At 33.4% G+C, this 144,179-nt stretch overlaps 1 protein-coding gene and 1 long non-coding RNA gene across 2 annotated transcripts; one reads left to right on the forward strand and one right to left on the reverse strand.

Annotated features, from left to right (window-relative positions):
- Window positions 1–63,328: 63,328 nt before the first annotated feature.
- Window positions 63,329–79,664, forward strand: LOC120196831. The gene is made up of 3 exons (XR_005523221.1): window positions 63,329–63,340; window positions 70,153–70,158; window positions 79,579–79,664. It is a non-coding gene; the product is annotated as an uncharacterized LOC120196831 (long non-coding RNA).
- Window positions 79,665–114,708: 35,044 nt separating this feature from the next.
- Window positions 114,709–121,350, reverse strand: LOC120196934 (probable Ufm1-specific protease). Its single transcript, XM_039198606.1, has 13 exons — window positions 121,176–121,350; window positions 120,726–121,082; window positions 119,694–119,953; window positions 119,454–119,541; window positions 119,156–119,331; window positions 117,128–117,218; window positions 116,525–116,647; window positions 116,361–116,408; window positions 116,166–116,242; window positions 115,664–115,752; window positions 115,322–115,433; window positions 115,131–115,233; window positions 114,709–115,047 (listed from the first exon to the last, which is right to left on the reverse strand). Exons 1-13 carry the CDS (start codon window positions 121,348–121,350, stop codon window positions 114,818–114,820), a joined length of 1,929 nt encoding a protein of 642 aa, XP_039054537.1. The 3' UTR covers window positions 114,709–114,817.
- Window positions 121,351–144,179: the final 22,829 nt, after the last annotated feature.

Genomic DNA, 144,179 nt, shown 5'->3' on the forward strand with positions numbered 1-144,179 from the left:
TTCTTTTATCGGAATTAGGGAGAGTTCTGACGAAAATGTATACTCATCTGGTTAAGGATTAGTAGATGACTTATGTAAAAGCTACTTGAAGATATGGAAGAACTAATGAAAGCTTCATTTATGCATTTCTGTGACTTGAATGAATTTCGAGGACGAAATTCTTTGAAGGAAGGAAGAATTGTCACACCTTAATTTAGGGGCTAGGTTTAAGAAATTATAATGTAGTGAATTAAAGTTTTATTTTGGAAGAAAATGATGATTAAAGTGTAAAATCACAAAGTTGGCAGACCATTTTTGGAACTTACAGGAAATTTAGGGACCTAGTCATGAATTTGTCCATTTTTATGGGATGTTGAAAAATTAAATCCCCCTCCCCTGTGTAATTTGGTTTTCAGCAAAAGGTTTTTTCCCAAATTATTTTCCCCTCTGCCCAACTTTATAGCCTCGATTCTCCACCATCTGACCACCGTTCGTCGATCTGAAACCACCAATAGACTCACCATCGAACGGTGAACAAAACCAGTCCTTTATTCTGTCGTGAATAGGTGTCGTTCGTTGTAAAACGCAACTGGAAGATTCATCGGTTTTAACTTAATTGCAGTTGGTTTTCTGTCAATTGCGATCGATCCGAACACCCGTTCATCACACCTCCTACACCATTAGACTCACCATCACCATGCGCTCAAAACCCGACCAAAATAGTCTTATCGTTGTTGCTCCGTCGTGCTCACTCACCGATCACCGTCGGACAAGTTGGTACATTTTAAAATTCAGCAATCCGTTATGTTTAATTAAAAATAACACTTTTACAAGAATTCCAAAGTCCCAATATACAAATCTATAAATTTTCGTCAGTGTACGATGACTGGAAGCGCCGCACGCGCCACCCTCTGCCAGTGGGCTTCGTCTGACAAATTCCGGTTGATCGACTGGACCGGTCTAAACTGGCTGGACCGGTCTGGACCGAGCCACCTGAGCTGAATCGAGCTGTTGAGCCAATGACCGCGTTGACTGTTGATTGCCGTTGACCACCATTGACCGTTGATCATTGACTTTGACAAAAAAGTTAAAATTTTCAAAAACTCATATTCTATGTTTTTTGACGTCATTCCGAAGTCAGTTTCGCCAAATTCGAACATAATAAGTTGTTTTGCACTGATTAATCACCCAATTTGAACCGTTTTTCACAATTAAGCTCCATTTTTTATGAAATTTATGTTGTTATGTATCTGAGGAATTATTGGAAGTTGATTTCAAGATCGAGGGAATTCAAATGATGCTTAAATTGTCGATCAATATGGCATGGAAATTGAGGTAATACATTATTACCTTTTCATACTTTATGGAATATGTTGGTATTGCTAAATGCATGAATAAGAAAGTGTTTGATCTCATGTGTATAGTTAGGTAATTCCTACACTCGATACGAATAGGGTAAAAAATCAGTAACTGAATAAAATTCTGATGGCTTGTACAAGAAATTAGAAGTTTGATAAGAAATAATTTCAAGTTCAGAGATTATTTGGAAAAACATTTAACTCTAGGATCTCTAAATTCTATTTATCCTTGTTAAGAGTTTTAGTATCGAAGTTATCTGTTAAGAAATTATGAAAATGCCTTTGAGAGGTAAAAATAGTCCGATTTGACACTAACTGAGAAAGTACCCTAAGAATTCGTACCTAACCAGATAAATTACATATTTAATTGTTAAGATCTTGTCTTTATACAAAAAATTCCTGATAACCTATTTGTAACATCTAAGAAGGCACTTGACTAGAAAATCTCTGAGTTATGAGTAAATACCTGAAGAATAATTTATTGAGGGCGCTCTTTTGTCAAAATTGTTCGAAAAGAAACATTAAGAACCAAAATGATAGAAATACCCCTATGGCCTAGAATAAGTAAATATCTTGGATTAATTAATAAATCCAAATAAGCATGAATGTTGAACTGCTCTTAAAAGTTATGGAACACAGCTTAAGCCGGTAAACCAATGCTAGTGATATATTAGTACCGAAATGGCGTAAGTACCAATTGAATGCTTGTTTGTCTCTTCAAGTTTGGAATCAATGATATTTATGGAAATACTCAGCTCAGCTCAACTCTAGAGAGCATCCGATACTAAGAAGTGGATATTCGTTAGACAAATCAACCATGAATACTAAATTAAACTAAGTAAGCTCAATGAATGAAGATTAAATAAGTGATTTGGATGAGTCTGGGAATGCTAATGAACATACATGATGTAATGTTCTGATGGGTCGTGAACTACAAATCAAGCACGTCAGCATTTCATGATATCGTGGAAGCGTGGAAATTAAATAAAGACTATTGGAAGATCTATTCAGCGATGATACTGAAGATGATCTATGGACAATAATTTTTGGTACTAAAGAGTATATACCCTGTAAGGACAAAGAATTAACCACTCTACAAACATTAGTTATGAGAACTATTTATATCAAGTTGTTCGTTAATCCGATCATTCGATATAGATTGTAAAATTTTTGAATCGTTGTTCTTCCTTATCAGCTCAAATCACTCTGGTCATATCTTAAAACACAAGTAATTCAGATGTAAAGGATTATGAATAAACTTTTGATTATGTAGAGCTTCCAAAAAATGTCCGAATAAGATATGATACTGATAAATCACATTCAGAATAACTGATGATTCCGTCAGCTAATAAACTCTTCAAATAGTGATTATAACTTTTGACATTCAATCGATAAACTAAATATCCGAGTTTCTCTATCGATATGATTATCCAATATCTCTGAATAATATCTAGAAACTCTAGCGTGTTCCCTAATCAAATGAATGTTTTATTTGATTTTTTATTTGAATTCTGTTTTGATACCTAACCTGGGTTCTGTAATGATTTTTGATCTGGATTCTGTTCTGATATCTGATCTGAATTATGTTTTGATTTTTGATATATTCGTTTATAGACGGAAATTTTTATTTGGGGGGTATTGTTGGAGGAAGTATACTTGCAGGCTCCTCGGCTTTGTGCTCAGGGCCTTACCTGATGTGACGGCGGGTGTATGGTTCTTGGGAACCTACACATTATGATGTGTTGGGCTGGAGGGATTACTATGGTTTTTGATAAAATGTTTTATTTTGGGGTATTATTGGAGGAAGTGTTTTTACAGGCTCCTCGGCTTTGTGCTCAGGGCCTTACTTGATGTGCAGGTGGGTGTATAGTTCTGGGGAACCTACACATTCTGATGTGTTCGGTTGGAGGGATTACTATGGTTTTTTGAAAAAAGAATATGTTTTAAAAAGATCTGTATCTTTTCACTGGTTTTGTGGGAACACACTAGATAACCTATTCTAATCTGCTAAACTCAGTCATCTAAAATATTTCCCTAAACTAAATGTTCATTATCTGATACTACCTGAAATATCAGTAGAATCTCTGCTCAACATAAAAAGTCGTATATGTCTGAATTAATATGGAAATATGTGTTTATATGTATTTGCACGTTCTTCAGCATCATATGGTAGTTCTGTATTACTGAGATTTCCAAAGCTCACTCAGGGTCTAAGTAGATTGTTTTTTTTTATTTACGAGTACTAATAAATCATTTTATGAGTTTACATGTTTTAATAAAAGTTTTAATTTTCTGAGATTTTTACAGTGGGTCGCTCCGGTGACCCTAATGTGACACCCCAGATCAGATAAATCCATTCTGATTCTTTTATTGGAACTAGGGAGAGTTTTGACGAAAATGTATACTCACTGGTTAAGGATTAGTAGATGACTTATGAAAAAGCTACTTAAAGATATGGAAGAACTGATGAAAGCTTCATTTGTGCATTTCTTTGACTTGAATGAATTTAGAGGACGAAATTCTTTTAAGGAGTTGACAATTGTCACACCTCAATTTGGGGGCTAAGTTTTAGAAATTATAATGTAGTAATTAGAGTTGTATTTTGGAAGAATTAGATGATTAAATGGTAAAATCACAAAGTTGACATACCATTTTTGGAACTTACAAGAAATTTAGGGACCTATTCCTGAATTTGTCCATTTTTGTGGGATGTTGAAAAATTAAATCCCCCTCCCCGTGTAATCTGGTTTTCTGCAGAAGGTTTTTTCCCAAATTATTTTCCCCTCGGCCCAAGTTTGTAGCCTCGATTCTCTACCATCCGGCCACCGTTCGTCGATCTCAAACCACCAATAGACTCACCATCGAATGGTGAACAAAACCCAACCTTTATTCTATCGTGAATAGGTGTCATTCGTCGTAAAACTCAAACGGAAGCTTCATCGATTTTAACTCAATCACCGTTGGTTTTTCGTCGATTTCGAAAGATCCGAACACCCGTTCATCACACCTCCTACACCATCAGACTCACCGTCACCGTACGCTCAAAACCCGACCAAAATCGTCTTGTCGTTGTTTCTCTGTCGTGCTAACTCACTGATCACCATCGTATAAGTTGGTACATTTTAAAATTCTGTAATCCGTTATGTTTCATTGAAAAATAACACTTTCACGAGAATCCCGAGGTCCCGATCTAAAAATATGGAAATTTTCGTCGCCAAACGATGACTGGAGCCGCCGCACATGCCACCCCTTACGAGTGGGCTTCATTTTTGATTAAATTTATGTTGTTATGTATCTGAGGAATTATTGGAAGTTGATTTCAATATCAAGGGCATTCGAATGGAGTTTAAATTGTCGATCGATATAGCACGGAAACTGAGGTAATACATTACTACCTTTTCATGCTTTATGGAACATGTTGGTATTGGTAAATGCATGAATAAGAAAATGTTTGATCTCATCTGTATAGTTAGGTAATTCCTACACTCGATACGAATAGGGTAAAAAATCAGTAACTGAATAAAATTCTGATGGCTTGTATAAGAAATTAGAAGTTTGATAAGAAATAATTTAAAGTTCAGAGATTATTTGGAAAAACATTAAACTCTAGGATCTCTAAATTCTATTTATCCTTGTTTAGAGTTTTAATATCGAAGTTACCTGTTAAGAAATTATGAAAATGCCCTTGAGAGGTAAAAATAGTCTGATTTGACTCTGAATGAGAAAGAACACTAAGAATTCGTACCTAACCAGATAAATTACATATTTAATTGTTAAGATCGTGTCTTTATACAAAAAATTACTGATAACCTATTTGTAACATCTAAGAATGCACTTGACCCGAAAATCTCTGAGTTATTAGTAAATACCTGAAGAATAATTTATTGAGGGTGCTCTTTTGTCAGAATTGTTCTAAAGGACTGAATTAACATTGAGCACCAAAATGATTAAAATACCCCTATGGCCTAGAATAAGTAAATATCTTGGATTAATTAAGAAATCCAAATACACATTAATGTTGTAATACTCTTAAAAGTTATGGAGCACAGCTTAAGCCGGTAAACCAATGCTAGTGCTATATAGTACCTGAATGGCGTAAGTACCACTTGAATGCTTGTTCGTCTCTTCAAGTTTGGAATCAATGATAATTATGGAAATACTCATCTCAGCTCAACTCTAGAGAGCATCCGATACTAAGAAGTGGATATTCGTTAGACAAATCAACCATGAATACTAAATTAAACTAAGTAAGCTCAATGAATGAAGATTAAATAAGTGATTTGGATGAGTCTGGGAATGCTAATGAACATACATGATGTAATGTTCTGATGGGTCGTGAACTACAAATCAAGCACGTCAGCATTTCATGATATCGTGGAAGCGTGGAAATTAAATAAAGACCATTGGAAGATCTATTAAGCGATGATTCCTACGATGATCTATGAACAAGAATTTTTTGTATTAAAGAGTAGATACCCTAGAAGGACAAAGAATTGACAAGTCGACAAGCATTAGTTATGGGAACTATTCATATCAAGTTGTTCGTTAATCCAAACATTCGATATAGATTGTAAAAGTCTTGAATCGTTGTTCTCCCTTATTAGTTCAAATCATTCTGGTCATATCTGAAAACCCAAGTAACTCAGATGTAAAGGATTATGAATACTCTTCTGATTAGGTAGAGCTTCCGAAAAATGTCCGAATAAGATATGATCCTAATAAATCATATTCAGAATAATTGATGATTCTGTAAGCTAATAAACTCTTCAAATAGTGATTCAAACTTCTGACATTCTATCAATAAACTAAAGATCTGACTTTCTCTACCGATACGATTATCCAGTATATATGAATAATATCTAGAAACTCTAGTGTGTTCCCTAATCACATGAATGCTTTATCTGATTTTCGATTTGAATTCTGTTTTGATACCTGATATGGATTCTTTTATGATTTCTGATATGGATTTTGTTATGATATCTGATTTGAATTAATTTTTGATTTTTGATATATCCGTTTATGGACCAAAAATGTTTTATTTGAGTGTATTGTTGGTGGAAGTATACTTGCAGGCTCATCGACTTTGTGCTCAGGGCCTTACCTGATATGACGGTGGGTGTATGGTTCTGGGGAACCTACACATTATGATGCGTTGGGATGGAGGGATTACTATGGTTTTTTATAAAATGTTTTAATTCGGGGTATTATGGGAGGAAGTATTTTCACAGGCTCCTCGGCTTTGTGCTTAGGGTGTTACTTGATGTGTAGGTTGGTGTATAGTTCTAGGGAACCTACACATTCTGATGTGTTTGGTTGGAGCGATTACTATGGTTTTTTGAAAAAAAATATGTTTTAAAAAGATCTGTATCTTTTCACTGGTTTTGTGGGAACACACTAGATAACCTATTCTGATCTCCTAAACTCAGTCATCTGAAATATTTCCCTAAACTAAACACTCATTGTCTGTTACTACCTGAAATATCAGTAGAATCTTCGCTCAACATAAAAAGTATTATATGTCTGAATCAATATGGAAATATATGTTTATCTGTATCTACACGTTCTTCAGCATCATATGGTAGTTCTGTATTTCTGAGCTTTCCAAAGCTCACTCTATTACTCACTTTTTCAGGTTAAAAGAATTGTACTAGTTCATCTATCGACATCAGTAAAGGCGTTCTTTCGGGATTTGCTTGCAGAGTATGGTACTGTGATCAGGGGGCAAGTAGATTGTATTTTATTTTATATATGAGTACTGATAAATCATTTTATGAGTTTACATGTTTTAATAAAAGTTTTAATTTTTTGAGATTTTTATAGTGGGTTGCTCCGGTGGCCATAATGTGACACCCCAGATCGGATAAACCCATTATGATTCTTTTATTGGAATTAGGGACAGTTTCTGACAAAAATATATACTCAACTGGTTAAGAATTATTAGATGACTTCTGAAAAAGCTACTTGAAGATATTGAAGAACTGATGAAAGCTTCATTTATGCATTTCTGTGACTTGAATGAATTTTGAGGACAAAATTCTTTTAAGGAGGGGAGAATTGTCACACTTCGATTTAGGGGATAAGTTTTAGAAATTATAAAGTAGTGAATTAAAGTTTTATTTTGGAAGAAATTGAGAATTAAAGTGTAAAATCACAAAGTTGGCATACCATTTTTGGAACTTATAGGAAATTCAGGGACCTATTCCTGAATTTATCCATTTTGTGGGATATTGAAAAATTAAATCCCCCTCCCCCGTGTAATCTAGTTTTCTACAAAAGGTTGACCTTTATTCCGTCGTGAATCGACGCCGTTCGTCGTAAAACTCAACCAGAAGATTCATCGGTTTTAACTCGATCGATGTTGGTTTTTCGTCGATTCCGGTCGATCCAAACACCTGTTCATCACGCCTCCTACACCATCACGGTGCGCTCAAAACCCGATCAAAATCGTCTTTTCGTTGTTGTTCTGTCGTCCTCACCCACCGATCACCGTCGGATAAGTTGGTACGTTTTAAAATTCTACAATCCATCTTGTTTCATTGAAAAATAACACTTGCACAAGATTCCTGAGGTCCCGATCTACAAATCTGGAAATTTTCATTGTTGTACGATGATCAGAGCCGCCGCATGCGCCACCCCCTACGAGTGGGCTTCATCTGAAAGATTGGAGGGTTGACAAGTCTGAACTGGATGGATCAAGCCGCCCGAGCCGAACTGAGCCATTGAGCCATTGACCGCGTTGACCACCGTTGATCGTTGATCGTTAACTTTGGCCAAAAAAGTCAAAATTTTCAAAAAGTCATATTTAATGTTTTTTTTACATCCTCAATCCAATTCAGAAGTTCGTTTCGCCAAATTCGAACCCATTAAGCTAATTTTCACTGATTAATCACCCGATTCGAACATTGTTTCGTAATTAAGCTCTGTTTTTTATGAAATTTATGTTGTTATGTATTTGAGGAATTATTGAAAGTTGAATTCAAGATCGAAGGCGTTCGAATGTAGTTTAAATATTCAATCGATATGGCACAAAAATCGAGGTGATATATTATTACCTTTTCGTGCTTTATGGAACATGTTGGTATTGCTAAATGCATGAATAAGAAAATGTTTGATCTCGTTTGAATGTTAGTTAATTCATACACTCGATATAAATAGGGTAAAAAGTTAGTAACTGAATAAAATTCTGATGGCTTGTACAAGAAATTAGAAGTTTGATAAGAAATAATTTCAGGTTCAGAGATTATTTGGAAAAACATTTAACTCTAGGATCTCTAAATTCTATTTATCCTTGTTAAGAGTTTTAATACCGAAGTTACATGTTAAAAATTATGAAAAATGCCCTTGAAAGGTAAAATTAGTCTTATTTGACTCTGAATGAGAAAGTACCCCAAGAATTCGTACCTTACCAAATAAATTACAAATTTAATTGTTACGATCTTATCTTTATACACAAAATTCCTGATAACATGTTTGTAACATCTAAGAAGGCACTTGACCCGAAAATCTCTGAGTTATGAGTAAATACCTGAACAATAATTTATTGAGGGTGCTCTTTTGTCAGAATTATTCAAAAGGACTGAATTAACATTGAGCACCAAAATGACCAAAATACCCCTATGGCCTAGATTAAGTAAATAACTTGGATTAATTAAGAAATCCAAATAAACATGAATGTTATACTGCTCTTAAAAGTAATGGAACACAACGTAAGCCGGTAAACCAATGCTAGTGCTATATCAGTACCTGAATGGCGTAGGTACCACTTGAATGCTTGTTCATCTCTTCAAGTTTGGAATCAATGATAATTATGGAAATATTCAGCTCAGCTCAACTATAGAGAGCATTTGGTACTAAGATGTGGATATTCGTTAGACAAATCAACCACGAATACTAAATTAAACTAAGTAAGCTCGATGATTGAAGATTAAATAAGTGATTTGGATGAGTCTGGGAATGCTAATGAACATACATGATGTAATGTCCTTATGGGTCGTGAACTACAAATCAAGCACGAAAGCATTTCATGATATTGTGGAAGCGTGGAAATTAAATAAAAACCATTGGTAGATCTATTCAGCGATGATTCCAAAGATGCTCTATCGACAAGAAGTTTTGGTATTAAAGAGTAGATACCCTGGATGGGCAAAGAATTTACCAGTCGACAATCATTAGTTTTGTGAACTATTCATATCAAGAAGTTCGTTAATACGATCAATCGATATAGATTGTAAAAGTCTTGAATCATTGTTCTCCCTTATCAGCTGAAATCACTTTGGTCATATTTGAAAACACAAGTAACTCAGATGTAAAGGATTATAAATACCCCTCTGATTACGTAGAGCTTCCGAGAAATGTCCGAATAAGATATATGATCCTGATAAATCAAATTCAAAATAACTGATGATTCCATCAACTAATAAACTCTTCCAATAGTGATTCTAACTTTCGACATTCTATCGGTAAACTGAAGATCCGAGTTTCTCTACCGATATAATTATCCAGTATCTCTGAATAATATCTAGAAACTTTAGTGTGTTCCCTAATCACATGAATGTTTTATCTGATTTTCGATTTGAATTATGTTTTGATACCTGACCTTGATTCTGTTATGATTTTTGATATGGATTCTGTTATGATATCTTATCTGAATTATGTTTTGATTTTTGATATATCCGTTTACGGACGAAAAATATTTTATTTGGGGGGTATTGTTGGAGGAAGTATACTTGTAGGCTCCTCGGCTTTGTGCTCAGGACTTAACTTGATGTGATGGTGGGTGTTTGGTTCTGGGGAACCTACACATTATGATGTGTTGGGTTGGAGGGATTATTATGGTTTTTGATAAAATATTTTACTTGGGGTATTATTGGAGGAAATATTTTTGCAGGCTCCTCGGCTTTGTGCTCAGGGACTTACTTGATTTGCAAGTGGGTGTATGGTTCTAGGGAACCTACACATTTTGATGTGTTCGGTTAGAGGGTTTACTACGATTTTTCAAAAAAATGTTTTTAAAAAGATCTATATCTTTTCACTGGTTTTGCGGGAACACACTAGATAATCTATTCTGATCTCCTAAACTCAGTCATCCGAAATATTTCCCTGAACTAAACGCTCATTATCTATTACTACATAAAATATCAGTAGAATCTCTGCTCAACATAAAAAGTCTTAGATTTCTGAATCAATAAGGAAATATATTTTTATATATATATGCACGTTTTTCAGCATCATCTGGTAGTTCTGTATTACTGAGCATTCCCAAAGGTCACTTTGTTACTCACTTTTTCAGGTTAAAAGAATCGTACTAGTACATCTATCGGCATCAGTAAGGGAGTTCTTCTGGCGTTGCTTGCAGAGCATGGTACATGTGATCAGGGAGCACGTAGTTTGTATTTTGTTTTATATACAAATACTGATAAATCATTTTATGAGTTTACATGTTTTAATAAAAGTTTTAAATTTTTCTGAAATTTTTACAGTGGGTCACTCAGGTGGCCCTAATGTGACACCCCATATCGATTCAGTTTACTCGCATCAGTTTGAGGGGGTTACAGGTGATGTAGTTGTCGTGGGATAATGATGGTGATGATGAAGATATATTGATAGTTGTCCTATGAACCCTCCTATAAGTAATTGACTAGGCAAATTGGATAATTGGCTCTAACCAGCCCTCCTAATCTAATGAGAAGGCAAATCGAAGTGTGAAGATCACCCTCACGAAGAAATTGAAAGAACTTAAAAATGAATAATGCTTCGAAGGTGCAAGGCAATAAACACATGTAAAAATGAACTCTCGTTGTATTATTAATCAAAGAAATATTATTTACAAAGTTTAACGAAGCCTCCTTTATATAGGGTGAGGAGTCCTTATTGTAACATGATTAATGAATAAAGATAATGTTTCGATTATATCCTAATTCCTAATAAAATAATAATAAACTAAGAATATGTTTTAACTCGATCTTAATTCCTAATAAAATAATAATTCTAATCCTAGAAGATAAATCATCATTCTATTTTAAATTATATTACAAATAATCAATAAAAATATTAAAAATTCGTAATATTTATAATCTCATATTAATCTCGTATATGAATTTCTGCATGCACTATCTTTAGTAAAATTGAATGTATCTTGAATTCCTGATATCAGATTGATAAGAATCAAGTACCGTTGGAAAGAAAATAGACACCCGGTCATATCGCCATAAGATATGTTAACCAAATAACACTTGGGTCCCATTCAAAAATTCATCTCAAGTCTGCTGCTGGTTTGGTCATCTTTTCCAAGGCTTGGACGTGCAGATCAATTGGAAGATTTAGTTCGTCTTCCTTTGATGTGATCCTTCTGCTTCATGTATCTTTCTACATCTCTTAAAAAATATTCAACCTCAAATCTGAAACATTAAAAGGAGAAAAGTTAGAACCTTTTACGAATTTAGTCACATTATACTTACTAATATATATGCTTTAAATCGTCGAGACTTTATTCTTCTAATAGGTTTGAGTGAAAACATTAGTTGAAAGAAGCATACACTCATTCCATCATAGATTCTGGTGCATGTATCATTCCCCCTCTCATCAAAAGGATTCTTCCATGAATCTGAAAATCCAAAAGAAGGTGAATCAGAAGTGTTAAAAGGAAGGCTTGTGAAATACTTACATGTATCAATTGATGTGTCTTTATGCACTTCAGTAGAGGTTTCTTCTTGATTGGAACTGAGTTTTTCTCTCTTGAATTCCTCCTTTGCGCACATGTATAGTAATACGTTCTCTAGTTTCAAATTCAACATGGTGTCGACCACTGTTAACTTTATATGTTCTCTCAATGGTTTTATTATTATTGACATCGAATCTTAATCACGCAAATTCATTGATGAAATATTTGCATCATTCCCAATTATAAAGAAATCATGCTATAACTATATTGTTTCAATAAAAAATTTATATTTTTATATTTTATACTTTTCTATATATTTTAAATTTTATTAATAATTCTTCATTATTGTAGAGTAAATCTTTAATATTTTTATCATTTTTAAAATAATTATGTTATATTTTAGAAATTTTAAAAAAGTAATCATCTTTTACAATTTTAATAATAATTAATATTTTAAATACATTTAAATGATTTCCAAATTGATTAAAATATTAAAATTCCTAAAAATATTAAAATTTAATGATTAAAATTGATTAAAGGGGGTAAATGATATAATTTTTATAGGTTGAAGAATTAATTACTTTGATTTTTTCATATACTAATTTAATTGGGTGCCAAATAAATCCATGGACTGAATTAAATGCAGGTAAATAGTTGTGACTACGTATTTTGTCACTATAATTAAAATATATGAGTACAAATATAATTTATCGCAAAAAACTTTAATCTCATTATTTTTTGTGATAATTTTTTCTATCATAATTATTAAAATTTATAGTTACAAAACTTGTCACTGCATGACTTTTTTAGCGCCAAAAAATGGTGAGAAACTTTTGTGACAAAAAATGCTAACAAAATATTTTGTGTCACCATATATTACATAAGTTTGCTAATTGTGACAAAATATTGTGAAGGTTTTAATTTCTGTCACGATTGTATGTATTTGTCTAATTTAATGCGATGCTTATTTATTTTGTCACAAAATAGCTGTTAGTAGTGACAAAAATAATTTTGACAAACTTAAGTTTGTCACAATAATAAAAATTTCTTGTAGCGAACATAAACCTTTTGTTTGATATTTTTTTAGTAGTGCATTTGACCATATACATTTGACTATCATGTTTTGATCAATTTATACTGTTAGGATTTTTGTTGATAGTTGAAAAGAACTTATATATGCTTAAAGAATTGGTTTGGAAATGTCCTTTTTGTTTATGTATATTGGTCAAACATGTGATGTATATCATATATTGGTCTAGAAATGAATGCAATGATATTTTTTGTATATTTTCTTTCGTAAGAAAAATTTAAACCTAACCCCCTTTCCATAATTTCCACAGCCCCAAAACTTCCTAATAGGATTTTCCTCGATCCATCTTGTTGTTAGCGTCGAATAAACTCCACTCCACAGAAGCACAACAATTCACGTTTTCTGCATCCATATTTCGAGTTCAGTCTTTGCTTCTTCTTCCTTAATTTTACTATTTATTTTTTCTATTTCAACAGCCACTTTAAGGATTTTAGAATGGGGAAATTTTGAAATAAAGGGGTTTAGGGTTACTTTTAATAACAACAAAGAAATACCACTTTTTTCTTATGTGGCATGTGACGTGGTCTTATGCACATCGAACATGGAAATAAAAAGGACATGGAAAAGCCATGTCAAACGCGTCGTTAGTTTTTTTTAAAGGAGAGTGGCTTGATTGGATCATTTAAAACTTGGTGGTCAAAATGATTTTTTACCATAGTTATGTGGTCACCCATGTAGCTTACCCTATTATTTTCCATAATATTTTTTTGGGTAAACTATAGCATTGACTACCTAACTATTATCCATTTTCATTCTGACCACACTTTTTGAAATTTTGTCAATCAGGTCACCACTATTGAAATGCATCTGATCAAGCCATTTGTTGTTAACATTTAACGGAAGAGTTGACGTGGTAGTTAATAAAATTGATATAATTATACATTTAGTCCTTATTCCTTACACAATCTATCAAATTGGTTAAAATTAAATTTTATTAAATTTTATTTAATCCTCCAATCATATGACAATACGTGTCGTGACATCATTGGAGGGCTTTTTTTATTTAATTTTAATCAATAAGCTGTTGAGGAGAGATGAACTTGGGTCTCCAAAGTGGATTAAGCAGCCTCTACCACTGCTTCAGCACTGATTGGAGGAAAAATTATTAAAATTAAACATAAATCAAATTAAAAAAAGCCCTCCATGGTGTCATGACACATGTCGTCATATGATTGTATAATTAAATAAGGAATAAATACGTAATTATACCAATTTTACTAACCGCCACATCAGATCTTCCATTAAATGTTAACGACAAGTGGCTTAATTGAATGTATTTTAATAGTTGGGTGACCTAATTGAAAATATTTCAAAAATGGTTGTCAGAATGAAAATAGGCAACAGTTAGGTGGTCAATGATATAGATTACCCAAAATATTATGGAAATAATGTAATAAATATTTTATTTTAAATAATTTACCTTTATATTTTTAACTAAATTATAATTATACATTGAGTCGTTTATAATTTTAAATTTTTATAAATTAAATTAATGATGCTCAACAGTACTTATCGACTGTGGCATACTCATCCTATCATTTACCTTATTTTCTATGTGATGTCTTATTTTGCGGACTTTCACAGTCCTTCAACTTAATTATAATTTGTATGTTTATTATTTTGTGTATGTGTTTTGTCTTATTCATAACATGCTATTGTAAATAGGGTACCCTACATATTTAGTGCTTAAATTATTATTTTAGTTTCATTTTAGTACCTAAATTTTCATTTATTTTGAAATCATACATAATGTTTAGTTTATATTTTATTTTGTACCAACCGTTAAAAAGTTTACAAAATTGTTACATGGCATTTTTATGGGTAAATTACATCATTCATCACTCAACTATCCTCTCACTCCTATTTTGGACACTAAAGTTTAAAGATTTTCAATTTAACTACTCAACTTTCAAAGTACTCATGTTTTAATCACTCTAATTTATTTTATTAATAATTTTTGTGAATGACATTTTTTATTACTTTATTAAAATATAATTAAAATAAAAAATTAAATTAGAAAGTTACAGTTATTAAATTAAGAGTAATTTGAAAGTTAAGTAATCGAAATAAAAAAAATTAAAACTTCAGTGACAAAATATGAGTGGAAAGATAGTTGAGTGATTAATGATGTAATTAACCCATAAAAAGTGTCATGTTGTAAAAGTTTCGCTAAGTTTTTAATGGCGATGTATCAAAACGAAACAAAAAGTAAACTTTAAGTATGATTTTGAAACAAATGAAAGTTTACGTACCAAAATGAGATAAAAGTAAACTTTAATGGCACTAAACATGTAGTATACCCTTGTAAATATTTGTCAAGGTAATGTAGTTTAGACAAAATAATGTACGTATAAATGTTGTGTTCTCATTCTTTTATTTATAAATGATCTACTGATATTTTGGTCTTCAAAGAATAATTTTAATCTTTAATTTTTTTTATTTATTTCAGTTTTTTGAATTTTTAATTGTTTTTCAAATTAAATTAAGTAACTAAAAAATAGATTTATTAACCTGATATCCGTGATTTTATCTTTTTATTAATTCTTTATATTTTTAAATATTTATAAATTTATTTTTATATCTGACTGCCGGAGGTCTTCCACGGAAGCTACTCTCAACCTGGCGTTGGGGACATCCTACTACCCTACCTCCCCCTGACCCCATTGCATATGGGAATTGGGTTTTGTTGTTGTTGTTGTTGTTATAAATTTATTTTTATAAATAAATATATTATTTTTATTTCTTTATTTTTTAACTTTTATGTAAAGAATAAAATAGTTTACGTCAATATTGACAAAAAAATAAAATAATAGATATTTTTTAATATATTTGTTACTTGTTTCTCAATCAGTTTAATTTAATAAAAATAAAATTTTTCAAAAAAAAAAAGAATTAAAGTCTAAAATTACTATCTTACAGGTTTAAGAGACAAAAATGTCATTAAGCCTTTTTAATTAGTTTAAGTCTGTTTCCAATGTTAATAGTTTGTTTTAGATGAAATTTAATACATTCAAATGTTTATATTAAGATATATATCAAAATTATAAAAGAATTTTTTAAATGTCTATTATAATATATTAATTTCAATTTTATATAATAAAAATATAAAAAAATTTAATGACTTATTTATGAAAATTATTATTACAATTATCAACCTATCAACATCTTACTATTACATATGTCAATACAAATAATTATAGGAATTTATTACAATATTAAGTAAATTGATGTTTTTTTTAAATATATTGTTATAAACTCAAATACTCAGAGTTATATTTTATTTGAATAACAAGAAATTACATCAATAGAGAAGATAAGAGTAGAATAGAAAAGAAGATAGAAGAGAATTAGAGCGGGAGAGAGGATATCAGATTATCACAATTTTTCATACCTTTCCTTTTATTCTCTACTGCTTCAATAACTAGCTATCGTAACTAACCCACAAGAGCTTAGGATGCCTTTTCTCACGTGTAATTTTTCTTATCACCTATTGTTGACTGGGTAATGGTTGATGTATGTGTTGAGTTGGCATGAGTTGCATCTTCGTTCATAACAATACCCCTCTCTTAAAGAGGAACCCTGTCCTCAATATTCGTTGAAGATGTTAAACCTGAGTTTTCGAACAGTGGCAGTGGAATGACCTGCTGTTGATAAGTATATTATCACAACTTAAACAAGAAGACAAAAAAATGGATGTAACTGAGAGGGAACAGAGAGCTTCAATATATATGCCACAACACACACCGTTGGGAGAATCTTCTATGGCCCAAAATACCAACGTTCGATCTTTTACTGCTTGTGAAACTGGAGTAAACACCTGACGACACGGTTGCAAGTTTACGAACACCCAATTTTCCACTTCAGGCGTGACATCTCGATGCATATGGTCAACTTGCATTTTCATTCTTGTTGTTCTCGAGTCAATTAGACTTCAATTCTCGCCACAATGCATCTCGTTGTATCAACAATTTATCCACTTCCAAACTTAGACACATATTCTCATGGTTCCTCATCACCTTGTCTTCAAAGTTCCAAGAAAAAATTGCTCTTCGAAACTCCTCCATATGCATCCAAATAACTATCTAGATGCTTAACATTCCCATTGAACTAACAGTTGAGGCTCCAATACTTCATTCATCAGTAATTCTCGCGTACTAAAATATGAAAAGGATTGTGTCGATCAACCGTTCTATCAAGGGTAGAGGTATGTTCTGCATCTTAGGAGATCCCGCACATTTCTTAAAAACAGTCATACAAACAACATGGTAAAGTCTTGAAGTTCTAGGCAATTTTAGTTTGTACGCTATACTTTCCATTCTCTTAGGAGCACAAAATGATCCAAAATACATTTGACTTAAATTTTGATTGCGACGAAGGCCAAGCCATAGCTGTCCATATGGTTGTAATTTGTCAAGCACCAAATCCATGTTACATTTGGGTAATGCTTGACATCATTGGCTTCAAAACTTATAATGAATTGATTCATACACTTCCCTATCAGCAAAAGCCTAAACTTATAAGGATCATCAAACTTAGCACCTTCACATTTGTAAACTCCAATAAATGAATCACTCAAGTTTTTTTTTTCTTTTTCCAAACATGGACAATTAAAAACATAAAATACCTAACAGATAATCCCTTTTTTGCAACCCCCAAAGGCTATATAATTTATATTCACTGTCAGCAACATATGACGCATACAACATCAAAGAGTTTAATCCTAGATATTAGACAATATGAAAATTGAATTCAAAGTGATGGTTTATGCACTTATTTTCATTGAATGACCATGAATGCTCATTAGAAGCAGAAAGATAAGCATTATATAACTAATCTTTTAGCTCTTTTATTTCCTCAATTAATTGTGTTTTCTCCCGATTCCTCAACATTGCTATGCGATTTTTTGTTCAAATTTGATAGAGGATGGCAGTGGAGTGATGAATTTTGCTCGAAGTCAAAGAATCAAGCCGAGAGATCTAGCCTCAATCAAAGAACGAGATTGGATTTGATCAGGGTTTTTGTAGCAAGCTAGGGTTTCTTGAATGGGGAGGTTGCTGGAAATCGAACAAGGTGACGATTAGGAAAATAATATAATAAGGATGATAAATATGTAAAATATTACAAAAGGAAATAAAGATATGAAAGAACTCGAATTGAAAGTTCCTTCTGGTATGTGAAGATGGCTATGGTAATGTAGTTGTCATGGAATAATGATGGTGATGATGAAGATAGATTGATAGTTGTCCTACGAACCCTACTAGCCGCAATTGACTAGAAAATTGGATAATTGGCTCTAACCAGCCCTCCTAATCGCAATGAGAAGGCAAATCGAAGTCTGAAGATCTCCCTCACGAAGAACTTGAAAGAACTTAATGGTGAATAATTCTTCGAAGGTACAAGCAATCAACAGATGCAAAAATGAACTCTCGTTGTATTATTAATCAAATAAATATTATTTACAAAGTTTAATGAAACCTCCTTTATATAGGGTGAGGAGTCCTTGTTGTAACATGACTAATGAAAAAAGATAATGTTTCGATTATATCCTAATTCCTAATAAAATAATAATAAACTAAGAATAATGTTTTAACTCGATTATAATTCCTAATAAAATAATAATTCTAATCCTAGAAGATAATGCATCATTATATTTTAAATTATATTAAAAATAATCAATAAAAATATTGAAAATTCGCAATATTTATAATCTCGTATATGAATTTCTGCATGCACTATCTTTAGTAAATTGAATGTATCTTGAATTTCTGATATCAGATTGATACGAATCAAGTACTGTTGGAAAGATAAGAGACAACCGGTCATATCGTCAGAAGACATGTTAACCAAATAACACATGGGTCCCATTCAAAAATTCATATCAAGTCTGCTGTTGTTTTGGTCTTCTTTTCCAAGGCTTGGACGTGCAGATCAATTGGAAGATTTAGTCCATCTTCCTTTGATGTGAGCCTTTTACTGCATGTATCATCCTCCATCTCTTCAAAAATATTCAACCTCAAATCTGAACATTAAAAGGAGAAAAGTTAGAACCTTTTACGAATTCAGTCACATTATACTTACTAATATATATGCTTTAAATCATCGAGACTTTGTTCTTCTAATAGGTTCGAGTGAAAACATTAGTTGAAAGAAGCATACACTCATTTCGTCATAGATTCTGGTGCAATTATCATTCCCCCTCTCATCAAAAGGATTCGTCCATGAATCTGAAAATCAAAAAGAAGGTGAATCATACGTGTTAAAAGGAAGGCGTGTGAAATACTTACATGAATCAATTTATGTTTCTTTATGCGCTTCAGTAGAGGTTTCTTCTTGGCTAGAATTGAGTTTTTTTCTTTCTTGAATATTTCCTTTGTGCACATGTATAGTAATACGTTCTCTAGATTCAAATTCAACATGGTGTCGGCCACTGTTAACTTTATATGTTCTCTCAATGGTTTTATTATTATTGAGATCAAATCTTAATCACACAAATTCATTGATGAATATTGCATCATTCCCAATTATAAAGAATTCATGCTATAACTATTGTCTCATTAGAAATTTTATATTTTTATATTTTATACTTTTCTATATATTTTAAATTTTATTAATAATTCTTCATTATTGTAGAATAAGCCTTTAATATTTTTATCATTTTTAAAATAATTATGTTATATTTTAGAAATTAAAAAAAATAATCATCTTTTACAATTTTAGTAATAATTAATATTTTTATTACATTTAAATGATTTCCAAATGTTCAAAAAATATTTTTTTAATATTCTTTAATTTTATTATTATTTTTTATAGTTTTCAACTTTTTAATCTTTTTATAATTTTATTAATATATAATATTTTTATTTAAAATTTAAAATTTTCATAAAAATATAATATTTTTATAATTTTATAATTTAATTTTTTAAATAATAAAATTTAAAAAATCTAGAAATGTCAGGTGTTATTAGTAGAGTTTTTCATGTGACGTACTGTACTGTGTTGTCACATGCCAGATAACCTAAGAATATTAAAAATTTAATGATTAAAATTGATTAAAGTGGGAAATGATATAATTTTATAGGTAGAAGACTTAATTACTTTTATTTTTTTCGTATACTAACTTAATTGGGTGCAAAATAAAATACATGGACTGAATTAAATGGAGGTATATAGTTGTGACTATGTATTTTGTCACTATAATTAAAATATATGACTACAAATATAATTTGTCGTAAAAAAACTTGAATCTCATTATTTTTGGTCATAATTGTTTCTATCATAATTATTAAAACTTATAATTACAAAACTTGTCACTGCATGACTTTTTTTAGCGCCAAAAAATGGTGAGAAACATTTGTGACAAAAAATGCTAACAAAAAATTTTGTGTTACCATATATTACACAAGTTTGCTAATTGTGAAGGTTTTAATTTCTGTCACGATTGTATGTATTTTTCTAATTTAATGGTATGCTTATTTATTTTGCCACAAAATAGTTGTTAGTGGTGAGAAAAATAAATTTGACAAAGTTAAATTTGTCACAATAATAAAAATTTCTTGTAGCGAACATAGACCTTTTGTTTGATATTTTTTTAGTAGTGCATTTGACCATATACATTTGACCATCATGTTTTGATCAATTTATATTGTTAGGTTTTTGTTGATAGCTGAAAAGAACTTATATATGCTTAAAGAATTGGTTTGGAAATGTCCTTTTTGTTTATGTATATTGGTCAAACATGTGATGTATATCATATATTGGTTTAGAAATGAATGCAATGATATTTTTTGTATGTTTTCTTTCGTAAGAAAAATTTAAACCTAACCCCCTTTCCATAATTTCCACATCCCCAAAACTTCCTAATAAAATTTTCCTCGGTCCAACTTATTGTTAGCGTCGAACAAACTCCACAGAAGCACAACAATTCGCGTTTTCTTTATCCATATTTTGATTTCAGTCTTTGCTTCTTCTTCTTTAACTTTACTCTTTATTTCTTCTATTTCAGCAGCCAATTTAGGGATTTTAGAATGGGGAAATTTTGAAATAAGGGGGTTTAGGGTTACTTTTAATAACAACAAAAAAATACCACTGTTTTCCTTATGTGGCATTATGACGTGGTCTTATGCACATCGAACATGGAAATAAAATGGTCATGGAAAAGCCACGTCAAACGCGTCGTTAGTTTTTCAAATGAGAGTGGCTTGATTGAATCATTTAAAAACTTGGGTGGTCTAATTGATTAAATTGGAACGTTGGTGGTCAAAATGATTTTTTACCATAGTTAGGTGGTCACCGTGTAGTTTCCCTATTATTTTCCATAATCTTTTTTGGGAAAACTATAGCATTGACTACCTAACAATTATCCATTTTCATTCTGACCACCATTTTTGAAATTTTGTCAATCAAGTCACCAATATTTAAATGCATTTGATCAAGCCATTTATTGTGAACATTTAACGGAAGAGTTGACGTGGCAGTTAATAAAATTGATATAATTACACATTTAGTCCTTATTCCTTACACAATCTATCAAATTGGTCATAATTTTATTTTATTTTATTTTATTTAATCCTCCAATCATATGACAATACGTGTCGTGACATTAATTTTATTTAATTTATATTTAATTTTAATCAATAAGCTATTGAGGAGAGATGAATTTAGGAATCATCGTCGTTCGTCGTAAAAATCAACCGGAAGCTTGGTCGATTTTAACTCGATCGCCGTTGGCTTTCCGTCGATTCTGGTCGATCCAAACACATGTTCATCATATCTCCTAGACCATCAGCCTCACAGTCACTGTGCGCTCAAAACGCGACCAAAATCGTCTTGCCGTTATTGCTCCATCGTCCTCACTCACCGATCACCGTCGGATAAGTTGGTTCATTTTAAAATTCTGTAATCCGTTATATTTCACCGAAAAATAACACTTACACGAGAATCCCGAGGTCCCGATCTACAAATCTGGAAATTTTCATTGACAGATTGGAGAATCGGTTGACCGGCTGGACCTGTCTGAACTGGGTGGACCGGTCTGTCCCGAGCCACCCGAGCCGAACCGAGCCGTTGAGCTGTAGACCGTGTTGACTGCCATTGACCACCGTTCACCGTTGATCGTTGACTTTGACAAAAAAGTCAAAATTTTCAGAAAGTCATATTTTATGCTTTTCGACGTCATGAGTCCGATTACGAAGTCCGTTTCGCCAAATTCAAACCCGATAAGCTATTTTTCACTGATTAATCAGCCGATTCGAACCGTTTTTCACAATTAAGCTATGTTTTTTATGAAATTTATGTTGTTATGTATCTGAAAAATTAATGGAAGTTGATTTCAAGATCAAGGGCGTTCAAATGGAGTTTAAATTGTCGATCGATATGGAACGAAAACTGAGGTAATACATTACTAAATTTTCATGCTTTATGAAACATGTTGGTATTGGTAAATGCATGAATAAGAAAATATTTGATCTCGTCTATATAGTTAGGTAATCCCTACACTCGATACGAATATGGTAAAAAGTCAGTAACTGAATAAAATTATAATGGCTTGTACAAGAAATTAGAAGTTTGATAAGAAATAATTTCAAGTTCAGAGATTATTTGGAAAAACATTTAATTCTAGTATCTCTAAATTCTATTTATCGTTGTTAAGAGTTTTAATACCGAAGTTACCTGTTAAGAAATTACGAAAATGCCCTTGAGAGGTAAAAATAGTCCAATTTGACTCTAAATAAGAAAGTACCCTAAGAATTTGTACCTAACTAGATAAATTACAAATTTAATGGTTAAGATCCTATCTTTATACAGAAAATTCCTAATAACATATTTGTAACATCAAAGAAGGCTCTTGACCCAAAAATCTTTGAGTTATAAGTAAGTACTTGAAGAATAATTTATTAATTTGTCAGAATAATTTATTAATTTGTCAGAATTATTCGAAAGGACTGAATTAACATTGACCACCAAAATGACCAAAATACCCCTATGGCCTAGAATAAGTAAATATCTTGGATTAATTAAGAAATCCATATAAACATTAATGTTGTACTGCTCTTAAAAGTTATAGAACACAATTTAAGCCGGTAAACTAATGCTAGTGCTATATCAGTACCTGAATGGCGTAGGTACCACTTGATTGTTCGTCTCTTCAAGTTTGGAATCAATGATAATTATGGAAATACTCAGCTCAACTCCAGAGAGCATTCGGTACTAAGAAGTGGATATTCGTTAGACAAATCAACCACGAATACTAAATTAAACTAAGTAAGCTCAATGACTGAAGATTAAATAAGTGATTTGGATGAGTCTAGGAATGCTAATGAACATACATGATGTAATGTTCTGATGGGTCATGAACTACAAATCAAGCACGTCAATATTTCATGATATCATGGAAGCGTGGAAATTAAATAAAAACCAGTAGTAGATCTATTCAGCGATGATTCCGAAGATGCTCTATCGACAAGAATTTTTGGTATTAAACAGTAGATACCCTGGAAGGGCAAAGAATTTACCAGTCGACAATCATTAGTTTTGTGAACTATTCATATCAAGAAGTTCGTTAATACGATCAATCGATATAGATTGTAAAAGTCTTGAATCGTTGTTCTCCCTTATTAGCTGAAATCACTTTGGTCATATTTGAAAACACAAGTAACTCAGATGTAAAGGATTATAAATACCCTTCTGATTACATAGAGCTTCCGAAAAATGTCCGAATAAGATATGATCCTGATAAATCACATTCAAAATAACTAATGATTCCATCATCTAATAAACTCTTCCAATAGTGATTCTAACTTCCGACATTCTATCGGTAAACTGACGATCCGAGTTTCTCTTCTGATACAATTATCCAGTATCTCTGAATAATATCTAGAAACTTTAGTGTGTTCCCTAATCACATGAATGTTTTATCTGATTTCCGATTTGAATTATGTTTTGATACCTGACCTTGATTCTGTTATGATTTTTGATATGGATTATGTTCTGATATCTTATCTGAATTATGTTTTTATTTTTGATATATCTGTTTACGGACGAAAAATATTTTATTTGGGGGGTATTGTTGGAGGAAGTATACTTGTAGGCTCCTCGGCTTTGTGCTCAGGACTTAACTTGATGTGATGGTGGGTGTATGGTTCTGGGGAACCTACACATTATGATGTGTTGGGCTAGAGGGATTACTATGGTTTTTGATAAAATGTTTTATTTTGGGGTATTAATGAGGAAGTATTTTCACAGGCTCCTCGGCTTTGTGCCCAGGGCCTTACTTGATATGCAGGTGGGTGTATAGTTCTGGGGAACCTACACATTCTGATATGTTCGGTTGGAGGGATTACCATGGTTTTTCGAAAAATAATATGTTTTAAAATGATCTGTATCTTTTCATTGATTTTGTTGGAACACACTAGATAACCTATTATGATCTCCTAAACTCAGTCATATGAAATATTTCCCTGAACTAAACGCTCATTGTTTGTTACTACCTGAAATATCAGTAGAATCTCCGCTCAACATAAAAAGTCTTATATGTCTGAATTAATATGGAAATATATGTTTATCTGTATCAACACGTTCTTTAGAATCATATGGTAGTTCTGTATTTCTGAGCTTTCCAAAGCTCACTATGTTACTCACTTTTTTAGGTTAAAAGAATCGTACTAGTGCATCTATTGACATCAGTAAGGGAGTTCTTCCGGCGTTGCATGCAGAGTATTGTACATGTGATCAGGGGCAAGTAGATTGTATTTTGTTTTATATACGCGTACTGATAAATCATTTTATGAGTTTACATGTTTTAACAAAAGTTTTAATTTTCTGAGATTTTTACTGTGGGTCGCTCCGGTGGCCCTAATGTGACACCCCAGATCGGATAAACCCGTTCTGATTCTCTTTTATTGGAATTAGGGAGAGTTATGACGAAATTGTATACTCAGCTGGTTAAGGATTAGTAGATGACTTCTATAAAACCTACTTAAAGATATTGAAGAACTGATGAAAGCTTTATTTATGCATTTCTGTGACTTGAATGAATTTTGAGGACGAAATTCTTTTAAGGATGGGAGATTTGTCACACCTCAATTTAGGGGCTACGTTTTAGAAATTATGATGTAGTGAATTAAAGTAGTATTTTGGAAGAAATTAATGATTAAAGTATAAAATCACAAAGTTGACAGACCATTTTTGGAATTTACAGGAAATTCAGGGACCTAGTCTTGAATTTATCTATTTTTGTGGGATGTTGAAAAATTAAATCCCCCTCCCCGTGTAATCTGGTTTTCTGCAGAAGGTTTTTTCCCAAATTATTTTCCCGTCGGCCCAACTTTGTAGCCTCGATTCCCCCCACAATCCGGCCACCGTTCGTCGATCTGAAATCTCTAATAGACACACCATCGAACGGTGAATAAAATATGACCTTTATTCCATCGTGAATCGGTGTCGTTCTTCGTAAGTTATCGTGGGATAATGATGGTGATTGGAAGATTTAGTCCATCTTCCTTTGATGCGAGTCTTCTAGCGCATGTATCATCCTCCCTCTCATAAAAAATATTCAACCTCAAATCTGAAACATTAAAAGGAGAAAAGTTAGAACCTTTTACGAATTCAGTCACATTATACTTACTAATATATATGCTTTAAATCGTCGAGACTTTGTTCTTCTAAGAGGTTTAAGTGAAAACATTAGTTGAAAGAAGCATACACTGATTTCATCATAGATTCTGGTGCATGTATCATTCCCCTATCACCAAAAGGATTCGTCCATGAATCTGAAATCCAAAAGAAGGTGAATCAGACGTGTTAAAAGGAAGGCTTGTGAAATACTTACATGTATCAATTGATGTGTCTTTATGCGCTTCAGTAGAGGTTTCTTCTTTGTTGGAACTGAGTTTTTTTTCTTGAATTCATCATTTGTGCACATATATAGTAATACGTTCTCTAGATTCAAATTCAACATGGTGTCGGCCACTGTTAACTTTATATGTTCTCTCAATGGTTTTACTCATGTGTGGGTAAAATAAGTGTGTAAAAACCATGTTGATTGGTTAACTAAAGTAATCCATTAAGTCTCTAGACTGATATATTCATGAATTAAGAATTCTCATGAGGAGCTTTGTGGAATGCATAATTTGTTCAGTTGTAAAGGAAACTCATCTACAAAATAAAATTCATTAAAAGCACCTTTAAAAGAATGGGTATACATAATAGAAAGATTTGAGTCATTAGGACATAATTCTTTAATGTTTCCGAATCCCATAACATTAGTATGCTTTTGAGAGCTAAGGGTGTACATTCGGGGTAGTACATTAATTATGTTGTTCTTGCCACGATGTTTTAACCACTTAAAGAATTTGTGGTTACTAATGATGACAACTTTAAGAACCTTATCCTGTAAAAATGAAAAAAAGTAGGTTAGAATATCATTAAAATGAGGAATAACATACTTACCTTTGGACTCTTGTAAATCGTGATTCATCAATGATATGGGACAATGATTAAGGCTTTCTGGTGGTAACCATCAGGTGGTTCACCTAACACCATTCAATAATTATGTAAAAGGGGAACAAACATACTAGGCAAGCAAGTGTTATTGTTAGAAATTAAAACCAGTGGTTGTCTAAAGAGGAAAAGAATGCAAAGCTCTTTGTGATTGAGGTTCTCTTTCAGTTGTTTTGTGCTCACATATGTATTTTGAATCACTATTTTCTTTTCACAATTAGGTCACTCACTTCCCGTGGGTTATTATTCTTTTGGCTTTTGTAACTAGTGACCTCTTTATTTTTGCCTCTTTTTCTTTTTCTTTTTCTTTGTGTTTCCCCACCCTCCTCACAAAATTTAATCATATGACTTTAAAGTGCATCTTTTGATTTTGATGGTGTATGACTAATTGACTGGAGATCAATATATTCTATTAAAATGTTGCTAGCATTGTATTCTGATGTGCTCCTGTCTAGCACCAACTTTTTTAATGATACACTCACATCATTGAATATCCATCAAGCTGAATCTAAGGGAGTTTTACCTTACTTTATCTTATATTTACTCATTTATGCACTATATATTATTATGAGCATACATTTGCATATTAGAGTCTACTTGAATTATCATAACATGTGCATTTATTCATTATGTCCTATGGTTTGCATCATTGATTGATATTCATGCATATAATATATAATTATAATAATAATATTCATTCATTATCATATGATACATGAGTTATTATTATATACTATAGTACACATCTTTATCAAATACACATTAATATAGTTCATGTACTTAACTTATTCTTTATGTTTTGAGTGTAGGTACATTCAGCCACAACTTGGGAGCTATTGTGGAGCTAAATGGTGAAAGCAACAACAAGGAAACTTACATGGGGACGTTTAGAAAAGCATGAGGAACATTTGGTGAAAATTTGTCCAGAGACCATTGAGCTCATAGCTGGATTGAGCTGAAGATTTGAGCTACAAGATGACTTCAATTCAGCTGGGGAGCTACACCATTATCATCACCACTCAGGACACTTCAAATATGTCCTAAGTCAATTTTTGTGAAATCGTACCTTTTCGCGAATAGTTGCCATTCCAAAAGGTACCTTTCCACAAGGAGCTACCATAACGTTCATGATGTTGCAACTCACCTATGGCCAGCTCAACTCCAGCTCATTCACCCTAGAACTAGCTCAACATGAAAGGTTATCTTCTAACAATTGTGACCTTTCATGAATGTTGCTACCCATGAAGATGCCCTTTCATCAAGGTGCACGTTGATGAAGAGATTACATCCATTGGAGGCCTAAATCATGAAGAGATATGAGACAAGAACCATGCCTATTCGGCCACTACCCACATGCCTTACACATGATGACTTTGGCGCCAAGATGAACAAGCATATCACCATTCGGCCAAGGGAGATGTATTTTCATCCTAGCCAAACAAAGATGACTCCTTTGAAGAGATAGCCGAACCATCACCATGCCAAGGGACTCCTTTCAATTAAATCATTATGTATTTCAATTAAGGATTATGTACTTGTCGAATCAGTAGGTGTATATTCGGCCAAGCCCTTTCATTTCCTATAAATTGAGAGGCTTTCTTTCAATTGCACTGATCTCATTTCATAATATAAATAACTTCTTGTGAGTTAAATATCTCTTCATAGTTCTTTAAGATCTTTATCGATCAAGCAAGTATATTTCTTATACTTGTGGTGTCATTCCTTCACCTTTATTCTTATAATTCCTAGATTTTATATCTAGTGGATTGAAGACACCAATACCATCCCTCGAGCAAGTTTGTGAAGACCGGGGTTGTGCTCTCTTGCATAGCTTCTTCTTCTTTGGCGTGTTTAAGATACACTAACACCTTCATCAAACATTCAACATCAACACCATCAACCATCCTCCATTGAAGAACGTCAACATTATCATCTATTATTCTATATCCATCTCTTTTCTTATTTTATTTCCATTACTTATTTTACTTATCCATTTCTTATACCATTACTAATACTATCTATTTATCATCTTTGTTGCAGCCATACTTATAATTCAAGGACATTACTACTTGTCATTCCTAGATCGAGACAACAATATGGCTATCTATTCACTTCCCTTGAAGAGTGTAGATTAGCCTATATCAAGCGGTATTCAGAGCATAGTTGGATTAACAAAAAAAGTGTCATTGGCGTGCAAAGAACAAAAACAAAAGAAAAAAAGAAGTCAAAAGGAAATCAAAACTCCTACAACAAACAAAGGAGTGCAAAAACAAAAAGAAAGATCAGAAAAAGGAAGAAAAAGAATTTCCAACAAAAAGAAAGGCAAAGCCAAGGAAAAGTGCTATACCATTACAATTCAATCAAGGAGGCATATCTACACTAAAGAAGATAACCTTATTGTGTCTTGTGAAAGGGTACATTAAGTATTGTTCTTGAGTTGTAAGTCACCTATTCCTTTCTTTACTTTCATTTTCCTTGTCTTAAACCTTTTTCATCTTTTTATTTCCTTCAATCCTTTCTTCTACCTTTCCATTTCTTCTTTTCCTTTCTATCCTAACCTATATTGCAGCCGACGCAAACAAGAAGAGAAGTAACTTGTTCTAATCTTGAGTTAGTTTGTTAAAGTACCTAATAAGAGAGATAGAGTGAAAAAGGCTTACTGAGTGAGTGAGATCAGAAGGGGAATCGTTAAAAGCCAAATTATATTCCCGAGCGTAAATACGAGCGTGAGTAGAATGACATCAATTTTTTTTATTAACTATGAGGTTTTATTATTGTGTGAAATTTGTTAAAGTCCTATTTTCACATTTCAATTTCTTTAATTGCTAACAATGATGTTTGATGTTTTATATTCTCAATCAATGGAGTATGAAAACAAAGGGAAAATACATTTCACACTACATGCCATGTCGATGGTAAAGTTTGCCATGTGATCATTGACGGTGGAAGTTGTACCAACCTTGCAAGTACATTCATAGTGCACAAATTAGGCTTAAAGACAATGCAACATCTGAATCCATATAAAGCACAATGGCTTAATGACGATGAAATTACCATTACTCAATAATTGTTACTCCCATTTTCCATTGGCAAGTATGAGGACGAGGTTCTTTGTTATGTAATCCCAATGAGAACAACTCATTTATTGCTTGGAAGAACGTGGCAAATCGACAAAAAGGCCACTTATGATGGATTCTTAAATCATTACCCATTCAACCATGAGAGAAGGTGAATCACGTTGACTCCTTTATCATCACAACAAGTGCTACAAGGTCAATACCATCTAAAGAAAAGCTTTGATGTTATGCAAGAAGAACGTTTGGACGAAAATTCAAATTAAGAATTTTTTTTTGAAGTTGAACAAAAGAGAGTGGATACAAAAAAACATTTGAGTTGAAAATGAGAGGAATGAAATTGGAGCAGAAGAGGAGAGTAAAGAACAAATTTTATCTAACCTTACTCCTCATATACTTCCTTCTATTTTGCAGGACAATTTAAGAGACATATCTTTTCAAGGAGATGATTCAAGAAACATGGTTTTTGGAGAACTAAAAGATGTGACTTTTGGTCATCCACAAAACATGTCTCTTGACATTTCAAAGGAAGTGTCACTTGAAGTGCCAATAGTTGTAGATGTTCACATTTCAAATACATTATACATATTGAAGATAATTCAACAACCAATGGAGTTCTCCATCATTAAGAAACCAACTCCCATTAAACATCCACCTTGGTTTGATGTTTCCATTCATCTTGTTAATAATTTCTCATATTCTAACTTTGATTTTTTTTGCAGGAAGTTGATTTATGTACATGGTATTATCCTACCAAATGTTGATGGAAAGATCCTTTTTCGTTATGAACTTCATTAGTGCATTGAAATCAAGCATTTCAAGAACATTCAAAGGTTAAGACTCTCCACAAACCATCATAATGATTCAAAGAGTGGAGATGAAGAGTTACATATTCTTTTTAAAGAACATGATGTGTAAGATCAAAGAGTGATACAAGAAACAAGATCCATCACCAAAGGACACATTGCAAATTCCTATTCAAATAAAGAAATTTTCTTTGAATTGCAAGATATTCCAAATGAAACAATTTGTCAAGTGGAGGAACTAAGAGGCGAGATCCATGGAAGCTTAAGAGAATTATCTTTTCAAGTGCCAAAAGCTATAACTTTTCATAATTCAATGGACATGAATTTTGAAGAACCAAACAACAAGTATTTTGTGGTACCAAGAGATATGATTATTCAAGATAATATGTCTTCAAAAGATATGACTCTTAACCATCCAACAAACATAGACAAGGAGTATTTCTTTCACTTATTTATCATAAATCATTCTCTTACTTATGAGAATCTCTTTTCTTTTCAAGTCATGGACATTCAATGAACTTATTCAAAGGATAATACTTTTGATAAAAATCCTTTCATGAAGATGACATGTGGAGGTAAACCGGCAACGATTGAATGGGCGTAAAATTTGGAGAAGTCACCTTTCGATTTGAGGACAAATCACCCAAAACAAGGGGGATGATGTGATCCTGTCTAGCACCAACTTTCTTAATGACATACTCACATCATTGAAGATCCATCAAGCTCAATCAAAGGGAGTTTTACCTTAATTTATCTTATATTTACTAATTTATGCACTATATATTATTATGAGCATGCATTTGCATATTAGACTCTACTTGAATTATCATAACATGTGCATTCAGCCATTATATCCTATGGTTTACATCATTGATTGATATTCATGCATATAATATATAGTTATAATAATAATATTCATTCATTATCATATGATGCATGATTTTTTATTACATAATATAGTACATCTTTATCATATAGTTCATGTACTTAACTTATTCTTTATGTTTTAAGTGTAGGCACATTCGACCACAACTTGGGAGCTATTGTGGAGCTAAATGGTGAAAGAAACATCAATGAAACTAACATCGGGAGGTTTAGGAAAGTATGAGGAACATTTGGTGAAAAGTTTTCTGAAGACCACTGAGCTCATAGCTGGATTGAGTTGAAGATTTGAGCTACAAGATGACTTCAATCGTACCTTTTCGCGAATAGTTACCATTACAAAAGGTACCTTTCCACAAAGAACTACCATAACGTTCATCATGTTGTAACTCACTTATGGCCAGCTCACCTCTAGCTCATTCACCCTAGAACTAGCTCAACATTAAAGGTCACCTTCCAACAATTATGAACTTTCATGAATCTTGTTGCCCATTAAGATTGCCTTTCATCAAGGTGCACGTTGGTGAAGAGATTACATCCATTGGAAGCCTAAATCATGAAGAGACATGAGACAAGCACCATGCCTATTCGACCACCACCCACATGCCTTGCACATGATGAATTTTATGCCAAGATGAACAAGCATATCACCATTTGGCCAAGGGAGATGTATTTTCATCCTAGCCGAACTAACATGACTCCTTTGAAGAGATAGTCGAACCATCACCATGCCAAGGGGCATATTCTTTCAATTAAATCATTATGTTTTTTCATTAAGGATTATGTACTTACCGAATCACTAGGTGTATATTCGGCCAAGCCCTCTCATTTTCTATAAATTGAGAGGCTTGCTTTCAATTGTACTGATCTCCTTTCATAATATAAACAACTTCTTGTGAGTTAAATCTCTCTTTAAAGTTATTTTTGAACTTTATCGATTAAGAAAGTATATTTCTTATACTTGTGACATCATTCATTCACCTTGATTCTTATAATTCATAGATTTATATCTAGTGGGTTGAAGAGAACATTGCCATCCCTCAAGCAAGTTTGTAAAGACTGGGGTTGTGCTCTCTAGCATAGCTTTTTCTTTGGCATGTTTGAGATACACTAACACCTTCATCAATCATTCAACATCAACACCATCAACCATCCTCCATTGAAGAACGTCAACATCATCATCTATAATTTTGCAGCTATCTCTTTTCTTATTCTTATTTTCATTACTTATTTTACTTATCCATTTCATATACCATTACTAATACTATCTATTTATCATATTTGTTGCAATTATACCTATAATTTAAGGACATTACTACTTGTCATTCCTAGATCGGGACAACAATAAGGTTATCTATTCACTTCCCTTGAAGAGTGTAGATTAACCTATGTCATATTCATTATTGTCAGTATCTCAATCATTATCTATGGCAACATACACTTTTTGGTTAGGACATTCATTTTTCGGTTTCGATAAAGAAATATCATCGTAATATGAATTGGGACATTCACGGTTAGTATGGTTGTATCCTTCACATATTAGACAAGAAATATCTCTTGTTCGAGGCTTTCTAGGGTTTTTGGCCATATAATCTTTTATCATTTTAGGATTTTCTCTCTCGATATCCCTCGGTTCCATTATCACGACAGAAGAAGTAAAAGAAGTGTAAGGGGATGATGTACATTGATATTGTTCTCTGAAATAAAACTTCCTTTGAAATTGTGTTTCGATTGTTATTACATTCTTCAGTGTATCTTCAAGCCATTCATAACAATGAAATTCAAGATGATCAATGATGTTCAGCTGTAAACCATTTATAAATCTGTTAACTGTATATTTTTCTACTTTGTGCATGTCTGCACTATTTATTAAGGATGTCATCTCATTGTGGTAGTATTCTACTAAGGTTTGACCTTTTCGTAGTCTTTGAAGTCTTTGTTTCCCTTCACGGATGTAGTGTGCCGAAAGAAAACATTTTTGCATGACTAGTTTCAATGCTTTTTATGAACTGATTGCTTGTATCATTCTCTCTTTAATAGTTTTTGCATTTGTATCCACCATATGTCTGCATAATCTAAAAATTTCATAACTATTTAAGGTATTTGTTCCCCTAGAGGAGAATCATGTTGTAAAAACATAAGGTCGAATTTTCTTTCCTAATCAATGTAACCGTATGAATCATAGTCTCCTTTGATTTGTGGGATTGTGAACTTCAGTTTAGAAAAGAGCTCTGGCATTAGAAATCTCGATTTTCCATGTCTTGGTTGCAATAGGTTTTGTAGAGATTTTGTTGGTTGAACGTCGGAATTATTGTTTTCTTCTTGTCATCTTTTGATGTTCAGATCATCAATTTGAGTTGTTTGTGTAGCCATTTGTTGTTGTTGAATTGAATTAAACACATTCATTTGTCAATTAATAGCATCCATGAGGCCTTGAAGTTCCTCGGTAACTTCTTCGTATTTTACCATCTTGAAAAGTCACAACACTCAAAGAACAAAGTAAAGTGAAAAAGAAATCAAAGAAACAAGAAACCTCATAGTTCACTACAAGGAAGTAATACACCGAGAGGCAAGTTAGACGATCTTGTACTCTTTAAAACTTTCTTAACAAAAAGTCTTACAATGTTCGTGTCGAAGTTCAATCTCTAACAAAGATGAAAGTAACTTAGTAGCTATAAGAAATAAAGGAAAGCTAAGATTCCAATTAAACGAGAATACAAGGAAGAAGAAGTATGAAAACTCTTTTAATCCTACTAACACAAGAACATAATGTGTTATATAATGCAAAGGAACAACCAAGGGTAAAACAAAAGAACCTAAAGCGATAAGAATAAAAAGGTTGGAAAAAAGAAACTTGAAAAACCTAGAAAAACAAGATCAACTTGAGCAACATATTTTAGGGTGACACGCATCGTTTTACTGTAAAATAATAATCCTTAATATCAAATAAAAGAAATAAAATTATAGCATAGAGAATAAGGGTCGATCCATAGGGACTTTGGAGTTGCTGATATAGAAGGCTTTTGATTCTGGTCGCGATATTAATAGTAAAAAATGGGCCATTTGTTTAAAGGATTTTAAAGTAAATAAAAAATTTAATCTAAAGAAAATAAATTAAGATGAAAATTCAACTATGATAAAATCAGCCTCAGGCTTCTCTTTGCCTTAATTCCAATTGATCATTAAATAAGATTTTTACTTCGAACTAATAACAGTTATAGTCCACAGGGCCCAAACCCCGTAACTTTTTTTTTCTCTCTAGAAAACCGACAATCCAAAATCGATCTTTGAATTTTAATCCTTATTTGGACTAACTATGACTATCATTGTTAGTGTCAACTCAGTTTTAAGATCTAGAAAAACCTAACTCGAACTATTTTGTCTCAATGAGAATCGAATCTGGTCTCAATTTCCCTAAGTATATTGCCGCTAAGTGTGTTCTCAGGAAGTCAAACTTGATACCAACCAATTATTCCTCGCAAATTTAAATCATAACAACAACCAAACCAACGTCCACTTTTTGAAATGAAAGCGTTTTGATTTTTAAAGAAAAGGTCGATTGCCAATCGTAGTTTGCAGAAAATTGAGAATATAACCTTAAGGTATTTGGTTCTTTTCAATTCTCACAATCAGAATTGAGTCATCATTTCATGCTTTTGCTTATTGGAAAATTAGCAAAGTATTATAGAGATCATACTTAGAATTTTAAAAATAATAAAATAAATGAAAACTTGAAAAGTAAAATAAGAAAGAAAAGAAAATTTTATAAAATCCCAAAGCAAAAAAGAAAGGTAATTCTGAATGTGTTTTCAAGATTACACTAAGAGGGTATTTATAGCTTTCTAAAACCCTAAAAATGATAAAAGATAATTCTTGGAAAATATTCAAAATAAATCCTAAAGACAACAAATAATTCTTAATTCAAATTTTAAAATGCAATTGACTCGTTCGTTCTTCTAGAAATGCTGACTGGACCTTCTAGAAGTTGTTGATTGGATGCTACGTCAGACGCATCGTGCCCAAGTCATGCCCACTAATCTAGCCTTGACTCCAAAAATAAAAAAAATTGTAGAACTTTGTCATTTTAATACAATTTTTGGAATCCGACGTCCTACACAGAAAAAGAATTAAAACGCCCAAATTATCAACATAAATTAATAATCAATGAGTAATTAAAGATAAAATAGTATCTAAATAGACCACATATCAAATTTCCCCTCACTTATTCAATGCTTGTCCTCAAGCATTCCTCAATCAATATATCAAAACTGCATGTTGTTATCTTCAATCTTACTTTATTCCTCAAACTTCCAAATGAATTAAGACCATAACAGTTCCCAAAATTAAGATACAATCAAGTAGAGACACAACTAGGAACAATTTTAAGCAAAGCAAGATATCCTATTATTTGCTAACATTAATGAAACAAGACTCAATAATGAAATAGGACTCAGTACCTTATAAAGATTCACTCATTTTCGCTCAAAGTGTTTAAGGTAAAAAAATCACTCAAACTGGAACTAATCAAGATATTACCATAAGCTTGGAATTAAATCAAGTCTCCACCACTAAAATTGAATATGAATAATCAATGGGTCTTTAAAACAAGATGTAATGGGGCTTAGGTTAAGGTAGGGAAGAGGCTATAATCATGGGTTTAAGTACCAAGACAAGAGAGTTACCAACAATTCCTAACTTCATAAATAAAAGCAACATATAAACAAAAAACATCAATCACATTTTTTCAAATCATTTTCTTCTTTTTTCTGTGTTTTTTTCATTTTTTGGGGTTTTTCTTCTATTTTGTGCACTATATTATTCTAATTTTTACACTGTTCGAACCATTTGTTATGTTTTTTAATAAAGAAAGGATAATTGAAAATTAAAGAACATACATCCAATCAAATAACTAATCTTTTTGTCTTGATAAGGGTAGAAAAGAGAGATAAACATAAAATGCTGGGGGTTTTAATTTTGTGGTAAAAACAAAGAAAAGGGTAAAGCTCAAAACTGGTTCACTAATGGATATATATAAATGGGTAGGAAAGCTGTTTGGGTATAAAACATTGGGTTTAATCCTAAGTGCCCCTATTACATTAAAATATTAAGTCCAACATGTAGTCTCGATATGCAATTAGACTACGAGTTATAGAATATCAAAATTAGTCCGGAAAACTTAATTAAACAATGAGAAAGAATGAAAATATATGATCGTTAAGCTCAAATCTCACATAAATGGGTAACATGTACTGAGTTAGAAACATATTAATTAACAAATGAATGAGATATCAAAACTTTACAGAAACTACCATCTATACCAATAACTATCATGCAACCTAAGTTCATCAGAAACAAGGTCACTGTTTGTAAGGAAATTAAAGTATAAAGAAAACTTCAAGATAGGAAACAATAAACTCCAACATATCAACTTCAGAAAACTCAATTTCAACCAATCAAATAAGCAAGGTAAAAATTTTATAGGAAAATTTTATCCCCTCACTTAGACCATATCGTCCCAATATGTAAATAAAAGCACAATAATGGGAACAAAAATACTCCTCGATTTAATGACGGCTACAGCCGCGACCACGCCATGATGTACATGGGCGAAGGTAGGACAAGATCTCAACAAGATTAATCTTGATGGAATCCAGGTGTTTGTACACTTCGTGGTTCTCGTTGTGTGGGTTCTCTTCTAGTGCAGATTTTGGCGAGGACCTCCGAAGGTAAACTCGCTAATTGCTAGGTGTAATGGTTCTGGGAGGAATAGTATAAGGTGCATCGGGAGTGCTAGCGAGAAGTCCCATTGTGTACTAAAGAGAACTTTCTAAATTATAGTATTTATACATAACTGCGAGAATTTTAAACCCTAAACCCAACTACTCTACTAAAATTATGCAATAGAGATCTCAGGATTTCCCATAAAATGCTTGTAGTTGTGTATAAATCCTATCATTCAGCAGGTTCTTTTCAGCAGTATAGGTATAATTGCAAAGTTGATTCTAGGTTCGGTCGTCATGCAGACCAGAAGCTACTGCTCTTCGTAAATCTTTAAGTGCCAGGTTTCTTGTGCTATACCTCAAGGATATATGGTACTACATGCATCTAACTAATTGGTCTCAAAATGTGAATGGATATCATTACAACTATCCATATATACAATGAAATCAATTCTTCAATAACTGAATACAACTATTATATGTAATGTTCAATCATGCACTCCTTATGTTGGAGGGATTTAGTACCTAAACCCTCAAAGGACGGTTGTCTTACCAATTCCTAGCCATTTGGACCTTGCAAGGGGTTTTATTGGCTATGCAGTCAACATGATTATGAGCTTCCTTTATCCTTTGGCATTCAGTCAGACTGTAGAGATTTGAAATTTGTAATCAATTAAAAGTTCTTAAATACTTTAATCCAATTACCATTTCAAGAACAATTATGTGAATACATTGATACTTACTGGTTGCTTTCAATTTTCTTTAATGTTGATATGCTGGGGCTCCATTTGAAGGTCATCATCTTCACGAACAAATATTGAACTTTCAACCTATGATAGGTTCATTCGAAAATAGAAAACTTTTAAACCTAACCCCTATTTCTGAAGACTAAAATTCTAAAAAATTAGGGTTTTGATAACATACCTTTTGATTCGATTACATCGACAAACAAACAAGTATCCTTCATAAAATGCGCTACCACTTTTTACAACAACTAACTTCCCTCTAGAGAAAACTACGGTCGTCTTCTATATATTTCTCTGGATTAGGTTTTCCTTTGTAACCCCGATATGCTATTTATATTGAATACTCTTACAAAAGTATCGATATTGTTGTGTAAGGTATCAATACTTTGTTGACGTTTCTTTTTTTCAAAATCGGTATCTATTAACCAGTTACATTGTATATTGAAGTCAGTTTTATCAAATTTTAACCTTTTATATCATTATATATCGATACAATTTTTTAGGTATCGATACTTCTTACGTGCATGTAGTTTTAAGAAGCATACTGAATGAAAAAGTATCGATACTTTATATAAACTTATGTTACCATTAAATCGGTATCTATTGACCGGTTACATTGTATATTGAAACTGATTTTATCAATTTTTAACCTTTTATAACATTATATATCGATACATTTTTATAGGTATCGATACTTCTTATGTGTATGTAGTTTTAAGAAGCATACTGGACAAAAAGTATCGATAAATATTAAAAAAAAGTATCGATACTTTATATTAACTTATGTTACCATTAAACTGGTATATTTTTACAGCTTATATTGTTTATTTACCTATTACTTTAAAGTAATCGGTTTCAAAATTTTAAGAATTGATAATTTTCATACGTTTATCGATACTTTATAGGCACAATTATGGAAACCGATTTTGTCAAAAAGATGATAAACCTGTTATATTATTTTAAAACCGATACCATTACTCTTACAGAAGTATCGACACTTTTATGTATAGTATCGATACTTTCAAGACATTTCATTTTTTTAAAACCGGTAGCAATTTACTGTTTTTGTTATATTGAAACTGGTTTTATCAATTTTTAAAATGTTATATTGTCATGTATCGATACATGCGTCATTGGTATCGATACTTCCTATGTTCATCTTGTTTGGGAAACATACTAAAAAAAAGTTATCGATACATATACAAAATGTATTGATACTTTATGTAAACATATTTTACCATTAAACCGGTATATTTTTATAGCCTACATGATTTATTTAGCTATTACCTTAAAGTAATCAATTTCGAAGTTATAGGACTCGATACTTTTCATACGTGTATCGGTACTTTATAAACTTAGTTATGGAAACAGGTTTTGTCAATTTTTTACTTGTTAAGTTATATATATTGAAACCGGTTTTGTTAATTTTTAACCTGTTATATTGTCATGTATTGATACATGTTTGTAAGGTACCAATACTTTATAGGCGAAATTATAGAAATCGGTTGTATCCATTTTTAATCTATTATATTTAATCGATTGTTTAAAGTTTTTACCATTTTCTCAAATTTTAACCGATTTAGAAATTCTAAGTATGGAAACTTTGTTGTGGAGATTATAGAAAACGATACTTTAATAATGTGTATCGATACTTTTGCATGCAGATTTAAAATACATTAAGAACTAGTATTGATATTTCAACAAACCTCAAATCTATCGGTATACAAAGAAGAAAATATGGATATAAAAGCCTGACCAATCAACCAACAACGATTTGGAGATCAAATGTCGTTATATATTCGGAGAAATCAACCTAAATGAAATGCGAGGGAAATCCCGACCATCATAATTTTGAGTAAGAATCAGGAAGATTGGATATGTGAAGAATGCCTTATGGATATTATCTATTTCATCCAGCTCATGAAGATAGGAGAACCGCAAAACCGAAACCGTCTGAGAGAAACATAGCTGATGTAGAAGCAGCTGCATATTTAAGTTCTCTGGTATAATAAAAATAGTCGTAAATAACAAGTTGAGATGCTTGTCATGTATGTCTATTATCATTGTACCTATAGAATTTATCATTTACATTGCTAATTTAGCTATGTATCGATACTTTATACACATGTAACCTTCAATTATTTTTATTATTATTACAAGTTATAGCCCTCAATTATCAAGATTTTTAGTTGGCCTTTGTTGAATTTACCGTATACCACCCAGATCATACGTCCGAACCGTTTCTGACGCTTTAACTGTTTGAGAACCAAATGCATCATCGTTGAGATTTTAAATCTGTAGCTACTTCTACATCAAGTATGTTTAGATCTGACAGTTTTAGTTTAGGGTTAACCTATCTCAATGAGCTGGCTGAAATTGATAATATCCGAAAGGCATTCTTCGGATATCCAATCTTTCTGCTTGTTACTCAAAGTTATGATGATCGGGATTTTCGTCGCGTTTCAAGTTGGGGAAAAGACAATAGAAATTAGGAATAATCAATGATAACATGCAAATTGTCTAAGTTAATAAGTATTGAAAAAGGTTGTTGTTACCATAGAAATGGAATTTGATGTTACCTCCTGATGCATCCATTGAGTAAGTTGCTGTTTGGATGGAATAAAGGCTCGGGCTGATATTTATAGTGGAGTCGAAATTTATATTGAAATTTAAATTCAAACTCCAATTAAATATGAAATGAACATGAAATGCAGTGTTAAATTGAACATGGAAAAATGAATAATTGATTCATATTGTTCAAGTAACATGCATTATGAACCATTAAGCCAATAAAAGACAATATTGATTTCGTTCAAAGCTGAGTTGTGAGTTGATGGGGTTGTCACACTTGTCACATGGGAATAAAGTACTCACATGGAAGAGAAGAGGAGATAGATAGATTGTTATACACAACCCATCCGAATGAAATATTTACTGTGTAAGTCAAATGTTATACTGTGGAATATTAAAATACATAGTTATTGTGTTATATGTTTTAGCATTTTTAAATTGAAAATAGTGCATTATGTGTATTATGTGAATCGAATGAAAATATACAAACAATATAATCAAACCAAACATACGTACACAACAAATTTATACATAACAATGTTCAAATAATGTACACACAATGAAATTAATTTGATGAAAAAGGGTTATTTCTAACGAAGTCTGGAACATTAGGCGTCTTCCACAAAATTTTCAAATACTCTCGTTTGTTACCGCCTTTTTCTGAGGACATATATAAGTAATTTCAATTATCAAACTAATCAGGTGTAATTTTACTAACAAGAAATTAAATTCGTATAAGCAGGAATAAATTTGTGTCATGCCTAAAGCATTGTCCTCCGAATAGGAAGCGTCAAAGGAATGTGGACATATGTAATTGTATTGCTATATAAAAACATAAATTGTTAATTAACCAATGTGTTCAACGTGTTTAACTAGAAAAACATATGGCATAAATGTAACTTACCGGATTATAAATCATTTTTCGCGCTGAATCATTGACCAACAGTGTATTTAGGGCATTAAAATGAGGATACGCGTTCCAAACATCATGGAGATCTTTACAGTAGGTAACACTATATTCTTTTTTAAACTTTCCTTGATCTTGTTTACAAACAATCGAACATAAATATGTAGGAATCATAAACAAATAAAAGTTAGTAAAGTGTAATGACTTTCATCTTACCCAAATGAATAGAAACTGGTCAGACAATAAAGGTAGTTTCTGAAGTACACAGTTGATGTTATGCCTGAGATTGTAATCAAGTTTGAATGTTAAAATTTAATTGTATATTAATGATTTTTTCTATAGTAATTCAATTTCTTAACAGTTCTAACCTCATGTTGGAAGACCAAGTGGCAACAACAAAATTTTCTAAACAAAAATGCATAAATTCATATACTCCTGTTTTCAGGATAACATCTACAACATGAAGAAAATGAGATTAAATTTGTACGCTTATATGTTAAAATAATGGATACAAATGAACATAATTAAAAGCTTTTGGATTTCTTGAGAAGTAGGTAAGGACACCATTGATATAAAAAATTACAAGTTTTCTTGTCGGCGGTGTTGCAGACACGATATACTTGTTTGGATCATCATCTTCATCTTCATTGAGCACTTGGTTGTCAACATCTGTTAAAAGAAAATCAAATACATTTTACAATATGTAAATGTTCGTGCAATTGAAGAAAGAATTATTAGAATACGTATGAACAATTTGAAAGCGGATTGCTTAAGTTCCCAGACGAAGCCCTTCCAGATCACAAAACTGATTGACCTTGAAAGCCATGCTACTGATATTTATACGCGTGAATCTTTTCGTTTGTTCCAAGAAGAACTTCAACAGGAGACATTGTATCGACTTCAAGAAGAGATTCAGTCCTTATCAGATGAACGTAACAATTATATTTTGACAAAGTACAAAGAAACAAATAAGACATTTGAAATCAGTTTTGATTTTGGTATGGAAACCTTAAATTGCTCGTGTAGAAAATTCAAGACCGTCGGAATTCCATGTCACCATCAACTTCACATTTTAAAGCATTTGGATTACACATATTTGCCCGAGTCTTTGAATCAAAGTAGGTGGACTAAGGATGCGAAGGCTTGTGCACCAAATTTTGTTGACTTGAATGTGCCTCAAGAAGTAATGCAAATGGTAAGGTTTGCTTCTCTACGTGCAATGTCAAGTCGGTTATGCTACATGCATCAAAGAATGATGCATCTTTCAAAACCACAAGAGATGAGATGAAAAGACTAACAACAGAATTTGAAAACTCATTTGGTTTGAATGATTCTGTCAACCGAAGCAGTGTAGTAAACAATGTTTGCGACCCTCAACGAAAATAATGCAAGCCAAAAGAAGTACCAAAGCACAAGGTTGAGAAGAAAATTAGGCGATGTGGGTTCTACAATGGTAAGGGACATAATAAACTAACATATCCTTAAGTCAAGATCAGTTTGAAAACAAGTACACAACCTACATCAACTAAATTTTTTGAAGACAGAATAGAATGGCCCATCAGTCTCGCATATGATGACAATTATGTTAGTGACATTTGGAATAATGCAGACAACGATCTCCATATATCATAAGTAACATAACTCCTACTATGTATAAGAAACATGTACAAAAACCTATTGTTAACTTTTCTCATCTCATACATAATTAATTCTGATACAAAATTATAAATCGTATACAAAATTTCCCTTACATTTACATCATCGCTCCCTTTTGTTATTCTTGTAACTGATGGAAGCTTTTGTCATCTCCTCTCTTCGTTTATTTTGATCGTGGCTTACGAGATCATTTAATATTCACATACGATCCCATTCTCCAATAACCTATATTCAAATTATCAAAACGTTAAGTATTGTAAACCACAACATTCAATCTACGACTTTTAACAATTTAACCGCAAACTAATTTTTCATTCCACTTATAAAATCACCTATTGACCCTATAGAACCGATTGGTTCCATCCACATAATCACATAAATGCTGCAATCATATCTGTTATAAAATTTGAATACCACTCATGTCATTATGAAACCTATATAAATTGCGCTTTCTATTTATGATAACATCTCATACCCATTCAATTGCTCAAAAATCTTATGCTACACAAATTTGAATTGTTTCAATGGGACCTTTAGATGTCCACATGCTTCTACAAAAATGCGTTCCTGATTATATCTATCTAATATATTCATATACATTAAAAAAATATCAAGTTATGATCCAAACAAATTATGCATTATAATTTACATAATTTCCTTTCATACATACCAATCTCTTAGCATCATTCACTCTGTTTGGCAGCTGGAGATGAAAATAGACTATCATATAACATTTCAACACAAGAAACCATATCCAACACCAACACATACCAATGGGTACCACTGTAGTTTATTGTGATCAGGATCTGCGATTAATTTCACACCCAATTTGACAAAATTCAACATTATATATTCAAAAAGATCATTTGTAATTCCTATATTGTCTTACCTTGTCACACTCGGTGAATTTCACATAGTCATTGATCCCTTGTAAATGTATATATTAAGGCAAGCAAATCTATACAAGTATACACAATCGATTTAAGTAATATAGGGTAAGTGAGTATCGTCTCCACAAGGATTAGATTGGAATTATATTTTCACCACAACTAGAACTAGTGTCACAAACTAATTCCTACTAAGTGTCAGCTTAAGAACTAGTATTAATAAAATGAAGAAGTGATTTAATGATTGTAAAAAAGTTTGGTCGAGGTAAAATAAGTATGCAGAATGCTGGAATAAAATAAGACAAGTGTTGGTTTAAATATAATGAAAGCAACCTCACATATTCAGACGTATCACAGAGCACTTATGCTAAACTTTTGTCTTAAAAACAATTATTCTAAGTCTAGAATGAATTACTATGACTTGCTAAAGCTACCATACATGATTACTAGGTATTCTTAGACGGTTGCTATGCCAATACTTCTCAGCGTTAACTACAACCCTTGGTTTGTCAAACTATTGTTGTAGCAATAGCTCTCAGTGTAAACTATAGGCGTTGTCTATCCTACTCTAGCGTCTGCCCCTTTTAGTCATTTGAAACTCACTCCTTATCTCTAAGGAAAACAAGTTAGAACTTCACCATCCCAGATTCATTCCATTGCTCACGTGGATCTATCTTAATTATCTCAAATCTAAGAATCACTATCTAGACAAAAGATTATCTCTCGATGCTCTTACATTGCCAAGACAAGTTTTACCAAAACCCCAGGTGATCTCTCGATGCTCTTACAGTGTAAGGTAAAATATTTAAACGATGAGAAAAACAGTCATAAGCAAAACATAATTCATCATTCATAAAACATAAACATATTGTTTAGGCAAAACAAAGTTTAACACCAAGTAAGACAGTCATGGTGCTATCAAAGATCATCCAAGATTCAATGTTTAATACAACCCCAAATAGATAAAGAGTTAAGAACAAAGGAAGAATGACTCCTAAAACGCGCATGCCTTGGTGATCAGCCTCTCTTGAGACCTGATCACCGCTCTGCTAAAGTCTGGTTATAAAGGACACCAAGGAAGATTGGTTGGTTGACAGTGGGAAAGCACTGTAGTTGCTCGCTCACACCTTGGATAAAGCTCTTCTCTCTTCTTCCTTGCCTTCTCTCTTTGGCGCTAACAGCTGGTTATTTATAAGGAAATATCTCCTAGGGCTTTGCATTCTTTTGGAGTTTCCTTAAATAACCGTTATTAAAAGACCAGAATTAAAAAGAAAAGGCGACTGGCGGCTGTCATAATAATTAAGGCTTGCTTGTGCGTGAAGTAGGTCATCCAGCTGGCGTGTGACATAGGCTGTTTCGTCACACCTGCTTCAGACTTCTTCAGATAAACCTTGCCTCGACAAGATAAATCTGCTCCTCACATTCTCATATGTTCCGTTGGCCTTTTCAAACTTACGTTTTCACAACTGAAATGCTCTTTCTGTATACGTTTCCTGCACAAACACAATCCAAACAACCCATTTCTCATCAGCAGCATCAGTCAGACCAAATAAATCTTGCCTAAGCAAAACTTATCCACCACAAGCTAATATAACCTATATGCAACTAAATACAACTAAAATGTTGTGCATACTTTGTTTAGACGAGCAATAACTTAGTGAAAAGACTGAAAATTGAGTCTTTTTTACAGATTTATATTACCCCCAAACTTAAGCTATTGCTTGTCATAAAGCAATGTATAATAGCTAGAAAAAAATCAAAATTGTCATGGCAAAGCAGTGCTAAAAAAATCATATGGTTTTAGTATTCATCCCTCTGCAAAAATGTTTGGCCTCAACATGTTCGACAGTCATATCACTCAAATCACTTCCCCAGTCAGGATTCTTTGCTATTGTGTGTGCGTGATTGTAACCAGTCTATGCATAAAGGTAATTAGAAAACTTAAAGTAATCACTTCTGGTTTGTCAGTGTATCAAATTATTTGTTAGGCTTAGTTTATACTTCTAGTTATTTATCAACTTTTATTTTTTTTTAAGTAGGAGAGTCAGCTCATCACACCTACCGTTCCACACTCTAGGTGAAAGGGAACATACCTTCCACCCCAAGCTAGTCGGGCAGAGTCATCCTATGACTACTTTCATTCACTCATATGCCTTGGCTACTCTTAATTTCTTATGGAGTTTTTCTGTTTATTCCTTTGCACAGAGGAGTGTCCCTTTTTATTTTTATTTTTATTTTTATTTTTTTTTCAAGTTTTTAAACACTAGAGAGTTTTCACTTTACCCTTAAAATATTTTTGAAGTCTCGGTAAACAAAAAGTTATTTTCCAAAAATTTTACAGATAACCTGAAGCAATGACAACCTACAATCGTGTTTGTAAATTTTAAAGAATCAGGCCTAAGGTTGGTTTTCTTCTTTAGATAGTCTTAACAACCATTCTAGCCTAGGCAATCAAATTATGCATTCATCATTGGGCATCCCTAATTCATTCCTAACTATAATCTTAACCTGCTTATGTCATGACAACAAAGAGTTTCAACCAATTATCACCAACTGCTTTTTAACAAAGTAAGGCAGAATATGGTACAATACATCCCCCAAACTTGAGGATGCATTATGCTCAATGCATGAAAACTAAGACTACATGATGATATATGCAGATGCGAAAATATAAAAAGTAAAACTAAAATCGAAACTCACTGTGGTGGGGTGGCTTGACTGGACCCCCTCGTTCGGTGTCGTTTGGGATGAGAGGGACTCTCAAATCTCGAGTCTACTACTGGTATCAACAAGGGAGACAACTAAATTATATGGCCTGCCATTCTCTTGTAGCGCTTATTACTGGTCGAGGCTCGTGCTTGAGTTGACTGCTCGGTAGTAGGAGTCGATTGTGCTGGAACTAGTGTTGGGCTAGGAGCTTGACGGACCGGGGATAGAATGGGATCTTGCTCAGCTTGCTTCAGTGCTAGAGTGAAATCTTCATCGGAGAAGAAGTTGGATGGGGTATCTTCACTACTATCAGAGGTGGAAAAGGATGAAGGGCTGAGGAACTCTTTTTGTGTCACCTTGGCCTTCTTCTGGTACGGGTGGGACATGGGTTGTTTGGTGTTAGTGTTCGGGAGTAACTCCTTGAAGAAAGCGTTGAGTTATACGTCCCTAGCATTGACATACTCGAAGTAGATCTCCATGTGATCCTCTAGGCACCTGATCTTTTCACGCGTTTCTCGAATGTGCATGACCACAGTGGCCATTCTACCTGCGGCAACCAATTTTGCTCCCCGCTCTAACCCTTCATGCGGGGGCGTTATCATCAAAGTTCATCAACTCGGGTACCTTTCTCTTGGTGATACCCTCCTTTGATCTAATGAAGTCCTCAAAAGGCTAATTGGGGACTTTCTTTTACCTGAACAGTGCGGTTATCAGGTTGGGAAATAGTAGATTGCCCCGGTTCCTCATGTCACACTCATGGATTTGTTCAAAGATGAGTTCTTTAACGTTAATCGTCTTCCCGTATATAATTGAGTGCAAGAGCATCAATCTTTTCATGAGGACAGTGGTGTTGTGAGCTGATGACATAAGTTTTCCTTTGAGAAAATGGTTCCACAACTTCACGGTTGGTTTTAGGGCTCGGTGATCTACTGTTTTCCTCGTTGGGGCATTCTATTCGAACTTGGCCCACCCAAAGCATAAATCTTCCAGCACTCCGGTGTACGTTTTTTGATCCACCTCAGCCACGAATCGCTTATGCTGCTCCTCCACTTTCCCCAACTTAAAGTATTTGTTGAGTGATGAAGGGGAAAATCGAATTAGCTTCTCTCGGACGTAACTGTGTGGTTGGACCGGTCTTCAAGATGGGCGTAGAACTCCCTTACCATCGCCGGTGCTACGGTTTTGGGATGACAGGCAAACTTCTCCCAGTTGTGTTTTTTTATCACATCCACTACTTCTGGTCCAAACGGTTCTTCATATTTGGCTAGGAAAACAAACCCATCCTTTAAATACACTTGACGTTTTTGGAGGATTTTGAAGCTTCCACTTCGATCGTTTGGAAACATTCAAAACTCTATGTTGAGGCTGGGGTTTTCCTTGATCTTACCATTATACTTGGTTGGTTTGGTGAAATCAGTGGTGGCGATGGGGAGGAATTCATTGAGATAAAAAAAGTTTTTCTTATTTAGTTGAGAGAGAATAAGGCACGATGAAGAAGAAGAAGAAGTTGGGCAGTTTTTTTATTGGAAAATAATAGGTGGTTTCCGGGTAGTTTTGTCCTTACACGAAGGGAAAATATTTTTGCATTTAATGAGAAATATATGATTGGACATAAAGTGGGAAAAAATATCTCTTTCCCTATTTATTCTGCTGCCAAAACCATGCACCCTAGGGTTTCTTTTTCTTTTCATGCATACTGTAACTCCCCATGCTGCCACGTGAGATTTGTATGCCTATAAAAAAATAAATAAAATTAAACGAATAATGAAAATAGAAAATTACTTAATTTATTTATGTAAAGAATTCAAATTTTTGTTGCCTAGGCAACGAATTTTGTTCAAGTAAATAAAGCAAACTCTTGGGTATCATGTACCAACGATGCCAGTTTGTCGTGCATGACTGGGGCTCCTTTGTATCCATGAGTCTCTGGCAATTCACCTTGAAAATGGAACCATCGTTTTGGTTCTGGATTTTAATTGCTCCATTGTCATGTACTTGGTGTACGATGAATGGTCCTGACCATCGTGATTTTAACTTGCTTGGGAATAAAATTGACGTGAATTATAGGCTTTATGTTCAAGTTCAACAGGTAGATGACATTCTTTTCCATAGATTAGTTTGAATGGTGACATTCCCAACAGTGTATTGAATGTTGTGCGATAAGCCCATAGCGCTTCATCTAGCTTCGACGACCAGTACTTTCGACTTGGGTTGACCACTTTTTTAAGGATCTGTTTAATTTCCCCGTTAGACACTTCATCTTGTCCATTCGTATGAGGGTGATACGCCATAGCAATCTTATGTCATACTTCATATTGCTTCAGTTCCTTAGCAATCAATTTATTGTCAAAATGTGTGCCTTTATCGCTAATGATAGCTCGTGGTGTTCCAAATCGGGTGAACATATTTTTGTGCAAAAATTTTAACACCGTCATGGAATCATTTTTAGGTGTTGCAATGGCTTTTGCCCATTTTGATACATAATCCACTGCTAAGAGAATGTACAAATCTCCAAATGATGTGGGAAAGGATCCCATAAAGTCTATTCCCCATACGTTGAAGAGTTCAATTTCCAGAATATTTTGCCATGGCATCTCATGCCGTTTCGATATGTTTCCTGATCGTTGGCATCTATTACATGACTAATAGAATTCATACACATCTTTGAACAAGGTTGGCCAATAAAATCCAAAGTAAAACACTTTCGTTGCTATTCTCATTCCATCGAAATGCCCTCCATATGGTGATGAGTGGCATTGGTGTAGAATATATTTCTTTTCTTCTTCTGGAATGCATCTTCGGATTATTTGGTCTCTGCATTCCTTGAATAGGAATGGTTCATCCGAGTAGTAGTGTCGTACATCATGTCGAAACTTCTTTCGTCCCTGTCTAGATAAATTAGGAGGAATAATACCACTAACAAGAAAATTAACTATGTCAGTTTACCACGGCACAGCCGTGACAAATAATATTTTCACATTAGGGAAATCCTCTTTAATTTTTGTGATGTCAGAACAATCAGGTTTGTTGTCTACCCTAGACAAATGGTCTGCCACTTGATTTTCTATACATTTTCTATCCTTGATCTCTAAATCAAACTCTTATAGTAATAGTATCCACCAAATTATTCTAGGCTTTGCATCTTTTTATTAATTAGATATTTAATGGCAGAGTGATTTGTATGCATAATTACCTTAGTGCCTATTAGATATGGCCTAAACTTATCAAATGCAAATACTATTGCTAAGTGTTCTTTTTCAGTGGTGGTATAATTTACTTGTGCATCATTAAGAGTATGGCTCGCATAGTATATAACATAAAAGATTTTACTTTTTTATTACCTTAGCACTGCTCTGACTGCATAGTCACTAGCGCTGCACATGAGCTCGAAAGGTTCATTCCAGTCTGGTGGGATAACGATTGATGCTGCCAAAAGCATTTTCTTCAAATCTGTGAAGGCATTCAAACAATCATTACTAAATTTAAATGGATGATTTTTTTGAAGCAAAAGACATAAGGGTTTAGAGATTTGAGAAAATCTTTTATGAACAACCTGTAGAAGCCTGCATGTCAAAGGAAACTGCATACACCTCGTACATTAGTGGGTGGGGGAAGGTTTGCAATCACGTCCATCTTGGCTTTATCGACTTCGATGCCTCGGCATGAAATTTTATGTCCCAACACTATTCCCTCAGTTACCATAAAATGGTATTTTTCCCAATTCAGCACTAGGTTGGCTTCTTCACATCGTTTCAGTACTTTGGATATATTGTTGAGACATCGGTCAAAATCATCGCCCGAGACAGATAAGTCATCCATAAATATTTGGAATGTAGATGGAGCGTTACACAGTTCAAACGGCATTCGTCTAAATGCATAGGTACCATACGGGCATGTGAAAGTGGTTTTTTCTTGATCATCCGGTGCTATGGCTATTTGGTTATACCTTGAGTATCCATCGAGGAAGCAGTAAAATGCTTTTCCCGCTAACCTATCAAGTATTTGGTCGATGAAAGGGATGGAAAATGATCTTTCTTTGTAGCTTTCTTGAGCTTCATATAGTCCATGCATATGCGCCAGCCCGTGACTGTTCTTATGACGAGGAGTTCATCATGTTCTCTTTTAATCACGGTCACACCACCCTTCTTTGGTACACACTACACCGGTCTGACCCATGAACTATCGGATATAGAATAAATTACTCTCGTGTCCAACCATTTTATAATTTCTTTCATGACTACCTTCTTCATGATTGGATTGAGCCTTCTTTGGGGTTCTATCGAAGTGATATGGCTATCTTCTAGATTGATTTTATGTATGCAAATGGTCGGACTGATTCCCTTCAAGTATGCCATTGTCCATCCAAGAGCTCTTCTATGCTGTGACAAAACATTCAATAAACTATTATTCTGTTCGGAGGTTAGGTTGGCAGAAATTACCACTGGTAGAGTTTCATCAATTCCTAGATAAGCATACTTCAAGTTTGATGGAAAAAGTTTTAAGTTCCAATTTCGATGCATGTTAAAAGGATGACTCTTGAGACTTAACTTCATCATAATCTAAGGGTTCGAATTTCATACCTGATTTATTATGAAGAAGCCTCGGTTGATCCTTTGTATTTCCACCGTATCGTCCATTGATATCGTTTTTAGGGAGCTCATTGTTCAGATTTCCGTTGTCAAGGCCATGATTCTCTGAATCATCTTCTGAGCATAATTCGCTTGGGCCAAAAGTTTATTGTTCGTGCATCTCGGTTGTAGGGTAATGGTACTAGGCGTTGTATTCATCGAGTATTAGAGATTCTCCTCATCCAAGGATTGTTTTCTCCTCTACTTCTCTAATGTATTGCCACTCTTCTGAATCGTCCACATATTTCATAGAGTTGAATACATTGATGGTAACGCTTTGCTCTCCTACTCGCATTGTGAACTTTCCCTTTTCAAAATCTATTAGGATTCTCCCAGTGGCTAAGAAGGGTCGTCCCATAATGATTGGTGCGTTATCATCGGCTTCACAATCCAGGATAAAGAAATCAACTGGAAATACAAATTTATCCACCTTTACTATGACGTCCTTTATTATGCCCTCTGGCAGCATATATAACCGATCGACCAGTTGTAGGATGACTGAGGTTGGACAGGCGTGATACCCGTCTAGTTTCATAAATATGAACTTTGGTATCAAGTTTACACTTGATCCCAAATAAACAAGAGCTCGTCCTATGAAGTCATTACCAATTGAGCATGGTATTATAAAGTTTTCAATGTCTTTTTGTTTTGGTGGGAGTTTGCTTACTGCCGATAGATTTCTGTTGCCGTGGCAACACGTTCTATCTTTCGTTTCTTTGTAACAATGTCCATAAGAAACTTGGCATAAGAAGTCATTTGTTCGATGGATTCTAGTAGGGGTATATTGATACACAACTGATCCAGAACATCAACAAATTACTTGAATTCGATATCATCATCATGTTTCTTCAACCGTTGAGGGAATGGTGGTAGAGGTATCACATTGTCTGCTGTTGTTGCTGAAGAATCTCTGGCCTTGACCATGAATTTCTCGTTGTTTGAGCGATGCCTTTCTGAACCTTCAGTTCTTTCCTTCTCTTCAAGTATTTCCTCACATTCAACATTTTTAGCTCGATCTTCTGGTTGTGTTATACCATGGCAAGGAATGTTCAGATGTTCTCCCCCAAACTTATCATATTGGTTGACTTGTTTTCCACTCCTTAGTGTAAGTACATTACATTGTTCCTTCCCATGATGTTTAGTGATCTCCGTATCACTAGGGAGATTTCCTTGTGGGCGAGAGTGCAATGTCATAGCAATTTGTCCCGCTTGATTCTCCAATGCTCTTAGAGATGAACTATGGCTTTGCAAAAGTGTTGCTTGGCTTTGTAACAAATTTCCTTGATTTTTAATTGTTGTAGAATGTTCGTGCATCAAGGTCTTTATGGAGGCAATGAAATCTTTCGTCGAGGCCATAAATTCCTGCAATGATAACTTCAAGGAATTAGTATTGGAATTAGTATTAGAGGAAGAAGCTATACCTTTATTATTTTGCCAGGACTACTGATGATGCTGATTCTGAAAATGTTGATGGTCAGAATTATTTTGTTGTGGCCTGTAATTTGTTGCTTGATTGTTGTTATTTCTTTGATTACTCAATGAAAAATTTGGGTGCTGTCTCCAACTAGGATTGTACGTTTTTGAATAAGGGTTATTGTTGCTCCGATTATAGTTATCCATAAAATTGGTTGACTCATGGTTTTTCGGGCATTTACTCTCATGATCATTGCCATGAAAAAATATGCATGCTTTATTGGTCACCTTGACTTCTCTTACCTCAGTAGGACATTGTAATTTTTTCAACATATTGGTTATGGCAAAAAGTTGAGCGGCTATCGAATCCATACCCTCTAATTCATATGTTTCGGATGTTTTTCTGTCGGTTCCCAATCTTGTATTTGGAAATTGATAATCATTATTTGATATACTGTCAAGGATGTTAAAAGATTCCTTGGGTGATTTGTCGAGTAAGGTTCCATTTGCTAAGACATCTAGCATCATTTGAGTTGGTGCATTGACTCCGTTGTAAAACATCACCACTTGCATCCAATCGTAAAAGCCATGGTTAACACATTCGCGAAGTAGGCTTTTGTACCTATTCCAACGTTCGTACATTGATTCATCATCTTCTTGGCAAAAACTCGCAATGTCATTGCGAAGTTTCGTATTCATATTGGACGAATTATATCGGAGGAGGAAACTCTTGCATAAATCTGCCCATGACTCTATTGAGTCTGAACAAACTTCGCTGAGCCAGGCTCTTTCTCTATCGCGTAGGGAGTAAGGGAAAAGCTTCAGTTTGAGCACATCTTCATGTACTCCTTGTTGTCAAAACGAATCGCACACTTCAAGGACAGTACGAACATGCTGCCTAGCATCCTCATTGGGTTAACCACCAAATTATCCAATAGAGTTTAACATGTTAAACATCACCGGTTTAAGTTCAAAATGAATGTCTTGTATTTCAGGTGCCACTATGCCTGGATTGAGGTCATCAAGAATTAGGTTCAAATGATCTTGTATTGCTCTTGGCCTTGCAACTTGAAGATTGATAGCTGCATCATGTCCTAAATTTCCTATGTTGTCTTGCATTTGGAGTTGGTTTAAATGTTCTCTGGTTCTTTGGGCACGCAACCTTTGTCTGAACGATTGCTCAACTTTAGGTTTAAATGGTTCCAAAGGCTTACCAGTAGATCTCAAGGTCATACAAGAATAAAAACCTACAAAAGAAAATAATAAACTACGTTAGACTAAATAAATATAAGGTGAAACAAAAAGAACTTGTTATGGCTAAAACTTTTGTCAGTTGCCAATCCCCGGCAACGGCGCCAAAACCTTGATCGCTTGTAAATGTATATGTTAAGGTAAGAAAATATGTGCAAGTATACACAATCGATTCAAGTAATATAGGGTGAGGGAGTATAGTCTCCACCGGGATTGGATTGGAATTATATTTTCACCACAACAAAACTAGTGTCACGAACTAATTCCTACTAAGTGTTAGCTTAAGAACTAATATTAATAAAACAAAGAAGTTATTTAATGATTGAAGAAAAGTATGGTCGAGGAAAAATAAGTATGCAGAATGCTGGAATAAAATAAGACAAGTGTTGGTTTAAATATAATGCAAACAACCTCACGTATTCAGACGTATCACATAACACTTACGCTAAACTTTTGTCTTCACAACAATTATTCTAAGTCTATAATGAATTACTATGACTTGCTAAAGCTGCCCAATAGGATTATTAGGTATTCTTAGATGGTTACAATGGCAATACTTCTCAGCGTTAACTACAACCCTTGGTTTATCAAACTGTTGTTGTAGCAATACCTCTCATCATGAACTATAGGCGTTGTCTATCATACTCTAGCATCTACCCCTTTTAGTCGTTTGAAACTCACTCCTTATCTCTAAGGAGAACAAGTTAGAACTTCACCATCCCGGATTCATTCCATTGCTCACATGGATGTATCTTAATTCTCTCTAATCTAAGAATAACTATCAAGACAAAAGGCTATCTCTATATGCTCTTACATTGCCAAGACATGTTTTACCAAAACCCTAGGCGATATCTCGATGATCTTATAACGTAAGGTAAAATATTTAAACGATGTGAAAAACAGTCATAAGCAAAACAAAATTCATCATTCATAAAACATAAAAATATTGTTTAGCCAAAACAAAGTTTAAAACCAAGTAAGACAGTCATGGTGCTATCAAAGATCATCCAAGATTCAATGTTTAATACAACCCCAAATAGATAAAGAGTTAAGAACAAAGGAAGAACGATTCCTAAAACCGGGGGCTCTGTCATGACAATTCTGATCAGCACTGCGCCTACCTTGGTGATCGCCTCTCTCGAGACCTGATCACCGCTCTGCTAAAGTATGGTTATGGAGGACACCAAGGAAGGTTGGTTGGTTGATGGTGGGAAAGCACTGCAGTTGCTCGCTCACGCCTTGGATATAGCTCTTGTCTTTTCTTTCTTTTCTTATCCCTTTGGCGGTTATGGCTGGTTATTTATAAGGAAAGATCTTCTAGGGCTTTGCATTCTTTTGGAGTTTCCTTAAATAACCGTTATTAAATGCCCAGACTTAAAAAGGAAAGGTGGTTGGCGGCTGTCAGAATAATTAAGTCTTGCTTGTACATGAAGTAGGTCATCCAGCTGGTGTGTGACATAGGCGATTTCATCACACCTGCTTCAGAATTCTTTAGATAAACCTTGCCTCAGCGAGATAAATATGCTCCTCACATTCTCATATGTTCCGTTGGCCTTTGAAATTTTACATTGTCACAACTGAAATGTTCTTCCTTTGTAAGTTTCCTGCACAGAAACAATCCAAGCAATCCCTTTCTCCTCAGCAGCATCAGTCAGACCAAATAAAGCTTGCCTAAGCAAAACTTATCCACCACAAGCTATTATAACCTATATGCAACTAAATGCAACTAAAATACTATGCATACTTTGTTTAGACGAGCAATAACTTAAGTGAAAAAGATTGCAAATTGAGTCTTTTTACGGAGTTATCAGTTATCCAATATCATTCCCCGAAAGATCGCAACACCATCAAGAGTTGATTGGCCCTTTAACGCCTGTTGCTACATTTACGCGACAATCATTATTAATTTACCGTCTATAACACTACTTTTCAACATTTATTAATTTAACTCACCGCTAAGTGGTATGGAAGGTAGCTAATCTTCCCGAGTAACTTTTTCGATTCGTAACATAATGTCCAGCCGACCAAATCAATAACCTAACAAAATTAACTACACAATAAGAACATATTCACTAGTTTTTAACATTTTTTTACTTTCTACTTACCGCACCGCCAACCCATTCCAAAGGCTTCAACGTTTCAACGTCGGATACTGAAGCAAATTGATTTCCCATTTCCATTACAATATATCTGCATGAAGCATTAAGATTAATATTTTATCATGAAATATTTAAATATCACTCACAAAGAAACATATTTCACTTACGACGATTGTAACCCACTATTCCATAAATAATCACACATTGCAACTTCATAATCACCAATTCTACTTGGAATTTCCGCTTTTCAACTTACAATTTTTCATACAAATTTTTTTCACAACAAAATAATAAAAATAAAATTAATTTTTCTTTTATTCAGCTTACCTTCTGCTTCTTCTTGGGTACAGGACATTCTGAATCCAAATCTACGTCTATAACACTCTCCAGTGTATAAATCACATCAACATCCTTCCTATTCACTTCCTCCATCTTTTATTCTTCATATTTTTTCAATTCATTGTATTTTCCCCCTAAATTCCACAACTTCCTTAACCACTCCATCAATTTTCCACCCATCACCATCTTAACTTCACCCCACAACTCCACAATTTCTTTCACCACTCCATCTATTTTTCCACCCACTTTCCCCTTAAGCCTCTCAATTGCCTCTTCGACTCTTGATTGTCTTTTCAAAATATCAAAAAGGAATTTTTTTACATCCGCCAATTCATACATCAAAATGTCGAATTGTTTACTCTCTTTTTCCTTCTCCTATTCCTCTTTCACCTCCTCTGCCTCCTCTACCTCCTAGCCAATAACCTTCAAAATTAAAGTACAACATTAATACATTGATTATATTCTTAATATTATTTAATTACATTTATTACCCTTTCTTCCTTCATCAGTCTTTCCAACTTCAACTTCGCCATTACTCTAACTACCTCTTCCTTTCCCCATACAAGGGTGCGTACCACTCTAGTTCTTTCATATGCTGGCACAATATTACAGTCTGACCAAAAATCGACAGTACAACCTGCATTTCTAATTAAATTTATCATTTTATATAATAACTATACTATCATTTTATATAAAAAAAAGTCCTTCAACTCATTTACCTCTATGATTGTTATACACCTTTTGAGGTATATCTGGCGGCCCTTTAAAAAGCTGATTACTGATTCAATCAATCTCATATGGACATATTCAGCCCAATTGAATTCACCTTTCAAGCCTTCATCACTAATCAGCTTTATATTATCCTTGCTCGGGGATGTTAGACCAAGAAAGATCCCGACAAGGTACAATAGAACTTGGGCCTTCAGGTCATCCCCTTCGTAAGATCCGCTTTTGATTTCCTCTTCAAGTTCAACATATGTCACCTTGTGCTTCAAATCTTATTTGGAGGCAAGTGCTTTCTAGTTCTTAGTCTTACTGACTTCTACAACACTTTCGCCTTTATTTTCTACCCCCAAGATGGCTACAGCACATGGGACCCCCAGAGAAAATGAATAACCACCATATTTAACCATACATTGTTGAACATCGAATTACTCCACCAAGGATCGACACAATTCCTTTCGAATTGGTCAATCCCTTACCCCGATCAAAGATCCAAACCCTATTTCTTAAAGCACATTAACTTTATTCTTCTCCTAAAGGAGTTCAATTAATGAGTTAACTCTTTTTATGTTGCACCTTGTCGACATATCCTACATTTTTTAAAAATATATAATGTAATTTTCCTTATATATCCTTTGTCAAAGTATTTACAAATTTAATGAATATCTTTTTTTCATGTGCTTTCCTCCAAGCTTTGTATTATTGTCTATCCATATTTGACTATGTCACGTAAGGTTCCTTCTCAGCATCAATCATCGACTTCCATTTCTATAACACATCATTTTCACCTGATATTAAGCATAAACGTTTCTTAATCAATACATTAACGATAAATAATACTCAATGTCAATTTTATTTTACATATCAAACGGATGTGATTACCAGTTTCCTTCATCCTTTAGCATTCAGCCATATTGTCAACATTTAAAATATGTAATCAATTTAAAGTTTTTAAATACTTTAATCAAATTACCATATCAACAATAATAACAAAAATATATTGATACTTACTAGAAGTACATATATCCACCCTTTGGTTGCTTTCGATTCTCGGCCTCAATTTCAAAGTCATCTTCGCCAACAACAATTGCAAGATCCGTTGACTTCATTTTTCCTTCATATATCATTTTACACAAATCAAAATCAAATACTGGTTACATACACTTTATTCAATATACAAATATCGATAACTACTATTGTAGTAAAACGGTTTCCTTCAAAAGAATTTGAATGGCCACTAGTACATGTATCGATACATTTATACAACTTACAATATCATTTTCTACCTATAATATTATATACAGGTATCAATATTTATTTTCTACCTATAATATTATATAATCGATCCCAAATCATTCTTGGCTTCAAAATCTCCAAACCAAACCTAACAACCTTAATCCTTATTTCCTTCAAACGAATGAGAATACTCAACACTACAAGTATCAATACATTTATACAACCTGCAATATCATTTTCTACCTATAATATTATATAAAATTATCAATATTTATCATCTACCTAGAATATCACTTTCTATCTGTAATCGGTCTCAAATGCTTCTTTACTTCGAAAACCCCAACACACATAAAACCCCTATTTCCAATTACTGTAATAATAAAAAAACTAGGGTTTTGACAACGTACTTTCGATTCGACTGCAGCAACAAACAAACAAACTTTGCTTTAAAAACGCCTTCAACTATGCAGTAACAATTACGCTTCGATTTCAAAAACTCGACCGTGTTATATTTATTTTCAGAGGAAATTTAGCTATGTTTTTATATTTTAACCGGATATGTTATTTATATATAATTGATACAATTACCCAAGTCTCGATACTTTTATGTCAGGTGTCGATACTTTCAATAGGTTATTTACCTATTTCTTTTAAAAGTATCGATACTTTTTATGTATACTTATTAATGTATCGATACATTCAACATATCTGGTAGTACTTTACCGGTTTTGTCATATTTTTACCTGTTATATTATTACGTATCGATACATGTTTATAAAGTATCAATACTTTATAGGCGTTATTATTGCTTTTCTTTTAAATTCCAAAAGTATTGATACTTATTTGAATGAAATTGATACATTCAACATATCCAATAGTGATTTACCAGTTTTGTCATAATGAAACCAGTTTTGTCAAAATTTTACCTGTTTATGTATCGATACATGTTTATAAAGAATCGATACTTTATAGGAGTTATTATGCTTTTCTTTTAAATTCCAAAAGTATCGATACTTATTTGAATGGAATCGATACATTCAACATATCCAGTAGCGCTTTACCAGTTTTGTCATAATGAAACGGTTTTGTCATTTTTTAAATGTTATATTGTTACGTATCGATATCTGTTTATAAAGTATCGATACTTTATAGGCGCTATTACTGCCTTTCTTTTAAATTCCAAAACTTATTTGAATGGAATCATACATTCAACATATCCCGTAGCGCTTTACCGGTTTTGTCATATTGAACCCGATTTTCTCATATTTTTACCTTATATATTGTAATGTATTGATACATATTTTAATGGTATCGATACGTACAGACAAGCTAAGTTTTTTGGTTGCCAAATTTTTTAATATTTCTTAATGATTTCCACCTACAACATTATTATTTCATAACATTTCCGGTAGCGCTAAACTAACTTTATTAAGTATCTTATTATGTTTCCGATAACGATGTATATTAGTCGTATATTAGTCCGCCTTTCCTGAGACAACCCCGTTGGGCTTTGTTTGGGGTGTAGCCAGGCAACTAGGATGAAAGATAAGTTTGAAATTTAAAGAATTTAAAAATGTAATAATACTATGGTAAGAAGATAAGTGGAGTTCATGGAAGTTTTAATGGAAAAGAATTGGTTTAAAAAGGTGATAGGGATAGATAAGGTGGGTCCCGCTAATTGGAAAGGTTAGTTTTGAAAGAATTTTAATTGACCCGAATAAAGGTGGTGGCAGAAAGGTTATTTAAAGGGGACAAAGGGTTCGTCTAACATGTGCCAAATGGTGGGGGTTTTGTTAACCTATGTCGCTTGTTGAATAAATTATGGTGTTGTCTCTATATGTGAGGCACTACTTCAAAGCTAAATATTCGATTGAAAATATCAAATTTGTTTAAAGAAAAATAAAATAAGTACTTAATAAAATAAATAATCAATAAAAATAAAAATAAAAATATTAAAAATGAAATGAAATAAAATGAAATGGATTGCCTCTCATTTAGCATTTTTGTTTAATGTCGTTAGCTCGACGATATGTTTTCAGATTACAAGTTCTTCCAATTCATGTTCTTCCAATTCAATTTCTTCAATTAAACCAACTGGAGTGTTTTTGTAGTATGGCTTCAATATTTGACTATTAACCTTAAATCACACTTCTTAATCATCTTCGACTTCAATCGCACCATAAGGAAACATTTTGAGTTACATTAAAAGGTCGGAGCCATTTTGATATAAGCTTTCCTATAAAAAGTTTAAACTTAGAGTTAAATAGTAAAACCTTTTGATCGATTTGCCCATAATACATCGATTAATTTAAGAAATCCCAAAGGGCCTTTATAAGCAGTTTGGTTTGCCCATAATGCACCAGTTAATTTAAGACTCCAATCCTTACGGTCTGATTTGACAATCTTCTCAAGTATTGTCTTAATTTCATGGCTTGATACTTCTGTTTGTCCATTTGTCTACGGATGGTAGGCAATGACAATTCTTTGAGTCACTTCAAATTTCTTCATAAGTGATTCAATTAATCGGTTAATGAGGTGAGTTCATCAATCACTTATTTTAGCCCATGGTTTGCCAAACCAAAAAAAAAAATCAGAAAATTAATCGTGGTTTTGGCATCATTATTTCTAGTGGCATTAACTTTTACCTATTTAGAAACATAATCTACAACAAGAATTATGTAAGTAATTCCAAATGAGGAAATAAAAGGACTCATGTAGTCAATTCCCCAAACATAAAATATTTCACATAACTTAACTGGATTGAGAGGCATTTCATTTCTTCGACTTAGATTTCCTATATGTTGACATCCAATTAATTTTAACTCTAGGCAAATTTAATTGTAACTTATATGTGGCTAAATAATTGACCATATTCACAAACCAAGGGGTATTTTTCTACGCCACCATTAGACTCTCTTTAGGAAATTCTTCTCGAAGGGGTGAAGCATATATGTAGTGGGGAATTCGACGCAAATGATTAGCTACCAAATTTTTGCATCACTTTTTATCTGTAGTCTCAAAATTGAATTATTTTAAAAGCAGAATTCATTGGGTAAATCTCAATTTTACCTCATTTTTGCTCATCAAATATATTAAAGATGCATGGTAAGAAAAAACAGTAATTTTAGTACCAAGAAAATAAGATCTAAATTTTTCTAAAGCAAATAATTCTTTTGCTATAGTGGAGTAATTTTTTAGTCGAATCCCAGGTTCGAGATGCATAGGTTATGATATGTGACTCTTTGATGATTTTTGACTGAGAACGGATCCCACGTTTGTATCTGATGCGTCACACATAAGTACGAAATGATAGTTCCAATTTGGTCGGTGAATAATTGGAGCTTATATAAGCTTTTCTTTCAAAGTATCAAATGACTCTATACACTCTAGATTGAAATCAAATGCTTGATCCTTCTGAAGCAAATGGTATAACAGATGCGCTATCTTCGAAAAATCCTTAATAAACCTACGGTAAAATCTTATACTACCAAGGAAGGAGAAGACATCCCTCAAAGTTGTGGGGTAAGGAAGTGAGTGTATAATATTCGTTTTTTGCTTTATCAACTACAATTCCATTTGAAGAAACGATATGGCCCAGAATTAACCCCTTATCAACCATAAAATAACATTTTTTTAATTCAATACGAGGTTAAATTCTAGGCACCATCTAAGTACATTGGTGAAATTTAAAAAACATTCGTCAAATAAATTATCATATACAGTGAAGTCATCCATGAAGAATTCAATTTTTTTATATAGTCAGAGAATATGCTAAGTATACATGTCTGGAATATGAACAGAGCATTGCAAAGATCAAAAGGCATGCATCGATAAGCAAATGTGCCGAAGGGACAGGAGAATGCCATCTTTTCCTGATTTTCTACTACCACTGGTGTTAGAGTATACCCAAAGACCAATGATATGATGATCGTAATGATACATTTTATTTATCGATTTTATTGAATAAAGACAATACCGCTATTATTTTCAGTTATATATATATATGTTTAACATAAACTGGAGGATAATAAAGTCCATATAAAAACATAATTGTTACTATTAAAAGATCCTTAGTAAAGTATTATTATGGGCATGGACAATAATAATACGCTTAAGACTAACTTGTTATTGATTCATAACAACGAGTTTTAATTGACATAGAGATGTCAGAATTGATACATAATTATATTGTTAGTGAACAATGTGTTGGATTGGCCCACCATGAGCATATGTCTTGGATTATTATGTGACAGTCATAACATTGCTCATGGTGATGACTATATGTATGATCCTCATACATGAGATCAATACTCTCCCAACATATATTGTTGTATGTTTTGATGCAGTTAAACAAGCTTCGTAACTGGTTGCTCTATAAAGACTGTTATTGAATATATCTCGATATATGTAGTGGGTATGTATGATTAAGATATGATTTGTCCTTCCTACATAATAAGAAATCTATCACAGGTCACTTGATTGAGTGAGACTAGAAATGCATGGCCATGCTCAAATAAGTAGATATGAGATATCACAAATTATTCTTTAATTAAAGTCTACTCTTGATATCAAGAAATAATAGATGGACTATACAAGTGTGACTATTCCAAGACATGTGCCTATTCTAGATATAAAGAACAAAAGGATATAATACATAAAGGAGTTAATCACGAAGATGATATGTCAAATAATATTTTCTTGTAACTTAGGTGACAATGATATATTGCTAGATATCACTCATTGTATATAATATTAGAATTGTTCTAATAATTACTGCTAACGTTACAAGAACCTATAGGGTCACACCCTAAGATTGAAATGAGCAAAGATGTACAATTTGTTGTACGTTACTAAAATATATTTAGAGTTAATGTATATTTGATATACATATGTTTTAATAATCCTGAATATTTAATTTAAATTAATTAAATAAAGATTTAATTAATTTGAAACAATAAAATCCCTAATATGTTAGAGGAAATTGGATATAAAAGGAGGTGTAAGGTCTAGCACCCGTTTTTACACATTATCTTTAGCCATTTTTCTCAAAACAGTTTTGGGAAAAGCAAATATTGCTCTCAATCGGGTAAACTGAGTAGAGGTCGATATGTGGTTTTGTGGAGGCTTACGATTCAAATCAATCAACACCACCATTAGTCGTTGTTGTCGTTGCTGTTTTTCAAGGAACCCACGGTAAGTATTCGCATCCTTTTCTCCCGATTTTGATTTATCATACTTGGATCGCTGGTGAGACCATTAAATTTTTGTTTCCACTATGCCATGGGGTGAGTTGACGGTCCCAACAGTGGTATCAGAGCCAGGTTGTACGATCTGAATTCGTGTTAATTTCTTGGTTGATGTGATATGTATGAGATGCATGTTCTAGTTTTATCGTTTTCGGCTAATATGTATGATTTTATTATTCGATTCGATAACCGAAATTATTAATATGTTATTTTGTTAATATGTGCATTGCTGCAAGGATTTTATGAAATCCATATGTTAATTGTTGACATGATGATCCGTGTGTGTGTGATAGCAGATCGCGTTTGGCAGTGGAACAATGGTTGTTCCGATGCAGAAAACCTTCGGGATTGAAAATCCTAAAAACATGATTTTGTTGATAAGTGTTTTCAAATTGTGAGGTTTTTCTATATAATTGGAAGTATTGTTTTTCAAAAACAATCCCAAAAACACAATGGTTGTTCCAATGTAGAAAGCCTTCGCCCATTGACCCTTCATCAGCAGTATAGATTGTAAGCCCATATTAATATTTTTAATAAAGGCGTAACAATGTGTATATATGATACGTTTATTTTGCACGGTGTTTGACAGGCATGGTTATAGCACTTGTTCAATTTACAATGGTTGAATTTGAAATACGGCCTGAGAGTCGTGCCTTTCTATATCTTAGTTGTATTTTTCTTCTCATCTTACTCCCTCATCTATAAAACGAGTTTCTTTTAAAATTGTAATCCTATGAAGATTCACAAGGTTGAATTAACGACGAGAAGATACCTAAAGAGCAATCTTAGGTTTTAGGGTTTTTGGTTCTCCCATTGGCTTGGGATGGGCTACCTTAGTTATTGTTTTTGGGCTATAACCATTGTATCTTATTTATTACTATATATGTTATGTATACAATGCATCAAATTATAAAATAAGAATGAATATTGATGAGATCAATAAGGGCCTAATATTAAAACGAACAATGATAAGATAATTACGAAAATCCCTCTTTATAATCAAAGTTAACTTAACCGTCCAATATTTACCCTCGTTAAGGCTTCGATCGATATTGTGTGGGATTTGCCAAAGCATTGGCACATAAATTTATCTTGGTTAAACGTGAAGAATAAGAAAGTGATATTCACCGGTTGAGATATTGGTAATAACTTAGCTAGGTTATTCTAATAGGATTAGAAACCTAGAGGTTAAGTATTTGGATAAGTTATGAGATGACTTCAACAAGAGTTGTTCACCAAAAGGAGGAGTTAAATGAGATGTAACTTGTAAAGTGTTACTTACCAAAATTATCACTATTCTAAAAGAAAAGCCAAAGTTGATTTACGAAATTGTTGAATTATGGATCCTCACCCACTAGAAAAATTTTAGTTTAATTATTCCAAAATTAAAACGGGAAGGTTTTTAATTTTTAATAAAATAGTGGGAGTAATTTGTAAATAAAGACATGTTTATAATTTTTTGGTAAATTTACTTTAATATTTCCATTGTTTTGGATTTAATGGCAAACAACACTTTATCACTGCGATCACTCCTTGATAAGGAGAAGCTTAATAGCATAAACTTCATTGACTGGTTTCGTAATTTGAGAATTGTTCTCAAATAGGAAAGGAATGAATATGTCATTAAAGAACATGTTCCTCATGAACCGGCAGCATATGCTTCTTGAGCTGAAAAAGACAAATTTAAGAAACATATGGATGATATGTTCTACGTAGGATGTCTAATGCTTGCCACCACGACTCCTGAACTTCATAAGCAACATGAGGACATGGTTGCATATGAAATGATTAAAAATATCAAGGAAATATATGAAGGCCAAGCACGTCAAGAGAGGTATGAGACCTCTAATGCTCTATTTCAATGCAAAATGGCAGAGGGATCTCCAGTAGGAGCTCATGTCATCAAGATGATGGGCTACATCCAAACTTGGAAAAGTTGGGATTTTCTCACAAAGATGAATTGGCTACCGATGTTATTCTGCAATCGTTGCAAGATAGCTTTAGCCAATTTGTCCTTAATTTCAACATGAATGAAATTAACAAGACTTTTCCATAGTTACTTGGCATGTTACGAACTGCTGAAAGTAACATGAAAAAAGGTTAGACTTAAGCCCATTCTAATGGTACACAAAGACAAAAAAGGGAAAGGAAAAGGTAGCGGAAAAATCTAATGGAAATGGTAAGGCCAAACCAAAAGGAAAAGATGCATTAAAACCCAAAGGGGGAGTTAGCAAGGAAGGAAAATGTTTCAATTGCGATAAGACCGGACACTGGAAGAGAAACTGCCATGTTTTCCTCGAAGAGGTTAAGAAGGCAAAAGCAAACGAAATGTTTGTTTCAGGTATTTATGTTATTGATGTTAATTTGTCAACATCTACTTCCTGGGTATTAGATATCGGTTGTGGTTCTCATATTTGTACTTATGTACAAAGACTGCAAAAGAGAAGGAATCTAGCTAAAAGAGACATAGACCTGCGGGTGGGAAATGAAGGAAGAGTTGTTGCATTAGATATGGGGACATATGTTTTATCTTTGCCTAGTGGACTTTATTTAAATTTAGAGGATTGTTATTTTGTGCCTAGTTTGAATAAGAACATTATTTCAATTTCTTTTTTAGACAATATTGGTTTTGAGATTATTATTAAGAATAATTGTTGTTTTATTTATCTCGGTAATATTTTTATGGTTCCGCATAATTGGTTAATGGTCTCTATATTTTGGATCAAGAAAACACCATTTATAACATAAATACTAAAAGATAAAAAACAAATGACTCGAATCAAACTTATCTTTGACATTTTCATTTAGGTCATATAAGTGAGAAACACATATCAAAACTCCATAAATATAGATTCATTTGATTTCAAACAATATGATGTATGTGAATCTTGCTTGTTGGGAAAATGAGTAAAGCTCTTTTAATAGTAAAGACGAGCGAGCAAGTGATTTATTGGGGTTAATACATAGTGATGTATGTGGACCGATGAATACACAAGCCAGAGGTGGATTCTATTACTTCATTACTTTCACCGATGACTTTAGTCGGTATGAGTATATTTATCTTATGCGCCATAAATCTGAAGCCCTTGAAAAGTTTAAGGAATTTAAAAATGAAGTACAAAATCAACTAGGCAAGAGTATTAAGGAACTTCGATCAGATCGAGGTGGAGAATACTTAAGCATAGAGTTTGATAAACTCCTTAAAGAATGTGGTATTGTCTTATAGCTTACACCACAATGGAATGGAGTTTCTAAAAGAAGGAATCGATCATTGTTAGACATGGTTTGATCGTTAAAGAGTCATAGTGATCTTTCGACTTCTTTTTGCGGACATGCACTTGAAACATCCACTTTCACACTAAATCGTGTTCCATCTAAATCAGTTCAAAAGACACCATACGAGATATAGAATAGGAAGCGTTTTAGTATGTATGTTATGAAGATTTGGGGTTGTGAAGCTTATGTAAAACATAAGATGTCTAGAAAACTCAAACTTAAATCTCATAAGCGTATATTTGTTGGATATCCTAAAGAAAATAAGGGATACTATTTCTTTAACCTTAATGAGAACAAAGTGTTTGTTGCTCGAATGAGATTTTTTCTCGAAAGAGAATTTCTCTTAAAGAAAGGTAAGGGTATAAATATTGAACTTAGAGAAGTTCAAGAACAAAAAATCAATGAACCTGAAGTTAAGCATGTGTGACGAGTTTTTGAGAAACAATCAACAGATTTAGAAATATAACAACTGCACAGATCCACTAGAGAATGCCATGCACCTTAGAGATTTGGATTTCTCGTTACCGCACATGGAGATGTTCTTATGGATCAAGATGAGCCTATGACTTATCAAGAGGCAGTGTCTAGCCAATACTATGAGAAATGGCTTGAAACCATGAGATTTGAGGTGAATTCCATGTTGGTAAACCAAGTGTGGACTTTGGTTGAACCACTTGAAGGGGTCAAACCTATAGGGCGTAAATGGGTTTTCAAGAAGAAAATCGACATGGATGGTAATGTACAAACATACAAGGGGTGATTAGTCGCTAAAGGTTTTTTGACAAGTTCATGGTGTAGACTATGACGAAACATTATCCCCTGTAGCTATGATTAAGTCCATCCGGATCTAGCTCGCAATAGTTACATTCCATGATTATGAAATCAGGCTAATAGATGTTAAAACTACTTTCCTTAATGGAAAACTTGAAAATGATGTGTATATGACACAACCATAAGGTTTTCTCATTCCAGGAAATACTGGAAAGGTTTGTAAGCTACAGAGGTATATTTATGGACTAAAGCAAGCTTCTAGAAACTAGAATCTTCGTTTCAATGATGCAATCAAAGAATTTGGTTTTATTAGAAATGAAGATTATCCTTGTGTTTATAAGAAGGCTAGTGGGAGCATTGTTTCTTTCCTAATCTTGTATGTAGAAAATATACCCATCATAGGAAATGATATACCTATTTTACAATTTGTTAAGACTTGGTTAGGTAGTTGTTTTTCTATAAATTATTTGGGTGAGATAGCGTATATCTTAGGAGTTAAGATCTATAGAGATAGATTAAGACGACTTCTAATTCTGAGTCAAAGCATATATATAGAGAAAGTGTTGAAAAGGTTCAGTATGGAAGAATCCAAGATAGGATATTTTACCTATGAGTCATGGTATTTCTCTTTCAAAAGAAATGTGTACTTCAACTCCACAAGAAATAGAACGGATGAATAAGATTCCATATGCTTCCGCTATTGGTTCTATCATGTATGCCATGATATGTACTCGACCAGATGTATCATATTCTTTAAGCATGATGAGTTGGTATTAGGTAAACCCTGGCGAAAATCATTGGGTTGCGGTTAAAAATATCCTTAAGTACTTAAGAATAACTAAGGATACATTTCTTGTCTATGGAGGTGAGGAAGAGCTTAGTGTAAAAGGTTATACTAATGCCAGCTTCTACATTGAAAAGGATGACTCACGATCATAATAGAGTTTTGTGTTTTGTCTTAATGGAGGTGTTGTGAGTTGAAAACGTTCGAAGCAATACACAGTAGTTGATTCTACAACAGAGGCTGAATACATTGCAGCCAGTGAAGTAACAAAAGAGGTTGTTTGGATCACGAAGTTCATATATGAGATAAGGGTTGTTCCTAGCATATCAGATGCTATAGAACTCTGTTATGAAAATAATGGAGCCATTGCACAAGCAAATGAACCCATATCTCATCAACGACCCAAATATAATCTTATGTACTTTCATCTTATTCGAGATATTATGGATCGATGAGATATGGAAATATGTAGAATGCACATGGATGACAATATTGTTGATCCCTTAACGAAGGCTCTTACACAGTAGAGGCATGATCATCACATTGAGTCACTCGGTATTAGATATGTGAGTGATTGGTCTTAGTGCTAGTGAGAGATTGTTAGAGTATGCCCAAAGACCAATCATATGATGATTCTAATAATACATTTTAATTACCGATTTTATTGAATAAAGGCATTGCCGCTATTATTTTAAGTTATATATATGTGTTTAACATAAACTGGAAGATAATAAAGTCCATAAAATAACATAATTGCTATTATTAAAATATCGCTAGTCAAGTATTATTATGGGCATGGACAATAATAATACGCTTAAGAGTAACATGTTATTGATTGATGACAACGAGTTGTCATTGGCATAAAGATGTCAGATTTGATACATGATTATATTGTTAGAGAACAATGTATTGGATTGACCCACAATGAGCATATGTCTTGAATTATTATGTGACAGTCATAACATTGCTCACAGTGATGACTATATGTATGATCCTCGTACTTGAGATCAATACTATCCCAACATATACTTTTGTATGTTTTGATGTAGTTAAACAAGCTCTATAACTGGTTGCTCTATAAAGACAGTTATTGAATATATCTCGATATATGTAATGGGTGTGTATAATTAAGATAGGATTTGTCCTTCCTACATAATAGGAAATCTATCATAGGCCACTTGATTGAGTGAGACTAGAAATGCATGGTTATACTCGAATAAGTTGATATGAGATATCACAAATTATTCTTTAATTAAAGTCTATTCTAGATATCAAGAAATAATAGATGGGCTATACAAGTGTGACTATTCCAAGACTTATGCCTATTGTAGACATAAAGGACAAAATGATGTAATACATAAAAGAGTTAATCACGAAGATGATATGTCAAATCATATTTTCTTGTAACTTAGGTGACAATGATATATTGCTAGATGTCACTCATTGTATGTAATATTAGATTTGTTCTAATAATTACTGCTAACGTTACAAGAACCTAAAGGGTCATACCCTAGGATTGAAATGAGCAAATATGTACAATTTGTTGTACGTTACTAAAAATAACCAATCATTTTTACACATTATCTTCAGCCATTTTTCTCAAAATAGTTTTGGGAAAAGAAAATATTGCTCTTAATCGGGTGAACTGAGTAGAGGCCAAGTCGTTGTTTTATGGAGGCTTACGATTCGAATCGATCGACACCACCATTAGACGTTGTTGTCATAGCTATTTTTTGAGGAACCATTTATAAGTATTCACATCCTTTCCTCCCAATTCTGTTTTATCATACTCGAATCGCTGGTAAGACCGTCGAATTTTTGTTTCAGTTGCGCCATGGGGTGAGTTGAAGGTCCCAATAACTAGGATATGGAAAAAACTTGAAAATCCATTAAGGCAACAATAATGAGATTTACCAGTTAATCTTTATATCATTTGATATATAAAAGAAAGAGGGAAATGATCTTTTCGGGTTAACGAATTCAAGTTCATGTAGTCGATGTAGACTCTCCATCCATTCTACACTCTTGTCAGAACTAACTCACCTTTCGAGTTTTCAATTACCATAAATCATGTTTTCTTTGGGACCACGTGGGCTGGATTTACCAAATTATTATTTGAGATTAGGTAAATGACATTCGCATCAAGAAGTTTTTGAATTTCCTTCTTTACGACCTCCTTCATTGGTGAATTCAATCGATGTTGACCTTCTCGTGATGATTTTTCTCCTTATTCAATTTTGATTTTATACATGCAAGTCGAGGGGCTAAGTCCCTTAATATCGGTAATAGTCCATCTAATTGCCTTTTTATGGACACACAATACAATCACCAAACTCCCTGATTTTATTGTCAAATTCCGCTAATTCCTTGTATAGATTATCAATAATGTTAGATTCTATGAATTCTTCAATGGCAGACTCAATAATATTAACAAAATTTAAACAGGAAACATAATCAGGATATTGCATTGCTTTGTATACATCAAATTTTACGACATAGAAGAATTTCTCTTCTTACATTGATTTTTGTATTCATTATAATAAGGATGAGGTGACCTAGAAGAATTCCTGAACAAGTTCCTAAATTATTGACATAGAAGTCTGTCAGAAAGATAAGCTTGTTTAACTTAACTAAGACATCTTCTAGGAGCCATTAAGGATAAATTATTGATTGATATGCCAGTTGTATTGTCACTCTTGTATCCTTCAAGGGCTCATTAGAAAGTAAGTTATACAGAGATAAAGACATTATATTTATAAAAGCTCCTAAATCACACATTGCACATTTTATTTCAACCTTGCCAATTTTACAAGGTAAATTAAACATACCTTGGTCTTTCAAATTTGGTGGAAGCTTTCAATGGAAAACAGCTGAGACGTGTTCTCCCTCTCATTCCTGGTAAGTCTTCTTTTTATCATACATATTTGTTTTAAAAATCTAGCAACCTTTGTCTATTTCCAATTACATCAATGACAGGTATGTCGATTTTACCTTTCCAAACACTTCCAAAATTTCCTTTTCCTCAGCTTGTTTATCTCTTTTTACTAACCTCAAAGGAAAAGGAGGTGCAGTGACATAGGGAGATGGTTTCAGGTAAGATTGTGATTAATTCTTCTTCTTTCTCTGTAATCTTGTATCAATCTATTTTCTTTTCTGAGATTCTGTGTCAGTTGTTTTTCTTATTTTTGGAATTTCAATTCTTCTTCTTTCTTCTAGGAACTTGTGTCAACGTCCTCTGGGATTGGTTGTGCGACAACTATATCGCTTCGGAGGGTGATGACACTAACATTTTCCCTTGGATTTGGCTCTGTTTGAGAAGGTAACTTCCCTTGTGATTTTAATATTCCCATGTTTTGAGCTAGGTGGCTGATTTGTTGATCCAATTCCTGAAAATGGGTTTTGGTTCGATTTTAGAATTTTCCATAGGACAAGGCCAGTCGTTCGAAAATAGATTTCGTAGAGGATTTTGGCGGTTGATATGTTTGTGGGAGCCTTGGCTGATAGCTTTGATTCAACCTCAGGTTTTGTCCACAGAAAAAGTTTGGATGGTCTTCTCATCCCATATTATAAGTATTAGCGTGTGGGTTATATGGCCTTTGGGGAGATGCTAGGAAATTCCCCACAACATTTACTTCTGTCTCAGTTTCTTCTTGTAAAATCAGACAGTAACCCATCGGATAATCTGGCATTATGCATATTCAACATACTCTTGATTTTCCATTTTTTCCTGCAACAAGTGAACTAACTACATCAGTCAATTTATCGATTTTGTTTTCAATAGAAATAATACTTATCTCATGAACCCGACAGTTGGGTTCACTTGAAAAGCCAAACTGTTGAGAGTTGTTTTCCATTGTAGAAATTAATTATCTTGTTGCAGTTGGGGTTTTTTTATAATAGTTCCTCCACTAGCAACATTTATAGTTTTCATTTCCATGGAAAGCAACCCTTCGAAGAAATACTGTTGAACTGTTTACTTGGATAATTTGTGTTGCGGACAACTTGCACAAAGTTTCTTAAATCACTCATAGTAGTCATAAAGTGATTTTCCATCTTTTTTTCTTATTCCCAATATACTTCTTCTTAATTCACTTACCTTTTCTGCTGGGAAAAATCTATGAAGAAAAATTCGAGATAAGTCTTCCCATGTATTGCTAAAGTTTGGAGGCAACTAAAATAACAACTCTTTGGCTAAACCAGATAGGAAAAAGGGAAAGCTCATAATTTAATTTGGTCTTCGGATACTCCCTGAGGTTTCATACTTGAACAAACCATATGGAACTTTGTGAGATGCTTGTGTGGACTCTTATTGGGAAGCCCATGGAGTACAGGAAAAAGATGAATAAGTCTTGTTTTAAGTTGAAATGGAGTTTTACATTGAGAGAAAGTGATGCAAAGAGGTTGTTAAACGACAGGTGTCGCAACTAGCTGGCGGATTGTTTGATCTACCATGGGTTCTAACAAGAAATTTGCGTCTGATGTAGTTTCATTTATCCATTATTTTGTTGGTGTTGGAGGTAGATGTTGCTATGGGATTTGGTTATGGATCTAATTATTCTTGTTGTTGTCATTTTCTTTTCTCTTGAAGCGTTTGTTTTTTAATTCACTAAGCTTGGACTTCGATTTTCGGGTCAAAATCTACTATGCTCTTGGATTCCTCCTGCTCATAAATCCAAAACAAACTTTATCAGTAACTTTAGCCAAAGTCCCCAACAAAGGATCCAATTTGACAAGCATCGTTGTACTGTCCAATAATAATCCTTAATCTCAAATAAAATAAATAAAATGATAGTATAGAGAATAAGGGTCGATCTATAGGGACTTTGGAGTTGTGATATATAAGGCTTTTGATTCTGGTTTAGGCAAAATTAATAGTAAAAATGGGGGGATTTGTTTGAAGGAATTTCAAGTAAAATAAAGAATTTAATCTAAAGGGTTAAATTTTGGTGCAAGTATCATTCCCCCACTCCTCAAAATCATTCATCCATGAATATGAAAATCCAAAAGAAGGTGAATCAGACGTGTTAAAAGGAAGGCTTGTGAAACACTTACCTGTATCAATGTGATATGTCTTTGTGCGCTTCAATAGAGGTTTCTTCTTTGTTAAATATGAGTTCTTGTTTTTGTCTTGAATTCATCCTTTGTGCACATATATTGTATTCCATTCTCTAGATTTAAATTCTACATGGTGCAGACCACTGCTGAATTTATAAGTTCTCTCAATGGTTTTACTCATGTGTGGGTAAAATAAGTGAGTAAAAAACTTGTTGATTAGTTTGCTAAAGTAATCCATTAAGTCTCCGAAGTGATGTTCATGAATTAAGAATTCTCGTGAGGAGCTTTGTGGAATGCATAGTTTGTTTAGTTGTAAAAGAAACTTATCTACAAAATAGAATTCATTTAAAAGCACCTTTACAAGAATGAGTATATATAACAGAAAGATCGGAGTCATTAGGACATAATTCCTTAATATTTCTGAATCCCACAAAATTAATATGTTTTTGAGAGGTAAAGGTGTACCTTCGGGGTAGTTCATCAATTATGTTGTTCTTGCCCCCATCTTTTAATAGCTTAAAGAATTCATGATTACTATGGATGATAACTTCAAGATCCTTACCTTGTAAAAAAGAGAAAAAAGTTAGAATATCATTAAAATGAGGAATAACATACTTACTTTTGGACTCTTGTAAATCGTGATTCATCGCTAATATGGAACATTGATAAAGGCTTTCTAATAGTAACCTGTCAGGTGGGCCACCTAATACTATTCAATAATTCTATACAAGAGGAAAACATATTAGGAAAGATAGTGTTATTGTCAAAAATTGAAACCAATGGTTGTTAAAGTGAAAAAGAATGCAACGATCTTTGTGAATGAGGTTCTCTCTCAATTTGTTGGGGACACACCATCGGATGATTTGGCTCCACACTGCTTGAATAGGAATGGTTCGTCCCTGTAATAGTGAGTACATCATGTCTGAATTTTTTTCCTGGCTAGATAAATCTGGATGCATAACACCACTAACAAGAAGGTTAAATATGTCAGCGTACCATGGTACATCTGTGGCAGATAAGATTTTCTCATCAGGGAAATCCTTCTTAATATCCCTCATGTCATGGCAAATGTTTTTGTTCTCTAGCATAGACAAGTGATTTGCTACATGGTTTTTAGTACCCTTCCTATCATTTACCTCTAAATCGAATTCTTGCAGATCTAATAAACCTAGGCTTTGTATCTTTTTTATTAACTAAGTACTTAATGGCAGAGTGATCAGTATGTATAATAACCTTAGTTCCTATAAGATATGGCCTAAACTTATCAAAAGCAAATACCATGGCAAGCAATTCTTTTTCAGTGGTGGTATAATTAAGTTGTGCATCTTTAAGGGTATGGATAACATAATAGATTACATGGAATATTTTACCTTTTCTTTGCCCTAGCACTGCCCCTACAGCATAGTCACTTGCATCGCACATCAGCTCAAAAGAGGCATCCCAGCCAGGTGGAACAACAATTGGTATCAATGTAAGTTTTTTCCTCAGATCAATGAACGCATTGAAGCATTCATCTTCGAACACGAACGGTTGATTTAGTTGAAGCAAAAGAAACAGAGGCTTTGAAATCTTTGAAAAGTCTTTAATGAACTACCTGTATATTCTTGCATGCCCTAGGAAACTTCGTATGCCTTTCATAGTGGTGGGTGGAGGTAAATTCTCAATTACTTCCACTTTGGCTTTATCAACTTCGATGCCTTGGTGAGAAATTTTGTGTCCCAACACAATTTCTTTGCTCACCATAAAGTGACATTTCTCCCAGTTTAGCACAAGGTTGGACTCCTCGCATTGCTTCAGTACTTTAGATAAATTGCTAAGGTATCAGTCAAAATCATCACCCGAGATAGAGAAGTCATCCATAAATATTTTCATGAATTCCTCCACCATATCTGAGAAAATGGCCATCATACACCTCTGAAAAGTTGCCAGAGAATTACATATTCCAAACAACATTTTTCTACAGGCATAGGTACCATACAAGTAGGTGACGGTGGTTTTCTCCTGATATTCAAGTGTTATAGCGATATGATTGTATATAGAATATCTATCAAGGAAACAGTAAAATGCCTTGCATGTTAACGGATCAATAATTTGATTGATGAAAGAGAGGGGGAAGTGGTATTTCTTCATTGCCTTGTTGAGCTTCCTGTAATACATGCATATCCTCTAGTTTGTGATGGTTCTTGTAGTCAAAAGCTTATCTTTCTCATTCTTAACCACGGTCACGCCATCCTTACTGACCCATGAACTATCGGATCTGGGATAGATCACTCCAGCATCAAGCCATTTTATGATTTCCTTCATCACCACTTTTTTCATTATCGGGTTAAGTCTCCTTTGTGGTTCAACATAATTGTTATGGCTATCTTCTAACTGGATCTTATGCATGCATATTGTAGGGTTGATTCCCTTTAAGTCTGCCATAGTCCACCCGAGAGCTTTTCTGTGTTGTGACAAGACTTTCAACAAAATTCTTTCTTGCTCGGGAGTTAGACTAGCAGAAATTATAACTGGTAAAGTTTCATCACTACTTAAATAAGTTTATTTCAAATGTGATGGCAACAGTTTATATTCTAAGGTAAGTGCATGTTGTAGTGAAGGTTTTGGAGGAATAAATTCATTGAAATCAAGGGGTTCAAATCTCATGCCTAGTATAGCTTGAAGTATACTATATTGTTCTTCCTCCAATGAATTGTCCTCATACTATGTACTTACTTTGCCTTTTTTATATCTTTTATCTATTTCAATCAAGAAACATTTGCCTACATTCACAAAAATTTTGCCTTGGAAACAAGTATTGTGTTCCTCATATTATAAAACATCGTCTTGGCCACAAATTTTACACTCTTCCTTAAGGAGAATATTGTCTTTGTAAAATTTATCATACTCATCAAGATGTACAAATTTTCCTTGACCAGAATTTTATGTTCTAGCTTCCGCCAATGAATCAACGTCTTCAATGTAATGGCATTCTTTAGAATCATCAACGTATTTAAGAGTGTTGAAGACATTGATCATGAGGCTTTGATCAGCCACCCTGTAGCTAAGAATAGACGTCCAAGAATAATAGGTGCATTTTCATCGGCTTCACAGTCTATAATGAGGAAATTAGTTGGAAAAACAAACTTGTCCACTTTAGCAATTACATCTTAAATTCTGTCTTAGGGAAAAACGTGTGACCGGTCAGCTTGTTACAAAATCACAGTGGTTGGTCGAGCATTACTATTCAAAGCTTAAAAAATATGGACTTGGGCATCATATTTACGCTTAACCCCAAGTCACAAAGAGCTCTTCTAACATATCCATCGCCGATGGAACATGGTATAACAAAGTTGCCAAGATCTTTTTGCTTCGTTGGAAGTTTACTTATTGATGAACAATATTTTGTTTCCATGGCAACAATTTCTATTCTTTCCACCTTTGTCTTCTTTGTGCCAATGTCCTTTAAAAATTTGGCAACGGAAGGCATGTGCTCAATGACTTCAAGTAATTGAACATGGATATGTAGTTGATCAAGGACATCAACAAACTTTCTAAAATGTATCTCGTGATTATGCTTCTTCAACCGCTAAGGGAAAAGTGGTGGAGGTCTAACTTCATCCGCTGTAGGTGGTGAAGCAACGTTTGCCTTGGAAAATAATTTTTCACCATTAGTGTGATGACTTCTTGAACCCTCGTTCCTTTCTTTCTCCTTATCTAGTTCTGCTTGTTCAAAAATCTCAACTTGATCTTCAGGTTCTTCAAGTGTGGTGCCTTGGCTAAAATTTTCTTGTTTCTCCCCCATAAACTTATCCACAATATTAATTTGAATAACATTCCTCAATGTGAGCACAATGTATTGCTCATTTCCATGAGGCTTAGTGACATGAGTTTCACTAGGGAGACTACCTTGTGGGCAAGAATGTAGTGTCGTGGCAATTTGTCTCACTTGATTCTCCAATGCCCTCAATGATGAGCTATGGCTTTGTAATAGAACTGCTTGGCTTTACCATAGATTGCCTTGATTCTTGATTCTTGATGAATGTTCGTGTATCAAGGTCTTTATTGAAGCCATTAAATCTTTTGACGAGGCCATAAATTCCTATAATGAAGCTTCGAGGGAGTTAGAATTTGAAGAAGATGCATTACTTTTATTATTACCTTGCCATGGCATCTGTTGATGTTGCGAACTTGAGTGTTCATAAATGTTTGTTGTGGCCTGTTATAATTGCCTGCATAATTGTTATTGTTATTTCCTTGATTACCCCATGAAAAATTTGGATGTTGTCGCCATCCATGATTATATGTATTGGAGTAGGGGTTGTTGTTACTTCTATTGAAGTTGCCTATGAAATTTATGGACTCTTGGTTTTCTAGGCATTTACTCTCATGATGATTTCCTTGGCAAAAAATGCATGCTGAGTTAGTTGCCTTGTTGGGCAGAAACGGAATCCTTACTATCAACTTCATACACCCCAGATATTCTTCTGCCGGTTCCAAGCCTTGCAGACGGGAATTGATAGTCATCATACGAGTAGGTGCGTTGACACCATTGTAAAACATCACGACTTGAGTCCAGTAGTTGAATCTGTGGTTAGCGCACTTGCGAAGCAAGCTTTTATATCTTTCCCAACACTCATACATAGATTCATCATCGCCTTGGCAAAAACTAGCAATGTAATTGCCAAGCTGGGTGTGCATATTGGGCGGGTTGTAGCGAAGCAGAAAACTTTTGCATAAGTTAGCCCAAGATTCCATTGATCCAGAAGGGACCCCATTAAGCCAAGCTCTTTCTCAGTCACGTAGAGAGTAGGGGAACAATTTAAGCTTCAGCACATCTTCATGTTGAACATCACCGGTTTAAGCTCAAAATGGGCTTCATGTATTTTAGGTGCCACGATTCTAGGGTTGAGATCATCAAGATTTGGGTTTAAGTGATATCGTATTTCTCGTGGTCTTGCAACATTTGTGGGAAGATTATTTGTTGCGACCTTGGGATCTACCTGATCTTCCAGCTTGATACTGTAGTCGATTCTTGTAATCCCTGGCACACTGGTTGCGTCGCCTTTGTTTGAATGATTGTTTGATCTCAGGGTCGAATGGTTCTAATGGTTCACAATCAGATCTCAGGGTTATGCAACGATAAAACCTTCAAATGGAAACAAGAAAATAAATGAGTTAAACTAAATAAACAAAATGTGACAAGAAAATAAAAATTTGCTATGGCAGAAATTATCAAAATTCCTCCAGTTGCCAATCCCCCGCAATGGCGCCAAAAATATGATCGCTTGTGAATGTATATGCTAAGACAAGCAAATCTGTGCAAGTATACACAATCGATACAAGTAATATAATAGTAAGTACAGTTATCGTCTCCTAAGGGATTGGTGGGAATTATTGATATTTTTCCATAGCTAGAACTAGATGTCACGAGCTAGTCCTGAAGTTCTTGTCAAAATAGAAAACAACTAGTGTCAGAGGAAATAAACGAATGAAAAGTTCCTGGCAAGGAAAATTTGCAAAAGTAAATAAATAAAAATTGTCAACGCCAATAAAAGTATTGAGTTCAATATATTCAGAAAAACCTTACACAATCAGATTTCTTACGAAGCACTTAGGTTGGTTTTTCTATGGAGAGAAGTTATTCTATGTCTAGAATGACTTAGTGTGTTATGCTTAGGTTGCCCGATAGGATTATTGGAGTATTCAAGAACAGTTGCTACAACAATACTACTCGATGTGAACTACAACCCTCGGTTTGTCAAACTGTTGATGTGGCAATACCCCTCAACGTAAACTACAGGCATTGACTATCCTACTCAAGTAGTTACCCCTTTTAGTCTAATGAAACCCTCTCTATAAACACCATTCTTTTATTTATTTTCATTTTTATTTATTTGTTTTGCTTTTTTGCTTTATCATTATTTTATTATGTAAAAAATATTATAATATTGTAATGGTTAGGTTATTAATACCCCAACCAACCCTTGTAAAATCACTCTCCCTTTTCTCGAAAATATAAATGAGAAGCATATTTTATTTTGACTTTCTTTCTCTCCCTTTTAGCTTTCTTTTCTTTTCTCATTGGCTTTTTTCTTTGGTTTTTCAGGGGGGTCATGGGGGCAGAGGGAGTGGCCACCGTTGAGCTATGGCTGACGTGTGAGAAAGGTCAGTTCGTGGCCTAGCAATGCCGGTTGTTGGTGGTTGGCAAAGGCCGAGGAGTCGATCATTGGGAGTTTGTTTTTAGGGTTTAGTTTTGTGAGTGATGAGCGTCAGAGGTGGCTTTTTTACGTCGTTTAAGTCACCGGTCGGAGCAAGGTAGGGGTCACAAAGGCTTGGTGGCCAGTGTTGGGGGTAGGTTTTAAGCCTCTCAGCTTGGTGAAGAGAAAGAACGAGAGAGGGAGATAACAGAGAGTTTTGGGTTGTTCAAGGAGTCGACCAGTCCTCCTCCGTTCATGGTTGAGGTCGTCGGTAGGTGTAGGTCAGTCACCGGTCCGTGTTCGGCGTACGAGGGTCGGTTTGTGGTCGATAGTGAGGAGTGTAGCTGGTTGTATGAAAAGTAGGTAAATCACGCATCAGGTCCTCATTGTTTAGTGTGTTTCACGTTTTAGTTACTAGTTTAGCGTTAAATCACAGTCCAGGTCCTCCCAGCTTCAGCGTGTTTTGCGCTTTAGTCACTATCAGGGGTAAAATCATCTTCAAGCTCCCTGTATTTTAGTTTCTTTTGCACTTTGGTCATTTACTTTGTTATTTGTTTCGAATATGCTTATTTATTTTATTAACTTTCGATTTGCTCATTATTTTTGCTATTTTATTCATTATAATTTAGCTCATGTTTTATTATTTGTTGTATTTTGGTCACTAGACCTTTTGTTTCTAATTTATTACACGTTTATCATTCTGTTTTATTTTATTTTAATTTAGTCACTATTATTATTCTGATTTGTTCGAATTTAGTCATTGATTTGTACGTTTATTCATTTTGGCCACTGTTTTGATTCTGTTTCTTATTTTATTATGATTTCGATGTGTATTTACAATTTATTCATTTTAGTCACTTTTTAATTTCGGATTTAACTACTAGCTTTTATTTTCTTGCATTTTAGTCAATGTAATTAGATTTTATTACAATTAGGTCCTTGTACTTAATTTATTTTTTATTTTAGGTTGTTTTTTACTGTTTTTATTTTTTTATATTTATTTGTTGTTTTAATTATATTAATTGAGTTTATTAAATGTTTTTTCCATAGCTTTAATTCTTAGATTTTAGTTTTAAATTAGATTAACATTCGAATCAAGCTTAGAAATTAGGATTTCACTTTAGTTATGTTCATAGTACATAGATTGTAATATTAAATTTAATTTGCTCATACTTAATTTTCCTCCTTTTCCATGTCAATTTGTTCGCGCATATAGATCTAGACATTTCTAATATGTATGAAAGTCTCATAAGCATAACTCAATTGATTTCATAATAGGATTAAAGATAGTATTTATTTATTTTAAAATATTAAGAAAAGGATTGTCTTAAAGTATCTAGATGTCATATTCCGATATTTTAAAATGAATAAATACCCTACTAGAAAAACCTAAAAAATATGTATGCCTAAAATTAAAAGGAAAAGGAAATATTCGCTTATTTAAACTTATTGATACAATTCGCCTAATTTTATTAGGGATTAGGTCTCAATATCTTTGGTCGAATAAAATTATTTTAATCTTGAATTCTTGAGAGAAATTTTATATATTATTTTCATTTCAGTTGGAAAGAGAAATTTTTGTCCTAAAGTATTTTAGGGATTATTTTCTCTTCGGTTGGAAATGTTGGAATATTTTCTATTTCTCCTTAGAATTTTCCGTTAAATAAAATTGCATGGTTAAATTTGTAATAATAAGATCGTAACTTAAATTTATATTCGAATTCTTAAATACCTTCTTTATTACAAAAAAGAATGAATCTCTGGTTACATGTAGATTGGAGCATATTTTAAAATGACAGTTTCTTAAAAACTCTTTTAAAAGGTGGTTTATGGGTATTCGACCTACCTAACCTAAAAGGTTGATGGTGACTCCTCATATTTCAAAACCTTTTCAAAGAAAAACCCCCAAGTTGTACTAAGTTTTCCCCTGCCCGGTCAAAAAACGATGTCGACAGCTTGGCGACTATTCAGGGGACTTAGTGGATCAAGTCCTAAATCAATTATATATTATCTCTATAATTGTAAATTGAGAATTTGATTTTATTTAATGTACGAATCTTTTGATTTCTTTAAATTATTTTATTATTTTTTATTATTTTATTTTATTTTATATCCTTGTAGATTAATGTTTGTATTTGATTGATTTTCAAGATATTAAAATTTTGTATTCGTTCTACCTCAATTTTAGTGTGGTTGTTTGTCAAAGTTTTGAGAATTTCTCCTCACGCACGACACTTGCATTGTATAACATAAGCTCTATACTCAAACGTTTTTCCCTTTAAGTGGGAGTGAGAGCGACGTCTTCGTGAGAATTTATTCTCCGTGTCAGATCTAGCAAGTAGTTTTCAGGGTTCATATACCCTATGTCTTCGTGAAGATTTATTCTCTGTGCTAGGCATAGGGAAATGTGCCCTCTCGAATTGAACTCGGACTGCTTAAGCCTATACTGGGTGAGGATTAAGGGTTTGGCTCACCCAATGGGGCACCAAGAAGGACAATTCGAGTACCTTTACTCCGAGAACCAAAACTCTGCATATAGGAAACTGTAGAAACCCACTCGATCTAAGACCATGCTGAAACTCTGTCTATAGATACCCAAATAAGTGTACACAAAGGAGAAATGAACTGTAACCTTCATCTTTTAATTTATTCGATAGATTATTTATGAATAATTGAATGTGAACTAGAAATTATGCAGTTAGGATTTTAATTTCCTACGTGTGTTTTATTCATTGTATTTTATGGTTCATTTACCAGTTGAATTTAATATTTTCATATTTCACTAATATATATTTCCTCTCTTTGATTATTATTTTTGCTAACATATTTTCCTCGTCATGTTTCTTTGTTTGTGCATAAACATGCTGTTAATAACCAAGTTATTTATCAAAATTATAAGGCTATTAAAACAACAACGCCACACGAAGGGGTAAATGTTTTTTATATGTTTTGACATGTTGGGACGTTGTGAGTTCCTTTGAAAGTTGTTCTAGGATAATTACCTTGGAATTAATTTATGTTTTATACATATCATGTCATAGAAGGTATTGATTCCCGAGTTAATAGTTACATTAGAAGGCTTTTAATATAAAAATGTCACTCGAAGAGGTATAATAAAAATGCAAAACCGCATCAATGATCCAAAACGGTGCTCCAGGAAATAGCCGAAGAGGTATATCAAGCTGGAATACATGGAGTTCAAATAATGTAGTAAAACAAGCTTTCCAAGGGTACTACGACGATGTTGATACAATTAGCCAAAAAGAAATAATATGTTTGAAGTCATCAAGCAACAACGATAACCAACAGAAGACAGTGGATGATGTCAGTCGGATATGTGTGTTCAACAAATTCATTTCTGGAAAAGAAGTCAAAGCGTTGGAATTTTCCATCAAGCGAAGGATAAAAGAAGATTATTTCCTTGCATTTTTATCAAAATTGAAGAAGTCGAGCAATATGACTTGATTTGTAGTTTCCATCTGTCTCAGTGTATTGAGACATTGTGTGTTCTTTGGAAGTTTTATGAAAAATACTTTGGGAATCAATTCCTTTGTTGCATTTACATTTTGTATTTTGCATTCCCATTTTTTTATCTTTGCATTTGCATGAGCATCTTTGCATTAGCATTTATACATCGTACATTGCATGATATGTATTGCATCTCAAAGTGCTTTAATCACGGATCCTAGGAGTAATCCGCAGAATCTTTCGAGGTAAATTTAAGTCACCCATTCATACTTAGAAAAGAATTGAGAGCTATGAATGTGATGTTAGCGTTGAATCAAGTTTGAGTCATAACATTGAGATTTGTGGGGCACCGAAGTGCAAAGTCCATAATTTGTTTAACCAAGGGGTATTGAATTTTAATATGTCATGAGACATTTTGGTGCCGATCATGAAAAAATTCTTCCATTCACCGTGAAACCATATTGCACTAGCATTGACTTGTTTGAAAGTGTTTCTTTTCTTTCTTTGTATACTCAATAAATATCTTGTTGATTGATCTTATGTCGTTTTCCAAGGTTACGAGCAATAAATCAAGTTTTAATCTTGTAATTCTTTGAATATCAAATGAATTAAAGGTTCTTTTAATACTTCATTAACTATATGTTTTTACAAAGAGAAAGATTATACTTTCCTTACCCGATCCAAAACCGAAAGAACCATTGTTGGGTTCTGTACCCAAAATAAAACGCATTTACTCCCAAAAGACCAAACCTTGACCTCACTTCCCTCTGAACAATAAAGTCAAGCCCTTATCCTCGAGGCATCAAAACATGTACTTTCACCTTCCCAGACAGAAATAACAATTCCATAACATTACTTTTTTCATAATTATGACTTTAAAGTCACACATTTCCCTTCCTAGACACGAAACCAATATTCATTTCCCAACCTCGATAAATCCTAGGGGCATTACAAGAACCATTCCTGTAAGAAAGACAATATGGAGTGTTGCAGCTCAAGTTTTTCCAAGAGAATTCGAATAATTGGGGCATACTATGAGCAAATGGAAGAATAAAAAATGAAAGGAATCATTGAAATAATTCTATCATGCATTAACTACATTGTTTTCATGTAAATAAGGTTAATCCTGAATACTCATCCCCTGGGGTACCTTTTTTACAAAGACTTCCATGTATGAGATGATAAACAACTTTGTTTCATTAATCCTTTCAAATATATATATATATATATATCCCTTTTTGTCCCCTTTTAAGCCTATAGTATTGTTTCTTCTTATTCAACCCTAACCAAGGATCGCCCTCCACACTACGGGGAAAAGGTGAAGGACATCTGCTCGCATGAGTGAAGATCATCAATCCAGATTTCGCTACAGAAGCGAGTCATGATAAAATACAGAGAGAAGTAACAAGATACCGCAAGGTGGACCAAATACAAAGCACTGAAAGATCAAATTGTGTTGACGACACAGAGATAAAGAATGAAGATATAGTAAAAAAGTCATAAAAATAGAAAAAAGAAAAAAAAAAGAAAAATGAAAGAAAAAACAGAAGAAAAAACAGAAGAAAAAGGATAAAAGAAAAAAAAAGAATAAATAAGAAATAGAATCGATCAAATACTTCAAGACGGGCGGTTCAAAGATCTAAAATCAATTCACCCGAAGATCATGAAACACCAAAGGAAAATAAAAAAGAATAAAAGACACACAAGCATATTCAAAACGAGCAAGACAAGATTGAAAACAGCATAACGAATTGATCATTGGTTCAATAACCCTTAAACACTTATTTGGGCCTATTTATCCCTTTCTTTCATAACCATGAGCCCTAGCCTACGTTACGTACCTGAAAAGTCCCTTCTAATCATACATGATTTCTAAGTGGAGAGACTATCTTCATATTTCATTCCGCCCCTCAGGGTTAATTTTATTTTCAAAATTAGTTTTCTAAAATTTTTAATGCATGATAGAGAAAAAAATAAAAAATAATAAAAGGAGGGTTGAAGATGTAAAAGTTTAGATGCCATCTATAAATCGAATGAGAATTCGGGTTGAAAACCTGAAAAGGTGGCTCGAATACAAAGATTGTCAACCAGTGCACAGAAGACGATCTTATACATCTCTTGAAAAGGCATTGCACAACCCAAAGATGCTCACGAGGGCTGCCAACCAGTGAACATTTCTGGAAGATAAGCATAACGGTTACTGCATCATATCAATAAACACCAGAATCAAGGACGCGAGAAGCCAACCTGAAACACATCACCTCCCCAAATTAACCTGAAACACATTACCTTCCCAAGTCAGCCTAAGCTTTATATCAACATTAATCTTTACACTTTGTAAATGTATATAATTTTTGAAGGACTAAAAGAAAATTTAACTTATTTGATATTCAATGAACTCTTGTTTTACAATTTATTTTGATTGTGAGTCGGAATAAAATGACAACAGTTTTGAATTTTATTCAACATTTTTTCACATTTCTAAAATAAAAGTAAAGAGAAAAACATTTTCAAAATAGGTCAATCTCAAGTGAAAAAGGTCTTTGAAGCTGGTGAGGCTTATTCTACCTCTATCAGAAAAAATAGCTAACGATGCCAGAACAATGAAGCATTTCTTAAAAGAAAATAGTTTGAGAGATCATAAGGACTAGAGCACAGAACTTCTAACAATGCATTGGGACATTGTTAAGAAGTAGACGATCACTTTAGTTGAAGATGACACATATCCCAGCTCATGAAAAAATGAAACACAGTTATGATCACTTATAAAGTGTCCATCTGATTGTGGCATCATGAAGAGAAGCCCTCAAGCTATTTGTTAACATTACTGATTAGCGATACAATAGCAAGACAATTCGAGATTAAGATTTTGGCACTAAGAGAGCCACGGGTACCCATATTGGGGCATTACCTAAACCAGATGTCATTAAGATCATAATATTCAAACCAAACAGACATGGTAAATGACCACTGTCGTTTGGAGTGCTAGGCTTGAAAGATGAACACAAAAAGAGCTTACCTTGAGTTGAACCATTCACGTTGTAGTTAGCCAATGACTCTTGAGAAACAATTCTGATTAAACAATCGAGCCAAAGATGTGTAAGGTGCCCAGTCATCTACCTGATTACAACGAGATTTAAAGGAGGAAGCACTTCTTCTAGAATCATGTTGAATAACCAAGACAAAATATAGAAGATGGGAGGGACATAATTGTTCTAGATGATTAGTCTGACCATGCTGATGTTGGAGGCAGACTCCATACAAGAGTGATCAACTGAAGGAGGACTAAGATCTTAATTTTTAAGTTAAAAGAGGATTACTGATAAACATTTCTGCACATAAGAAAGTCATGCATTACATTTAGATACATATTGCATTCACATTTCATGTATGAAAGCATATTTTTACAGATTTTTCAAGAAATGAAGAGAAGGAAAAGACATAACTCAAGCCCTAAATGAAGGGAGTTATATTCCGAGCGGCAAAACCTCAAGAATTGAGGAACTCAATCTAAGAATAATCATTACTTTGACATGGAGGCACGTTACCCAAATAATATGATATTTTCAAAGCAATTTTAAAAGAAGCTAAACCTAATTTTTAGGGGTTTCTTGATGTTTTCAAATGAGTTTTTAAAAATTAAGCCTGATTTTCAGGAGTTTCTTGATGATTATCTCCAAAGAGTTTTTACAAAAATAGTTAAGCCTAATTTTTAGGGGTTCCTTGACAACTAAGAAACTAAGCTTGATTTTCAAGGCTTTCTTGATGAGTAAGTCTTTCGGACCATCATTAAGTCTTTCGAGCATGATACTTATATCCTTCGGGTCATCTATAAGTCTTTCGAGCAAGATGATATGTCCTTCAGGCTATCCATAAGACCTTCAGCCAGGATGTTTTCAAATGAGTTTTTAGAAACTAAGCCTGATTTTTAGGGTTTTCTTGATTTTTTAAATGAATTTTTGAAAGAATATAAGCCTAATTTTAGGGGTTTCTTGATAACTGTAAATGAATCTTTTTGACGAAGCTAAATTTATCAAGGGCAAAAAATTTAAATTTACATGCCAATATGCACCCATTTACAAGTCAAGAATTGCAAGAATATACTCAGGTGTTGCAGATAAAGAAGACAATCAAACCAGGAAAATAATGATGACTGCTCTAGCAATGAAGACTGCTCTTGCAAAAAATTTCAACAGACCAAGAAAACCTTCATTCATACATAAATTTGCATCTTTGCACCATACACTTTATCATTTCATACACATAATAAATTATGATTTCCCTCTCATGAGGATGCATGTAATGTTTATTTTGAAAAACTATTTTTTCCTTCTTAACACCTTTTTGTGGGATGTTGCATGAGTCTTTCTTAATATTTTTCCCTAGAAGCATTTTTAATAATGTATTTCTTCAAACTTGACTTTTCTAGGTCACTTCAATGAGAATGTGCAATGTCGTTTCTAGGATAGACCCAACAAAGACAAAAATTCAGCAATTTATAACATTAAGGAATTCAAAGTGCCAACACAGATTCCATTTCACAACTTCAGCAGAGAATCAATCCATATTTTTCACCATTGAAAGAAATGGATCTCATCAAATTCGAGGACCTTTAGGTCAATACCTTCGGGTACTTCAAACACAATTATTAATGACATATGATAATCTTTTGTAGGTTTAAAACTCTTCAAAGAGAGGGTAAACCAATCAATATTTCCAATGGAGAGTTCAAAATGAGAAGAACTCATCCGACAGAGGGAGAATAAGTTCATAATGAGAAGAACTTGTTCGACTATCACTCGATTCACGACATTTCGAATCAATGATACCTCGCTTGAGGAATTGACATTTCAAATGGAGAGTTCATAATGAGAAGAACTCATCCGACAGAGAGAGAAAAGTTCATAATGAGAATAGCTTGTTCGACCTATCACTCGATTCATGACATTTCTAATCAGTGACGCCTCACTTGAGAAATTGACATTTCAAATGGAGAGTTCATAATGAGAAGAACTAATCCTACAGAAGGAGAAGAAGTTCATAATGAGAAGAGATTATTCGACCTATCGCTCAATTCACAATATTTCAAATCAGCAACACCTCACTCAAGGGATCAACATTTTCAGTGGAGAGTTCATAATGAGAAGAACTCATCCGATAAGGGAGAAGAAGTTCATAATGAGAAGAACTTGTTTAACCTTAGCTTCTTTCCATCGCATAAGGAGTTGGATCAACATCATCGTTTTTGCTCATCTATCACATAAGGAGTTGGATATGCATCATCGTTTTCCTCATCCATCACATAAGGAGTTGGATCAGCATCACATTGGATCAATCATCACAGAAGGAGGTGGATCAACATTTCCAGTGGAGAGTTCATAATGAGAAGCACTCACCAGAAGAGGGAGAAGAAGTTCATAATGAGAATAACTTGTTCAACATTTATGATTATATCACAGAAGGAAGTGGAATGACATCCCTAGCGAAGAGTTCATAATGAGAAGAATTTGTTCGATCAAAAGAAATTGAAGCTCAAGATTTTAGCATTTCATGCTAGATAAAAAAATAGTGCATACTATCTTTGCCCTATTCTTTTTCCACAACAATGAGCAAAGAGGGGCAGCTGTAAACACTATTTTTTTTTTATTTTGCTTTTTTGCTTTATCATTATTTTATTATGTAAAAAATATTATAATATTGTAGTGGTTGGGTTATTAATACCCCAACCAAACCTTGTAAAATCACTCTCTTTTCCCAAAAATTATGGAATGAAAAGATGATTTCATTTTGATTTTTGTTCTCTCCCTTTTAGCTTTCTTTTTCTTTTCTCATTGGCTTTTCTATTTGGTTTTTCAGGGGGTTCACAGGGGCAGAGGGAGTGGCCACCGTTGAGCGGTGGCCAACGTGTGAGAAAAGCCGACTCGTGGCCTAGCAACTTCAATTGTTGGTGGCTGGCGAAGGCCGGGGAGTTTCGATTATTGGGAGTTTGTTTCCGGGCTTTTGTTTTGTGAGTGATGGCGTCGGGGGGGCTTTTTTACATCGTTTAAGTCATCGCCCGGAGTAAGGTTGGGGTCACAAAGGCTTGGGGTCGGTTTTAAGCCTCTCAGCTTGGTTAAGAGAAAGAACGAGAGAGGGAGATAACGGAGAGTTTTTAGTCGTTCAAGGAGTCGGGCAATCCTCCTCTATTCATGGTTGAGGTCGTCGGTGGGTGTATGTCGGTCACCGGCTCAGTGTCTGGTGTGTGAGGGTCGGTTTATGGCCAGTAGTGAGGAGTGTTGAAGCTTTAATTTTCCTTGGCAGTTTACGTGAAATGGATGAGAAGTATTCTGGTTGTATGAAAAGTGGGTAAATCACGCATCAGGTCCTCCTTGTTTAGTTTGTTTCATGTTTTAGTTACTAGTTTTAAGGTCAAGTCGCAGTCGATGTCCTCCCAGCTTCAGTGTGTTTTGCGTTTTGGTCACTATCAGGTCATTTGCTTTGTTATTTGTTTCGAATATGCTTATTGATTTTATTAACTTTCGATTTCGTCATTATTTTTTCTATTTTATTCGTTATAATTTAGTTGTTGTTTTATTATTTATTGTATTTTGGTCACTGACCTTTTGTTTCTAATTAATTGCACGTTTATCATTTTATTTTATTTTATTTTAATTTAGTCACTATTATTATTCTGATTTGTTTGAATTTAGTCACTGATTTTTACGTTTATTCATTTTGGCCATTGTTTTCATTATGCTTCTTATTTTAATATGTTTTGTATGTGATATTTACAATTAATTCATTTTAGTCACTTTTTAATTTCAGATTTAACTACTAGCTTTTATTTTCTTGCATTTTAGTCAATGTAATTAGATTTTATTGCAATTAGGTCCTTGTACTTAATTTATTTTTTATTTTATGTTTTTTTATTGTTTTTTATATTTATTTGTTGTTTTAATTATTTTAATTAAGTTTATTAAATGTTTTTTCCATAGCTTTAATTCTTAGATTTTAGTTTTAAATTAGATGAACATTCGAATTAAGCTTAGAAATTAGGATTTTGCTTTAGTTATGTTCATAGTAGATAGATTGAAATATTACATTTAATTTGCTAATACTTAATTTTCCTCTTTTTCCTTGTCAATTTGTTCGTGCATATAGATCTAGACATTTCGAATATGTATGAAAGCCTCATAAACATAACTCAATCGATTTCATAATTGGATTAAAGGTAATATTTATTTATTTTAAGATATTAAAAAGGACTATCTTAAAGTAACTAGATGTCCTATTCCAATATTTTAAAATGAAGAAATACCCTCTTAGAAAAACCTAAAAAATTGTGTATGCCTAAAATTAAAATTAAAAGGAAAAAAGAAATATTCGCTTATTTAAACTTATCGATACAATTCACCTAATTTTATTAGGGATTAGGTCTCGATATTTTTGAATAAATTGAATATCCCTTATCTTTTCTAATCATATCTAATTTGGATAAATTGGCTCAATTTCTTTCTTTGGTCGAATAAAATTATTTTAATCTTGAATTCTTGAGAGAAATTATTATATTCTTTTCATTTCAGTTGGAAAGAGAAATTTTCGTCCTAGATTATTTTAGGGATTATTTTCTCTTCGATTGAAAATATTGGACTATTTTTTATTTCTCCTTAGAATTTTCCGTTAAATAAAATTGCATGGTTGAATTTAGAATAATAGGATCGTAACTTAAATTTATATTTGAATTCTTAGATTTCTACTATTAGAGACAATTTATAATCAATAGGGTATCAATTTTAGGCGTTGTGGGGTGCTTATCCTTCCCCACATGTAATCGGTCCCCGAACCCTTTTTTTATTACAAGAAAGAATGAATCTCTAGTTACACGTAGATTGGTGCATCTTTAAAAATGATGTTTCTTGGGTATTCGACCTACCTAACCCAAAAGGTCGATGGTGACTCCTCAAATTTCAAAACCTTTTCAAAGAAAACCCCCAAGTCGTACTAAGTTTTTCCCTGCCTGGGTGAAAAATAGTGTCGACACTCTCCTTATCTCTAAGGCTGATTAGAACCTCACTGTAATGCCCCAAATGTTGAAGTAGAGACTTTATTGAAAGGATTTAAGATTTGAGAATCTATTTGATTAATTGATAAAAAATGAGAATGAATTGGGAAGAATAGTTTAAACTAAATTTTAGTAATGGAGGATTAAAAGGATATTTTGGTCATTTGGAGTTAGATGAATTTAAAATACATTTATTTTAAGGTATTAAAGTCAGAGTAAGGGGAAAAGGGAGGAAATTTTGGTTTTAATTATTTTAATTAAGTTTATTAAATTTTTTTTCCATAGCGTTAATTCTTAGATTTTAGTTTTAAATTAGAGAACATTTGAATTAAGCTTAGAAATTAGGATTTTGATTTAGTTATGTTCATAGTAGATAGATTGAAATATTACATTTAATTTGCTAATACTTAATTTTTCCTCTTTTTCCATGTCAATTTGCTCATGCATATAGTTCTAGACATTTCGAATATGTATGAAAGCCTCATAAGCATAACTCAATCGATTTCATAATTGGATTAAAGGTAGTATTTATTTATTTTAAGATATTAGAAAAGGACTATCTTAAAGTAACTAGATGTCATATTCCAATATTGTAAAATGAATAAATATCCTACTAGAAAAACCTAAAAAAATTGTGTATGCCTAAAATTAAAATTAAAAGGAAAAAAGTAATATTCGCTTATTTAAACTTATCAATACAATTCACCTAATTTTATTACGGGTTAGGTCTCGATATTTTGAATAAATTGAATATCCCTTATCTTTTCTAATCATATATAATTTGGATAAATTGGCTCAATTTCTTTCTTTGGTAGAATAAAATTATTTTAATCTTGAATTCTTGAGAGAAATTATTATATTCTTTTCATTTCAGTTGGAAAGAGAAATTTTCGTCCTAAATTATTTTAAGGATTATTTTCTCTTCGATTGAAAATATTGGAAAATTTTCTATTTCTCCTTAGAATTTTCCGTTAAATAAAATTGCATGGTTGAATTTAGAATAATAGGATCGTAACTTAAATTTATATTCGAATTCTTAGATTTCCACTATTAGAGAAAATTTATTATCGATAGGGTATCAATTTTAGGCAAGTGGGGGTGTTTATCCTTCCCCACACGTAATCGATCCCCGAACCCATTTTTTATTACAAAAAAGAATGAATCTCTAGTTACACGTAGATTGGTGCATCTTTTAAAATGATGTTTCTTAAAAACTCTTTTAAAAGGCGGTTTATGGGTATTCGACCTACCTAACCCAAAAGTTCGATGGTGACTCCTCACATTTCAAAACCTTTTCAAAGAAAACCCACCAAGTCGTACTAATTTTTCCATCCCTGGGTGAAAAATAGTGTCGACACTCTCCTTATATCTAAGGCGGATTAGAACCTCACTGTAATGCCCTAAATGTTGAAGTATGGACTTTATTGAAAGGATTTAAGATTTGATAGTTTAATAGTGTGGTATGGGGTAAATATAACGAAAATTGACCTCATTGGAGTGAAAATCGGTTTAAAAACTATAAATTCTAGGCAAGAGTATTGGTACTGCTAGAACAGAACCGATATTATAGGCTAAAATAGAATAAAATTTGTTGAGTAGTATCGATATTGATTCAATCAGTATCGATAGTGATTCAATCAGTATCAATACTGATGAGGTAATAGCGATACCATGGTAAGGGTATCGATACTAAGAAACATCGAATCTATTTTTGGTATCAATACCGGTAAGGGGTATAGGTACCATAGTAGGGTATTATCGATACAATAGTAAGGATATCGACACCATGCAAAATTGAACCAATTTTTGGTATCAATACCCGAAGGGGGTATCGGTACAATAGTATAGAAGTATCGTTACTAGGGTAGTAGTATCGATACTATGGAGCCAGAAATGTTAAAATAGGCTGATATTGGTATAGAAAGTTAATGTTATGTTCTTTTGAGTATTGTTTAAGTATAATGGTTAGCAAATATTCTAACTTTGGGTATGGTACATGTTTTTATGGATGCTTGAGTAGATCGGAACCAAGCTCCCGAAACAAGCAAAACTAAGAGAAAAGGAAAAGTGTCGGAGTAATCAATATTATTATTGGTTACATAGCGAGGAAAGTCAGTTGAGTGCATTTATGTTGTACATTAAGAGTTATAAATATATATTGTTAAAATATATATATTTCATTCATATATCAGTACTATGTGTACTACAAGCACTTTCTGTGCAAATCCACGGAATTCATCATGAGTTGATGAATCACCGTACATGCAATTTGTGTACAAATCCATGGAATTCATCATGAGTTGATGAATCGCCGTACATGTACTTTGTGTGCAAATCTACAGAATTCATCATGAGTTGATCAATCACCGTACCGACACTATGTGTGCAACCCACAAAATTCTTCATGAGTTGATGAATTTTTGTATAGGTACTACTTGTGCATTCTAATAAATGAACATGAATAAAAAGTGGGTAAATGACCATAGTAGCACCAACGATGCAGAATTATAAGGTTTACAATAAATTGTAAAGAGTTGCTCGATATTAGAATTGTTATCATATATATATGTTTATAAGTTGCTTATGATTAAGTATGTCTCACTAATTAATACTTAATGTGTGTTCATTTCATGCGTAGTTTGAATACCAGCTGATTAAGGAGATCATCGGACATCAAGTCAGAGTCGCCTAATCAGTAACAGTATGATATACATGTCTACTTTTGATATATTTTAGTTGGCATGTAATAGGTTTATTAAAACGTTCTGTAAAACTTTTGAATTAAACTATTGTAAAATAGTGAAACGTGGAACATCTCTTTTTATTTGTATATGTAAGATAATGTATGCTTTAATTATAAATAAATTATAATGGTTTATAAAATTAAACAAAATTGTACGGATTTTCAAATGGGAAACTGTTTTAAAAGTGATGTGATATCTGTAGATTGTATACGTAAAGATATACGGGAGATAGGTGTTATATTTATTGGTATAAGAGCTATAGGTTTAGTCAATTCTCAGCCGAATCAAGTGTAATTTTTTATGTAAAAATAGTTTACATACCACTAAGATGTCAAGGTTACTGATTGGGTATAGAATGAATATGAAAGATGTCTCTCCTTACTAACGTAATTGCTATTTTATTAATGTTATGATAGATTTCGGATTATACGAATTCGAGAAGAATGGCTGGTCAAGAGAGTAGAGATGAATCGGGTACTGAAAGCTATGAAGAGAATAGCGAACATCTGATTCCGTCAAACAATGCCAGTGAACGGCACCCCAGGGTATGCTTGCGTTGGATATTGGAGCTTTTATGCAAGCTCTTTACGCTATTTAGACAAGGTTTCAACCTCCTCTGCCTCCCCCCTGCTCCTCTATTACCTCGAATGCTAATTCTGAATGAGTTAATAAGTTTGGAGCTCTTGAGTTCAGAGGAGAAGAAAGTGAAAATCCTATGGATGCAGACTTATGGTTGAACAATGTGATGATGATGTTGGAAAGCCTTCAGTACTCCGATCATGAGAAGTTGGGTGGAGCTGTATCATTACTCAGAGGATCGGCTCAGGTATGGTGGGCAAAAACGACAATGTATGCATTGCCCGAGCAAGTGAACTGACAGTTCTTTCAAGAGGAGTTTAAAAACAAGAATATCGGGGAGCAGTTCATGAGATCAATGTTGTTAAAGTTTCTCAACTTAAAACAAGGAGACAGAGCGGTGCATGAATACGAATATGAATATAACAAACTTAGTTGTTACGCTACTGAAGTGGTCCCTAATGACAAAGCTCGACGGGATTGGTTTATTGAGGGACTAACGCCAAAGTTGAAAGAGATGATGTTGGACATGAATTTGTCTAGTTTACAGGAAGGATAAATAGAGCTAAGGCGATTGAAAGGGCTCAAGAGGAGACATTGGCAGCAGAGCAGAGTGTACAGATAGGAAAAAGGTTTGGTATGTCTTCATCTACATCTCATGCTAAAAGAGGAAAAGGCTCAAGTTCCCGATATACTGATAGAGCAGATGTTGTAGTTGCACAGAAGTCTAAGAAGTCCTATTCTTTTACTACGACTCGGGTAGAGCTTTTGGAGAAAGAAGTAATCAATGTTAAATCTATGGTAGATTTCATCAGGGAGTATGTAGAGTGCTTTTTGTCTCTTGTTTCGTTTGTGGCGAAGCGGGTCATTATTATTGGAACTGTCTGTAAAAGTCTGGGGATAGACCAGCACAAACCGAAAGATCAATAGATACACCGAGTAGAAGTAGAGGAAGTGGGAGATCATGAGGTCAACATGATTCTAGTCAGAGACAAGAGACTCGGGGAGTGGCCCGAGTTTATAATATAAAGACCAGTGAAGACAGGGATGATTCGAATATCATAACAGGTATATTTCACCTATTTGATGAGCCTGTTTTTGTTCTAGTTGACCCGAGTTCTATGCACTCTTATATTAGTACAAAGTTTGTTAAAACTAGTGGAAATCCCTTAGAACCAATTTGTAGTGAAATATTAGTGGTAAATCCTATGGGTTATAGTGCAAGGGTAACACGGGTGTGTAGAAAGTGTCCAATTAGGATTCACGGAGTTTTCTTCTTGGCAAACTTAATGGAATTACCCTTTGATGAGTTTGAAATCATTTTGGGCATGGATTGGTTGTCTCCATATCATGGATGGGTAGATTGTCGCCGGAAACGACTATTTTTAAAGGATGCGGAAGGCTCCGAGATTATAATGATTGGTGATAAAACAAAGTCACCCTCCAATGTGATATCAGCCATGACAGCAAAGAAAATGATGTCAATAGGATGCATAGCATTTCTAGCTAATGTAATAGACAATAGAGTTCTGTAAGTGAGATTGCAGGATATCCCTACAGTTAGGGAGTTTCCAGGGGTTTTTCCAGAAGAGTTACCAGGTTTACCTCCTGATCGTGAAGTAGAATTCAGAATTGAGGTTAACCCGGGTACCGAACTTATTTCTATGGCTCCGTATAGAATGGATCCAATGGAGTTAAGGGAACTAAAAGCATGGTTGTAGGAGCTGCTTAATAAAGGATTCATCTGACCCAGTGTTTCTCCTTAGGGAGCGACTGTGCTATTTTTGAAAAAGAATGATGGGTTTATGCAGTTATGTATTGATTATCGTCAATTAAACAAGGTAATGATAAAGAACAAGTATCATCTTCCAAGGATTGATGATCTGTTTGACCAGTTGAAAGGCGCAGCAGTGTTCTCTAAGATAGATATGAGGTCGGGATACCATCAGTTAAGGATTATTTCATTTTCAGTGATACATCTCATAATATATTGGAATGTGTGATGATGCAAGAGGGGAAAGTTGTGGCTTACACCTCAAGACAGCTAAAGAATCATGAAAAAATTACCCAACACATGATTTGGAATTAGCAGCCGTAGTGTTTGCTTTGAAAATTTGGATCCATTATCTATACGCTGAGTGTTGCCATGTTTACACGGACCATAAAAGTCTATAATATTTGTTGACTCGGAAAGAACTGAACTTAAGGCAGAGAAGATGGGCTCAATGTAAAGATTTTTTGCAGCTTTAAAGGCTTTATGTTGAAACATTTTGATATTTCGATATAACAAATTAAGTTAAATGGATTTTAAGATTTTCCAAATGATTTTCTAAGTATATTCGATATAACTATTCGAATATCAAAACATTACTCCAAATATTTCAAAAATCATTTTTAATCCTTACTTAAGTGTAAAATTAAGTTTTAATCATAAAACAATTTCAAAATAATCTTACAAAGTATTTCGAACCAATTCAAAGCCAAAAATTACAGATTGCTCAGAGGGAACCGATTCCCCCCCATAGGAGGAACCGATTCCCCCTAAATGGCTTTGGCCCCGAGATTTCCAGAATGCTCAGAGGGAACCGATTCCCCCCATAGGAGGAACCGATTCCCCTCTAAACAGTTTTGCTCCGAGAATTCCAGTATGCTCGGAGGGAACCGATCCCCCCCAAGGGGGTACCGATTCCCCCCTTGTACAACGGTCGAAATATTTGAATTTTACACTTAGGAACCGATTCCCTTCAAGAGGGAACCGATTCCCCCCACGCTCCAAGCTGTTTTATTAAATGTTTTCACACTAAAACGGCTATAATATCTTCTCTAATCATCCCCAACGTTCAGAAGTGATCCAAGGTGTATTTAAGCAAGCTTAGAAGCCATTGATCAACAAAAAGAAACATCAAGCAACTAGAATCAAGAGAGAATCAAAGAGAAAGCATCAAACCTCAAGTTTGAGCATTTCAAGCCTATTTTCATTCAATATTCATTTTGCTTTCAAGAACACTTTTTGTGCTCAATTGTATTCATCTTTGAGTGTTTTTTTCTTTGTTCTAGAATTGTGCAAACATATTACCTTGTGAGGTTTTCTTGTAAGTTTGCAAATTTGTAATCTTATCTTTGGGAAAAAGAGTGTTCTCAAGAGTTGGGGTATACTCTTGAGGGAATTGTAAGGTTATCTCTTTGGCCTCAAAAGAAAGAACAAATTAGTGAATTTGTTGCAAAATCCTTAGTGTGGATAGCTAAGGTAGTGGACGTAGACTTTATTTGAGAAAGTCGAACCACTGTAAATCGCTGTGCAATTACTTTCAATTTTCTGCAAAAGCTTCAACAAAAATTTTAATTGCCAATTCACCCCCTCTTGGCCGATTTCGTCAATCGATTAACTCAACAATTGGTATCAGAGCCTAACTCATTTGAAGGTTTTATCGCCTCTTGAGTCGATTCGGGAAGAGTTATATCGATTATTAAAGTCACCAATGGCCTCCGCTTCAAACTTCGACTCCGGTCTCGATTCGATGCCCGTCAACAAGCCTCCTTTCTTCAATGGAGCTAACTATGCCTATTGGAAGAATAGAATGATGTACTTCATTCAAGCAAGTGACATGGGAGCATGGAATGCTGTAGAAGAAGGATACATCAAACCTCTCACTCATCCAAGGTTGTGGAGTGAAGGAGAGACAAGAATGTTCCAGCTCAACTCCAAAGCCATCCATATTATTTTTTTTGTGCTCTTGGACCAGATGAATACGGAAGAGTTTCATCGTGTACAACCGCCAAAGAAATATGGGACAAACTTCAAGTCACACATGAAGGTACAGATGAGGTAAAGAAATCAAAAATTAGTATTCTAACGCATAGCTATGAAAATTTCAGGATGAAACCAAATGAAGACATCAAAGCTATGACGGATAGATTTTCAACGATTGTCAATGGTCTCAAATCATATGGAGAGATCATCTCAAATGAAAAGCTTGTGAGGAAGTTAGTCTACTCCCTCCCAAAATCATGGCAATCAAAGAAGACGGCAATCATCGAGTCTAAGGACCTATCGTCCTTAACTCTTGAAGAACTTATCGGTCCACTCCTCACTCATGAGATGATGCTCGAAGATGAGGTGGACCTTGATAAAGTTGAAGAGACACCAAAGGAAAAGGAGAAGAAGAAAAATATTGGAGTTGCTCTCAAATCCACAAAAGATGAGAGTGATTCTAATAATGATGATGATGACGAGGAAATGGCATTATTTGCCAAAAGGTTCAGAAAAATGATGAGACCTTACCAAGGAAGAAAATTCAAACGAAACGAAGGCCTCAAAAATGAACCAAAAGAGAATGACCCAATCATTTGCTATGAATGCAAAAAGTCGGGGCATGTCAAATATGATTGCCCACAATTGAAGAAAAAGGGTCAATCAAAGAATAAGCACAAGGCTCATGTGGCTACATGGAGCGATGAAGAAGGTTTCGATGAAGAGGAACAAGAAGTAGCAAACTTGTGCTTGATGGCATTCGGGGAAGATTCTAAGGTAACCTCTAACTCATCCGATTTTGATGATTTATCTTATGATGAGTTATTTGAGGAATACAATGGGTTGGCTTCGGATTATGAGAAATTGTTTTTAAAATATAAAAATGATGTTTCAAAATTGAAAAATGAAAACAAACTCATATCCAAAACCAACAACGATCTTGAAAGTAAAATCAAAGATTTGCAAATCAAACTAGAAGAGTTTGAAAAGAAAAATTTAGATTTTCAAAATTTACTTTCAAAGATCAATGATGATCATCAAAAGAAAATTGATGATCTTAAAACTTCTTTTGATAAAGTTGGAACAAAACATTTTGAAAAAGGTTGAAATTCAAAATCCAACTTTGTTAGAAAAAGTTTTAGAAACTACAATCATAGAGGTCCCCAAAGAACCTCTAATGGAAAAATCATTAGAAGTATTTGGGTTCCTAAAGAACTAATTACTACTAAAGATAAAAATATCCTACACAAATGGATACCTAAGGGGACTAGGATTTTGGAAACTAATGAATATGGACCCAAAAGAATTTGGGTACCAAAAATCAAAAATTAATCTATGTTTGTAGGGAAAGGAGCATTGCTACAAGGCACGGGAAACAAATTCAAACTCATGGTACCTTGATAGTGGATGCTCAAGACATATGACCGGAGACAAAAGCCGGTTCATTATGCTTAACGCCAAAAATGGAGGAGAAGTGACTTTTGGAGACAATTCAAAAGGTCACATTGAAGGTATTGGTACAATAGGTAATACCTCTTCCATACAAATTAAGAATGTTTTATATGTGAATGGATTAAAGCATAATCTCTTGAGTATTAGTCAATTATGCGATAAAGGATTCAATGTCTTATTTGAAATTAATGGTTGTAAAGTTATTGACATTGCATCTAATCGGATTATGCTTATTGGTCATAGAATAGGAAACATTTACATGGTGCATTTAGATTCTATTGATATGACTAATTTATGCCTAGTTGCTAAGGATGAGCATGATAGTTGGTTATGGCATAGGAGACTAGGTCATGCTAGTATGAGTGTTTTGCAACGGTTAATTCAAGGAGACTTAGTAAGAGGGTTGCCTAAGCTTAAATTTGATAATGATAAAATCTGTGATGCTTGTGCTAAAGGAAAACAAAAACGAGTTTCTTTTAAATCTATTAATGATGTATCAACTAGTAGAGTATTACAATTGATCCATTTAGATCTTTTTGGGCCAACTAGAACTACTAGCTTGGGAGGAAAACAATATGCTTTTGTCTTGGTAGATGACTATTCTAGATACACTTGGGTTCTATTCTTAAGTACTAAAGATGAAGCATTAGAAAATTTCATCACATTTTCAAAAATAATCCAAAATGAAAAAGGTTACTCTATCACTAGTGTTAGAAGTGATCATGGAACTGAATTTGAAAATCTTGGATTCATTGAGTTTTGTAATTCTAATGGTATTAGCCATAATTTTTCAGCACCTAGAACCCCTCAACAAAATGGAGTTGTTGAGAGGAAAAATCGAACTTTAGAAGAAATGGCTAGAACCATGCTTTGTGAAAATAATTTGCCAAAATATTTTTGGGCGGAAGCCACAAATACCGCTTGTTATGTTGTAAATCGAGTAATGATTAGGCCAATTTAAAGAAAACTCCATATGAAATTCTCAAAAAATAAAAAGCCTAACATTAGCTATTTTCATCCTTTTGGATGTAAATGTTTTGTTTTAAACAACGGTAAAGAAAATCTTGGCAAATTTGATGCTAAAAGTGATGAAGGAATTTTTCTGGGTTATTCCTTAAATTCTAAAGCTTATCGTGTATTTAATAAAAGAACTTTAGTTGTAGAAGAGTCTATACATGTTGTTTTCGATGATAATCCCCTTCCGAGGAAGGATTCTTCTGTTAATGATGATGTAGGTATTGTACAAGCAAATGAAGTTAGACATGACGTTGGAGAATCATCATCAAAGGAAGAAACAAAAGATGAGGAAACTCATGATCCCCTCGAGAATCCAACCATTGAAGAAAGGGAAGTATCTTTTCCAAGAGAGTACAACTATGTCAAGGATGGTGAAATTATAGGTGATCCATCAAAAGGGGTAACTACTCGATCTTCTCTTAGAAATATATGTAATTATGTTGCATTTATTTCATGCATAGAGCCTAAGAACGTCAAAGAAGCATTAAAAGATGAACATTGGATTATGGCTATGCAAGAAGAATTAAATCAATTTGAGAGAAGTAAAGTATGGACATTAGTTGAAAGGCCTAGTAATAAATCTACTATAGGTACTAGATGGGTTTTTAGAAATAAACTTGATGAAAGTGATAATATAGTGAGGAACAAGGCTAGACTTGTTGCTCAAGGCTATACTCAAGAAGAAGGCATAGACTATGATGAAACATACGCTCCCGTAGCTAGGATGGAAGCAATTAGAATGTTATTGGCATTTGCATGTTTCAATGAATTTAAATTATATCAAATGGATGTTAAAAGTGCATTTTTAAATGGTTTTATAAAAGAAGAAGTGTACGTGGAACAACCTCCAGGTTTTGAAGATTCAAATTTTCCGGATCATGTTTTGAAATTGACAAAAGCTCTTTATGGTTTAAAACAAGCTCCTAGAGCTTGGTATGAAAGATTGTCAAATTTTTTAATTGAAAAAGATTTTTTAAAAGGAAAGGTTGACACTACATTGTTTTTAAAGAGAAAAGGTAAAGATTTATTAGTAGTTCAAATTTATGTTGATGATATAATATTTGGTTCTACTAATGATGTTCTTTGCCAAGAATTTTCTAAGCTAATGCAAAGTGAGTTTGAGATGAGCATGATGGGGGAGCTCTCATTTTTCTTGGGACTCCAAATCAAGCAAAGAAAAGATGGCATCTTCATTAATCAAGCTAAGTACGTCAAAGATATGCTCAAGAAGTTTGGACTGGAAAATGGGAAACCTCATAACACTCCAATGAGCTCTTCAACAAAGCTTGACTTAGATGAAGGAGGTAAATGTGTAGATGTTAAATTATATAGGTCAATGATTGGCTCTTTGCTTTATCTAACTGCAAGTAGACCGAACATTATGTTTAGTGTTTGCTTATGTGCTAGATTTCAATCATGTCCTAAGGAATCACATTTACTAGCTGTTAAGAGAATCTTTAGATACCTTAAGGACACTCCTAGTTTAGGACTTTGGTATCCTAGAGACTCTAGCTTTAGCTTGCATGCCTTTTCTGATGCGGATTATGGAGGATACAAATTAGATAGGAAAAGCACCTCCGGTACTTGTCAATTCCTTGGAAATATGTTGATTTCTTGGTTTTCAAAGAAACAAAATTGTGTTGCATTATCTACCACTGAAGCGGAATACATTTCAGCCGGTAGTTGCTGTGCACAAGTTTTATGGATGAAACAATAACTTTTTGATTATGGAATTGAAGTAGGTATCATTCCTATCAAGTGTGACAATACTAGTGCTATTTGTCTCACTAAAAATCCCATCCAACACTCTAGAACTAAGCACATTGAAATAAGACATCACTTCATTAGAGACCATGTCATTAAGGAAGATGTAGTTCTAGAATTTGTTGATACTTTGCACCAATTAGCGGATATATTTACAAAACCCTTAGACAAGGAAAGATTTTGGACACTTAGGAGAGAATTAGGTTTGACCAACCTATCTTCACTTAGTGTTTAAAATAATTTTAGCACTTTTAATAAATCTTGAAAAATGCTTATAATAATAATTTTTGATTGCATTCTTGCTATTAGTTAGGGGGAGTTTGTGATTCTTAATGAAAATTAATTTTATGTTCAAAAATCGATTAAAGATTAATTTAATTGTTTGAACATAATTAATTTTTGATATATGAGTTGCCAATACCACTAGAAAAGATTAATTTAGCATTTTGTGCTTAAAAAAAATTGGATTTTAGCATTTTGGTGCAGAGGGAATCGATCCCCCCCTGAGGGAACCGATTCCCCCTTTGAAGGGGAACCGATTCCTCCCACAGGGGAATCGATACCCCCCTGGGGTTCTGTTAAAATCGGGCAGAACACCCCAAAATTCCCAAAACCCTTATATTTTCTTCAAACCATTTCTCACCCTCCTCAAACACTCAAATCTCCTTTCTTGCCTCAAATCATCGATATTAATCGGAATTCGCTTCAAATATTATCTTCTAAACCTGTTGAAATCATTAAAATCGTGCAAACAACATCTAAATCCCCTCAATCTTCATCTTTCAAGGTAAATTTTTCTAAACTCTCTATTTCATTGTTTTTGAACATAGGATTAGTTTCAATTAGTTCTAGGTTGAAATAGTGATCGGGCATTGATTATTTAGGGATTAGAAACTAGATGTTACAACTAATTTCATCAAAAACACAAAAAATTTTCAAAAATTTTTAAATTTTTGAAATAAAAAAAATGTTATTTTTCAAATTATTGTGTTTTGATTAAATTATGTTGTTGTTATGAAAAACTATACATATATTCTTTCTCAAAACCATATTTTTCAAAAGTTTTTCAAAAACTTTGCCCATTAGGATTGATTTAGAGAATCTTGAAATATTGAGGACTCATTTGAGTTTTGGGATTAATTGAATTGCATACATTTGTTTTAAAATTGCAGGTTATTCTATCTATTCCGATTTCCTTCACCATGTCAAATCCTAAACGTCCTAGGTCTTCGTCTAGTCGTTCTAGTCGTCAACCAAATCCTCCTCCTATTCCTCAAAATCCTATTCCAAATCTTGATCCTAACTTGACTATCCAAAATTCTTGTTTCAATCAACCGGGTCCTAAAGATTATCGTTATTGGTTTTACCAATATTTTGACTCGTATAAGATTAGGGAAGAACGTATCCCATCTCTTCAAACTATGGTTGATATTAACTTTAAATATCTCCCTATCTTGCACGAATGGAAATTTGATAAACTTTTCGAACTTGAACCCATTGTCTATCATCAACTTGTTCGTATCTTCTACTGTAATGCCGTTTGTATCAAAAATCGTGACAAAACCAAAACCATAGGAGTGCGTTCCTACCTCCTAGGTCAATATTTCCATCTTGATCCGGATTACATAGCCAATGCCTTAGGATTGGACAATGAAGGTTTATCAAACGAAAAACAAGTTTTAGGCTCTCGCTATAAACGAAATGATAGTGCAAGTGTTTTAGATCTCCATGAGCGTTTCCTTCATCTCATGATCACTTGGTGGTTTCGACCATCCGGGGGTCGATATTCAACTCTTAGAGCTTTAGATCTTTGGTGGTTGCACTGTTTTGAAAACAATATAAAAATAAACCTCTCCGAGATTATCTTTGCTGAAATTGTTGAAACCGTTAACCTAGTGCCAAATAAGAAACTCTGTTCTTCACTAGTTTACGGTTGTATCCTTAGTAATCTCTTTTCTAAAGCTGAACTCCGAGTTGGTCTAGATGCCTCATTTCCTCTTAAGAAACAAATCAATCTTCTTTCTTTAACAAGAGCGGGATGGGTCAAAAATAAGGAAACCGGTGCATGGGTTCGATCTTCTACTCCGGGAGCTAGTTCTTCACAAGCTCCACCCGAAGCTGACGAAGATCCCGAATTTGAACAATTAATGAGGGATATTGATGAAGCTGAAGAAGAACCTGAACAACCCGAGGAGCACGCACAACAATCGACTCAAATGCCTCCATATTTTCAATCCTTTATGGAGACATTTGATTTCCGTTATGCTACAATGGATTCGCGCTTTTCCTCTATAGAGTCTCATTTATCCACAATGGGAGCTCAGCAATTAGAGATTCTTCAGGAGATGCGTGCAAACAATGAAGCAACCAATGCTCGTATTAATGAACTAACTCATGAAATGGCTGCTATGCGAGCCCGTTTTCCTCCTACCGATCCGGATGCTTGATTTTGTGTTTAGCTTTACAACTTTGAACAAAATGAATATTGTTTCAACATTTTGAATTGTTTGATTTTGTGGATTGTTGGATTTTGGATTTATGAATAGTTTGAACTTATATGTTTTATTCATTTTTGCATCATCATTAGCAATATGACCAATTTTGCCATATCACATTATTTATGAATATTGATTTATGAAACTAATGGCTAACCTCTCTTTTGATTGTGATCTTAGCAGCTTAAGCTTATAATTAATAAATCAATTGGCTAAATGAATTCAAAACCTTGTTTTACAATGTCTTTTTGATTTAATAAAAAGGGGGAGAAGAATAGGTGTTAAATGTTTTACATAATAAATTGAAGAAGTGTTAAAGTAAGGGGGAGTAATTTCAAAACTTGATTTCAAAAATCTTAAAATTACTAAAATGTTTTGTTATATCAAAAAGGGGGAGATTGTTGAAACATTTTGATATTTCGATATAACAAATTAAGTTAAATGGATTTTAAGATTTTCCAAATGATTTTCTAAGTATATTCGATATAACTATTCGAATATCAAAACATTACTCCAAATATTTCAAAAATCATTTTTAATCCTTACTTAAGTGTAAAATTAAGTTTTAATCATAAAACAATTTCAAAATAATCTTACAAAGTATTTCGAACCAATTCAAAGCCAAAAATTACAGATTGCTCAGAGGGAACCGATTCCCCCCATAGGAGGAACCGATTCCCCCTAAATGGTTTTGGCCCCGAGATTTCCAGAATGCTCGGAGGGAACCGATTCCCCCCATAGGAGGAACCGATTCCCCCCTAAACAGTTTTGCTCCGAGAATTCCAGTATGCTCGGAGGGAACCGATCCCCCCCAAGGGGATACCGATTCCCCCCTTGTACAACGGTCGAAATATTTGAATTTTACACTTAGGAACCGATTCCCTTCAAGAGGGAACCGATTCCCCCCACGCTCCAAGCTGTTTTATTAAATGTTTTCACACTAAAACGGCTATAATATCTTCTCTAATCATCCCCAACGTTCAGAAGTGATCCAAGGTGTATTTAAGCAAGCTTAGAAGCCATTGATCAACAACAAGAAACATCAAGCAACTAGAATCAAGAGAGAATCAAAGAGAAAGCATCAAACCTCAAGTTTGAGCATTTCAAGCCTATTTTCATTCAATATTCATTTTGCTTTCAAGAACACTTTTTGTGCTCAATTGTATTCATCTTTGAGTGTTTTTTTCTTTGTTCTAGAATTGTGCAAACATCTTACCTTGTGAGGTTTTCTTGTAAGTTTGCAAATTTGTAATCTTCTCTTTGGGAAAAAGAGTGTTCTCAAGAGTTGGGGTATACTCTTGAGGGAATTGTAAGGTTATCTCTTTGGCCTCAAAAGAAAGAACAAATTAGTGAATTTGTTGGAAAATCCTTAGTGTGGATAGCTAAGGTAGTGGACGTAGACTTTATTTGAGAAAGTCGAACCACTGTAAATCGCTGTGCAATTACTTTCAATTTTCTGTATGTGCAATTACTTTCAATTTTCTGTAAAAGCTTCCACAAAAATTTTAATTGCCAATTCACCCCCCTCTTGGCCGATTTCGTCAATCGATTAACTCAACACTTTAGATGCACGTATTTATTTAAAAGAAGATGGTGCATTAATTTCTGAATTAAAGTTAAGGTTGATGTTTTTGGATCAGGTTAAAGAGCTGCAAGGTAGAGATGAGAAATGCTTAATAAGATTGGCGCAAGTCGAAAATGGAGAAGCTAAAGATTTCAAAATTTGGAATAATGAATGATTATATTACCGGGGAAGACTTTGCATTCCCGATGATGATGATTTGAGGAGAGATATTCTTTACGAAGCCCATTATAGCCCTTTGACTATGCACCCAAGTGGGAATAAGATGTATCAAGACTTGAAGAGTCGTTACTGGTGGCCTGGCATGAAAGGAGCTATCACAGAGTTTGTTGCCAAATGTTTGACATGTCATCAAGTGAAAGTTGAACATCAAGTGTTGTCCGGGTTACTGCAGCCAATATTCATTCCTGAGTGGAAGTGGGAGTGAGTCAGAATGGATTTTGTTTTGGGGCTACCGTTGTCACCGGGTAAAAAGGACTCGATTTGGGTAATAGAAGATAGATTAACCAAGACGACACATTTTATTCCAGTTCGAGTAAACTACCCAATGGATACGTATGCGGAGCTATATATAAAAGATATAGTTAGACTGTAAGTAGTATCGATATCGATAGTGTTTGATCGAGACCCAAGGGTTACCTCAAGATTTTGAAAGTCTTTGCATGAGGCATTGGGTACTCGATTGAACTTTAGTACAACATTTCATCCGCATACAGATGGGTAGTTAGAGCAAGCTATTCAGATATTGGAGGATATGCTTAGAGCATGTGTGATTGAATTTAAGGGATTGTGGGAAAGGTATTTTTCTTTAGAAGAATTTGCGTATAATAATAGTTATCAATCCAGTATTAAGATGGCCTTTATGAACCTCTATATGGGAGAAAATGCATAACACCATTAAATTGGTTTGAATTGAAAGATCAGGATTTGGTTGGCCCAGATTTGATGAAAGGTATGGAGGATAAAGTAAAGATTATTCAGAGCAATCTAAAGATAGCCTCATATCGAAAAAAGTCCTATGCGGATTTGAAAAGAAAAGAAATAGAATATCAGGAGGGAGATAAAATATTTTTGAAAGTATCGCCTTGGAAAAAGGTGATGCGTTCTGGGAGAAAAGAAAAGTTGAGTCAGAGGTTCATTGGACCGTATGAGATATTAAGAAGGGTTGGACCTGTAGTGTATCAATTAGCTTTGTCTCCGGATATAGAAAATATCCACAATGTTTTTCATGTATCAATGCTTAAGAGATACAGATCAGATCCCTCGCATGTTATCACTCCTGAAGAAATAGAGATCCGACCAGATTTGACTTATGAGGAAGAACCAATACGGATCATGGCTAGGGAAATCAAGGAATTGCGTAATAAAATAATTCTATTGGTTAAAGTGCATTGGCATAATCATAAGGTGGAAGAAGCTACCTAGGAGAGAGAAGAGGATATGAAAAACAGTTTTCACATCTCTTCGATTCAGGTACTTCTTTAAATTCAAGGACAAATTTTCTTAAGGGGGAGAATTGTAATGCCCCAAATGTTGAAGTAGGGACTTTATTGAAAGGATTTAAGATTTGAGAATCTATTTGAGTAATTGATAAAAGATGAGAATGAATTGGGAAGAATAGTTTAAACTAAATTGTAGTAATGGATGATTAAAAGGATATTTTGGTCATTTGGAGTTAGATGAATTTAAAATACATTTCTTTTAAGGTATTAAAGTTAGAGTAAGGGGAAAAGGGGAGAAAATTTTGGTTAACTCCTTTCTTTCTTATTTTTTCTCATGTATACTCTCCTCCATAGCTTAAAGTTGAGTTTTCAATTTAATGGTTTATTTCTTCATTTTTGGTTAGGTTTTGAAGCATTGAGTATACTAGAAGCTTAATGAAGGATTAAAGAGGCTCAAAACTAAGTTATGGATGAGATAATAGATATTGAAGAAAATGGGTTGTTGAGTGATATGTATTAATAGGAGTGTTTAAGGATGTTTATTGGTAGTTTTGACTTGCCAAAGTGGTAAATGAACGATTAGAAGTATTATATGAGATTAAGAACATATTAGAAAAAGTGGTTTAATTCTTAGATTTGCATGACTTGAAAGATTTTAGACGTTATAAGAGGATAAATGAAGGAATGTTAGTATGGATAGTTAAGAAAGAGTTTAATAGTATGGTATGTGGTAAATATAACAAAAATTGACCCCATTGGGGTAAAAATCGGGTTGAAAACTGGAAAATCTGGGCAAGCGTATCGGTACTGCTAGAACAGTACTGATACTATAGGTTAAAATGAGATAATATTTGCTGAGTAATATCGATATTGATTCAATCAGTATCGATACCGATGAGGTAGTATCGATACCATGGTAAGGGTATTGATACCAAGAAACATCGAATCTATTTTTGGTATCGATACCGGTAGGGGGTATCAGTACCACAGTAGGGTAGTATCGATACCAGGAAACATCGAACCTATTTTTGGTATTGATACCCGAATTGGTATCGATATCATAGTATAGAAGTATCGGTACTAAGGTAGTAGTATCGATACTATGGAGCCAGAAAAGTTAAAATAGGCTGATATTGATATAGAAAGTTAATGATATGTTCTTTTGAGTATTGTTTAAGTATAATGGTTAGGAAATATTCTAACTTTGGGTATGGTACATATTTTTATGGATGCTTCAGTAGATCGGAACCAAGCTCCCGAAACATGCAAAACTAAAGACAAAGGAAAAGTGTCGGAGTAATCAGCATTACATTTGGTTACATAGCGAGGAAAGTCAGGTGAGTGCATTTACGTTGTACATTAAGATTTATAAAGATATATTGTTAAAATATATATATTTCATTGATATATATTAGTACTATGTGTACTACAGGCACTTTGTGTGCAAATCCACAGAATTCATCATGAGTTGATGAATCACCGTACATGCACTTTGTGTGCAAATCCACGGAATTCATCATTAGTTGATGAATCATCGTACATACACTTTCAGTGCAAATCTACGGAATTCATCACGAGTTGATAAATCACAGTACATGCACTTTGAGTGCAAATCTACGGAATTCATCACGAGTCGATGAATCATCGTACAGGCACTATGTTTGCAACCCACGGAATTCATCATGAGTTGATGAATTTCCGTATAGGCACTACTTGTGCATTCTAATAAATGAACATGAATAAAAACTGGGTAAATGACCATAGTAGCACCAAAAATACAGAGTTATAAGGTTTACAATAAATTGTAAAGAGTTGCTCGATATTAGAATTGTTACCATATATATATATATATATATATATATATATATGTTTATAAGTTGCTTATGATTAAGTATGCCTCACATATTAATACATAACGTGTTCATTTCATGCGTAGGTTAAATACCAGCTGAGTATGAAGATCAACAAACATCAAGTCGGAGTCGCCTAATCAGTAACAATATAACATATACGTCTACTTTTGATATATTTTAGTTGGAATGTAATAGGTTTATTAAACCGCTCTGTAAAACTTTTGAATTAAACTATTGTAAAACGGTGAAACTTGGAACATCTCTTTTTATTTGTATATGTAAGATAATGTATGCTATAATTATACATAAATTATAATGGTTTATAAAATTAAACAATATTATACGGATTTTCAAATGGGAAACTGTTTTAAAAGTGATGTGACATACTAGTTCGTATACGTAAAAGTATACGGGAGATGGGTGTTATACTCACCATCCCAGATCAATTTCATTTTTGACGTAGATCTACCCTTACTCTCTCGATATTAGGTATATATTCCTAGAAGAATGGAAATTTCTCGTAAATTCTTACAAAGTCTAGGAATGTTTTGTCGAGGCACTAGGCAATCTCTCAAAAGCTCTTACAGTGTCAAGACAAAATATTAAAACAATGAACAAAGCAACATTAAGCATACGTAAACTTCTTCATTTAATAAAATCCAAATAATGTTTCATCAAAACAATAACCAACACCAAGTAAAACAGTTCATGGTGCGACAATATCATCCAAAAGTTAAACATCCAATACAAGCCCTTTAAGAAAATTGGAAATTAAGAACAAAGGAAGAAACACTCCCAAAAAGAACTCTGTCATGACATTTTGACCACCACCACGCCTGCTCCAACGGCCAGCCTCTCTCGAGGGCCTAGCCTCTGCTCTGGCGAAGCTCGGCTATGGAGGGTACCAAGGACGGTCGAGTGGGGAACGGTGGAAAATAAGGTGATGCAGCCGCTTACTCCAAGCCTAGGGTAAATCCTCTCCTTGATTGTCTCTTTTTTTGGGGCAACCGTAATAAGGTATTTATAGTGGGAATTTCTAGGGTTTTGTGGACTTGAAAATTCCCTAAATACCCTCATTGTTTTAGCCATTTTACAAATGGAATAGCGACTGGAAGTGGTCAATTTACTTGAAGGTGTGATTGCACGTGAGGATGAAGCTGAGAAAATGACGTCAGTAGTTGTTGAGACACGTCAGATCTGCAAGATAAATCTTGCCTCGACAAGAAAAATATGTTCCTCACTGTCGTCTTCTTATGTTCCTCTAGCTTTGGGAAATAGTTTTTGTCTCGATAAATAAATTCTTCCTTAGTTATTTCCTGCATCAGTATAGCCAACAAAGAACCTTCCTCCTCAACGGGATCAGTTAAGCTAAATAAATCTTGCCTAGGCAAAATTTATTCACCACATGAAAATATGAACTAAATGCAACTAAAATGCTATGACAACAGCTTTTAGACTCACAATAACTTAAGTAAAAAGAGAGAAAACATAGTTGTTTTACGGAGTTATTAGTGTTCCCAGGAAGTAAAACTTGCTACCAGTCGATTCTTCTTCCAACTTTAAATCATAACAACATCCAAACCAATGTCTACTTTTTTGAAATGAAAGTGTTTTGATTTGTAAAGGAAAAGGTGGATTGTCAATCCTAGTTTGCAGAAAATTGAGAATATAACCCAAAGATATTAGGTGATTTTCAATTATCACAATCGGAATTGAGTCATTGCTTCAAGCTTTGGTTTATTGGAAAATTAGCTAAGTATGTTAGAGATCATACTTAGCATTTTAAAAATAATAAAGAAAAGAAAACTTGAAAAGTAAAATAAGAAAGAAAATAAAACTTTATAAAATACCAAAGCAAAGAAGAAAGGTAATTCTGAATGTGTTTTCAAGCTTACCCTCATAATGTATTTATAGCTTTCTAAAACCCTAAAAATGATAAAAGATAGTTCTTGGAAAATATTCAAATTAAATCCAAAAAACACTAGAAAATTCTTAATTCAAATGTTTAAAATGTGGTTGACTTGATCATCCTTCTAAAAGTGCTAACTAGACCTTTTGGAATATGCTAACTGGATGCCACGTCAGACGCGTCATGCTCAAAGTCATGCTCACTAATCCATCCTTGATTCCAAAATTAAAAAAAAAACTGTAGAACTTTTTCTTTTTAGTGCAATTTCTTGAATTCGACATCCTACACAAAAAAATGAATTAAAACGCCCAAATCTGCAACCTAAACTAATAAACAATGAGTAATTAAAGATAAAATAGTAACTAAATAAACCACCTATCAAAGGGGGTTGTCGATGTCCAAAAACTCAAAAATTATTTTTAGATGTCGTTCTATGGGTTTAGTTTCAGTCTGTAAATGTTTAGCATCAAATACCTTTAGCATTGTTTTGTAGAAATTATTGAATGGAGGAACCCTAAATCTATCGAACAAATTTGAATGATTCTTTTGAGGGTGTATTGATGTTCGACTGGTCTGAAATTTTTAATGGAAACCACTCTTGGGATGAATAATGTACCTGTAAAAAATTAGCCCCAAATTTCTTCATTTATTTTTTCCAGGATTTTAATTTTTTTACCTTTTTTTCATTTTATTTTTCATTTTTTTATTTTTGATAAAAAACAGAAAACTAACAAGAAAGAATTTAAACAAAATTAAAAGAAAGCAAAAAGAACCTGAAAATGATCAATTGTCGCGAACTAGCTCCGTTGAGGTACCTTGATGTTGATGTGTGCAGGAACAAGCAAGATTACTTGATTCTCTCCAAGAATTGATCTAAATCTGATACTAATTGATAGAAGATGGTAGTGGAGTGATGAATGTTGCTCGAAGTCAAAGAATCAAGCCTAGAGATCTAGATTCAATCAAAGAACAAGATTGGATGTAAATAGGGTTTTTGTCGCAAACTAGGGTTTCTTGAATGAGGAGGTTATTGAAAGTCAAACAAGAAGATAATGATTAAGAAAATAATATAATAATGATGATAAATATGTAAAAGAATTACGAAAAGACAATTAAAAATATGAAAGAACTTGAATTGAAAGTTCCTTTTGGTATGTGAAGATGGCTATGGTCATGTAGTTGTCGTGGGATGATGATGGTGATGATGAATATAGATTGATAGTTTCCCTACGAACCTCCTAGATACAATTTGACTAGGTAAACTCAATAATCGGCTCTAACCAGCACTCCTAATCGTAATAAGAAGGCAAACTGGAGTGTAAAGATCTCGCTCACAAAGAACTTAAAAGAAATTAATGATGAAGAATGCTTCGAAGGTACAAGGCAATCAACACTTGCAAAAATGAACTCTCGTTGTATATTATTAATCAAATAAATCTGATTTACAAATTTGAATGAATCCTCCTTTATATAGGGTGAAGAGTCCTTGTTGTAACATGACTAATGAGTAAAGATAATGTCTCGATTCTATCATAATTCCTAATGAAATAATAATAAACTAACAATAATATTTTAACTCGATCTTAATTCCTAATAAAATAATAATTTTAATCCTAAAAGACAGTGAATCATCCTATATTAAATTATATTACAAATAATTAATAAAAATATTAAAATTTTGTAATATTTATAAAATCTCGTATTAATCCCATATAGAAATTTTTTGCATGCGTTGTCTTTAGTAAAATTAATGTATCTTTAGTTATCGATATCGGATTGATGCGATTCAAGTACCGTTGGAAAGATAAGAGACAGTTAGTCATATCTCCAGAAGACATATTAACCAAATAACACTTGGATCTCATTCAAAAAATCGTCTCAAGTCTACTGTTGTTTTGGTCTTCGTTTTCCAGGATTGGGCGTGTGGTTCAATTGGAAGATTTAGTCCATCTTCCTTTGAGTGAGCCTTGTAGTGCATGTATTAAAACTCATCTGGGCGGTCAATACTACGAGCTGGTTGGCCACATCCTGCAAGGTCCTTCGATTCGCCTCAGTTGTTCATTTTTGCTCAATGATGATACATTGAAGGGACATCAGTAATCGTTCACACATCGAACTACATTCCTTAATCATCGAATCAACTCCGTTTCCATCCCCCATTAACTCTCAATGAAAGAACCAATGTTATAAACTTAAATGCTCAAGCAATATTTTCAGTGAAGAGCAAATTAAGCAATAAAGAAGATAAGAGGAGAGATAGAAAAGAACAGAAGAGATAATTAGATAGAGAGAGAGGATATCATATTATTACAATTTTTCATTCCTTTGGTTCTATTCTCTACTGCTTTAATAACTAGCTATCGTAACTAACCCACAAAACTTTATAATGTATTTTCCCACGTGAATCTTTCTCATCACCTATTGTTGACTGGTCAATGGTTGATGTGTGTGCTGAGTTGATATGAGCTACAAATTAGTTCACAACACACACACACACACATACATATATATATATATATATAATTAAAATACAATTTTGTACATGATTGAACAAAAATTAGCCTAATAGGACTCTCGTAGTTTTTCATTTAATTACCAAAAGAAAAAAAATTAAAATTTTATAAACGTAATTACATCAAACCGAAATTTATGTATTACATTACATTCATTAAATCAAAATTCATATACAAATTTGAAATTTACCCCTCTAAAACAGTTTTCTGTTTTACTTTCCATAACGATACATTATAATTATATTCAATATCTTTCTATTTACGAATCTTCGTACTGTGCATAGCTAATTATAGTAGTTGATTTTTATTCTAAATTCATTTATTTAACCGTTGAATCATTTCATTTATTAAGAATTAATAAATTATGTTTTCTATTTTTCGCAATAAATCTAAGATAAATATACGGGATAATATTTGTTTAAAGAATTTCAATATTTTGACAATAAGGGCTTATACCCCTAGCATACGCGGTGCTCAAACTCGAGACCTGAAATAACAATAAATCCTTTAACCACCAATATCACTTAGTTCGTGCAAAAAGTATATTTTCGAACAGGCAGAACAGAGAAATGGCAACGAACATTGCAAAATTCCTAGTGTTGAAAATTTATGGTCCCTTTGCATGCATCTAAATGCTAATTGACAACTTCTAAAAATAAATCAGAAAACTAAACCATGTTAGGCCTTTGTGGAAGTAGAAGATTGTAGAACTTATCCTGCAAAAAGAAGCTCTTTCCCTTGCTGTCCACAGATTTTTTCCATCCACACCATCCCCCATTTACGATCTTCTTCACATCATCACTTCCGGTATAGTGGGGGTCTAATATTAGAAATGCACACTCTCCGGTTGCTTCATTGTAATCGACTCCGAGAAGGGTGTATGCAAGAACACCACCACCTGCGTCCAACAACAATCATGCTCTCTTTACCACAAACGACGTTTTCTATTTTTACTTTTTGAAAATCTCATTCATTAATTACCAATCATAATCGGTGTTCCTTGAGTTTCGAAATGTAATGCCAGTTCTCGACATCTTTCAGGAAGCTCAGATCCCGACCTAACGTTCATGACTTTGCAGCTAACCTGTTAAACAAGCATCTTGTCAAGGCATAATTAACAAAGACAGAACATGATTGAACTATATATAACTTTCTGAAACATGTATACTTACACCCAGAAGTTTATCCAAGACAAAGCTCAATTCAATTGCACCAATCCATTCATGCGACCCAATGAAAGCAGGATCCTTGTCACCAATGTCTACAAGCGACTGTTGTATTTCCCTAATAAAAAGGTGCTATGTTTATTGATAAAATTACATCACATGCATTCTAAAGGAAAGGTATACAGTGATTCCTATAACTTGTCTATAACCTGTCCACATGAAATATAATCATGGCTTCTACTCAGATGCAAATGAGCAAAACGTCAAAATATGTACATTGGGACTACCAAAAGGAAAATGGAAATAAAGCTTTAGAGTAGAAACCTTAGCTTGCTACCCACTTCCTACCTGTGTGAAGGAACATCTACGGATGAATAATGTTGGAGTCTGAACCAGGAAATGATAGTCTGAAGTGAGCGGTAAGCGCAACCCCATCCCTGTGAAGTCAGTTATATAAGTTAGTCGAGAACCACCATCAAAATCAAAACAATCTTTAATTTATCAGCATCACTAGAACAGTAAGACAAGATGCAACAAATAAAGAAATGTGCCAAGAAAAATGGAAGATTAGGCAAATAAGAATGAACATCATTGATAAAGAAATAGATCTTCAGACCAAAAAAACTTATTCACAACTTGTAGACAACCCTAGCAAATCTAGAAACCATTGAAGAAAGAAAACTTCTGCTTGCAAAACCATGTACGAACTTGCTAGATAAGAATTACATACAATGTTGATTGAATATTCTAACAGATGATTGGGAAGCATGATAATTGTGCAAGTAAAGCAACATGTTAAAGCCATAAGAGAATTATAAAAGATTCAAAAACAAAGAAGATAGTCCCATACTGAATCATCAAAGCCATCTTGAAGATAATGATAGTACTCATAAGAACCTTGAACTAGAGAGACATTGCCTCCTGATACTGCACAAAAAAACGGGGAAACAAATAATCTTTTCTCCAAAACAAAAAAGTTAACAATGATAAAAAGAGGGTAAAAGTTTTTCTTTTTTTTTAATAAAGAGAGATTATAGCCACTAACCCCCACTCCTTGGAATCCCAATATGCACATCTTTAAGCAAAGAAGAGCCTGCATTACGCCAATTATCAAATGAAAATGTTAACGGCAGAGGAAACATAAAGAAAAAATAAAGGTGGCATAAAAAATGTCTAAATTTCCATTTCGTACTCTATTTCAACGATTACCTTTTCTTGTTGAACTCCTACTTGAGCGGTCTTTTATGGACATGTCCAGCGAATTGGCAATTCTTAGGAGAGGACGATCCAATGGCAACCCCAGCCTCAGATGTAGGGATCTTCTAGCATCAACTGCCAAACATAAATTACAACTATCAAAATCAAGATAAGAACTAATAGCTTTGTTACTCAAAAAAAAACTTTCTGCAAAACGGTATACTTTTATATAAGCAGAAAAAAATAATATTGATGGTAAATGATATTTTTTCCTGTGCAAGGTTGAGAAGAAGTTCAGGGTCAATATCCCATATTTGCGAGAGATTGTGATAACGTATCGTAGAAATGAGCCAGTTTTACCTCTCAAGAGAATACTGATTTTATTGAGCGGTATACACACATATTAATATCCCAAATAATTCAAAAGACACGAGCAATAAAGTAGCTTTATTTGCAGATATGATAATAGATGAGAAAAGGTAATAGTTGTGCTAGTTGAAAGTACTGAATCTTACATCCTCTGAATAATTACTTTACAGAGGCAAAGAATTTCTGCTATCCCACATGCAATACACGATACTGCAATAGAAACAAAATTAAACATTTATCAAGTACCTTGCTTCATTTCAGTCTCCCCGTAATTAAGTTCATAGATAACGGTTATTGGATGCGCTATCCCAGGCGGACTAAAATGATATGGATGTAGCTGCAAAATGCAATTAGTTTCAAGTTATTTTTAAAACAAGGTCAAATTAAAGAATAAAGATGTCTTAGATAAAAATCTGAAGAACTAAAAAATAAACATTGCAGTAACCCTAATTAATAATTATTATATAAATTGAAAACTCAATCAAAGAGCCTTGCCAACATGAAACTATGTCCTAGCTTTCCCTAAGTTATATTAAAGTACTGGAACTAAATAGAAAATTTGTTCATCTCTTCGTAGAAGATAATGACTTAAGTTTGGCATTGCTTTTAAAAGTGATTTTGAAAAGTTCCGTTAAAAATTGATTTTGAAAATATTTTTTAAAAATTGAGTTCAAGGATTTGTGTTTAATATTACTGTCAAAAAGTACTTTTGAAAAGATAAAGTATACAATGGTCCTCACTGGTTATAGCATAATGCTTTGTTGAGTCTCCGATTATTAAAAGTTACAAAATGGTCCCCCATTATAGGGAGTTACTTTGTTAAGTCCCTCGACTATTAAAAGTTACAAAATGATCATCTGACTAATCATTATGTTCCAAACTTGTCATTTTTCGTTAAAAAATTAAAGGCATTCTGAGTTGACTTAACCTACTAATTGAGATATGATAAAATCTGATCTCATAATCTCAAACGACTATCATAACTCAATTAGCAAGTTAATGTCCAACTTAAACGACCGTTAATTTTTTAATGAAAAATGACGAGTTTAGAACATTATGAATAATCAGGTAACCATTTTGTAACTTTTATTAGTCGAGGAAATCAACAAAGCAACTCCCTGTAGTCAGGGGACCATTTTTTTAATTTTTAATAGTCGATAAACTCAACAAAGTATTATGCTATAATCAGGGGATCATTTGTGTACTTTACCCAAAGATAAAATGTCTATTTCAGACATGATATTTTAAAATTGATAATAAGTTAAGTAATATCTAAATTTGTTAACATTATAATATATGAAATAAACCGATTTAAATTATTATAAAAATATAAACAAAATCATATACAAACATAATCAATTTGATCATTAATAAAAAAATTCGGAATAATTTTAAAATAAAATATTTGTATACTCAACATAAATACTGTAAAAAATACATTATTTTATATTCAATGAAAATATTTAGATGATTATATTTATACATAAAAAGATCTTTAAAGTTTTATCAACTTATATCTAACAATCAATTTGATCATTCATAAAAAAACAATTAATATATAATTATACATGTTTATGTATTAATTTAAAAATCAATTAAAATTAAATATTCGAGGATAAAAATGTAATTTCATCCCAGAAGTGATTTTCCATGAAAAAAGCTGGAAATTTGAACTTTTGAGGCTAGGTTGAAAATCACTTTTCTAGCCATGATTTTAAACCAAATTTTTGGATGTTTGGCATTGCTTATGGGGTGGAACATCATTTTTCCAAAGCCAGAAACGTTCCCAAACGGGATAATTCTGCACCTGAATACCAAGATAATATTACTAGTCAAGATTCCCTAGTGTCAGATGTGCTTGGTGTCAAAACATATTGTGGCTAGGAATTCCATTCAGTTGGAGTGTTATCTTATAGCCTCTCGAGGTTAAAATTTCGGTGGCTCTTTAACACTTGATCTTCAGAAATTTATATGGTATATAGGATATAGACTACAGTGATATAGAAACATGTTTTAGTGTGAATTAATGGATGCTTTAAGAAAGATTGTGAAACTGGAAAGCTGCAGCCAGGTTGATCAACAAAAAGGCAGAGCTGATGAACCAAAATTTCACAACCTATCAATAATGGCTAAATCACAGAACATGTTAATGGAAGACAAACAGGGAAACAAGGGTGGGTGTAAAGGTAAAAGAATACATAATGCAAAATTCATTCTGAAGAAGATACAAGGAATAACAAAGACCCTATTATAATATGATATGTGAAAAATTACCTCTGGATGTTGCGTTAACAAATTAGGCAAGGCCATTTGCTTCATAGAAATTAACTGGTCAATTAACCCAGGGATGATTAATTTTGAAATGGCATGCATCAATGGGAAGCCCTGGAGTGCATAACAGAGTACCTCTAGCTTGAAATCCACAATCAAAAGTCTAGTTTCTTCCATAGCTGATAGAAGAAATTGCATTTGGTAAGGCAGACAAAAATATAACAAGGACCTTGTGAGTATAAAACAGACTTACATGAAATAAGCAAACATGTTGCAACATTTGTGAAATTGAAGACAATACCTGGGATATATTCCACAGTAGGTGCACTGCATTTTGGAGACTTTTCTGATCTATTAAGCATAACACTTACTTGGAGTATATCTGCAGCCTAAGCAGAAACACGTTTAAAAAAATCTAATGCTAACTGCCACAAAAATAGATAAACTGTAATGCAGTATATAACAAGATGCCAAAAAAGAGATACTATCAACCCTGTTAATATAAGTATGGCATCTGATAATTCTTGGCAAATTTCTTTACCTCAGCAGAAAACAAGGATTTACTTTTCAAACAAAAGTGTGCACATGGTAAAAGGTTTTGCTCAGAACTCTGAGAAGCTTCATCCAACAGCTCAAAGTTTGGGGCAGTTGTGTCAAAATCCAAATCTGCGCCACGAAGAATGATAGGTTGAACCGCATCTAAAGAGGCTTTATTGGATGCTTCCACCATATACACAACATTTGGATCTTCAAACTTAGCAATGACTACTTCAATTGCACTCAAGAAGATACTCTCCACATCTGAAGTACATTAAGAACCTTATCCAATTAAAACGAGAAAAGAAAATAACCCAACAAATCCAAGCATAAAATATAATTACAGAGATATTTCCAAGAAGCACATATACATAATGCATGAAGAATTTCATGTCCAGATCCACAACCAACATTGTAGAAAAGCCAAGCTCAAGAAATCGTTCCAAATTAAGGGCAGGCTCACTAACAAAACCTGGACCTCTAGTCTTAATGACTAAATGCTTACACTATGTTACTCGGACAGGGGTGTGTCTCGGATACAACAATGAGTTAACCACAGACATGTTTAACATTTTTAAAGTTTTCATGTTTATTTAGAGGGCCATGTCCCCATATCAATCTCCTGAATATTAGAACTACTCCAAGAAAAATGAAGTCATAGTAACATAGCTTCTGTGTATAACACATAGAATCTCCACCTAAAAATCCCTAGCCGCCTTGAAATTTGACAAACATTTAACTAGCCCCAAATATCTTGATAATATGATCTGTGCTAATCGCATTCCCCATTCCATAAGAAAAAAATATAAAATCATCAATATTCAATTATAAAAAATTCTAAGGACGTGCTTAACAATTTCAGCAACTACCAAAGCCCCCATAATAATAGACTTTCACACCGCCATAAACTACTTAGCTGATGTGACAAACATTCAAATACCATAAAGTAGTACTTAATAATAACATCAACTACAAAAGAATGACTAATTCAAATGTGAGCTAAACATGGATAAATCCCATAAAGAAAAGAAGGTACCAGATGGATTGTTTACAGGAAAACAGACGGGCAACTTAATTGGAAGCTGACAGAGTAGTAAACAACCACTTTCCCACAAGAATTTCTCAGGATTAGCATCGTACAAAACAGAATTAACCAAGTCAAGGCTAGCCGAACTCTCATTCTCCGATACAAAGAAACGAATATCCCCTGTATCCGGATCAGCAACGGAGCCGATCATCTCTTCATTTTCCAAATTTGTCCTTCCAGATAAAACTTTTCTCAAAGTCCGAGCAGCTTCAACAGCTCTAGCCGCTGTCTTCTGGAGATCGGATTTCCCAACGATTAACGCTCCAATTACATCGAAGCCTTTCAAGAGTAGTGTCCTGATTTCTTCTGTTCCAGTTGGAATAAAATGAGGGAAATTTTGGGGAAAATCAAATTAAAATTGAATTTCAGATTTTTCAGAAACAGGGTTTTGGTGTTTACCTGATTCCTTGAAGAAATCCGGGCCGGAGGAACCGAAATGGATGCATCTGAAGGTAGAGATGATAGTCAGCGGATGGAAAAATGGGGATCCGATTAGCCATTGGAGATCCGATTCGTTTCGGGTGATCAACAGCTTAGGGCACTCGATTCGTATGCTTCTATTGTTCTTCTCCATTGAATAGACTACCCAAAATCAGGACGTGTATTCAATTTCAAATCCGGGGTTGAATTTGATGGTATAATATTTTAGAGGGTAAATTACACAATTAATAAATAAATTTTCTTCTTCTCTCTTATTTGTATAAATGTAATTTAAAATTTTTCAATTTAATAACTAAATTTTATATATTGAATTTTTTAGTCAATCTAACTTTATAACGAAAATTGTTTGATTAACCAAAATAATTTTCATGCGTGCATTTTCATTTCTTAACCAAAATTGTTTGATTAAATTTAGTGAGAGGACATATTAGTGGTAGGGTGAACGTTTGATCGAGTCGAGTTGAATAAAAAAATTTGGATTGACGAGTTTTATTTTATAACTCAAAATTAACTTGAAAAATTTTCGAGTCGAGTAAAATTTTACTCACCTCTAATCGAATGAACCTTGAGCCATAGGAAGTAGAGCTAAATTAGAAAATACACGACGGATATGGGGTCATGGGGTTTTCTCAAGGCTTGTCTCGTTTTTGCTTTGCACCACTATGTTTGCTACGTGGAAACAGGTTTGTTTTCTTTTATGTTTGTTTTATAATTATGTAATAGATTTATAAATATTATTCCTAACAATATTATTTTTTATAATGTGTCTAAATTTCATATTTTAAGCATCACATATCTTATTGTTATTTTTTGCAACAACACATTACAATTTTGTTCAAGAATCAATCTCAGCTCCTCGGTTCTCGTTCAACGACTACGTCATAATCATAGTATTAAATTACGGTTGCAACGCAGTGTAACAGTCGTATCGTAACAGTTTTAAAGGTTACCGCAAAGTAATATCAGTACAACGCGATAAGAAAACTGCATCACGTATATTGCGATCTAAAAACATTTCATAACACCGCAATACCACAACAAATTTTTAAATTATCCAAAATATCAAATTACATTGATGAAATATTTTTATTTAATCCTTAAAAATGAATTATAAATATATATCATTATTAATAATGTAATAATTATATTTAAAACTAACTACTTAAATTTGAATTATTTAATTATTTATTCACGTTATTTTAAAATTAAATTATTTTAAGATTAAACAAATTTTAGTTTAAACTGAATCATCTCTCATAATTAAAATTAACTGAATTAATTTTAAATTAAAATTCTTAAATTGACATTAAATACCATAATTCTATATTTATTTATTATTATAAAAAATTCGCATAAAAGAGAAATTCACTTTATAATACTATATTTTAAAATCAAATTTAAAGAATGAAGAAAAGTCTCTCATCTTATTCTATATTATTTAGTATTCATAATACTACATGTATTTTACATTTTCACTACAAAACCGTTAAACTTTACCTAGTTTATAATATAAAGTAAATAAAAAATAATACTATAAATAAATAAAGAAGAAAATCAATTCCTGGACATATACATTTGACTAGAGAAGAAATTAACAGTAATGTGTAAGGGGTTGTTTGTTTACTTTAGATTGATTAAGCGTTGAATGATTCAAATTCTGAATGATTCAGAGACTCTGTATGAATTAGCTCTAAATATGACATGTTGTTTGATAATGGCTCTGAATCATTCAGAATATACTTATGTGCTGAATCAGTCAGCACTGTTTTGTTGAATCAGTCAGCACTGAATCATTCAGAGGTACGAAACAAACACGCTGAATGCTGAACGGTTCAACACTGAATGGTTCCATTAAGAGGCAAACAAACAGCACCTAAGTAAAGGACTAAAGCAAATATTAGATGTTCTGTTTGCAAATGTTAAAAAATAATTGAAAAAATAGATTTCAAAAATCAAAAAATTAAAAAAAAAAAGAAGAAAAAATCACAATACCTTACAAAGAACCAACGAGAGGAAGATAAATATAAACTTTGAGTTTCAAAAATTTCATATCATTGTCTCTACAATTCTAAGAGATAGTTTCTTCTAAATTTCTCAATGTTCTTCCTCCATCATTTCAAGAGATCATTTATCTGCTTTTTCATTTCAACTTCAAGACTTGTTCATCTCAACTCAACATTGAATGGAAAAATACAAGTTTTATTATTATTATTTTGTTTATTACTTAGTTTAAAAATTAAATTTATCTTCCTAGTTGAATTTATGATTGTTATAGGATTGTTATGAAATTATTATTTTAAATATTTAATTAATAATTAGTTACATTCATATTTTGTTATCTAAACATTTGTTTCACTTTTAAAATAGTTTTTTGGTGTTAGTTATAAATTTTTAGTTTTTGTGAATCCTTTGTATTATCAATTTCAAATTGATTCAAACAAATCTCAAAATACATGAAACTTTAAAGAACTAAATAAAAAATAAAATAGAACAAGAAGCATTCAAAAAAATGCTTTATTAGATTAACATTCTTTACTTTTTGAACTGTGGTATTATCATTACAAAATGACATTATGATTTTCTTTCATTTTTTGAATATGTTTTATTTTTGTTTTAAGTTTAATAAATATTATTTTATTTTTGAATACTTTATCAGTTGATTTGATTTCATTTTTGAACACAACGTCAAAGAGCAAGAACTGGTAAGGATTCAGTTAATGAACCTGGGTAGGTAGTACTTCTGAATCTAAAAAATTCAGAAGTTCATTCAGTATCATTGTCACACCCCAAAATAGGGCATAAATTCTCTTAAAAAAAATTTAGGACTAAATTAAATTTTGATTAAATTCAGATCCAAATTCAGAAAGCAACTAAAGATGGAGGACCTATGGCATGATTTTTCCATTTCTTTTTAGGGTTATATAGGAAAAAATTAAATTTATTTTGTTCTCTCTCTAAAATTTTCCTCTTTTAGAAAGAAATCTTTGATCGTCGATTCATCGTCAACCGTTGCTCTGTTTTTAACATATCCCGCACCATCGTGTTTTTTGCGTCATCCCGAGTCCACCGGTGTCCTTCTTGTCTCCGTTGTTACCGGTGTGTGAGGGGTATGGAAGATAAAGTTTTTGTCGTTTCGAAATCGAGCTCTCCGCCGTTCACCGTTGTGAATCGAGCTTGGTAAGTGCCTCAAAACCCCTTAAAAATAATTAGGAATTTTTTTTGGAATTTTTCCGATCCTGTAAAGTCCCATACGTGCCCCCACGCATCGCCCCTACGCGTGGGGAAAGTCCACCGCTAGGTGGGCTGCTTGGAAATGGGTCGATCCGACCCACCGACCCGACCCGCTGACCCTTCTCCGACCTGATCCGATCCGACCTGGTCCGACCGTTGACCATTGATCGACCGTTGACCGTTGACTTTGACAAAAAAGTCAAAATTTTTGAAAAGTCATATTTAATGTTTTTCGATGTCTTGAGTCTGATTTCGAAATCTGTTTTGCCAAATTCTGACACGAAATCCCTGAATTGATCCCGTTAATCCGAAAATGCTCAGTGTTTTTAAAATTTTTGCTTAATTTATTATGATTTGATTATGGAATTGATTCGAGAATATATTCTTATGAAAATACTCGTGTTTCACCTGACCGAGAGTCGATTAGATCTGGTGTTTCTCGTCCGTCAGACCTGCTCGATCCGCGTTCTACGAGAGTTACTTGTAGGTTTCCGTAAATTATTTAAATAAAGGTTAATATTATTCATATTAGGATTTCAATATGTATTTTCTGATTCATAGGATATAGCATTGCCGCTGATCGTGATCGATAGACTCAATAGTAGGCTTCCCTATAAGACTACTCAAACCGATACAAGTGTGTTTCTTGTTGTTGTTACATTACTGTTTTTAACTATCTGTCTGAACTGTTTTAGATTTCTGGTAATACTAAATACTTTTAGGACATAATACATGATTTTCTAAACAAGGTTTATTTGATATCTGATTTATTGTATATTTCTAATATGATATCTGGATTACCGTATTTTCATATCTGATTTCTGAAAATAGAATATTTTCATGTTTTAATGGATTAAACTTTCATTTTCATTCAACTACATACATGTTATTTATGTCATTGGGGTTTTTATTGGAGGAAGTATCTCAGGTCTAGTCTATGACTTGTAAGACCTTACCTCTTACTGCAGACTCATCGGCTTTGTGCAAGGTAACTCCTTACTACAGGCTCCTCTGCTTTGTGCACAGGATAAGACCTTACCGCATGATCCTCTGCTTTGTGCATATGGTAAGCCCTTACTGGGTGTACAGGTGGGCGTATGGTTTTGGGGAACCTACACATTCTGGTGATCATACGAGGGTAGTGTTCATGTTTTTAAAACATGTTTGATAAACCGATTTTACTGAAGTATTTTATTTGTATGTTTTTATACACCGTAAGGAGCATACTAAGCTATTTAGCCCATTCCATAAATTTTAACATTTTCAGATAATAGCATACTAGGCTAGCAGACTTGGAATAAGGAGGATTGACTACTACTTTTGTACTACTATATATCCCTATATGCTTTTGTTATACTTTGGTGACACGTGTTTTGCTACCATCTTGATGTATATGTATTGCCGGTATTTTGTTACGTAAATATTTCATACAATGTTTTGATATATGTATATATATAAATTTATCGTATGAATCCTTATTATGGATAAATTTCTTATTATATTGTTATATGGATTTTAATGTTGTTTTAAATATGAAAAGAATTTTTGAATGTGATATGTGACCGTCTAGATTTGGGCATAAGGTCCAGGCCAGGTCTAGGGGGTTACAACCATTGATTCTATAAGAAGTGGGAGGGAGCATCAATAGAGTAATTTTGACTCTCATGGAGCTAGATTAGCAAATATGGATCCCATTATTGAAAAATCAAAGAGTTTGAAATAACCAAAACTCGCTACAAGCTTTTTGAAAAATGCAAAAGCAAAGCTAGGGAAAACAATTTCAAATTTAATATTGTATGAAGCTTTACTAGCAAGAATTGCAGAGTCACCATTTCTACAGTCTGTACTTCAAGTTGCAGATGAAGTTGGAAAATCAATTAGGAGTCTTTCAGCTTATGAGGTGATAGAAGTGTATTTGGAAGAAGAGTATAAAGAAATAGAAGAATGTGTGAACGAGTTTAAGCTTATACGGGAAGAAAGAGGTATGACCATCATGTGTGATGGGTTAAAAGGGACTAGAAATCAACATATAATCAATTTCTTGATTTATAGTCCTCAAGGTACCATCTTTAAAAAATCAATTGATGCTAGCAGTGTTACCTCTCGTACTGTTGAGTATTATTTTGATATAATTGACAAATGATGGATGAAATTGGTGAAGAATTTATTGTTCAATTTTTTTTACAGATAATGAAGTAGCAATCAAATTCGGTGGTAAGATGTTGATGTAAGATGTTCTGCTCGTTGCTTGGATCTTATTTTGGAAGAAATTTATAATAAAAAAGGGGTGAAATTTGTCTTATATATAAAAGAAAATAACTTCTTTCATATACAATCATATATGGACAATTGATTATATGAAGAGGTATACCAAAGTAATATAACTCTTACGACCTAGGATTACTAGATTTCCTACCAATTCCATTGCTTTGGAGATCATTGTTAGAAGCAAACAAGCACTCGAAGAAATTATGACTTCTTCAAAATAGAAAAGGTTGGTCCATGTGTGCAAGAAAACCAACTGGATTAGAGATAATGGAAGTCATTAACTCCACTCAATTTTGGAAAAAGGTGGGTGATGTCTTAAAGATCCAAAAAATTGTTGGTTAAAGTATTAAGAATGTGTGTGTGATGGTGATGAAAAAACAATTATGGGTTTTATTTATGAAGATATGGATAGAGAAAAATTGGCAATTCAAAGATATTATCATTTTTCCCAGAAATATTGGGAAATAATTGGTATACGATGGAGTAATCAACCTCATAATGATTTACATTCTACTGGTACGTTATAAACTTTTAAATTTAAATTTTGATCTCTTGTTTAAATATTATTATATTTCTTATATAGGATATTTATTAAATCTACAATTTCTATATGGAGACAACTCCACAAGTGATGTGATTTATGAAACACGAATGGCGTTAGAATTATCATACAAAGAATAGAGCCCAACTTGAATGATCAAATTTTGGCAATGAACCAGGTATGTATTTTATATAATTAAATTCTTGAGAAAACTTATAAATTATCATGTTTTAACTACTACTTCATTTATTTTTAGTTATTTCCATACCAATATAAAATGGATTATTTTTTAACACCATTAGCTCAAGTTTTAATTTTGAAGACTAACCCTGGTAAACAAAAAGAATTCAACCTCTATAGTTTTGTAGATAATGATGATATATTTATAAATACTTTATGAATTATATCTTAATATTTATGCTTTTTTAACTGAATGGTGGATTAATTATAGAAATTGTGCACCTCAACTTCAACGCGACGCTATCAAAGTTTTGAGTCAAACAACTTATTCTTCAATTTGTGAGCGCAAATAGAGTACATTTAATTTGATCCATACAAATAAGAGAAATAGGCATTACATTTCACTTTCTTAATCTAATGAAAAATAGTGATTCATCTATCTAATGAAAATTAGCGATTCATCTATCTACTGCGAATTATAGTTGATGTCGATAGTTAAACACTTTCATCATTAGATGGAGCAGGTGAAATTTTAGGCATATCTTCACCTTGAGTTTTTTATCAGTTTTATTAAGTAACTCTTCAGTCAACCATGAGAAATTTTGTTCACTATTAAACATAACATATTTTTTTTCAATCCATGCATTTAATTGATTATATTCTTCAAAAATATTTTCAAGATTGATCAAATTAAAACTCATTTCTAACTTATGTGTACTTTTTCTTGTAACACCCACAGACTGATATGGGTGACCCGATCTGATTTAAGGTGTCACATTAGGGCCACCGGAGCGACCCACCGTAAAAATCCCAGAAAATTTAAAATTTTTGTTAAAGCATGTAAAATCATAAAACAACTTATAAACACAACAGTAAAATTTAACATTATTCATTATTAAAACAGATTCTAGACTTGAATATAGAAACAAAATACAAGCTACGTGGCCCCTAATCACATACACCGTACTCCGCAAGCAATGATGGTGTGACTCCCTTACTGATGTCAATAGCTACACTGGTTCAATCCTTTTAACCAGAAAATGTGAGTAACAGAGTGAGCTTTGGAAAGCTCAATAATACAGAACTACCACATGATGCTGAAGGACATGCATATAACACATACACATATATTTCCTTATTGATTCAGACATCTACATACATTTATGCTAAGTTGAGGTCCCACAGATATCTCAGATAGTAAAACGTAATAAGCTTTCAGTTAAAATGAAAATGTTTCGGATGACTAGGTTCAGGAGATCAGAATAGGATGTCTAGTGTGTTCCCACAAAACCAGTGAAAAGGTACAAATCTTTTTTTTCTTTTAAAACAATAACAGTTTAAAACGTATTTTTCAAAAACCATAGTAAAACCCTCTAACCGAACACCATATACAGTTCCCCAGAACTACATAACTTAAGGGAGCACCTTGGGGCATGAGAGCCTACCCAAGAAAGATTCCCTTGACCACGGGGCCTACCCAAGAAAAATATCAGGGCCGCAGAGCCTACCCAAAGGTCACCTTAGGTCCATAAGGAATTACCAGTTGGTGATGAACCTATACAAGAATTTACCAGCAGTGACTGAACCTGCCAGACTCTTCAGCCATACCAGAGTCTCAAAGTACCACGTATGAAATAATTTTAGTCAATAAACAAAGATATCAAAAATAAAAGCAGAGATCAGAATAAAAATAAGAGAAAACATATGTGTGATCAAGAAACACACTAGAGGTTCTATATATTATTCAGAGGTGCTTGATAATCTTACCGGGCAGGGAAACACAGATCTTCAGTATAGCGATAGAATACTGTTGAGTTAATCGATTGACGAATATGGCCAAGAGGGGGGTGAATTGGCAAATAAAATTTTGGTGGAAGCTTTTGCAGAAAATTGAAAATAATTGCACAACGATTTAGAGTGGTTCGACTTTATCAACCAAAGTCTACGTCCACTACCTTAGTTATCCACACTAAGGATTTTCCAACAAATTCACTAATTTGTTCTTTCTTTTGAGGACAAAGAGTAACCTTACAGCTCCCTCAAGAATTATACCCCAAAATCTTGAGCACACTCTTTTTCAAAGAGAAATACACAAATTTGCAAACTTACAAGGAAAACCTCACAAGGTAAGATGTTTTTGCACAATTCTAGAACAAGAAAAGAACACTCACAAATAATTACAAATGAGCACAAATGGTGTTCTTTGAAAGAAAAATGAATATTGAAAGGAAAATTGGCTTGATTTGCACAAACTTGGTGTTTGATGCTTTCTCTCTTGTTTCTCTATAATTTATTCTTGATCAAGGGCTTTAAAACTTGTTTAAATACACCTTGAATCACTTCTGAACGTTGGGGATGATTAGAGAAAATAATATAGTCGTTTTAGTGGGAAAACAATTAATAAAACAGCTTGGAGCATGGGGGAATCGGTACCCCCTATGGGGAATTGGTTCCCTAAGTGTAAAATTCAAATATTTCGACCGTTATACAAGGGGGAATCGGTACCCCCTGGGGGGAAATCAGTTCCCTCCGAGCATACTGGAATTCTCGGAGCCAAACCATTCAGGGGGAATCGGTTCCTTCTGAGCAATCTGGAATTTTTGGCTTTGAAATGGTTCGAAATACTTTGTAAAATTATTTTGAAATTGTTTTAAGATTAAAACTTAATTTTACACTTTGAGTAAGGATTAAAAATGATCTTTGAAAGATTTGGAGTAATGTTTTGATATTCGAATAATTCTATCGAATATACTTAGAAAATCATTTGGAAAATATTAAAATTCATTTAACTTAATTTGTTATATCGAAATATCAAAATGTTTTTAATTGTATGGACATTAGTTGAAAGGCCTAGTAATAAATCAATTTTAAAACGTGATCCGGAAAATTTGAATTTTCAAAACCTGGAGGTTGTTCCACATACACTTCTTCTTTTATAAAACCATTTAAAAATGCACTTTAAACATCCATTTGATATAATTTAAATTCATTAAAACATGCAAATGCTAATAACATTCTAATTGCTTCCATCCTAGCTACGGGAGCGTATGTTTCATCATAGTCTATGCCCTCTTCTTGAGTATACCCTTGAGCAACAAGTCTAGCCTTGTTTCTCACTATATTACCACTCTCATCAAGCTTATTCCTAAATACCCATCTAGTACCTACAGTAGATTTATTACTAGGCCTTTCAACTAATGTCCATACTTTACTTCTCTCAAATTGATTTAACTCTTCTTGCATAGCCATATTCCAATGTTCATCATTTAATGCTTCTTTAATATTCTTAGGCTCTATGCATGAGATAAATGCAACATAATTACAAATATTTCTAAGAGAAGATTGAGTTGTTACCCCTTTGGATGGATCACCTATAATTTCACCATCCTTGACATAGTTGTACTCTCTTGGATAAGATACTTCCCTTTCTTCAATGGTTGGATTCTCAAGAGGATCATGAGTTTCCTCATTTTTCGTTTCTTCCTTTGATGATGGTTCTCCAACTTCATGTCTAACGTCATTTGTATTTATAACACCTACATCATCATTCACACAAGAATCCTTCCTCGGAAGGGGATTATCATCGAAAACAACATGTATAGACACTTCTACAACTAAAGTTCTTTTATTAAATACACGATAGGCTTTAGAATTTAAGGAATAACCCAGAAAAATTCCTTCATCACTTTTAGCATCAAATTTGCCAAGGTTTTCAAAACATTTACATCCAAAAGGATGAAAATAACTAATGTTAGGCTTTTTATTTTTGAAAATTTCATATGGAGTTTTCTTTAAAATTGGCCTAATCATTACTCGATTTACAACATAACAAGCGGTATTTGTGGCTTCCGCCCAAAAATGTTTTGGCAAATTATTTTCACAAAGCATGGTTCTAGCCATTTCTTCTAAAGTTCGATTTTTCCTCTCAACAACTCCATTTTGTTGAGGGGTTCTAGGTGCTGAAAAATTATGGCTAATACCGTTAGAGTTACAAAATTCAGTAAATCCACGATTTTCAAATTCAGTTCCATGATCACTCCTAACACTAGTTATAGAGTTACAAAATTATGGCTAATGCTTCATCTTTAGTACTTAAAAATAGAACCCAAGTATATCTAGAATTGTCATCTACCAAGACAAATGCATATTGTTTTCCACCCAAGCTAGTAGTTCTAGTTGGCCCAAAAAGATCTAAATGGATCAATTGTAAAACTCTACTAGTTGATACATCATTAATGGATTTAAAAGAAACTCGCTTTTGTTTTCCTTTAGCACAAGCATCATAGATTTTATCATTATCAAATTTAAGCTTAGGCAACCCTCTTACTAGGTCTCCTTGAATTAACCGTTGCAAAACACTCATACTAGCATTTCCTAGTCTCTTATGCCATAACCAACTATCATGTTCATCCTTAGCAACTAGGCATAAATTATTCATATCAAAAGAATCTAAATGCACCATGTAGATATCCCTATTTTATGACCAATAAGCATAATCGAAAATAGATGCAATGTCAATCAATTTTGTAATCAATTAAAATAAAACATTATATCTTTTATCAAATTTTTTTTTCAAAAGATTATGCTTTTAACCCATTCACATATAAAACATTATGCAATGTTGATTATAGAGAGTAAGAGCACATGCATAAAGTTTTTGAAAATGTTATGCATTAAAACTTTATAATATTTAAACAAAAATCTATGCATAAACATTAAAAATTTTAGATCAAAATTTTGCAAAACCAAAGTTCTTGAAAAATCAATATCAATTATTAAAGAGATATCAATTACATTTTAAAAACAATTTTGACCAAAAATTAATATGAAGAACTAGAGTTTATAAAAAAAATTACCAAAAATTACCATGTTCATCATACAATATTTTTCAACATACATGAGACAAAACATAATCATTTAGAATTATTTAACATTTAAAACCTCATGCATGCATAGAATAAATGAGCAACCAAATAAAATAAAAAAAATTAAGTTTCGAGGTTACCCATTACTTTTTCATGTGTGGCTAGAGCATCTTGAATATCATCAACTTCATCACCATTGCTCCCACACACCTACAAGAGACATTTAAGTAGATTTTGGTATCCAAATTGCTTTGGATCCTTGAACATTAGTTTCAATGCCTCTTGTTCCTTTTGGAACCCATACTTGTCTAATTTTAAATCGTTTTCCTTTCTTTAAAGGACAAGTATGTTCCTTATGACCATGATAATGGCAATGTGAACATATTGTTATTATTGAACTAGATGAATTATTTAGAATGATCTCTTTTTCTTTTGTTAAACATTCAAGCTTATCTTTTAAATTGAAATATTCTTTTTCAATACTTTCAAATTTCATTTTTGAGAGTTCTAAATCCTTCTTCAAGATTTCATTTTGATTTTCAAAATCCATTTTCATTTCTAGAAGAAGTTTGTTTAATTTGAAAATTTCTTTTTCAAAGTTTTCAGATTTTATTTTTGAAAGCTCTAACTCATTTCTCAACATTTAATTTTGATTTTCCAAGTCTGTTTTAGCTTTCAAAAGAAGATCATTTTTAGCAATAAATTTAAAAATCAATTTATTGTATTTGGAGTTCATGGTCTCAAACTCCAAAAATAATTTATCATAAGCATCTTGTAACTCATTAAAAGATTTTGAATTTGATATATTTGAGTTAGAAGATACCTTTGGCTCTGTGAGAGCTAATAGAGACATCACTTTTATTGGTTCTTCTTCTTCCTTGTCTCTATAGATCTCCTCAAGCTTATCCCACATTTCCTTGGCACTTGAACAAGAAGAAACTCCTTTATATACATTAGGATCAATTGCACAACACAACATGTGCATAGCCTTTGAGTTTTGTTGAGCTTCATTCCGTTCTTGAATACTCCACTTCTTTGCCTTCTTAGTAGGAGAGTAATATCCTTTCTTGATTATCATCCAAGCTTCCATATCAAATACTTTGATGAATATCATCATAAACCTCTTTCAATGACGATAATTCGTTCCATTGAAGTGTGGAGGCACGTCAATTGGTCTGGATTCTTCCATGGAGAATGAACCAGAAGTGGACGCCATCTTTATTGATTTAACTCTTCCCGGATCGAATCAAGAGGCGATTAAACCTTCAAATGAGTGAGGCTCTGATCCCAATTATTGATTTAATCGATTGAAGAATATGGCCAAGAGGGGGATGAATTGGCAATTAAAATTTTGGTGGAAGCTTTTGCAGAAAATTGAAAATAATTGCAAAGCGATTTAGAGTGGTTCGACATTATCAACCAAAGTCTACGTCCACTACCTTAGCTATCCACACTATGGATTTCCAACAAATTCACTAATTTTTTCTTTCTTTTGAGGACAAAGAGTAACCTTACAGCTCTCTCAGGAATTATACCCCAAATTCTTGAGCACACTCTTTTTCAAAGAGAAATACAAAAATTTGCAAACTTACAAGGAAAACCTCACAAGGTAAGATGTTTGCACAATTATAGAACAAGAAAAGAACACTCATAAATAATTACAAATGAGCACAAATGGTGTTATTTGAAAGCAAAATGAATATTGAAAGGAAAATTGGCTTGATTTGCACAAACTTGGTGTTTGATGCTTTCTCTCTTGTTTCTCTATAATTTCTTCTTGATCAAGGGCTTCAGAACTTGTTTAAATACACCTTGAATTACTTCTGAACGTTGGGGATGATTAGAGAAAATAATATAGCCGTTTTAGTGTGAAAACAATTAATAAAACAGCTTGGAGCGTGGGGGGAATCGGTACCCCCTATGGGGAATCAGTTCCCTAAGTGTAAAATTCAAATATTTCGACCGTTATACAAGGGGGAATTGGTACCCCCTGGGGGGGAATCGGTTCCCTCAGAGCATACTGGAATTCTCGGAGCCAAACCATTCAGGGGGGAATCGGTACCCCCTTAGGGGGAATCGGTTCTCTCTGAGCAATCTGGAATTTTTGGCTTTGAAATGGTTCGAAATACTTTGTAAAATTATTTTGAAATTGTTTTAAGATTAAAACTTAATTTTACACTTTGAGTAAGGATTAAAAATGATCTTTGAAAGATTTGGAGTAATGTTTTGATATTCGAATAATTCTATCGAATATACTTAGAAAATCATTTGGAAAATCTTAAAATTCATTTAACTTAATTTGTTATATCGAAATATCAAAATGTTTTCAACAAATACCATAAACTAGAATCACTATCGAAAGAGTTCATTAGCTGACTGAATTATCAGTTATTCAGAATGTGATTTATCAGGATCATATAATATTCAGATATTTTTCGGAGGCACTTCGTAATTAGAAAGGTATTCAGAATCCTTTTCATCTGAGTTACTTGTGTTTTCAGATATGGAAGGAGTGATTCCATTATTCAGTATAATCATAGGCATTTTGGGTATTAGGATATTGGAGAATTCTTAGTGATTTGAGCTGATAAGGTAGAAACGAAGATTCAAGGCATTTACAATTTGTGTCGATATATAGGAATATCGAGTTAACTCGAACTGTACAAGTCCCATCAATGATACTTGTCAATCGGTCAAATCATTTCACTTTCAGAGTATTCACTTTTTAATATAGATAATTCTTGTCAAATTGATCATCTTCAGAATCATCGCGGAATGGATCTTAGGGAGACGAACAACTATTCCAATGGTCTTTTTTTTATTTCTACATTATAACGATATCAAAGAATGTCTACGTGCTTGATTCGGGGTTTAAACCCCTTTTAGACGGTACACCATATAAGATCATTAATGTTTCTAGACTTATCCAAGTTATTCACTTAATTCAAGGTCATCGAGGTACTTAATTCAATTAGTATTCAAGTTTATCCCAGTCGCTTAGGAGTTTCCTGAGTAATTTAGTCGTTTTTGCAAATTCAATTACATACATTACTTCCATTCAGTTCAACTTGATCATAATATAAGTTTTCAGGTCGTCTCCCTTATCATAGTCATCCATAGTCTATTTTACACTTTAAGGGTATTGTTATCATTTCATTCAATTTTTTTCAGTGGCATTACTTCGGATAACTTAGGCTTGAAAGTATTCTAGTTCCTTTAGAGTTCAGATTACTTTGTTCATTTCATCACTGGAGGTTATTTTCACTACTAGGGGATGTCTCGGTCCTTTTACAATACAAGAGCATTTTCGTAATTTTACCTAATAGTGCTATTTTTGGTAATTTCTTATCCAAATATTTCCAACATTTAATCTTTAATGAGATTAATCAAAATTCACGCGTTTTGAGATTAATTGATTTACTGATTAAATCATTGAACCGAGATTTGTTTCCGATCAGTCTACCAATTTCTTTTTCAAGCCTTCAGAGTTCTATACAGTGTTCCATCTTTATTCTAATTCATGTCTAAGTTCGGTGATAGTTAACTACGCCTAATGGACCAATCTTTTATATTAATGCATTTACCATTTATCAGTGAGTTTTGAAAAGTATACAAAAGGTAGTAGAGTATTACCTAAATTTTTATGCCACAATGATCGACCAATTAAACTCTAACCGATCTCCATCGAACTTGAATCCAACAGCCAATAATTCCTCGGATATAGCAATATAATTTACGTCATAAACTGAACTTAATTGAAAAACCATATTGAATCCGAAGGCAAATCACTGAAAAATGGCTTACTAGGTGCGAATTTGGCAAAACGGACTTCGGATTCATACTCAGGACATTGAATAACATAAAATAGGGCTTTTAAGAAAATTTGACTTTTTCGGTCAAAGTCAAAGTCAACGGTCAGACCGATCAAAATCAACGGTCAATGGGTTGACTCGATCAAAGTCAATGAGTTGACTCAGTGAGTTAACCCAACTAAGTTGACTCAGTGACTGGACCGAACTAAGAGGGTCGAGTCGGATCAGGTGGGTCAGGTAGGCAGGTCGGGTCGACCCGGTTCTGAAAAATTCCCTAGACCAAAACAAGCCCCACGTATGGGTGGCAGCGTGTGACAGCGATAGCGAGCTCGGGGCAGACGACCGAACACTCCCTATTCATCTACATATTCTAATTAACCAATAACAACCCAATAATCACAATAAAATTATCCATAATAACCGAAAACACAAAAATCTGAGCTTACCCACGGCGAACAACGAGAACAACAACGGTGCGACATCCCATTGGTCGGATTTTGATATGAGCTGGCAAGGGGACACACTGGTAACGGCGGTGAGGCGAGACAATGTCAGAGGTGGCCGAAATCGATGAAATTCGTGGTGACGGGGTTTAACATCGATAAAACTTCACGGTGAGTTTTACGGTGAATAACACTGATTCACAACGGGATAGGGGTTGGATTTTAGTCGCCAGTCGATGGCGAGTCCATCGGTAATGTTGGAGCAATGAACGATGACCAGTTGGCGGCAGATCGAAGTGGTAAAGATGGGACAGTAGGGGAGGAATTTGAGGGTTAGGGAATTTTATTTTGGGTTTGATAATTTTGGGTTTCTCTATTGGGGGTTTATTTTTCTTTTACCAGGGAAATTGGTAAAATTCAAGGTTAAGTCCTTGAACTTCCCACAAGTTCTAAAATCGAGCTGTAACTTTTAAAAATTTATAATTTAGTCCTCAAATTTTCCCTTATTGCAAATTTAATTCGATGTTTTAAAACTGGCCCCTAAATTAGGGTATGACATTTCTTTTCATGTGTCTTAGCTTCATCCTCATATTATAATGGACATAAACCAATTTTTGAAGATTTTTACACTTTAGTCTATTTCTCTTATTCGTATGGATCAAACTAAATGTACCCCAATTGCGCTCACAACTTGAAGAAGAAGTTGTTTAACTCAAAACTTTGACAACAATGCGTTGATGTTGAGGTGCACAATTTCCATAATTAATCCATCATTCGGCTAAAAAAGCATAAATATAAAATATAATTCATAAAGTATTTATAAATATATCATCATTATCTACGAAACTATAGAGGTTGAATTCTTTTTGTTTACAAGGGTTAGTATTCAAAATTGCAGCTTGAGCCAATGGTGTTCTAAAAATGAATCTATTTTATCTTGATATAGAAATAACTAAAAGTAAATGAATTAGTAGTTAAAATATGATAATTTATAAGTTTTCAATTTAAGTATATAAAATACATACATGGTTTATTTCCAAAATTTAATCATTTAAGTTAGGCTTTATGTTTTGTATGAAATTTCTAACCCCATTAAAGGTTTTATAAATCATGTCACTTGTGGAACTGCATCCATATATAAATGCTCCAGGCAATTACTTTTATATAATGTTGTAGCACAGTAAGCAATTTCTCTTCCTATAACGCTTCTATCTTTTTTGTAACAATAAAAGACATAGTCATGTTCTCTCCTAGAAATGCATACTTCAGATGGTCGAGAAGAGGATTTAACTCAAGGGTAGGTGGTTGTTCAATAGAAGGTCTAGGAACTTTAATAGGTCAGGCTAAAAGATCCAAAAACTTAGAATGTTTCATATACTTCATTCACCCTCCTTGGTATCATTTAGTTCCTCCAATGCTACATCATCGCTCGTGACAACATCAATATTGTGTCAATCATCCTAGTGTTCTTGCACAACAACATAAATAACTTCAATTGAATTGCAGTTAGCATTATCATTCTTTCTTGCAGCATTATTCAAAACATTTAAAGTAATGTGTTCATCAATTAAGCACATAGTAAGTTATCATTTTCATCATCAATTAAGGCTTAACCAATATCAAGGAAAGGTCGACCAAGTATAATTGGGGCATCTTTATCGGCTTCACAATCCAATGTAATGAAATCCATGGGAAAGATGAACTTGTCTATTCACACCAACGTGTTCTCAACTATACCTTTAGGATGTACGATAAAACGATCAGCAAGTTATAAGGTCATAACAGTGGGCCTTGCTTTATCGATGCCAAATTTCCTAAAATTATTCGAAAGGCATAAGGTTAATTCTAGCTCCCAAATTGATTACCAATAATTCAAGGAATAGTAAAATTCCCTGGATCTTCAAGTTTAGGTGGCAAACGACATGTAGCCATAGCACTACATCCCTTGGTGAGTGCAATAGTCTCAAATTCTCCAAGTCTTCTATTCTTTGAAAAAACTTCCTTCATGAACTTGATGTAGTTCGAATTTTTCTCTAAGGCATCAATCAAAGGAATATTGATTATCAATTGTTTAAGTACATCAATGAATGCTTTGAACTTGTGGTCCTATTTAGTTTTCTTAGATATTTGGGGAATAGTGGTAGAGGTCTTGAACTCGACTTATTCAGCATTGGTTGTGGCATCACAGGCATTAAGAGGGTAATGTTGTAGGCATTACTGCCGACAATGTCCTAGAGTTACTATTTTGTCCTGCATTTGTTATAGTAGCATCCGTAGTAGATGATTTATTATCCATATCCTTGGCTTTAGCTTACTGTTCAAGCCTCTCATCTTCATTTTTCCTGTTCTTTTCATTTGACTTCCTAAGGTAGAGTCTACTACGAGTTGTGATGAACTTGAAATCTCATTACAATGAGCCTTTCCATGAGCTTTAGGTAGTTTGATATCACTTGGTAATGCCCCATGCACTCTATTACTTATAGCATTCGCCAATTGTCGTATATGATTTTCTAATGACCTCAGCGATGCTGACTGGCCTTGGATCAAGGCTTCATTCCTTTGATTCATTGTCTCATTCCTTGAAATGTACTCTTTTAAAAGAGATTATAATGTTGAATGTGTACTAACTTGAGTAGAGGATTGGCCTTGGTAATGTTTTTGATTAATATGTTATTGTTACAACATCGCTTGATGTTGTAACGACTAATGCTCTGACATTGATTGTTGTTGAGCATATTACTGCTATGACTACTACTATTGTTGTTGATTCCCAAAGTTAGACTACACAACATTAGGATTGACAACATTTTGAATGATTTCAGGTTTTGGCATAATAAATGTTTTCATATGCATTGGCCTTTTTACTCCTATTATAATTCCTCACAAAACATATAGATTCAGGATTTTGTGGAAACTCTTCATAGTTATGGCTATCTCCACAATAAATGTTCCCATCCTCCATTTTCTTGAAAGAAGTGATGTCGTTTCTCAGCCTTGCATTCATGTTAGGAAGGTTGAATCACAACAAAAACTTTTGGGCAAGCCCATTCCACGATGCTATAGCACCAACATGCTCTAGCTTTATTATGCAGAGAATAAGGAAACAACTTCAATTTCAAAGCTTCCTCTAGCACTCCTTGTTGAACAAATGAGTCACACACCTCTATAAATGCTCGATAGTGTGCTCTAGGATTCTCGGTATGCATCCCACTATATTGCCCCATTGATTGTAGTATTTGGAACATTAACGGTTTTAACTCAAAATAGGCAGCATGGATAGTAGGTCTTATGATACCAAGATTCAAATTGTAAAAAAATATGCACTAAATGCTCTCTAATGGGTATATTGTGGTCATCAATGTTGTAAAATTTTGGTGGCATCGGAGCATCTCTCAAAGGTAGATTCTATCCTTCATGTACACCATCATTTGGCGGATTGCCATCATCCTCAATTTGTAATGGTGGGAGAGCATTGTTCTTAGCATCTATGTTCATGTTTCTCTGTTGTTTTCTTCTTTGATGAAGTGTTCTTTCAATTTCAGGATCAAAAGGTTCTAAATCTCGATAATTGATGCGGGTTATACACCAATAACACTATGCTAAAAAGGGTACCTACAAAGAAAATAAACAAAGTTAGTGAAATAAAAGGAAAATAACTCTAGTGCAATACCATTACTCCCTGAAAATGATGCCAAAAATTTGATGCTTAGATAATGCTACAACAATCATGCAAGTATGCGTATCGTCACCAAGTAATAAAGTGGAAGCTATAAAAGCTTCAGATATCGAACCCACAAAGAGCAAAAAAGATTACAAGAGAGTTGTATGATAAGTATAAGGAGAATATATGGGTGAAATAGTGAAATAAAAGGATAACTGCAAAGTATAAATTGATAATGATAAAAGCAAGGGAATGATATAGCGAACACTGGAGCAATCAGACCAATAGACCATGCAATACTATCGTCATTTGGTAGTTATTGACATAATAATGATGTAACAATACGGCTGTGTCTCTTGTAATGATTAACAAATTAATTCTTTTCAGAAATTAATCACTTAACAAACATAATTAACTCCCATCAAATCCATTAATCAAGTTGTTAATTAAAGCATAAAATTTGGCAATAAAAATATCTTTGCATTAACATTACTTTCATAAAAATCGATTATGTCATATGTAGCATGCAATCTCATTATTTCCATCTCTAAAAATAACCAAGATTAAACAAGCATAATATTATTTTTATTTCTAAAACTAGTCTCTAAAAAGATCCCAGCAACATAACCATATCATAAAAGTAAGATCAAATTGAAAATCATTTCATCATATATCTTGTGTTCAAATCCAAATAACTACAATAAATTCAAACATCCAATCTTATCAAATAGTATCTTCCCTTCTCAAGTAAAGAACTACAAAACATGATTGAATCTCGACCGATCATCGCTGCTACACGGCGTTGTTCCCCAACTGTTGTTGCACTCCCGGTGATTGAACTTAGGTGGCCATGGTCGATGAAAAGAGAGAAAAATAAAAGGAGGCTATGAAGAAATCAGGGTTTTAAAAAGATGAATAAAGTGTGTAGAAAATAATATATTTATAGCCAATCAAGGTCAAATTTTCCACCAATAAGAAAGTTCCATTTTTTTCTCTAAAAATTCCTTATTTAAATTCAAATTTTAGCCCTTTTCCCGCAACAACAATTAATTCGTAAAATTTCTCCAACCTCTTGGTGACTTAGCAGTTGTTGCAAAAATGAATCAAAAATCTAGTCCAACATCAGCGCACAACAATAACTACAATATTAACAACGTCACAACATCGATATAGCATTTTGCAACAAAAACATTAAAATCAACCCAAGTTCCAACAATTCTCTCCCGATTTGTAAATGATGTAAAATATGATAAAATAAATCTAAATATGATTCTAAACATCCTAAAGTACAAGCTTAAGCTAAGTAAAAAGGCTGTAAATAATAACTCTTTTGGAGAGTTATCACACCCCCAAACCTAAGTGTTTGCTTGTTCTGATATTTTTTCATTGATGCCATAAATGTGGTAGCACTAATTGATCTCAAATTAAGGAATGTATTTTCATCTCACCAAAATCAGAATCTATAGAGTGATGTAATGTGCAACCAAGGTATATCCAATCAATACTTAGCGAAATTAGAAAAATTTAATCCTAATCACTTATTTAAACTTTCAATGTTGTAGTAACATCTTCCTAACTTTATTATTTGCTGGAGCCAGTGTTAGGAACCTCCAGTATTTTCTTATCTGATGCTAAAGCCATTGTTGGTAACCTTAAGCATTCATGTATTTCCAGTTCATTGCTAGATCCAGTGGTGTACACCTCTAACAGATTAGAAAATCAAAATTTTTATCTCTTTTTTTTTACTAGAGCCAGTTTCTAGCATTCTTAAAAAAGCTCAAATGTTTTCTACCATACATGCTAATGTTGTGAGATTTCCAGGGTTCAACTATTTCTAATGTGTCTAAGTATTGAGAGCATACACATATTGTGTTAAAAAATTTTTCCATAAAATCCTAACCTTAGCAAGAATCTAAAAATTCCCCATACATTTCATAACTCAAATTTTTTTCATCATCAAACTTCATCAAAAAGAATTTAAAATTTCCATTAACTAAGGCAACATCATATCTTAAGTGCAGTAACAATATATGAACAACAATGCATAACAAAATAATAATAACATGCAATATAACAAATGCAAGTGCAACATGATAAATGGACAACACACCCTCAAACCTAAGATCTGCATTGCCCTCAATGCATGAAAACAAAAATAATAAAAATTGGAAATTAAATAAAACATGAGAGAGAGGACAAGAATACTCTCATAATGATGTTAAAGGTGTTGTGCAATATTGACTGTATGAAATTCAAGAGTGTTGTGAAGCAAAAGCAACACGTGATGACGAATAGTGAGACAATCAATGTGGGAAAATTACCTACAAAAAAACTAAAATATAATTGTCAAGAAAATGAAAATCAAAACTAATCTAATTTCAAAATTGAATTATTGAAAGCATTGGAAAAAATTAAGCATAAGGGATTTCGCTTAGTGAAATGGAAGCAATGTGTGGGGTTTGTTGGTGGCAACAATGCTTCAAGTGTTTCCCATTAACATTGAATGTTCTTTCATCCTATAAATTCTTGAGAAGAATTGCTCCATGAGGATAAACTTCGAGTATTTCGAAAGGACCAAACCAACAAAATTTTAGCTTGCTATGAAATAACTTCAATCAAGAGTTGAATAGCAACACAAGTTGTCTAGCATCAAATTGTCGTGGTAAAATATGTTTATTATGCCATCGCTTGCTTTTATCTTTGTAAATCCTAGAACTCTCATAAACATCATTTCGAAGCTCTTCCAACTCATTTAAATCTAGCATCATTTTTGCTCCAGTAGCATCAAGGTCAAAATTTAGTCATTTCAAGGCCCACATTGTCTTATGCTCTAACTCCACAGGAAAATGGCAAGCTTTTATATATACAAGACGGAACAGAGATATACCAAAGTTGTTTTGTAGGTCATCCTATAAGCCTAAAGGCTTCATCTATGCACAGAGACTAATCCTTCCTTGAAGGATTTACAATTTCTCCAAAATTTGCTTAATTTTGTCAATTGATGACTTTGGATTGACCATTTAATTGTGGATGCTATGTTATAGCAATTCGATACTTCACTCCATATCTATTCAAAGCATTGGCAATCTGTTTAGAAAAAAAATTGAGAACCCACCCTTGTCACTAATGAAAGCATGTGGTATACCAAAGTGAGTAAAATTGTTTACAAAGAAATTGTAAAATAGCTTTAGCATACTCGAATGTAAAACTACAACTTCAACCCATTTAGATACATAGTCCACCTCAACAAGTATGAAAATATTATAGTAAGATTATAGTATGGCCCCATGAAATCCAAGCGCCGGATATCAAAATTACTCGAGCTATAAAATAGCTTACATTGGCATCTCATTCCTGCTTAATATGCTACCAGTGCGCTGGCATCGATCATAGCTTTTGATGAACTCGTTAGCATATTTGAAAATAATTGTCCAATAATAGCCACATTGAAGGATTTTTGCTATTGTATGCAAATCAGAAAAATGACCACCATAAGGAGCATTGTGGCAATGTTGCAAGATGTTATGTCGTTCACATTCGGGTAAGAAACATCACATGATTTGATCATTACATTTTTTAAAATGATAAGGCTCATCTCAATGATATGATCTAACATCTCTCAAGAATATTTTTCTTCCTTAGCGGTTCAGATCAGGTAGCAACAATCCACTCACTAGATAATTCATGAAATCAATGTACCAAGGTAATGCTTAAATTATCAGAAGCCTTTTATCAGGAAAATGATCTAGAATCACTAGTATTTTGCCATCTTCACTACTTGATTCAAAACGAGATAAATGGTTAGCCACTTGATTATCGGAACCTTTCTTGTCTCTTACTTCAATGTCAAATTCTTGTAGCAACAGCACCCAACGCATAAGTCTTGTCTTGGTGTATTTCTTGGCGAGCAAATTCTTTAATGCCAAATGATCAATATAAACAATCACTTTTCTTCCAACAA

The sequence above is a fragment of the Hibiscus syriacus genome, unplaced genomic scaffold (genome assembly GCF_006381635.1).
Source record: "Hibiscus syriacus cultivar Baekdansim isolate YM2019G1 unplaced genomic scaffold, ASM638163v2 tig00117034_pilon, whole genome shotgun sequence".
Lineage (NCBI taxonomy): Eukaryota > Viridiplantae > Streptophyta > Magnoliopsida > Malvales > Malvaceae > Hibiscus > Hibiscus syriacus.

What these genes read in the sequence shown, in the direction of transcription:
- LOC120196934 (XM_039198606.1), bottom strand. Translation starts at nt 121,350, where the DNA reads ATGGAGAAGAACAATAGAAGCATACGAATCGAGTGCCCTAAGCTGTTG. An exon ending in AATCCTTGTTTTCTGCTGAG is followed by an intron (nt 119,542 to 119,693) that starts GTAAAGAAATTT and finishes GTTTCTGCTTAG; the next exon opens with GCTGCAGATATACTCCAAGT. An exon ending in AGGAACACCGATTATGATTG is followed by an intron (nt 115,048 to 115,130) that starts GTAATTAATGAA and finishes TGTTGGACGCAG; the next exon opens with GTGGTGGTGTTCTTGCATAC.